This window comes from Pipistrellus hanaki (genome assembly GCF_964339955.1).
Source record: "Pipistrellus hanaki genome assembly, chromosome: 19".
Classification (NCBI taxonomy): domain Eukaryota; kingdom Metazoa; phylum Chordata; class Mammalia; order Chiroptera; family Vespertilionidae; genus Pipistrellus; species Pipistrellus hanaki.
In genome coordinates, this window is record NC_140521.1 from 1,838,791 (window position 1) to 1,978,825 (window position 140,035).

The 140,035-nt window shown below is 55.6% G+C and overlaps 3 protein-coding genes, 1 long non-coding RNA gene and 4 gene segments (V, D, J or C); 2 read left to right on the forward strand and 6 right to left on the reverse strand.

Annotated features, from left to right (window-relative positions):
• Positions 1 to 13,717: 13,717 nt before the first annotated feature.
• On the reverse strand, positions 13,718 to 15,859 carry LOC311613501 (Ig lambda chain C region-like). The segment is given in 2 exons: positions 15,442 to 15,859; positions 13,718 to 14,200 (listed from the first exon to the last, which is right to left on the reverse strand).
• Positions 15,860 to 17,127: 1,268 nt separating this feature from the next.
• Positions 17,128 to 81,582, reverse strand: LOC311613495 (immunoglobulin lambda-1 light chain-like). The segment is given in 4 exons: positions 81,500 to 81,582; positions 81,088 to 81,392; positions 22,260 to 22,299; positions 17,128 to 17,609 (listed from the first exon to the last, which is right to left on the reverse strand).
• On the reverse strand, positions 23,919 to 49,412 carry LOC311613945 (immunoglobulin gamma-1 heavy chain-like). The gene is made up of 8 exons (XM_084868444.1): positions 49,336 to 49,412; positions 44,704 to 45,001; positions 36,940 to 36,977; positions 35,226 to 35,537; positions 31,004 to 31,315; positions 27,590 to 27,885; positions 25,694 to 25,733; positions 23,919 to 24,400 (listed from the first exon to the last, which is right to left on the reverse strand). Exons 1-8 carry the CDS (start codon positions 49,379 to 49,381, stop codon positions 24,081 to 24,083), a joined length of 1,662 nt encoding a protein of 553 aa, XP_084724570.1. The 5' UTR covers positions 49,382 to 49,412; the 3' UTR covers positions 23,919 to 24,080.
• Positions 56,921 to 57,213, reverse strand: LOC311613507. The gene is made up of 2 exons (XR_014793467.1): positions 57,121 to 57,213; positions 56,921 to 57,003 (listed from the first exon to the last, which is right to left on the reverse strand). It is a non-coding gene; the product is annotated as an uncharacterized lncRNA (long non-coding RNA).
• A 13,516-nt stretch (positions 81,583 to 95,098) lies between the features above and the next one.
• LOC311613946 (immunoglobulin lambda variable 2-8-like) lies at positions 95,099 to 100,042 on the reverse strand. The segment is given in 4 exons: positions 99,977 to 100,042; positions 99,543 to 99,857; positions 96,845 to 97,141; positions 95,099 to 95,103 (listed from the first exon to the last, which is right to left on the reverse strand).
• A 10,587-nt stretch (positions 100,043 to 110,629) lies between these two features.
• On the forward strand, positions 110,630 to 113,059 carry PRAME (PRAME nuclear receptor transcriptional regulator; the record flags this gene model as incomplete). The annotated part of the gene is made up of 3 exons (XM_084868445.1): positions 110,630 to 110,922; positions 111,312 to 111,917; positions 112,483 to 113,059. The coding sequence occupies 3 exons, from the start codon at positions 110,630 to 110,632 to the stop codon at positions 113,057 to 113,059; spliced, it is 1,476 nt and encodes a 491-aa protein (XP_084724571.1).
• Positions 113,060 to 114,940: 1,881 nt separating this feature from the next.
• On the forward strand, positions 114,941 to 124,291 carry ZNF280B (zinc finger protein 280B). Its single transcript, XM_084867344.1, has 3 exons — positions 114,941 to 115,035; positions 116,445 to 116,505; positions 120,598 to 124,291. Exon 3 carries the CDS (start codon positions 120,665 to 120,667, stop codon positions 122,264 to 122,266), a length of 1,602 nt encoding a protein of 533 aa, XP_084723470.1. The 5' UTR covers positions 114,941 to 115,035; positions 116,445 to 116,505; positions 120,598 to 120,664; the 3' UTR covers positions 122,267 to 124,291.
• Positions 124,292 to 126,890: 2,599 nt separating this feature from the next.
• Positions 126,891 to 127,468, reverse strand: LOC311613948 (immunoglobulin lambda variable 2-like). The segment is given in 2 exons: positions 127,344 to 127,468; positions 126,891 to 127,228 (listed from the first exon to the last, which is right to left on the reverse strand).
• Positions 127,469 to 140,035: the final 12,567 nt, after the last annotated feature.

The following is a 140,035-nucleotide window of genomic DNA, read 5'->3' on the forward strand; positions in this document are numbered from 1 at the left end:
CCCTGCCCTGACCCCGTCCCTGCTCTGCCCCTGCCCCTGCTCTGCCCCTGTCCCTGCCCCTCAGCCCTGCCGGTGGCACAGACCACGCTCCCACCTGGAGTCTCCTGCCCACCCCCGGGACCTAACCCTGGGCCTGCATCCCAGCATCCTCTGCATGTCCCCGTGCTGCCTGCGTTCCCGTCTGTGTCTGCTTGTCCTTCCTCCCAGGATGAGCCTGGGCTGAGGGCACGGGCTTTCTGGGTGGGGAGCAGGGTGTTGGTCTGGGCTGGTTGAGCTGGAGGGGGTCGGGGGGTTTGTGGGGTTCGGGGGGGGGGCTGTATGTGCCAGCTGAGGGGGGCCGCAGTCCCTCCATGCCTTTGCTCCTGCTGACCCCCCAGACCCTTCCTCCCTCCGTCCCTCAGCCCCGGGGTCCATCCCCCAGGCCCTGTTTTGGGGCTCAGGTTGCTGCTGCCACCAGACGGCCTTTGCTGACTGCCCAGGGCCCCGTATCCCCCACCCCTGTCCTCCCCACCGATGCCTGTGGCGGGGAGGGTGCTGTCTGCACCCTGAGCCTCAGGGGTGAGTCTCCCTGAGCCGGCTGCACCCCAGGACCTGACCGGGGCCGGGAGCTGAGGCGGGGAGTGGGTGAACAGCAGTTGCTGAGCCGACGGATCACGGCTGAGGGGCCGCACTCCCCAGCAGACACTGCACCTCTCGTGGCTCCTGGCTTCCCTGAGGTTCGATTCCAGTCAGGGGCATGTACCTTGGTTGCGGGCGCATCCCAAGTGGGGGTGTGCAGGAGGTAGCTGATGCATTGATGTTTCTATCTCTCTATCCCTCTCCCTTCCTCTCTGTAAAATTTCAATAAAATATATTAAAAAAAGAAGGTGAGGGTCGGCTTAGAGGTGGGATCAGGGAGCCTGTAAGTGGGGTGCCTGGGGAACCTGTCACCCTTGGGCAGGGGCGTCAGGCCTCCCCACACTGGCCCCTTGTCACCTCCCACCGCCCTGGCCTTGCCCTCCTTGCCTAGACCAGCCCGGGACACCCAGGCCTGGCGCCCGCTCCTCGCCTGGTGAACGGGCACATCCCAGACCTCACTTTGGCCTTGACGGGGCCAGCCCCTCTCTGCCCGGCCTCGGGGAGGCTTGTGGGTGGGTGGATGGAATTATGGACGGTGAGAGGGGGATGGACAGATGGACAGACACATGTATGGACAGACGGGCAAGTGGCTGATCAGTCTGAGGTCCTGTCGGCCGGGGAGCCCTTGTGAAGTCTTTGGGGGACAGTGAGCTTCTGGGTTCTTGTTATTACCCCGGGGCCCGGCTCCCAGGGCAGTGACCGTGAGGGCCCAGGAGGCCTGGGCCTGGGGAGGCGGTGGAGATGTGAGCCCCACCAGCCCTGCCCAGCCCTGCCCACATGTCTGAGCTCCAAGGTCCTGACCGTGTCGCATGCTCTGAGCACAACCTGCACATACACACGCCTCTGGACCCCACTGTGCCTCTCCTGACTGCCCATTGACTGTGACCTTGAACCTGGACCCACTCGGGCCTGGACACACAGGCCTTGGGGCTGGGATGTGGGCCTTCTCCAGCTGGAGACCCCCCCCCCCCAAACCCACTCTGGGCAGCAGGCACCTGCTCGGGGCCGGGCCGGCGGGGTTTCCCAGCTATTCTGAGCACCAGAAACTCTTGGTTTCACCAGGCCAGCTGCACTGGGGCGCGGGTGCCAGGCCCTAGGGCGCCGGTGCGGGCCTGAGGCGGCTGGGGCCTGGACAGTCAGCGATAACCGTCAACTGCAAGAATCAGCCAACGTCCATTTCCATCTGGCCGTCCTCCGGGGGGAGGGAGCTTCCCCAATCAGCCACCTGCACGGCGGAAACTGAGGCCCCCACTGCAGGGACCCGGCCTCTGGCCGCCCCTGCTGCCTGGATGTCGCCCCTTGTGGGGCCCCGGCCGCTTCCCGAGACTCCAGTTCTCCTCGGGGTGACCCCGTCTCCTGCAGGGCACCATTCACTAACCCGGTGGTGGGCAAATTCACTAGTCAACAGAACCAAAAATCAACAGTATCATGATTGAAATTTCCTTGGAGAGCCACATTTTTTAAACTTAAACTTCTTCTAACGCCACTTCCTCAACATAGACTCGCCCGGGCCGTGGTATTTTGTGGAAGAGCCACACACTCAAGGGGCCGAAGAGCCGCATGTGGCTCGCGAGCCGCGGTTTGCCGACCACAGCCCTGGTCTATTGGGTGGGTCCCCAACTTCCCCAGATGTGGGTGCTCTGAGCAGGGCTGCGAGCCCGCACACAGTAGGTGCTCCGAGAGAGAAGCTACGTGGGCCACTTGGCTCTGAGTAGGTCTGCACCGGGGCCTCCTCCGTGTCGGGCCTTGGTCCACACAGGAACGGAGCCGAAGCCCCACTCCGACCGGACACCTGAGGTCAGGGCTCCCCTGGCTGGTCCTAGGCCCCGCTCACTCCGGCCCGCTCTGCCCGGGGCCCGCCCTCCGAATGTTCTCGGCCCCCAGCCCCCCGTGGGGAGCCAGGCTGGGCCTGGCCACAGGTCCTCTCTCCTCCCTGGTGACAGGAGACCCCTCCTGGGTGGGCAGGGACTGCCCGTCCCACGAGGACCTTGGGGTCCGGGCTTCGGTCCCCAGCACAGCCCTGGGCACCGTGGCCACTCGGTGACGTTAGCCCGGACCTGAGTGTCCCCGGCGGAGGCTGAGGTGCAGGAGGCCTCTGGGCTGCTGTGGCCGCGGGAAGAGGGTGGCACCAGAAAGGGGCGGTTGGAGGGGAAAGGGACCCATGGCGGGTGCCCGGTGGGTGGTGGTGAGCACCCCGGAGTGGGCACGGAGGCACTGTCCCCAGGAGCTACCAGCCTTCCCCTGGCCCTGGCCTGGGTTCCCTGAGACATTCCCCTGATTTCTGCCAATTCCCCCAGGAGAAGGGCTGCCCAGGAGGCCAGGCCCTTGCTGGCCCCCCGCACACTGGGAGGGGAGGGGGCACAGTGTCGGGGTCACACTTGGGCCTCTCAGGGCGGGGATGGCGTGAGCTCACACCCAGAGGACTCAGCCAGGGCCTGCAGAGACCTGGAACCCCGTGGTGACCGCCCGAGTGTGGGTCTCCCCCCCTCTTTCTCCATCCCGGTCCCAGCACCCCTGGGTGTCTGGCACGGTGACCACAGGCCTGGAGGCTGGCCTTGGCAACCTCCATTCCAGCCTAGGACACGGAGCAGCGTTTAGTCAGCCAGCAATCCGTTACTCTGAGCCTGGGTGGCCAGGACGGATCTCCCAAACAGCACATTTCCGGGAGCAGAAGGGGCATTGTTATTAGTTACACCAGGAGCCCCGGCCGGTGTGGCTCAGTGGATAGAGCGTTGGCCCTCGGACTGAAGGGTCCCGGGTTGGATTCCGGTCAAGGGCACGCACCTGGTGGTAGACTCAATCCCTGGCCTTGGTGCATGCAGGGGGCAGCCGATCAATGTGTTTCTTTCACATCCATGTTCCTCTCTCTGTCTCTCCCTCTCCCTTCCACTCTCTGTAAAAAACAAAAACATCAACGGGAAAACATCCTCCGGTGAGAATTAACTACCACAACAACAAAATGGCACCCGGGAGCAGGCGGGAACGGGGGAGGTGGTGTCCAGGGAACGCAGCCAGGTGACCCCAGAGCTCCCGGCCCCGTGTCCCAGGCACACGGTCACCTTGGCTTCCTGGCCACATAGGATGGAGTTTGCTGTGATCCCAGGCGACCCGCTGGCTTTTCAGAAAGGCTAATCCAAAGCCTGGCCCTGCCCGAGCCCCTGCGAGGTGACCCCGCATAGCACAGGGGTTCTCCCAGGCCACCCCAGGGAGCCAGTCCCCACACAGGCCTCTGCAGGAGGCGCCTCTCGGGGACCTTGCCCGGCAGGCTTCTGGTAAGGGTGGGTGGGGGGGAGGGTTCTGGAGAGGGTGAGGGGGGCAGCGGCCGGCTCTGTGGGTGCCGCTTGGGAAGAACGGGGTGAGTCATCTGGCCTCAGATGGGCTGGGGTGACAGAGACCCCCAGAGAGGCTGATGTGCTGGGAGGAAGGGGACCCCGCAGAGAGGTCCCTGTGGTGCTGTGTCCTGTCACTAAACCACCGGCTCTGAGATGGCGGCCGCTGTTCCCGGACAGCCTGGGCTGTGTTCACTGGCCGGGACCTTAGTGCTGGGAAGGGGCCTTGTCTTGTTTGGGGCCCTCGCTCTGCGGGTCTGTGTCCTGGTGAGTCTGTCTTCAGGTCTCACGGGGGTCTTGGCAGAGGGAGAGTCCCTCAGCTCAGCTCCATTGAGCTCCCTCCCCTCCCCCAGAGCCCTGAGCTGCCACCTCCCCTCTCCCCTCCCCCAGGGCCCTGAGCTGCCACCTCCCCTCTCCTCCCCTCTCCCAGGGCCCTGAGCTGCCACCTCCCCTCTCCTCCCCTCCCCCAGGGCCCTGAGCTGTCATCTCCCCTCCCCTCCCCTCCCCCAGGGCCCTGAGCTGTCACCTCACCTCTCCTCCCCTCCCCCAGGGCCCTGAGCTGTCATCTCCCCTCCCCTCTCCTCCCCCAGGGCCCTGAGCTGTCACCTCCCTTCCCCTCCCCTCCCCTAGGGCCTTGAGCTGCCACCTCCTCAACCCTCCCCTCCCCCAGGACTCTGAGCTGTCATCTCTCTTCCCTCAGGGCTCTGAGGTGCCACCTCCTCCCCCTCCCCCAGGCCCCAGTCTCTGTGGAGACTATTCTTGGCTCTGATTTCTCAGCTGGCAGCAGAGGAAGCCACAGGCCCCTCCCCCATCAGACTCAGGGCCTCCCAGCCCTGGCTGCCAGGGAGGCCCAGGAGTGAGGGGGCTGCACAGAGAGAAGAGCCCTGGGCAGCACTGGGGAGGAGCCCACCTGGGCAGCGGGCACCAGAGGCTCAACAAGGCTTGGTGTGATGGATCTGAGAGGCCAGCCTGGGCTGTGCGTGCCTCTGGGCGGCTGTCCATCTCGGGGTCTGAGGGTCCCCTCTGCTGGACGCCCAGGGGCCCCTTGCAGAGGGCAGCAGGCTGGGCATGGGGCATGGGAGCCCAGAAGTTTCTCATCAGGAAAGGGGAGGGGGGAAGTGGCTGGCGTGGGGGTCAGGGTGGGAGAGGGGAAACAGCCTGGGGCTCTCCCTGGCCATGTGCCATCCTGGCTGCTGTGCTCCCTGGGAGTTTCCGGCAAGTTCCTGTCACCAACCAGCACCCAGCCCCTTTTCCTGGGCCCCAGGCCCCGCTCTGGCTGCTGTTCCCTCAGAGAGCTGGCCTGGCCTGCAGGTGTTGCTAAGAATTCCTGCGCCCGCCCACCCGATGGGGAGCAGCTGGGACCAGGAAGGGCAGGGACTGGCCAGGGAACCACCAGCTGGGACGGATTTTCTGGTGTTGAACCCTGAGGCCTCCCAGAACCCCAACCAAGGTGAGGTCCCTGCAAAGAGGAGACACTCTCACCACCCCTCTCCCAAGGGCCCTGACACTGACTTTTTAAAAGAAAATACATATTTATTAATTTTATACAGGAAAGGAGAGGGAGAGAGAGAGAGAGAAACATCAATGATGAGAGAGAACCACTGATCAGCCCTTCGTAAAAAAAAAAAAAAAAAAAAAAGGAATCATATACCATGTTTATGGGTAGGAAGAATTATCATCATTAAAATACTCATACTATCTCTAGATTCAATGCATTTCCTATCAAAATACCAATGTTATATTTTGCAGAACTAGAAAAACTAATGCAAAAATTCATATTGAATCAGAACAACAACAACTAAAAACCCTAAGTAAGCTCAGTAATACTGAGAAAGAAGGATAAAGTTGGAGGTACCATACTACCTGATATCAAACTATACTTCAAGGCCATAGTAAACAAACCAGCCTGGTACTGGCGTAAGAACAGGCATGTAGACCAACGAGACAGACCAGAGAGCTCAGAAATCAACCCCCTCCTTTATGGCCAATTATAATATTTGACAAAGGGAGGCAAGAACATACAACGAGGTAAAGATGGTCTATTCAATAAATGTTGCTGGGAAAATTGGACAGGTAACTTGCAAAAAAGAAAAGAAAAAGAAACTAACTCACTTTCTTGCACCATGTGCAAGGATAAACTCAAATGGGTCAAAGACTTGAAACCATGAAGATCCTAGAAGAAAACACAGGCAGTAAAATCTCTGACATTTCTCATAGCAATATTTTTTTCAGCTATATCTCCTCGGACAAGGGAAACAGAAGAATAAATAAACAGCCCTGACTTGTTTGGCTCAGTGGATAGAGTGTTGTCCTGCGGACTGAAGGGTCCCAGGTTCAATTCTGGTCAAGGACATGTACTTGGTTGCGAGCACATTCCCAGTGGGGGCTGTGCAAGAGGCAGCTGATCGATGTTTCTCTCTCATCGATGTTTCTAACTCTCTATTCCTCTTCCTTCCTCTCTGTAAAAAAATCAATAAAATATATTTTTTTTAAAAAAGAATAAATATACCAAAGGGACTAGGACTTTCTTGCACAGCAAAGGAAACCATCAACAACACGAAGAGACAGCCTCCTACACGGAAGCACACATTCGCCAATGACACATCTGATCAGGGGTTAATATCCAACATGTATAAGAAACTCAGACCACGCAACACCAAGAAACCCAATGACAAAATGGGCAGGGGACCTCTGTAGGCAACTTCTCCAAAGTGGACATGCGAGTGGCCAGCAGACGTATGGAAGGATGGTCACCGTCCCTAATCAGCCGAGAGATGGAACTTAAAACCACAACGAGCTATCCCCCAACACCTGTCAGAATGGCCATCACGGCAAACCCAGATGGCAGGTGTTGGCGAGGATGCGGAGAAAAGGGAACCCTTGTGCACTGATGGTGGGAATGCCGATGGTCGAAGCCACTAGGGTCCTCAAAAAATCAAAAATGATCCTTCCTGACGACCCAGAGATTCCACTCCCGGGATTTACCCAAAACTCGAATTCAAAAGCACAGGTGCAGCCCTGAGCTCATCGCACCCTCGTTAACCACCACCTTAACCACCACAGGGAAACCATAGCAACCCCAGTGCCATCAGCAGAGAAGTGGGTGAATGGGATATGACTCAGCCCTGAGAATGAATACAGTCTCACCTTTTGCGAGGGCACAGACGGACGGACCTAGAGGTGCTTTGTGCTAAGTCCATGGTCGGCAAACTGCGGCTTGAGAGCCACATGCTGCTCTTTGGCCCCTTGGGTGTGGCTCTTCCACAAAATACCACGGCCTGGGCGAGTCTATTTTGAAGAAGTGGCATCAGAAGAAGTTTAAGTTTAAAAAAGTTGGCTCTCCAAAGAAATGTCCATCATTGTACTGTTGATTTTTGGCTCTGCTGACTCATGAGTTTGCCGACCACTGTGCTAAGTGAAACGAGCCAGAGGAAGCAAAGAGCACAGGAATTCACTTAAACGTGGAGTCTAAAGACAACACGGAAGCATGCATCGGTAGTTCCGGAATAGTCACTGGATGTGAAGTACAACCCCTGGAAGAGAGTCAATAATATTGTGCTAACCACACGTGGTGCCAATCGGGGTACTGGAAACCTCAAAGAGAACACTATATAAATGATATGATTGTCTAATCACTAAGCTGTCCTGCTGAAACCAATATACCATAAAATAGAAAAACAAAACAAAACAAAATAAAGGAATAGGGCCCGCCAGTGTAGCTCAGTGGTTGAGCATCAACCTCTGAACCAGGAGGTCCTGGTTCCATTCCAGGCCAGAGCACAATGCCCAGGTTGCAGGCTCCATCCCCAATATGGAACATACAGGAGGCAACAGAATCATGATTCTCTCTCATCATGGATGTTTCTCTCTCTCTCCCTTCCTCTTGAAAATCAATAAAAATATATTAAAAAATAGCCCTAACCGGTTTGGCTCAGTGGATAGAGCGTCAGCCTGCAGACTGAAAGGTCCCAGATTCGCTTCCGGTCAAGGGCATGTACCTTGGTTGCGGGCACATCCCCAGTAGGGAGAGTGCAGGAGGCAGCTGATCGATGATTCTCTCCCATTGATGTTTCTGACTCTATCCCTCTCCCTTCCTCTCTGTAAAAAATCAATAAAATATATTTAAAAACAAAACAGAACACACACACACACACACGCACACAGGAGTAGTCATCAGAGACAAGGGCACAGGACAGCTATCCTTGAAATTATTGTGCTTGCCTGACCTCCTGCCCCGCTGTGTCCTCTGGGTATTCCCAGGTGAGAGTAAACGCCTCTTCAAGGAGAAACGAATACTCCTCCAAACTCAGAGCTCGGAAGAGACGGTCCCTGGAGGAGAGGGCCAGGAGGGCCAGAGGGGTCCCTGTCCCCTTCCTCGCCTCCTCACCAGGTGCCTGGGAAGCCAAAGGGTCCAGGGGGCTGAGTGGGCAGGGAGAGAGGGCAGGACCCGGAATTCCAGTGCGAGTCAGAGCCGAGGCCCAGGCTGGATGGAAAGAAGAGAGAAATGGGCCCCGATCCCGCTCCCCTCCAAGGAGGGGGGGGGGAGGAGGAGACTCACCGAGGATGGTCAGACAGGTCCCCTCTGCCGAATGCAGCCCACAGTGACACAGCCCTGAACATAAACCCCTCTCGCCCTCACCGCCCCTGCCCGGGCCCACCTGCAGCTGCCAGCCCCCAGTCGTGGGGGCCGGTCTGGCCCATGGGAGGGTGCGGGAGGGTGGCCCCCTCCCCACCTGCCACTCCACTTCCTTGAGGGGTGACCTTCCCTCCATCCGTTGCCCATGGTGGAGGGGGTGGGAGGGAGTGTCTGAGGGTCCGGTCACATCCAGGGGCCCTACAGTCCGGGAGGAGCTGTGTCTCTTGCTCCTTAATGAATGTCCGGTGGGAGGGGTGCGGAGTCCTGTTTACAACCCAGAGACGATGGAGCCTGGGAAGGTTCTTGATGCTACACACGTCCCAGACACATGACCTACCAGGTGCACCGGTTAATAACGCCAAGTTTTCCCAATAGATGGAGTCACACATATGTTGATAAATACGTGATGGGATATGTTTGCTATTTGGTTACATTGCTCTTTCAGATGACCCCGTGTTCCGATCGATGGCACACGCACTGTCTGAGCGGCACTTCAACACGTACGAAGACGTGGGAAATGGGGTCTCTGAATGGTCTGCCTTCAAACAAGGAAAATTCCATTGGGACGGTATCTACCAATGACCTGAAAGATGGGGGAATGTGTGGCTAGCGGTGGACATTACTTTGAGTAAAGCACTCTTGATGTTTCCCTTGAAATTATCGAGTTTTCTTTACAAAATCTGAATTTTTAATGAGTTAACAGCTAATTCATATTTTTAACAGGTCCCCACCCTGGGCCAGCTTCTAGGACTAGAATCTCCCGGGTTCTCGGGCCCCATTCATGGTTCCCAAGAAGACGAATCAGTTCAGAGTCCTGCACACTGCTTATTCCTAGAATCATATTCTTGACTTTATTTATTATTATTATTTTTAATATTTTTATTGATTTCAGAGAGGAAGGGAGAAGGACAGAGAGATAGAAACACCAATGATGAGAGAGAATCATGGATGGGCTGCCTCCTGCATGCCCCACACTGGGGATTGAGCACGCAACCCAGCATGTGCCCTGACCGGGAATGGAGCCTTTCCTTCCTGGTTCATAGGTAGGCCCTCAACCGCTGAGCCACGCCAGCCGGGCCATATTCTTGATCTTAAACTAGTGGCCCCATCCACCACCCATGGCTACTGTGACATTCGTGTTTGTGGTGGGGTCAGTGGTGGGCTGGCCTCCGAGGGGTTGAAAGGGAGCAGAGCTGGCCACTAACTCCACTGGCCTTGACCACCGCTGGGTCCCAGATGGGAGAGGTGGTGCCGGTGAAATAATCCAGGTGAGTGGCCCATGTCCAGGAACCAAGGGTTATGTAGTGAGTGGTGCAATGAGGGGCCAAGGGTCAGTGATGAGAGGGGCAGGGAGAAGGGGGCCTAAAGGAGGAGGATCGCTCTAGACTGGGAGGATGGAGAATTTCCAGAAGGAGTAGGGAGCCACGGAAGGCATGTGAATGAGGATTCTGGGGGAAGGGAGCTCAGGCATTATCCTGGTTTCCATGGGGACCAAGGAGAGTGGGCCTTGGGGTGGACAGGGTCCACAGGTAAAAAGCAATTTTAGGGAAGGTGTGAGAAGTGCCCTCTCCTGGGTTCTGCAGCCCCTATACCTTGTTCTAGAACATTCTCTGGGCAATTCTGGGTGAGAGGGAAACCCCTTCAGGGAAACGTAAAGACTCTTTCCCTGCATGCATCCTTTCTTTCCCACAGGGTCAAAAGGATCGTCTTCACCTTTGAGAATGGCTGAGTTCAAGACCAAAGTCCAGAAACAAAAAATGACCAAGAAAGCATGGCATCTGATTGACAATGAAAATATTTTATTGAGAGCTGATGAGGTGCAGGGAGAAGAGAGAATGGGTGTCGGGGCAGGGAGACCCTCTGGGAGTTACCAAAGGGTGAGAGGACTCAGGTCCTAGGCACACTCTGAGGGGACCACTGTCTTCTTCACGGTGCTCCCGTCGTGTGTGACCTCGCAGCTATAGGCGCTGGCAGACGTCCAGTCTTGGCTGGACATGCTCAGGTAGCTGCTGGCCGCGTACTTGTTGTTGCTCTGCTTGGAGGGCTTGGTGGTCTCCACGCCCTGGGTGACGGGGGAGCCATTTTTCTTCCAGGCCACTGTCACGCTGCCCGGGTAGAAGTCGCTCATGAGACACACCAGGGTGGCCTTGTTCTTGCTGAGCTCCTCAGTGGAGGGCGGGAACAGAGACACCGAGGGTGCCGACTTGGGCTGACCTGTGGGTGCGGGAGGGGCAGGAGGGCAGAGGCTCAGGGTCCATCCTGAAAGTGCCTGACCTGGGTCTTCCTGTGGGGACAGTGTCCTGAGGACCATCAGGACCCCGAGGGCAGGGGCCTCTCTGGGTGAGAGAGTCCATGCCATACAGGGCAGTTTGGGGTGTCCTAGGTCAACTCCCCATTTTGCAGAGAAACCCGGAGCCTGGACACCTGCGATCACTGTCCTTGTGGGCCCTGATCTGCCGCCCACACATGAGACTGTCACCCTCTGCCTTCTCCAGGTATCTGCCTGGGCCTGTCTGTGTCTGTCAGTCTGTTTGTCCCACAGAAGATGCTCTGAGCCCTTGTCCTTCTGCTGAGTCTAAGTGTGGACTCCTGTGGATTCCACTCCAAAAGGATGAGGACTTTGGAAAAGTGACCCAAGGGCTCAATTTTTCACCCCCAAATCCATCTCTCCCGTAACTTCTCTAACACTGCACACTTTTGCTGAAGAATCAGAAGTCTGTCGGTCTGTTCTTGGGTCTCTCTCAGCTACAGTGAATGGCTTCCCCGCAAATTGCTTATCACTAGAGCTCTAAGGCCATAGATTCTGCATTTCCCTGAGCAAGTCTGTTTGTCCCACAGAGACCCAAAGACCACCTTACCCTCATGCCTGTCATCCCATGACCCTTCCTCCTGCACCTTATACCCTCTGTGTCCTTCCTTCTGCAGGTTCCCTGGTCAGGACTCTGCATGGCATGTAGGCCCCAGGGAGCCCCATACCCCAGCTCCATTCCTGGCCATTGGTCATGAGCCCACAATCTGGAGACCTTCTGACCTAGGAGTTTCTAGTCTTGGTCACCCAACAATGTCCACGTGGTTAACCCCTCAGGCCTGCTTATCCTGCAACCATTGACCCCCCAGAAAGGAATCTGGTACACTAGGAGCCCCTCAGGGAGGACAGAACAGAGCCCATCTAGAATCCAGCACGGTCCTGGCAAACAGATAGAAGAAAGCACAGGGCATTCTGTCCACTCCTCAGTCTCTGGGATCAGAGGTGAACCGCTGATGGTGACCTTTGAGTTAGAGAGGACAGTAAGAACGGAGATGGGAAGAGCTCAGGGTCCCAAGTCCCAAGGGCTGGGATCCTGGTTGAAAGCTTGGCCACAGGCTGAGACAAGACCCCCCAAAAAGAGCAAAACTAGCAGAAAATTGCCCCGACTGCTCAGGGTACAGGGAAGGAGGGGGAAGGAGAGACTCACCTAGGACGGTCAGCTGGGTCCCGCCGCCGAACACAATACACTGTGATACAGGCTCATACAAAAACCTCTCTCTGGGAGGCCCTGCCCACCCCTGAGCCCCCCCTCCCGCCCCCCACAGCTGTGCTGGAGGAAGCCTGGTCTATTGCTCCAGGCTGGTGTGTGGTCTTCAAGGGGCACATCACTGCCCCCCATTCCCCCACCCCATCCACCAAGCAGCAGGCCACAGGATAGATGACAGTGCATTGCATGGCGGTAGCATGGTTGGAAGCCATTGTCCCTAAGAACTTGGTGTCTGATAGCTGTTTTCACTGAGGTCTCTTCGAATTCCCGATGAGTTTGGAGGGCATTCATTTCGCTGTGAGGGAGGTTCCCTGGGAACGGGTGGCACATCTCTCTTAGGTCAAAACACCCCCAATCCCAGGGAGAGAGCACCATGGAGGGAGTCTGTATTCCCTCTCCCCTCCTTCCCCTTCCGTGGAAGGGCAGGCTGGGCTGTGTACACATTCTACTCCTAACCCATGTCCCCAACCATCTGATCATGACCTCTGGCTTATGGTCCCGAGGGACAGCCTAGATTGGGATAGCACTGGGGATGCCAAGATGGGACTGTAGTCTTTGCCAATCTGTCCTTTAGGGTGAGCTTGGGGGTGTCCAGCCTTTGCTCCCAGGCTGGAGTGGTGCGGGGTGCTGTGTCATGGGAGAGGCATGACCTTGCTGTAACCCACAGGCCACACACACCCTGCTCTGAGCTAGTCTCACCTGCCCTTATTCAGCTCCAAATATCCAATGGATATTCCCTCCATGGGACGTCACTAGATGCCCATTCTGTGCCCAGGGCAGTGGCCTTTCTAGTCCTTCAAAATCAGATCCTGTGTCACTTACACCTGAGGCCTGACAGCACTTGCTCCATCCTTAAACCACCCCCCAAAAATCTCATTTTGATCTGACTTCAGGATGTGAAATCTTCATGATGGAGGTCCCTGGCCCAAGCGAGGGCCACCTTGAGCCTGACCCTGACCCAAGACGATGTGGACATAAACTGAGTTTCCCTGTACCTCATCCTCAGCCCATGTTCCCAGCACCATTAGTCCCAGCTCCCTGAGTGGGTAGGAGGAATGGACGTGATAGCGGAATGTTAGGCTCCATGATAGAAAACTGCTGCAGAAGTAGTCAGTGTCTGTCCTTAGCTAATGTGCATTGGCAGAGTTTGACAAAGGCACTATGGGAGGCACTGATCAATGCTTTCCATGACTCCATGCTGATGGGCCAACCCAGAAATATGCCCAGCTGGTAATGGCTCTCCCAAGGGGCTCCATGATGGACAGGGAAGTTCAATGTCTGTTCCCAATGACCACAGCCTTCCCCCATGATTTCCTTCCCAATATCTACATCTATAGCCCACCTTGCGCTTCTGGGACCCTCTTCAGTTTTCCTTGATTGCCCCTCAGGGTAATCACATTCTTGTACTCAGCCCTTGTCCCAGGTGACCAGATCTGCCTCCCAGGGCCGGTCCCCCAGGAGAAGTTCCCACTGGCACTCAGAGCTGACTCAGGTCCCTGGTAGGTGAGGTGAGTGGACCTCAGGTAGATCCATGTCATGTCATTCCCGTCCTGCCTGTTATTAAAGACCCTTCAACCTAGAGACCCATGCAGACCACAGAACACACATGAGACATGACAGATGATAAATGACCAGGAGTTTATTGAGGAGAAGTGGACACGGGGAGGGATGGAGGCCTGCCCAGTCTGAGCAGACCAGGGCAGGAGCCTCAGGGGTTCAGTGGAGAGCGGGGGGAAGGGAGAGTCTGACGGGGAAGTGTCCCCAGAAGTGGAGACTCAGGTCCTAGGAACACTCTGAGGGGACCACTGTCTTCTTCACGGTGCTCCCGTCATGTGTGACCTCGCAGCTGTAGGTGCTGGCAGACGTCCAGTCTTGGCTGGACATGCTCAGGTAGCTGCTGGCCGCGTACTTGTTGTTGCTCTGCTTGGAGGGCTTGGTGGTCTCCACGCCCTGGGTGACGGGGGTGCCATTTTTCTTCCAGGCCACCGTCACGCTGCCCGGGTAGAAGTCGCTCATGAGACACACCAGGGTGGCCTTGTTCTTGCTGAGCTCCTCAGTTGAGGGCGGGAACAGAGACACTGAGGGTGCCGACTTGGGCTGACCTGTAGGTGCGGTAGGGGCAGGAGGGCAGAGGCTCAGGGTCCATCCTGAAAGCGCCTGACCTGGGTTTTCCTGTGGGGACAGTGTCCTGAGGACCATCTCTGGGTGTGAGCGTCCATGCCATGCAGCGCAGTTTGGGGTGTTCCTAGCTTAACCCCCCATTGTCCTGAGAAACCCTGAGCCTGGACACCTGACATCACCCATCCTGATCGTCCTGATCTGCCACCCACCCATCTGACTTTTATTATTTGCCTCTGCCTTCTCTTGGTATCTGACTGGGCCTGTCTGTGTTTGTCAGTCTGTTTGTCCCACAGAAGATGCTCTGAGCCCTTGACCTCCTGCTGAGTCCAAGTGTGGACACCTCTGATCTAACCCTTTGTGCTGCGGGCTCAGTTTCTCACCCCCAAATCCATCTCTCCCGTAACTTCTCTAACACTGCACACTTTTTGCTTAAGAATCAGAAGTCTGTCTCTCTGTCCTTGGGTCTGTCTCCTCTACAGTCAATGGCACCCCCGCTAATTGCTCAATCACTAGAGCTCTCAGCCCATAGATTCTGCATTTCCCTGAGCAAGTCTCTTTGTCCCACAGAGACCCAAAGACCACCTTGTTCTCATACCTGTCATTCCATGACCCTTCCTTTTGCACCTTCTACCCTCTGTTTCCTTCCTCCTTCAGGTTTTCTGGTGTGAGGCTGGTCAGGACTCTGCATGGCAGCTCTATGCTGGCCCCGGTGAGCCCCGCACCCCAGCACCATTCATGGCCCTTGTTCAGGAGCCTACAGTCCCGGAGACCTTCTGACCTAGGAGTTTCTAGTCTTGGTCACCCATCAATGTCCATGTACTTAACCCCTCAGGCCTGCTTATCCTCCTGTCCCCTTAGGATGTGGGCAACCATTGACCCCCAGAAAGGAATCTGGTACACTAGGAGCCCCTCAGGGGAGGACAGAACAGATCCCGTCTAGAATCCAGCACGGTCCTGGCAAACAGATAGATAAAAGCACAGGGCATTCTGTCCACTCCTCAGTCTCTGGGATCAGAGGTGAACCGCTGATGGTGACCTTGGAGTCAGAGAGGACAGTCAGAAAGGGGGTGGGAAGAGCTCAGGGTCCCAAGTCCCAAGGGCTGGGATCCAGGTTGAAAGCTTGGCCACAGGCTGAGACAAGACCCCCCAAAAAGAGCAAAACAAGCAGAAAATCGCCCCGACTGCTCAGGGTACAGGGAAGGAGGGGGAAGGAGAGACTCACCTAGGACGGTCAGCTGGGTTCCTCCGCCGAACACCCAACACAGTGACACAGGCTCATACAAAAACCTCTCTCTGGGAGGCCCTGCCCACCCCTCAGCCCCCCCTTCCCGCCCCCCACAGCTGTGCTGGAGGAAGCCTGGTCTATTGCTCCAGGCTGGTGTGTGGTCTTCAAGGGGCACATCACTGCCCCCCATTCCCCCACCCCATCCGCCAAGCAGCAGGCCACAGGATAGATGACAGTGCATTGCATGGCGGTAGCATGGTTGGAAGTTATTGTCCCTAAGGACTTGGTGTCTCTCAGGCTGTGTCCATTGAGGTCTCCTGGGATTCGGGATCAGTTTGGAGGGCGTTCTTTTCAGTGTGAGGGAGGTTCCCTGGGAACGGGTGGCACATCTCTCTTAGGTCCAAACACCCTAATCCTAGGGAGAGAGCACCATGGATGGGGTCTGTATTCCCTCTCCCCTCCTTCCCCTTCCGTGGAAGGGCAGGCTGGGCTGTGTACACATTCTACTCCCAACCTATGTCCCCAACCAGTTGATCATGACCTCTGGCTTATGCTCCTGAGGAACAGCCTAGATTGGGATAGACCTGTGGATGTCAGGGTGGGACGGTAGTCTTTTCTAACCTGTCCTTTAAGGTGATCTTGGGGGTGTCTTCAGCCTTAGCTCCCAGGCTGCAGTGGTGCGGGGTGCTGTGTCATGACCTTGCTGAGGCATGACTTTGCTGTAACCCACAGGCCACGCACCCCCTGTTCTGAGCTCGTCTTGCCTGCCCTTATTGGCTGCTGATTTCCACTGGATATGCCCTCCCTGGGATGTCACTGGATGCCGATTCTGTGCCCAGGGCCGGGCCCTTTTTAGTCCTTCAAAATCACATCTTGTGTCCCCTCCACCTAAGGCCTGACAGCACCTGCTCCATCCTTAAACCAACCCCCCAAAACATCATTTTGATGTGACTTCAGGGTGTGAGACCTTCATAATGGTGGTCCCTGGCCCAAGCGAGGGCCACATTGAGTCTGACCCTGACCCAAGACGATGTGGACATAAACTGAGTTTCCCTGTACCTCATCCTCAGCCCATGTTCCCAGCACCATGAGTCCCAGCTCCCTGAGTGGGTAGGAGGAATGGACGTGATGGCGGAATGTTAGGCTCCATGATAGGAAACTGCTGCAGGAGTAGTCAGTGTCTGTCCTTAGCTAATGTGCATTGGCAGAGTTTGACAAAGGCACCATGGGAGGCACTGATCAATGCTTTCCATGACTCCATGCTGATGGGCCAACCCAGAAATATGCCCAGCTGGTCATGGCTCTCCCAAGGGGCTCCATGATGGACAGGGAAGTTCAATGTCTGTTCCCAAAGACCACAGCCTTCCCCCATGATTTCCTTCCCAATATCTACATCTATAGCCCACCTTGCGCTTCTGGGACCCTCTTCAGTTTTCCTTGATTGCCCCTCAGGGTAATCACATCCTTGTACTCAGCCCTTGTCCCAGGTGACCAGATCTGCCTCCCAGGGCCGGTCCCCCAGGAGAAGTTCTCACTGGCACTCAGAGCTGACTCAGGTCCCTGGTAGGTGAGGTGAGTGGACCTCAGGTAGATCCATGTCATGTCATTCCCGTCCTGCCTGTTATTAAAGACCCTTCAACCTAGAGACCCATGCAGACCACAGAACACACATGAGACATGACAGATGATAAATGACCAGGAGTTTATTGAGGAGAAGTGGACACGGGGAGGGATGGAGGCCTGCCCAGTCTGAGCGGACCAGGGCAGGAGCCTCAGGGGTTCAGTGGAGAGCGGGGGAAGGGAGAGTCTGACGGGGAAGTGTCCCCAGAAATGATTACTCAGGTCCTAGGCACACTCTGAGGGGACCACTGTCTTCTTCACGGTGCTCCCGTCGTGTGTGACCTCGCAGCTGTAGGCGCTGGCAGACTTCCAGTCTTGGCTGGACATGCTCAGGTAGCTGCTGGCCGCGTACTTGTTGTTGCTCTGCTTGGAGGGCTTGGTGGTCTCCACGCCCTGAGTGACGGGGGTGCCATTTTTCTTCCAGGCCACCGTCACGCTGCCCGGGTAGAAGTCGCTCATGAGACACACCAGGGTGGCCTTGTTCTTGCTGAGCTCCTCAGTGGAGGGCGGGAACAGAGACACCGAGGGTGCCGACTTGGGCTGACCTGTGGGTGCGGGAGGGGCAGGAGGGCAGAGGCTCAGGGTCCATCCTGAAAGCGCCTGACCTTGGTCTTCCTGTGGGGACAGTGTCCTGAGGACCATCTCTGGGTGTGAGCGTCCATGTCATGCTGCGCAGTTTGGGGTGTTCCTAGCTTAACTCCCCATTGTCCTGAGAAACCCTGAGCCTGGACACCTGACATCACCCATCCTGATCGTCCTGATCTGCCACCCACCCATCTGACTTTTATTATTTGCCTCTGCCTTCTCTTGGTATCTGACTGGGCCTGTCTGTGTTTGTCAGTCTGTTTGTCCCAGAGAAGATGTTCTGAGCCCTTGACCTCCTGCTGAGTCCAAGTGTGGACACCTCTGATCTAACCCTTTGTGCTGCGGGCTCAGTTTCTCACCCCCAAATCCATCTCTCCCGTAACTTCTCTAACACTGCACACTTTTTGCTTAAGAATCAGAAGTCTGTCTCTCTGTCCTTGGGTCTGTCTCCTCTACAGTCAATGGCACCCCCGCTAATTGCTCAATCACTAGAGCTCTCAGCCCATAGATTCTGCATTTCCCTGAGCAAGTCTGTTTGTCCAACAGAGACCCAAAGACCACCTTGTTCTCATACCTGTCATTCCATGACCCTTTCTTTTGCACCTTCTACCCTCTGTTTCCTTCCTCCTTCAGGTTTCCTGATGCGAGGCTGGTCAGGACTCTGCATGGCAGCTCTATTCTGGCCCCGGTGAGCCCCGCACCCCAGCACCATTCATGGCCCTTGTTCAGGAGCCTACAGTCCCGGAGACCTTCTGACCTAGGAGTTTCTAGTCTTGGTCACCCATCAATGTCCATGTACTTAACCCCTCAGGCCTGCTTATCCTCCTGTCTCCTTAGGATGTGGGCAACCATTGACCCCCAGAAAGGAATCTGGTACACTAGGAGCCCCTCAGGGGAGAACAGAACAGAGCCTGTGTAGAATCCAGCATGGTCCTGGCAAACAGATAGATAAAAGCATAGGGCATTCTGTCCACTCCTCAGTCTCTGGGATCAGAGGTGAACCGCTGATGGTGACCTTGGAGCCAGAGAGGACAGTCAGAAAGGAAATGGGAAGAGCTCAGGGTCCCAAGGGCTGGGATCCAGGTTGAAAGCTTGGCCACAGGCTGAGACAAGACCCCCCAAAAAGAGCAAAACAAGCAGAAAATCGCCCCGACTGCTCAGGGTACAGGGAAGGAGGGGGAAGGAGAGACTCACCTAGGACGGTCAGCTGGGTTCCTCCGCCGAACACCCAACACAGTGACACAGGCTCATACAAAAACCTCTCTCTGGGAGGCCCTGCCCACCCCTTAGCCCCCCCTCCTGCCCCCCACAGCTGTGCTGGAGGAAGCCTGGTCTATTGCCCCAGGGTGGTGTCTGGTCTTCAAGGGGCACATCACTGCCCCCCATTCCCCCACCCCATCCACCAAGCAGCAGGCCACAGGATAGATGACAGTGCATTGCATGGCGGTAGCATGGTTGGAAGTTATTGTCCCTAAGGACTTGGTGTCTCTCAGGCTGTGTCCATTGAGGTCTCCTGGGATTCGGGATCAGTTTGGAGGGCGTTCATTTCAGTGTGAGGGAGGTTCCCTGGGAACGGGTGGCACATCTCTCTTAGGTCCAAATAGCCTAATCCCAGGGAGAGAGCACCATGGAGGGGGTCTGTATTCCCTCTCCCCTCCTTCCCCTTCCGTGGAAGGGCAGGCTGGGCTGTGTACACATTCTACTCCCAACCTATGTCCCCAACCAGTAGATCATGACCTCTGGCTTATGCTCCTGAGGAACAGCCTAGATTGGGATAGACCTGTGGATGTCAGGGTGGGACGGTAGTCTTTTCTAACCTGTCCTTTAAGGTGATCTTGGGGGTGTCTTCAGCCTTAGCTCCCAGGCTGCAGTGGTGCGGGGTGCTGTGTCATGACCTTGCTGAGGCATGACTTTGCTGTAACCCACAGGCCACGCACCCCCTGCTCTGAGCTGGTCTTGCCTGCCCTTACTTGGCTGCTGATCTCCAATGGATATGCCCTCCCTGGGATGTCACTGGATGCCGATTCTGTGCCCAGGGCCGTGCCTTTTTTAGTCCTTCAAAATCACATCCTGTGTCCCCTCCACCTGAGGCCTGACAGCACCTGCTCCATCCTTAAACCAACCCCCCAAAATCTCATTTTGATGTGACTTCAGGGTGTGAGACCAGTCTGACCCTGACCCAAGACGATGTGGACATAAACTGAGTTTCCCTGTACCTCATCCTCAGCCCATGTTCCCAGCACCATTAGTCCCAGCTCCCTGAGTGGGTAGGAGGAATGGACGTGATGGCGGAATGTTAGGCTCCATGATAGGAAACTGCTGCAGGAGTAGTCAGTGTCTGTCCTTAGCTAATGTGCATTGGCAGAGTTTGACAAAGGCACCATGGGAGGCACTGATCCATGCTTTCCATGACTCCATGCTGATGGGCCAACCCAGAAATATGCCCAGCTGGTAATGGCTCTCCCAAGGGGCTCCATGATGGACAGGGAAGTTCAATGTCTGTTCCTAAAGACCACAGCCTTCCCCCATGATTTCCTTCCCAATATCTACATCTATAGCCCACCTTGCGCTTCTGGGACCCTCTTCAGTTTTCCTTGATTGCCCCTCAGGGTAATCACATCCTTGAACTCAGCCCTTGTCCCAGGTGACCAGATCTGCCTCCCAGGGCCGGTCCCCCAGGAGAAGTTCCCACTGGCACTCAGAGCTGACTCAGGTCCCTGGTAGGTGAGGTGAGTGGACCTCAGGTAGATCCATGTCATGTCATTCCCGTCCTGCCTGTTATTAAAGACCCTTCAACCTAGAGACCCATGCAGACCACAGAACACACATGAGACATGACAGATGATAAATGACCAGGAGTTTATTGAGGAGAAGTGGACACGGGGAGGGATGGAGGCCTGCCCAGTCTGAGCGGACCAGGGCAGGAGCCTCAGGGGTTCAGTGGAGAGCGGGGGAAGGGAGAGTCTGACGGGGAAGTGTCCCCAGAAATGATTACTCAGGTCCTAGGCACACTCTGAGGGGACCACTGTCTTCTTCACGGTGCTCCCGTCGTGTGTGACCTCGCAGCTATAGGCGCTGGCAGATGTCCAGTCTTGCCTGGACATGCTCAGGTAGCTGCTGGCCGCGTACTTGTTGTTGCTCTGCTTGGAGGGCTTGGTGGTCTCCACGCCCTGGGTGACGGGGGAGCCATTTTTCTTCCAGGCCACCGTCACGCTGCCCGGGTAGAAGTCGCTCATGAGACACACCAGGGTGGCCTTGTTCTCGTTGAGCTCCTCAGTGGAGGGTGGGAACAGAGACACCGAGGGTGCCGACTTGGGCTGACCTGTGGGTAAGGGAGGGGCACGAGGGCAGAGACTCAGGGTCTGTCCTCAAAGCACCTGATCTCGGTCTTCCTGTGGGGACAGTGTCCTGAGGACCATCAGGACCCCGAGGGCAGGGGCCTCTCTGGGTGTGAGAGTCCATGCCATGCAGGGCAGTTTGGGGTGTCCTAGGTCAACTCCCCATTTTGCAGAGAAACCCTGAACCTGGACACCTGCCATCACCCGTCTTTGTGGGCCCTGATCTGCCGCCCACACATGTGACTGTCACCCTCTGCCTCTGCCTTCTTCTGGAATCTCACCGGGCCTGTCTGTGTCTATCAATTTGTTTGTCCCACAGAAGATGCTCTGAGCCCTTGACCTCCTGCTGAGTCTAAGTGTGGACACCTCTTAACTCATCCTTTATGTTGGGGGCTTTGGAAAATTGACTCAAGGTTCAGTCCCACCCCCTCCACCCCCTCCAAAATCCATCTCTCCCATAACTTCTCTAACACTGCACACTTTTTGCTTAAGAATCAGAAGTCTGTCTCTCTGTCCTTGGGTCTCTCTCATCTACAGTCAATGGCACCCCCGCTAATTGCTCAATCACTAGAGCTCTCAGCCCATAGATTCTGCATTTCCTTGAGCAAGTCTGTTTGTCCCACAGAGACCCAAAGACCACCTTGTTCTCATACCTGTTATTCCATGACCCTTCCTTCTGCACCTTCTACCCTCTGTGTCCTTCCTCCTGCAGGTTTCCTGGTGCGAGGCTGGTCAGGATTCTGCATGGCAGATCTATGCAGGCCCCTGGGAGCCCCGCACCCCAGCACCATTCCTGGCCCTTGGTCATGAGCCCACAGTCTGGAGACCTTCCCTCAGTCCCTGACCTGCTCATCTCTGGCCTTGGCCCTGAGCGATCTGGCTCATTCTAAGCTTTTCACCCGGTTCCCCCTCAAGACTTCTCTTCCTCTCTCCCCTTAAGACTTGGAGACATCAATCTTGTCCCACAGGAGCCCCCAGGGGAGGACAGAACAGAACCCAACAGGAACCCAGCAGGACCCTCCCAGACAGATGGAAGAATCCACACACAGGGCACCCTGCGCACCCTCTGTCTTTGGGTCAGAGGTGAAGGGCTGAGGGTCACCGAATAGGACAAAAAGTACAGGGATGGGAAGCGCTCAGGTCCCCAAGGGCGGGGATCCTGGGGGAAAGCTTGGCCACAGGCAGAGACAAGATGAGAAAAAGAGCAAAAAGAGCAGAAAGCAGCCCAAACTTTGCAGGGGAGCAGGGAAGGAGGGGGAAGGAGGCACTTACCTAGGACGGTCAGCTGGGTCCCGCCGCCGAACACATAACACTGTGACACAGACTCATACAAAAACCTCTCTCTGGGAGGCCCTGCCCCACCCCTGAGCCCCCCTCCCGCCCCCCACAGCTGTGCTGGAGGAAGCCTGGCCCACTGCCCCAGGGTGGTGTCTGGTCTGCAAGGGGCACACACACTGTCCCCCCTTCAGACCCGCAGGTGACAGGATAGAGGACATGATGCATGGCCCGGATAAAGCGTTCTTGGAAGCAGTTCCCCCAAAGGCATTAGGTGTTTGACAGGCTGGTTCCACTCTGCTTCACTGGGATGTGGAATGCGTGTGGTGGGCATCTTTCTCACTGTTAGGAGGTTCCATGGGAACGGGTGGTGCATCTCTCTTAGGTCCAAACACCCCTAACCCCTGGATGAGAGCATGAGGGGAGGGCAGTGCGTATGTATTCCCTCTTCCTCCCTCCCCTTCCAGGGAAAGGCAGGTTGGTGTGTGTAGATATCTACTTGCAACTTCCCATGTCCCCAACCATCTGATCATGAGCTCTGGCTTATGGCCCCGAGGGACAGCCTGGATTGGGATAAACCTGGGGATGTGTGGGTGGGACTGTAGTCTTTGCCAATGTGGCCTTTAGGGTGACCTTGAGGGTGAACTCTGACATTCTTTTGGTGGGGGCAGTGGTATGGGGTGCTGTGTTACCGATGAGGCCTGACCTTGCTGTAACCCACAGGCCACACTCTCCTGCTCTGAGCTGGTCTCACCTGCCCTTACTCGGCTCCGGAATTCCAATGGATATGCCCTCCCTGGGATGTCACTGGATGCCCATTCTGTGCCAGGACAGTGCCCTTTCTAATCCATCAAGGCCAACTCCTGTGTCTACTCCACTAGAGGCCAGATATCACCTACTCCATCCTTCATCCAGCCCTGAGACTCTCAGGATGGTCTTACTTCAGGGTGTGAGACCTTCATGATGGAAGTCCCAGGCCTAAGTGAGGGCCACTTTGAGCCTGACCTTGACCGAAGACGATGAGGACATAAACTGAGCTCCCCTGTTCCCTGCACCTTGAGTCCCAGCTCACTGAGTGGGTAAAGGGTGTGAGTATGAAGGGGGAATGTCAGGCTCTATGATATTAAACAGTTTTTCATTGGCAGTACTAGTCAGTGTCATTGCTTAGCTACAGGCATTGTACAAGTGTGACCAATGGGCCATGGCAGGCACTGTGCAAAGGTTTTCATGATTTTATGATGAGGTGCCAACCAGGACCCTTCACCTGGTAGTGGATTTTCCATGTAGCTCCATGATGGACAGGGAAGTTCAATGTCTGTTCCCAATGACCACAGCCTTCCTCCATGATTTCCTTCCCAATATCTACATCTATAGCCCACCTTGCGCTTCTGGGACCCTCTTCAGTTTTCCTTGATTGCCCCTCAGGGTAATCACATCCTTGTACACAGCCCTTGTCCCAGGTGACCAGATCTGCCTCCCAGGGCCGGTCCCCCAGGAGAAGTTCCCACTGGCACTCAGAGCTGACTCAGGTCCCTGGTAGGTGAGGTGAGTGGACCTCAGGTAGATCCATGTCATGTCATTCCCGTCCTGCCTGTTATTAAAGACCCTTCAACCTAGAGACCCATGCAGACCACAGAACACACATGAGACATGACAGATGATAAATGACCAGGAGTTTATTGAGGAGAAGTGGACACGGGGAGGGATGGAGGCCTGCCCAGTCTGAGCGGACCAGGGCAGGAGCCTCAGGGGTTCAGTGGAGAGCGGGGGAAGGGAGAGTCTGACGGGGAAGTGTCCCCAGAAATGATTACTCAGGTCCTAGGCACACTCTGAGGGGACCACTGTCTTCTTCACGGTGCTCCCGTCGTGTGTGACCTCGCAGCTGTAGGCGCTGGCAGACGTCCAGTCTTGGCTGGACATGCTCAGGTAGCTGCTGGCCGCGTACTTGTTGTTGCTCTGCTTGGAGGGCTTGGTGGTCTCCACGCCCTGGGTGACGGGGGAGCCATTTTTCTTCCAGGCCACCGTCACGCTGCCCGGGTAGAAGTCGCTCATGAGACACACCAGGGTAGCCTTGTTCTTGCTGAGCTCCTCAGTTGAGGGCGGGAACAGAGACACTGAGGGTGTAGACTTGGGCTGACCTGTGGGTGCGGGAGGGGCAGGAGGTCAAAAGCTCAGGGTCCATCATGATAGCACCTGACCTGGGTCTTCCTGTGGAGACAGTGTCTTGAGGACTATCAGGACCCCAAGGGCAGGGGCCTCTCTGGGTGTGAGAGTCCATGCCATTCCGGACAGTTTGGGGTGCTCCTAGTTCAACTCCCCATTTTCCTGAGAAACCCTGAGCCTGGACACCTGCCATCACCCCCTCTGCCACCCACACATCTGCTACCCACACCATCTGGCTCTACCTTCTCCTGGTATCTGACTGGGCCTGTCTTTGTTCATCAGTCTGTTTGTCCCACAGAAAATGCTCTGAGCCCTTGACCTCCTGCTGAGTCCAAGTGTGGACTGCTCTGACCTGATCCTTTGTGCTGGGGTTTTGGAGCATTGACCCAAGGGCTCAGTTTCTCACCCCAAATCCATCTCTCCTGTAACTTCTCTAAAACTGCACACTTTTTGCTTAAGAATCAGAAGTCTATCTGTCTGTCCTTGGGTTTCTCTCAGCTACAGTCAATGGCTTCCCCGAAAATTGCTCAGATCACTAGAGCTCTCATGCCTTGGATTCTGCATTTCCCTGAGCAAGTCTGTTTGTCCCACAGAGACCCAAAGACCACCTTGCCCTCATACCTGTCATTCCATGACCCTTCCTCCTGCACCTCCTCCTTCCCCTGTGTCCTTCCTCCCGTAGGTTCCCTGGTCCAAGGCTGGTCAGGACTCTGCATGGCAGCTCTATGCTGGCCCCTGGGAGCCCTGCACCCGAGCACCATTCCTGGCCCATGTTCATGAGCCCACAGTCCCTGAGACCTGCCCTGAACCTCTGACCTGTTCGTCTCTAGCCTTGGCCCAGAGGGTACTGGGTCACCCTAAAATTTGCACGAATTGACTCCCTCAGGGATCTTTATCCTTTCTCCCCCTTAAGACAGCGCTACTATGGACCCCCAGAAATAATCTCGTGCCATAGGAACCCAGCAGGGGAAGAGAGAACAATCTCGTTTAGAATCCAGCATGACCCTGGCAGACAGATAGAAGGGTCTACAGGTCATCTTTTCATTCCTCTGTCTCTGGGGACAGAGAGAAAGGGCCACTAGAGGCTAGTGGTTGCAAAGAGGACAGTAAGAAGGCTGAAAGGAAGAGTTCACTGTCCCACAAGCCCACGATCAACGTGGGTGACAACTTGGCCACAAGCTGAGAGAACCCCAGAAAAATAGCAAAACCCGCAGAAAATGGCCCAATCTGCTGGGGCAGGAGGGGAGAAGAGCGAAGGAGAGACTCACCTAGGACGGTCAGCTGGGTCCCGCCGCCGAACACAGCACACTGTGACACAGGCTCATACAAAAACCTCTCTCTGGGTGGCCCTGCCCCACCCCTGGGCCCCCACCTGCAGCTGTGCTGGAGGAAGCCTGCCCCACTGCCCCAGGGTAGTGTCTGGCCTACAAGGGGCGCACACATTGCCCCACATGACTCAGCAGACAACAGGGTAGAGGACACAGGGTGTAGCACAGAAGCAGGATTGTTGGAAGCAAGTCTCCTAAAGGGATAGGGTGTCTGATGGCACTTTACCGCTATGATCTCATGGATGTGGGATGACTTTGGAGCCAATTATTATTATTATTATTATTATTATTATTATTATTATTATCATTATTATTATTTTGTCTCTGGGAGTGAGGACTCATGGGAATGGATGGCGCATCTCTCTTACATCCAAAATCCCTAATCCCTCCCTCCTTCCCCTTCCAGGAAAGGCAGGTTGGCCTGTGTACAGAGTATTGCCCACTTCCCATGTCCCCAACCATCTGATCAAGGCCTCAGGCTTATCTTCCCCAGGGACAGCCTAGATTGGCAGTGTTCTGAGTGATGTTGGGGGGAGGGCGGCATGTCCTGTAGAATTCCCAACGTGTCCTTTAGGATGACCTTGGGGTGTCCCCTGCCTTTGCTCCCATGGGTGGAGTGGTTTGGGGTGCTGTGTCTCTGGAGGCCTGACCTTGCTGTAACCCACAGGCCACACACACCCTGCTTTGAGCTGGCCTCACCTGCCCTTACTCGGCTCCTGAATTCCAGTGGATAAGCCCTCCCTGGGGCCTCACTGGATCCCATTCTGTGCCCAGGATGGTGCCCTTTCTAATCCTTCAAGGTCAACACTCATGCTCCCTCACACCTTCCTTGTGCAGGCTGACATCACCTGCTCCAACCTTAAAGCAATCCTTAGACTCTCATTTTGATGTGTGTTCAGGGTGTGAGATCTTCATGATGGAGGTCCCAGGTCTAAGCTAGGGTCACCTTGAGCCTGACCCTGACCCAAGACGATGCAGACATAAACTGAGCTTCCCTGTGCCTCATCCTCAGCCCATGTTCCCAGCACCAGTGACCATGCCTTGCAGAGTGTTCCGGGCTTCCTGAGCGGGTAAGGGGTGTGAGCATGATGAAGGCATTGTCAGGCTCTGTGATATTAAACTGCTTCTCTGCTGCAGGACTAGTCAGCGTTGTTGCTTAGCTAATGTGCATCGGCAAAGCTTGACAAATGGGCCATGGGAGGCATGTTCAAACCTTTCCATGACTCTGGGGTGAGGAACCAACCACAAACCTTCACCTGGAATGGTTCTCCCATTGGGTCCATGATGGACAGAGGAGTTCAATGTCTGTTCCACTGCCATGGCTCTATGATTTCTTCCCAATATTTCCATCTGTAGCCCATCTCCTGGGACCCTCTTCATTTTTCCCTGATCCATCCTCAGGGTACCCACGTTTTTGTTGCTCAGCCCTTGTCCCTTCCCAGGGAAAGGGACTGCCTCCCAGAGCTGGACCCGCAGAAGAAGTTTCTGCTCTGGATCCTGGCTCCCACAGGCACTCAGGGCTGATTCAGGTCCCTGATTGGTTGGCTGAGTTAAGGATGGGTAGATGGAATCTCATGTCATGACTGCCCAACCCTTTTTTTAACCTAGAGACCTGTCCCACACACAGAGCACACATGAGACATGACAGATGATAAATGACCAGGAGTTTATTGAGGAGAAGTGGACACGGGGAGGGATGGAGAGACCTGCCCAGTCTGAGCGGACCAGGGCAGGAACCTCAGGGGTTCAGTGGAGAGCAGGGGGAAGGGAGAGTCTGACAGGGAAGTGTCCCCAGAAGTGGGGACTCAGGTCCTAGGAACACTCTGAGGGGACCACTGTCTTCTTCACGGTGCTCCCGTCGTGTGTGACCTCGCAGCTGTAGGCGCTGGCAGACGTCCAGTCTTGGCTGGACATGCTCAGGTAGCTGCTGGCCGCGTACTTGTTGTTGCTCTGCTTGGAGGGCTTGGTGGTCTCCACGCCCTGGGTGACGGGGGTGCCATTTTTCTTCCAGGCCACGGTCACGCTGCCCGGGTAGAAGTCGCTCATGAGACACACCAGGGTGGCCTTGTTCTTGCTGAGCTCCTCAGTGGAGGGCGGGAACAGAGACACCGAGGGTGCCGACTTGGGCTGACCTGTGGGTGCGGGAGGGGCAGGAGGGCAGAGGCTCAGGGTCCATCCTGAAAGCGCCTGACCTGGGTCTTCCTGTGGGGACAGTGTCCTGAGGACCATCAGGACCCAGAGGGCAGGGGCCTCTCTGGGTGTGAGAGTCCATGTCATGCAGGGCAGTTTGGGGTGCTCCTAGTTCAACTCCCCATTTTCCTGAGAAACTCAGTCTGGACACCTGCCATCACCAGTCCTGTGAGCCCCGTTCTGCCACCCACACATCTGCTACCCACAGATAGCTTGGCTCTGCCTTCTCCTGGTATCTGACTGGGCCTGTCTGTGTCTGTCAGTCTGTTTGTCCCACAGAAGATGCTCTGAGCCCTCTGACCTTCTCTGGTTCCAAGTGTGCACACCTCTGACCTGATCCTTGGTACTGGGGGCTTTGGAGCATCGGCCCAAGGGCTCAGCTTCTCACCCCAAATCCATGTCTCCTGCTCCCTGTCTGAACTGGGTAGCATCTTTTTCTGATGAAAGAGAAATCCATCTGTCTCTTCTTCGGTCTCTCTCAGCTACAGTCAATTGCTTTCCCGCAAATTGCTCAATCACTAGAGCTCTCATGCCTCAGATTCTGCATTTCCCTGAGCAAGTCTGTTTGTCCCACTGAGACCCAGAAGCCAACTTGATCTCATAACTGTCATTCCATGACTCTTCCTCCTGCACCTCCTCCTCCCCCTGTGTCCTTCCTCCTGCAGGTTCCCTGGTCCGAGGCTGGTCAGGACTCTGCATGGCAGCTCTATGCTGGCCCCAGGGAGCCCCGCATCCCAGCACCATTCCTGGCCCTTGGTCATGAGCCCACAGTCCCAGAGACCTGTCCTGAACCTCTTACCTGGGCGTCTCTAGCCTTGGCCCTGAAGGTTCCCGGATACCCTAGAATTTTCAGGTGGTTTCCCTCTACATAGTCCTTATCCTCTATTCTCTTTGAGATGGGGTCCCTATTGACACCCAGAAATAAAGCTGCTGCCACAAAAGCCCACCAAGGGCAATCAGAACAGAGCCCCTCTAGAATCCCGCAGGACCCTCGCAGACAGATGGAAGAATCCACACTCAGGGCATCCTGTCCATTCCTCTGACTCTGGGGTCAGAGGTGAATGGCTGAGGGTGGCCGAGTAGGACAGGAAGAACAGGGACCATAGAGCTCAGGTTTCCAAGGGCCAGGATCCTGGGTGAAAGCTTGGCCACAGACTGAGAGAACCCCCAGAAAAAGAGCAAAATTCACAGAAAACAGCCCCAACTTTGTAGGGAAGCAAGGAGGGAGAGGGAAGGAGAGACTCACCTAGGACGGTCAGCTGGGTTCCTCCACCGAACACCCTACACAGTGACACAGGCTCATACAAAAACCTCTCTCTGGGAGGCCCTGCCCACCCCTGGACCCCCACCTGCAGCTGTGCTGGAGGAAGCCTGGGCCACTGCCCCCGGCTGGTGTCTGCTCTGCCAGGGGCGCACAGGCTGCCCCCTCCCCCCCACCACCTCAGCAGATTGCAGGGTGGATGGATGACACAGCGAGTTGTACAGCAGCACATCTGGTGGAAGCAATTCTCCCAAAGGAACTTGGAGTCTGATAGCTGTGTCCACTGCGGTCTCCTGGGATTCAGGATGAGTTTGGAGGTCGTTGATTTCACTGTGAGGGAGGTTCCCTGGGAATACGTGGCACATCCCTCTTAGGTCCAAACACCTCTAATCCCAGGGAGAGACCATGAGGGGCGGGTGGCCCTGAACCCCTCTCTTCCTCCCTCCCCTTCCAGGCAAAGGCTGGGTGGCCTGCGTACAGAATCTTCTGGCAACTTCCTATGTCCCCAAGTATCTGATCAGGGGCTCAGGCTGATCTTCTCTATCGACAGCCTCAATTGGCACTGTTTAGGATGACGTCAGGGTGGTCCTTTAGAACTGTCAGCCTGTCCTTTAGGGTGACCTTGGGGGTGTCCCCTGCCTTCGGGCCCAAGGGTGGAGTGGTGTGGGGGTGCTGTGTCAAGGGGTGCTGACCTTGCTGTAATCCACAGTCCACATTCCCCCTGCTCTGAGCTGGTCTCACCTGCCCTTCCTTGGCTCCTGGATTCCAACGGATATGCCCTCCCTGAGCCCTCACTGGATGCCCACTCTGTGCCCAGGACGGTGCCCTTTCTAATCCTTCAAGGTCAACTCCCATGTCAGATGCTGACATCACCTGCTCTATCCTTCAACCACCCATCAAAAGTCTCCCCCTGATCTGACATCAGGCATTGCGATTCCTCATGATGGAGGTCCATGCCTCTGCTATGGTCACCTTGAACCTGACCCAGGCCCATGAGAACACAAAAGGAGCTTCCTTGTGCCTCATCCTCACCCCGTGTTCCCAGCACCAGTGACCATGCCTTGAAGAGTGTCTCGGAGCTGCCCGAGTTGGTAGGAGGGATGAACGTGATGGGGGCATAGTCAGGCCATGTGATACTTAACTGTTTCTCTGCTGCAGGACTAGTCAGTGTCGTTGCTTAGCTAACGTGCATTGGCACATGGTGACAAATATACCATGGGAGGCACTGTTCAAAGCTTTCCATGACTATGGGGTGAGGAACCAACCAAGAAACCCCCAGCTGGTAATGGGTCTCCCGTTGGGTTCAATGTCTCTTCCCAAGAGCACTGACTGGGCTCAAAGGATTCCTTTCCCAGTATTCTCATCGGTAGCCATTGCTGCCCTTCTGGGACCCTCATCACTGTTAAAAGGGCCGGTGTCCCAGGTGGCGGCCCCATCAGAGAAGTTCCTGCTCTGGGTCCTGGGTCAGACCGACACTCAGAGCTGATTTAGGTCCCTGAGTTAAGGATGGGTAGATGGAATTGGCTGAGTTAAGGATGGGTAGATGGAATCTCATGTCATGACTGCCCAACCCTTTTTTTAACCTAGAGACCTGTCCCACACACAGAGCACACATGAGACATGACAGATGATAAATGACCAGGAGTTTATTGAGGAGAAGTGGACACGGGGAGGGATGGAGAGACCTGCCCAGTCTGAGCGGACCAGGGCAGGAGCCTCAGGGGTTCAGTGGAGAGCGGGGGGAAGGGAGAGTCTGACAGGGAAGTGTCCCCAGAAATGAGGACTCAGGTCCTAGGAACACTCTGAGGGGACCACTGTCTTCTTCACGGTGCTCCCGTCGTGTGTGACCTCGCAGCTGTAGGCGCTGGCAGACGTCCAGTCTTGGCTGGACATGCTCAGGTAGCTGCTGGCCGCGTACTTGTTGTTGCTCTGCTTGGAGGGCTTGGTGGTCTCCACGCCCTGGGTGACGGGGGTGCCATTTTTCTTCCAGGCCACCGTCACGCTGCCCGGGTAGAAGTCGCTCATGAGACACACCAGGGTGGCCTTGTTCTTGCTGAGCTCCTCAGTGGAGGGCGGGAACAGAGACACCGAGGGTGCCGACTTGGGCTGACCTGTGGGTGCGGGAGGGGCAGGAGGGCAGAGGCTCAGGGTCCATCCTGAAAGCGCCTGACCTGGGTCTTCCTGTGGGGACAGTGTCCTGAGGACCATTAGGACCCTGAGGGCAGCGGCCTCTCTGGGTGTGGGAGTCCATGCCATGCAGGGCTGTTTGGGGTGCTCCGAGGTCAACTCCCCATTTTCCTGAGAAACCCTGAGCCTGGACACCTGCCATCACCCATCCTGCCATCACCCCCTCTGCCACCCGCACATCTGCTACCCACACCGTCTGGCTCTGCCTTCTCCTGGTATCTGACTGGGCCTGTCTGTGTCTGTTAGTCTGTTTGTCCCACAGAAGATGCTCTGAGCCCTTGACCTCCTGCTGAGTCCAAATTTGGACTCCTCTGACCTGATCTTTTGTGCTGGGGTTTTGGAGCATCGGCCTAAGGGGTCAGTATTTCCCAAATCGATGTCTCCTGCTCCCTGGCTAAACTGGGTAGCATCTATTTCTGATAAACAAAATGTCTGTCTGTCTTTTGTTTGGTCACACTTATTCTACAGTCAATGGCATCCCCACAAATTGCTCAGATCATTAGAACTTTCATGCTATAGATCCTCCGATTTCTTCTCAGAGGATGTTCCTCCTGCAAAGACCAAAGGCCACCTTGTCTTCATACCTGTCATTCCATGACCCTTCCTCCTGTACCTCCCCCTCCCCCTGTGTCCTTCCTCCTGCGGGTTCCCTAGTGTGAGGCTGGTCAGGACTCTGCATGGCAGCTCTATGCAGGCCCTGGGGAGCCCTTCACCCCAGCACCATTGCTGGCCCTTGATCATGAGCCCACAGTCCCAGAGACCTGCCCTGAACCTCTGACCTGGGCATCTCTACCCTTGGCCCAGAGGGTACTGGGTCACCCTAAAATTTGCACAAGGTTACCTCCTCAGTGCTCCTTACCTTCTCTTTCCCTTACGACAGGAGCCACCAATGACCCCCCGAGATTATCTTGTCCCACAGGAACTTATCAGGGGAACATAGAACAGAGCCCCTCTAGAATCCCGCAGGACTCTGACAGACAGATGGAAGAATCCATACTCAGGGCATCCTGTCCATTCCTCTGACTCGGGTCAGAGGTGAATGGCTGAGGGTGGCCGAGTAGGACAGGAAGATCAGGGACCCAAAGAGCTCAGGTTCCCAAGGGCCGGGATCCCGGGTGAAAGCTTGGCCACAGACTGAGAGAACCCCCAGAAAAAGAGCAAAATTCACAGAAAACAGCCCCAACTTTGTAGGGAAGCAAGGAGGGAGAGGGAAGGAGAGACTCACCTAGGACGGTCAGCTGGGTTCCTCCGCCGAACACCCAACACAGTGACACAGGCTCATACAAAAACCTCTCTCTGGGAGGCCCTGCCCACCCCTGGGCCCCCACTTGCAGCTGTGCTGGAGGAAGCCTGGGCCACTGCCCCCGGCTGGTGTCTGCTCTGCCAGGGGTGCACAGGCTGCCCCCTCCCCCACCACCTCAGCAGATTGCAGGGTGGATGGATGACACAGCGAGTTGTACAGCAGCAGGACTGGTGGAAGCACCTCTCCCAAAGGAACGTGCTGCCCGATCCTCAGGCTGTTTCTACGAGGTCTCCTGGGATTCTGGATAAGTCTGGGGGGCGTCTATTTCCCTGTGAGGGAGGGTCCATGGGCTAGGGCCCTAGGCACCAGGGGAGCTAGAGCATGCTGGCTTCTTGTAACCAGGATCCATAGGGATCTTCTGAGGTCATGTTGGGATGCACAGAAGCCTCCTAAAAGGCTCCCAATGAACAAATGCCCATCGTTCGCAGCCACTTTGTTGTCATCCCCAGAGGACACCCGTGGTGCTTTCACACGGACCATACATTCACCTGCTAGAGTTTCCCAAGCCATTCAGGGGCCATTGTTCCCGCAGGAGGACGGCGGGGACCAGACCATCGTCCTGTAACCTGGAGGACCGAAGAGAAAAGTCCTCATTCCTTCATCTTTGTAGGGTGAGAAACACACTGCCAGGTGGAGAAAGATCTGCTGGAGGGACTCCTTTCATGCACACATGAGGCACTCACAGGAGGAGGAGAGCGAACCTGAACTATCCCATGATGCATTCCTTCCTGTCGGATGGATCAAGTCATTGTACATTGAAGTAGCGGCTGTCACTCAAAGGAGGCCTATTCGATAGGGGTCCTTTGATGCCATGTGGGGAACCATTCCGGGAGGCCATTTTGCTAAAGTCCAACCTGCACCTTGTTAAGCTTCTGAGGCCAAAGCCAATTTGCAGGAACACGAGGAGGAGAGACCCACCCAGACACAGCGCGTGGGGGCTGGGGACCACATCCTGGTTGTGGGAGAGTCCCCAAGGCCAGCGGCTCAGCCGCTGCAGCCACTTCCTGGCATGGAAAAGCTGGAGTGATCTGGGGGAACCTCAGAGACCCAACCTCACAATGTGGAACCTTATTCTGTTCTCATCTGTCAGCAACACCTAGGAAACAACCAAGCAAATACACTAAAATCTGGATACATGGACTAATCCCGGCACAGGGGTGTCCATATAGAGCTGAAATTCCATCACATAATAACGTAGGTTTTCCTAATGCGCACGTAAAAAATTGACAGTCTCCCTGTCTCAGGGGCCTGAGTGAGTGTGTCTCTGACGCCAGCTGCACTCAGGGCTGAGGCACAGTGAGCGAGGGGCAAGGGGTCCGGGGTGGAGTGGTGTGGGGTGCTGTGTTCCTTGGAAGGCTTGACTTTGCTGTAACCCACAAGCCACACTTCCCCTGCTCTGAGCTGGCCTCACCTGCCCTTACGCGGCTCCTGAATTCCAGGGGATACGGCCTCCCTGGGACATCACAGGATGCCAAATTGGTGCCCAGGACGGTGCCCTTTCTAATCCATCAAGGTCAACACTCATGCCCCCTCACACCTTCCTTGTGCAGGCTGACATCACCTGCTCCATCCTTAAACCAATCCTAAAGAAGCTCACCCTCATCTGACGTGAGATGTTGAGACTCATGATGATAGAGGCCCGTGACCCCTGCTAGGGTCACCTTGAGCCTGAACTTGACTCAAGCCCATGAGAACATAAACTGAGCTTTCCTGTGCCTCATCCTCAGCCCATGTTCCCAGCACCAGGAACCATACCTTGAAGGGAGTCCCAGGCTCCCTGAGTGGGTAGGAGGAATGAACGTGATGATGGAATGTTAGGCTCCATGATAGAAAACTGCTTCCCTGCTGCAGGACTAGTCAGTCTCTGTCCTTAACTAACGAGCATTGGCAGAGTTTGACAAAGGCATCAAGGGAGGCACTGATCAACGCTTTCCATGATTCCATGCTGAGGGGCCAACCAAGAGCCCTTCACCTGGTAATGGCTCTCCCATGGGGCTCCATGATGGACAGGGAAGTTCAATGTCTGTTCCCAATGACCACAACCTTCCTCTATGATTTCCTTCCCAACATTTCCATCTGTACCCACCCTGCCCTCTGGGACCCGATTCAGTTTTCCTTAATTGCCCCTCAGGGTAATCACATCTTTGTCACTCAACCCATTTCCCATTCCAGGTGACCAGGACTGCCTTCCCTGGGTCCAGCCCCCTGGAGAAGTTCCCACTGGCACTCAGAGCTGACTCAGGTCCCTGGTGGGTGAGGCTCAGGTAGACCCATGTCATGTCATTCCCGTCCTGCCTGTTATTAAAGACCCTTCAATCTAGAGACCCATGCAGACCACAGAACACACATGAGACATGACAGATGATAAATGACCAGGAGTTTATTGAGGAGAAGTGGACACAGGGAGGGATGGAGGCCTGCCCAGTCTGAGCAGACCAGGGCAGGAGCCTCCGGGGTTCAGTGGAGAGCGGGGGGAAGGGAGAGTCTGACGGGGAAGTGTCCCCAGAAGTGGGGACTCAGGTCCTAGGAACACTCTGAGGGGACCACTGTCTTCTTCACGGTGCTCTCGTCGTGTGTGACCTCGCAGCTGTAGGCGCTGGCAGACGTCCAGTCTTGGCTGGACATGCTCAGGTAGCTGCTGGCCGCGTACTTGTTGTTGCTCTGCTTGGAGGGCTTGGTGGTCTCCACACCCTGGGTGACGGGGGTGCCATTTTTCTTCCAGGCCACCGTCACGCTGCCCGGGTAGAAGTCGCTCATGAGACACACCAGGGTGGCCTTGTTCTTGCTGAGCTCCTCAGTGGAGGGCGGGAACAGAGACACCGAGGGTGCCGACTTGGGCTGACCTGGGTGGACAGAGAAGGGGGTGTAAGAGGCATGGGGAGAACCCAGGTATTGGGGTCTCCCCCACCCCACGGACGGCCTCTGTGACTGGGTCCATGGTGTTTGTTCACCTTGGGGACCCTCCTTCCTGTTTTGTCCCCTCTTTCTACTCAACAGACAGACAGCCCCCACCCTCCCAGAACCTCTTCCAAGTCATCTCTCCCATGTGACCTGGTCAAGGACCTCATCCAAAGCCTCAGTTTCCCCGAGTGTTACCCAGGCAGGCTGTGCTCCCTGGGTCTGAGTGTGCAGTTTGACCCTGACCTCCCGGGTCCTCAGCCCAGCCTCAGGCCTCACCTCACGCTCCTGGAGCCCCGGCCTCCTCTGAGATGTGGGGTCTGCTCCCAGCTGGTCAGGAGGACCCCAACAGCGTGTGGAGAGGCCCACGCCTGAGCCAGCACACAGTGGGGCCAGGACCCCTGTCTCCCTGGGGCACCTGGCTTTCCAATAAGGGCCGGGTCCTTGCAGCCAAAGCCTGGTGGCTCCTTCTGGCTTTGCCCGTCTCCCTGGGCCTGGTCCCCTGATGCCAAGACCTTTCATCTCGCTGCGTTCATGGCACTGATCCCCCGACAGGGAGCACAGGGGCCCCACAGTCCCCTGGGCACCTCTGACCACCCAAGATTGACACGGCCGCCGGGTGGTGGCTCCGAGATCCCAATCATCATCCTTGACTCTTAACACCCTGCAGGAGTGATGGGGTACCTGGGTCCCAGGAATGATGGGGTTCCAGGGTCAGTGAGTCTCTTCCCCATGGGCCCCACTCCTTTCTGACCTCCATCCTGAGAGGGTCGGGCTCCTGAGGAGCCAGTTCACCCCATCTCACTCATGTCTCCGTGACTCCCTCCCCCCATCCTCGAGGCCCAACAGAGGTTCTGAGTGCTTCAGCCCAGAGCAAGCCAGACCCTCCTCTCCGCCCTCCACAGCCTCCCCTCCGGCTGCCCTTGGTGCCCCCGAAGGCCAGGTCCTAGCCCCAGCCTTGTCCCCGCCTCTTGTGTGGCTCTGCCAGGCTGGAGGCCATCGATCCTCAGCCCAGAAAGTCTGGACTGGGACTGTCGCTAAGACTGCCCCACTGACCCTGCTCAGAACCAGCCTTGGCCCCCCTGAGGGCATCTGCCCTGGAGCGGGGAAGGAGCCCCTTTCCTAGACCCACCCCAGGACTCTGGGGGAGCTATTGGGGTCTGCTCTTGAGGTCCTCCCTGCTGGTTACCCCGAGACCAGCCTGCCTTCCCTAGAGCCCATGGAGAAAGTGGGGGCCGGTGCGTAAGGCTGGGAGGACAGAAGGAAGCAGCCCCCAGAGAGAGCAGTGACTTGCCCGAAACAGCAGAGCGGTGGGATGGGGTGGAAAAGGTGCTGAGAGCCACTTACCTAGGACGGTGAGCTGGGTCCCGGCGCCGAAGACATACCACAGTGACTGAGGCTCGGACTAAAACCCGCTGGACCGGCACCTGGGGCCTGTCCCCCGGGGGCCAGTCTGACACAGGAACCTGCCGGGCATGACGGATTCAGGGCTGCAGCTGTGTTCTGGGGCGGGGTGGGTGGGAACGCAGCCCCCCAGAGGCTGGAGCATCCCTGGGTGACTCCATAGCCCAGAGGCATCCCCATGCCCGGCCCCCCATCCAGGGCAGGTGGCACCCATACCTTGGAGTGACCTAATGTGTCTCCTTCTCCCCAAGGCTGTCCTGGTCATCACCCCATCCTCAGTGCTGACAAAGATTGTGAGCGCCTTGTCCCCTCAAGAGGCTGTGTGGTGTAGCTCACACCTCCTGGCCTTTTCTTGGGGCCTCTGAGAGTTCCTTCCCCACAATTCCCATGTTCCAGCCACGTGAACCTCTCCCAGGGCCTATGGACACTGGGTCATTCCCCACTAATGGTGCTTCCATGTGGAGGTCCCCTCCCCCTTTGTCTCTATACACTGAGGCACAGTGTAGTCCACCTCTTTCATGAAGCCTTTTCTGATCTCTCAGACAACTGTCTTTCCATCCATCCATCCATCCATCCATCCATCCATTCATCCATCCATCAGCCCAGCCTCAGGCCCCCCTCACTCATGCTCCTGGAGCCCCGGCCTCCTCTGAAATGTGGGGTCTGCTCCCAGCTGGCCAGGAGGACCCCAACAGCGTGTGGAGAGGCCCACGCCTGAGCCAGCACACAGTGGGGCCGGGACCCCTCTCTCCCTGGGGCACCTGGCTCTCCAGTGAGGGCCGGGTCCTTGCAGCCAAAGCCTGCTGGCTCCTTCTGGCTCTGCCCGTGTCCCTGGGCCTGGTCCTGGGACGCCAAGACCTTTCATTTTAGAGGTGGACTGCACTGTGCCTCCCTACACACCTCTTTTAGGTGTGTATAGGTATGGGATTGATCATGAGGTCAGCAGAACCATAGGGCGAATGCGATAAACCGACGGGTTAGTATTGGATAGAAGGCGCGTTGACATTCAACAAACATTCGACGACCAGCTCTCCATTCGGAAAAAAAAGAAGGTTGTGTCCTCACCGACATCAACATAAACTCCCGCCGAAGGTAACACAAGCGAATGACCCCCCAAAACACGGAAAATACCAGCATACAATAGAACACCGACTTTATGATCTTGAAATAAAGATGACTGTGCCATGCTGGTCACAGATCACAGAAACCACAACGATAAAAACCACACCACTCTGACCTATCACAACTAAAAATGGCTTTACGGCAAAAGACCCCATTAGCAAGAGGCGTACAACCCAGGGGGGAATATTTCCAGTATTGAGACTGAACAAGGCGCTGGCAAGCATTTCTTCAGATTTATAAGAACACCCAGCCAACTGAATGGAAAAACAAAACAATGCACCAACAACGGGTAAAAATCACGGCCGGTAAATTCGCAGGAGAGATAAAACCAGGCAATAAAAAAAGGAAAGGAAAACAAGTTTGATTCATGATCAGATACACAAACACATTGTCATTTTCGCTCGGCAGCTGGGCAGACCAGACTGTGGCTGTCCAGTAGGTTTTGGGGCAGGATGTGGAGAAATGGGAGGCAGAAACGCTCCATTTTACTCTATACCTCTGTGCGTCATTCTTTAACAACACATCCCTCTTGTATTACCATTATTTTAGGAGATAAAACAGGAAATAAATCTTGTGAATAGTTAATAACTATAGATCATTGTGAAGCCAACATTAAAATTAGGCGAAGTCCCAACGGCCAGAAACACACGCTGACTTTTTTTCTACCTTTTTTGACAAGCCTTGGGAAATGCACGCATATGAGAAAGCCCAATAGCGCCCTGGCCGGTCTGGCTCAGTGGATAGAGCATCGGCCTGCGGACTGAGGGGTCCCGGGTTCGATTCTGGTCAAGGGCATGTGCCTGGGTTGCGGGTTCAATCCCCAGTGGTGGTGGAGGTGAGGGTGGGGGAGAAGCAAGAGGCAGCCGATCAATGATTCTCTCTCATCATTGCTGTTTCTCTCTCTCTCTCTCTCTTCCTTCCTCTCTGAAATCAATAATAATAATAATAATAATAATAATAATAATAATAAAGTCCAATTGGGAGCATTCTCTATATTTGGCACGCTAACATCCCTTTAAAAATGGAATTGGCCATATTACTCAAGGTGCTTCAGAAACTTAATTTTGTCCGAGATTCCACATGATGGAGGCTCCATGCCATGGGATGCTAAGGTCCTCTCCCATCATTAATGATGTCGGACTCATCGTTTTTGTTTGTAAACCTCTGGTTATACCTTTGATCATTCCCCACCCCAAAAAATGAATTTCTAGAAGTGGAACCGTACAATATAAACAGATACACGTTCCTTTATGACGGATATGTTGTTAGACTCCCAAGAACAATCTATGAGAGAGCCGTTCCTCCCATCAACCCCTACGGCCGTCATTTCCAATGCCATAGGGGATTTTTAAAAAAGATTCTGTTATTGATTTCAGAGAGAAAGGCACAGAGGGGAGAGAGAAAAAAACATCCATGATGAGAGAGAATCTTTGGTCGGCTGCCTCCTGCATGCCCCACCCTGGGGATCAAGCCCGCAACCCAGGCATGTGCCCTTGACTCGGATTCGAGGTCACAGCGTTCAGTCCTGAGACTCCTTCCTGTCCCGAGCTGTGGCCCCCTCTCTGGCCTCTATCCCTGTCCGGAAGACGGGGATGACACCAGGGCATTACGGGGACCCTGAGCGGGGGGGCCTGCCCCTAAAAGGATGGGTACATCCTGCCCCTGCCTCCCAGAGAACCGGGGCGAGGAGAGTGAGCCTCTAGTCTTAGGTACGAAATTTAAGGGGTGCCCAAAGCCTCAGTCATCGAGCGAGATAAATACATTTTAATAAAACACTGAACATAAAAACCAATGCTTATAAATCCATGATGGACAAAATGCCAACTCTTTAAATAAAGCCAGTGTCTGCCAGGCCCCCACTCTCCACCGACCCCCCACTTCATCCACATTGTCCCCCAAGCCTCATGGGCTCCTTACCTGTCCTTCAGGCTCTGAGGGCTCTTTCCGCCAGGTCTTGGGGGCCTGGGCCCTGCTCTGAGGTGCTGCCGGCAGGGGCAGCAGCCATGGGCAGCCACGGCCGGGCCCAGCGGCATTGGGGGCCAGGACTGCTCGGGGCCAGGGCTCTGCTCCCCGGATCCTCATGGCCCACATGGCTGGTCCAGGACCTCCTCCGCCTCCAGCCTGATCTTCAGCATGAGCTCCTGCAGGGCGTGACCGATACCCCTCAGTCCAGGAGTGGCGTCAAGCTCAGGAATGTTGGAACCATCCACACCTCGGTCACCTCTGGGCCTCCGTGTCCATATTGGTGAAATGGGTGCTGTTGGCAGGCGCCCCTGGTTCTCGCTGGCAGCGGCCATCCCCGAGTGCCCTGGCCCGAATGGCCCCATCTTCTGCCTGGTCTTCTCTGGTGCCTGCCCTGGTGTGGGTCCTCTCTGGGGCACCCTCCTTAGAGTGGCATCTGCCAACTGCTCTGCTGTGGTTGGAATCACTGCTCAACCATCTCCCACGTAACCCTGCTGGCCCCGCCCCTGGGTGCTGGGCGGGGCACACCTGTGCCTGCCCTCTTTCTCCTCTTCCCCAAGGCCAGCTGTGGGCTATGGAGCATCTACCTCAGGTGGGCGGGCCAGGCCAGGAGGGCAGCCAAGCGCCCAGTGGATGAGAAATTTAACTCCTTGGAGGCGGGCCTAGGCTTGTTCTTCTGACCAGGCCCCCAGGCTGGGCCCCTGCGCATTCCATGCTCACCAGTCAAGCCCGGCCCTGCCTTGGCTGGTTTGGTCAAGCCTGGTGAGTGTGCTCAGCTCCTGGGCGAGGCAAGGGTCCTGCAGGCAGCCACCCATCCCCCTCACTCCAGGAGTAAAGTCAAGCTCAGGAATGTTGGAACCACCCAGACCCAGGGCACCCCCAGGCCTCAGTTTCCTGGTCTGTGAAATGGGGAGGGCGCCTCTGCCACAGGAGGGCCCGAGGATGAACGGGATCACGCAGCTGCTGAGTGCCCGCACAGAGCAGGTGTTGGACCGAGGCCGGCTCCCCGTCCTCCTCTCTCACTTTGGGCTTCAGAGCAGTTCTTGGTGAGCTGAGTGTCCCCATCCTACAGGCGAGAAAACAAAGGCCCGAGAAGGTGAATGCAGGACCCGAGGCGGTTCCCGGGTGCAGGGTGCAGGGGGAGCTGGGATCTAGGGGTGAGCTTGGCCCTGAACATCCAGCCCTCCGCCCCCCTGGAAGGCTTGTTTGTGCCCTGCACCCATGGGTGCCAAAGTGTGGGCTGTGCTGGGCAGGGTGCAGGCGGGGTGAGCGGCCCAGGTGCTTGGGGTCGGGGCTAGTTTGGGAGCCCAGGAACGTAACCCGTAACGTGCCGATGAGAGTGGCGCTGGTATGTGGTCCAGACAATGGGGTCTGCTCCCTGCTGAGCCTTGGCGATCTCTCCTTTTGAAGATGAGGACATGGCTGTTCAAGCAGATTCCGTACCTCCTGGGTGCCCCCAGCCACGAGGCCGGGCCCTCGCACAGCTCCAGGCGTGCTTTGTGGGTCTCCGTGGGCTCACGCTGCTGGTGTCTGGCAGAACTCGGGTGGTACGTCCCTGCCTGTCACACCCAGACCCGCCCTCTTGCTTCTCAGTTGCCTTTGGGGCCACATCCGCTCAACTCAGAGCTGCAGCCCCTAGGGCTCACGGTTTTCTGCTTCAGCGACTCCAAAGGGTGCCCCAGCCCCCTCCAACCTTGACTTTCCTGGGAGGTCCCTTTCCGAGTTGCCTAGCCCATGTTTTGAGTCAGATACTCATGCACTCTCCTGCTGCCCCTGGTGGAAATCAACCCAAGTGTTTCCATGGAAAGCGGTAACACATAATCAGCTTGTTAGTATGGACAATGGTTGCTGGGAGACCACTGTCTGAGGGTCTCCTTGGATCTGCACGTCTCGTGAGCTAAGGCACCGATTGCCCTTGTGTTGGACCATCTTTTCAAGGATGCTTGTAGAGAGGGTGTCTGCCTCCGGAGCAACATGTGCTTACCGGCCGGTATGAAAGATCTAGGGTCCCCAAGCTTGCATGTGCAGCTATCACCTGACCCTCTTTACATCATCCTACGGGGGTTCAGAGAACTGGTGTAGGATGCTGGTTGTCCGACTAATATTCTTGATGATGCTGATACTCTGGGTACGTAAGTAATGAACTATGAGCAACAAAGTGGCCTTCGTCTCTGACCCAGGAGTCTCGGGTCTCCCGCCAGCATCCGGGAACCTACGGCAGGCTTGCTTTTCAGCTTGCAAGAAGACTCCAAAATTCTCAGACCCTCTACTGCTCTTGACAAGGGCAATAACGAGCAGGAAGAAAGAAGTCGAGTTGATGGCAATCAGGACTTAACGGTTTGACCAAACTCATCAGAGCAGCTTTCAAGGAACCCCAGGCTGGATCTTCTCACTCACTGCACATGGCTCAGGCAGTGCCTGGGGGTTGAAGTCCAGTGCTGAGGGCTGGATTGCACTACACACCTCCTGTCCCCACCTTGGAGATGGTCAAGGCACCGAACAGTGACAGGCAGTGAGTGCCTGCCCCCGCCCCCCCCATCCAGTGCAGCTCCTCCCCATTTTGGTGCTTGGCTCACTCCAGCCTCTGACCTTGGGCTCCTGGTATCTTGGGGAGCAGGGGTTCCACTGGAATTGTTCCCTTCCCATCACTCAATGCCCAGGGCCCAGAACCTGTAGTTGCTCTGGGAAAAGCCCAGGGCTTGGGGAGAAGAAGGGACTGTCCCTAAATGCTACATCCCCAGCTGCCGCCCTCCCCCACCCCTGCACCTGCCGTGACCCCTGGGCAGACACCACCACAGACCACATCCTCCTGTGGTGGCTGCGGTCGGAAATTGGGGTCTGGCTGGACCCTAGGGACCCTCGAGGGATGGGCTGGGCCTTCCCAGCGGGTACAGCTGCGGCTCTGGCCCACCCAGGCCTGCTCCCCACCCCCTCCCTAGTCTCCTGCCCATCCTCTACCCCACAGGCCCCAGAGGCCCTGCCTGAGGCTGTGGGCTCCTCTCCCTGGCCCAGGTCTCCCCAGCTCTCCGCTCCCCTGCATTCCCAAACCCAAGCCACTGGTCCCTCTCATCGCACCTTGAGGATGTCACTGTCTTTCCCATGGGGGTCGGGGAGAGGGTGCCACAGAGTCCATCTAGGGGTATGACGACGGTTCTGAAATCTCTGAGTCCCTGAGGGGCCCCCGGGAGGAGACAGAGAAGATGCTGGATCCTCGGGAGACCCTGGGAGTGTAGCCCCCTTCAGCAAACGGGGGGAGAATACCACTGGTTCCCCAACCTGGTGGTGGGGGAGGGGGGCTCCAATTTCTGCTGATGAGAAACAGGCACAGAGAGGGAGTGTTTCCTCCCTAAGACACACAGCACCCTGGGGTGAAGACCATGCCCTGGGACCAGCCTGGAACTGGGGGCTTTGGGAAATGTCAGTGCTTGAACCTCCGCCTCCAGGTGTAGCTGCTGGAAGGGCAGCCCGGAAGGAGAGATTCCAGTAGGGGGCAGCAGAGACCAGCAGTAGAGGGAGGCCAGGCCCCAGGCTCCAAGGGGAAGGCAGGCAGGAGAGCAGGGGGGGCGCCACTGGAGGGGGGTTTGGGGTGGGGGCGAGGGGACAGGAGATGGAGGACCCGGGCACCCACCTCACCCCTGGAACTAGGAAGGGTGCTGTGGGAGGCAAGCGAGGTGAGTTGTGCCTGTTTAGGACGGGATCCTGATTTTCCTTCACAGTTTGGGTGTTTATCCATCATGGAATATACATTTTTAAATATATCTTACTGATTTCAGAGAGGAAGGGAGAGGGAGGGAGAGAGAGACATCAGTGATGAGAGAGAATCATGGAATGGCTGCCTCCTGCAATCTGGGCGTGTGCTCTTGAGCAAAATCGAGCCTGGGACCCTTCAGTCCGCAGGCCGACGTTCTATCCATTGGGCCAACTCGGTTAGGGCGCAAATATCTATTTTTTTAAAATATATATTTCTATTGATTTTGGAGTGGAAGGGAGAGGGGAAGAGCAGGAGAGAGAGAGCGAGAGAGGGAAACATTAATGATGAGAGAATCATCCATTGGCTGCTTCCTGCACGCCCCCTACTGGGGATCAAGCCTGCAACCAAGGCAAGTGCCCTGACCGGAAATCAAACCCAAGACACTTCGGTCCATGGGCTGACACTCTATCCACAGAGCCAAACCAGCCAGGGCTCATGCAATGATTTTTGTATTAATTTCGATTTCAAAAAATGTCGCATTAAATGTTACTCTCTCCGTGAGGGGGTTTTCGAGTGGACACTCTCCTTTCCGGAGCTTCCCGCCGCTTCCCAGAGGAGAGAGGGAAGGGGCAGAACCAGGAGGGGCGCTCGGACTATCCCGGGGCTCAGCGAGGGGGTGGGGGCACTTCTGGAGCCACCGGTGCTGACAACAGTCTCCAAACTCAGACGCGACCCGACCAGACGCTTCTCAGCGGGGTACAGAGACCCCGAGGGCACAGAGAAGCTGCTCAGGCTCCAGCCGTCAGGAGGGTCCCCGGGGACTCCTGACCCTGAGGCCTGACCGTCAGCTGCTCAGACAGCGGGTGAGTGTGGGCACCAGGCCCGGCGGGCAGGTTTCTGTCCCACTTCCCCATGTGCCTGTTTCACTGTGAGGATCATCACTGCTGTCCCACACCTGACAGTAATAATCGGCCTCGTCCTGGGCCTGGGCCCCGCTGATGGTCAGGGTGGCCGTGTTCCCAGAGTTGGAGCCTGAGAACCGGTCAGGGATCCCCGAGGGCCGGTTGCTATCATCATAGATGACCAGCACAGGGGCCTGGCCGGGCTTCTGCTGGTACCAGTGGACAACTTTACTTCCAATGTTGTCTCCCCCACACGTGAGCCTGGCCGTCTGTCCGGGGTTCACGGACACCGAGGGCGGCTGCGTCAGCTCGTAGGAGGCCACAGAGGCTGCAGGAGGAGGAGGAGGCAGCAAGGTGAAGGCCCGTTCCCAGGACCCCCTGCCGCCCGCCTGCCTGAGCCCCAGGGATTCCCAGGCCCAGGGCGCCCCCAGCCACCTCAGCCCAGGTGGCCTGGGGCTCCCGGGATGGAGCCTCTGAGCAAGGATCCCCCGTCCTGCTGCAGGGAGCCCTCAGCACCCTCAGAGCCTCCTCCCAGAGGCAGTGTCCTGAGCTCAGGGTCAGCCAGGCTGCCCCAGGCCCGGGGCTGGGAGGGTGAGCCAGGCAGCACCTGTGTAGAGATCCAGGAGGCCGAGGAGGACAGGGATCCAGGCCATGGTGGGCGCCCTGACTCTGCTCCCTGAGGCCCAGGCTGCAGGCTCCCTCCCAGGCCTCTCTTATCCCCTTGGAGGCAGCTGGGGGGTATGCAAATCAGCCAGGCCCAAGGGCTGCTGGGAGCTTGTGGGCTCTGAGAAGAGCTCAGCCCAGGGACTTAGGGAGGAGGGGCAGCCCCTGCAGATCCCAGCCTGCGGGTCCCCTTGTCTGGGGTGACATCAGCCACAGCAGGGCTCCGAGGGGAGGAGGGGGGCCTGCATTGGCTGAAGGGACCCTGCAGGTGACATCACACTCTAGTCATCCTAGCACCTGGGCCTCAGAGACCGAGCAACATTGACCCCTTGTCAGCAACACACAGAGTTTTCTTGTTTTTTTTTTTTTGTTTGTTTTGTTTTTTAAATCTGTTTCTTTATTGATTTCAGAGAGAGGAAGGGAGAGGCACAGAGTGATAGACATCAATGAGGAGAGAGAAACAGGCCAGCTGTCTCCTGCACAGCCCCTCCTGGGGATCTAGCCCACACCGGTCCAGGTGCACTGATAGGAGTGGGACCGCGGCCGCTCGGCTGACAGGTCCCGGCTCCATGCTCAGCCACTGGCCCCGTGGAGCTCTTAAAAGCCCCCAGTGTTCGGTCATTGTCCTCCCTGGGCGGTGAGTCCCCAGGCGGGTCACAGGTGCGCTGCCTCAGTCTCCCCATTTTGCAGGCGGGGCGGGGACAGGTGGGAGGGAAAGGGACTCTCTGCGGAGTCGGGGATGAGGGCCGGCTGCCACGCATCTCAGGGAGTGCGTCTCCCCAACAGCCTGTCCCGCTGGGGGGTATATTCCCGGACAGAAGTGACCTCATTACCCAACGGGGACAGACCAGCTCCGGAGCTCCTGCGGGGCTTCAGGCCCTGGACACAGGAGGCCCGGGGCTTCCCGCCGCGGCCCAGCAGAATTGGTGCGTCCGTGTCCCGGGCCTGTCCTTTCTCTTTAGGTTTTAGGTTCAGGTCACTTACCCTCCCGCCCTGGCCCAGTGAGGACCCCTGAGGCCAGGCACACCTTATCTGCAGGTGGCTTTGCCAGGAGACTCTCTGGAGCCCCCTGGTGGCGGCTCCGTCCTGGCTGTGGAGGTGCAGGGTGACCTCTGCCCAGGGGGAGATGCACACCCCACTGCTCAGGGGAGACTCCCTGGTCCTGGGGCTGCTGGCCCCCCTCTGTGTGACCCCTGACCTCCTCCACGGGCAGGGAGGGCTCAGGTCCCCCCTACAGGGTGAAAACAAGGGAAGCAAAGCCAGCAGCCTCAGGGCAGGAGAGGGAGCAGGGAGGGGTGGGGAGGAGCCGGCTCAGGCCCTGCCCTGCGGAGAGTCAGGCGTGACCCAGGACACACGTGGGCCGTGGCCAGGGGAGCTCTGGCTGCAGGCCTGCTCCGGTCTGAGGTGTGGGGCGTGGGATGGCGTGGGGGTCGCTGTGTGATGAGGAGGGTCTCCAGGTGGCCGGTCAGGAGGTGTGGGAGCAGCTGGGCACAGACACTGCCCGAGGGTCCCCGGGCAGGTGCTGCTGGGCAGGGACCGGTGAGACACAGGGGGGCTCAGACACACCCGGCCCTCCCTGCCACCGGGGGCTGAAGACACTCGGGGAGGCAGGCGGTGGCTGGTCTCCCCAGGTCCCTGCCCTCCACGCAGCCCTGCGGGGACCTGAGCTGCTGGCTGCGCCTCTGTCCTGACCCGCTCCCGAGGCCCCTGTGGTGGCCCATCACATTCCTCCCTGTCCGCTCCTGGCTGACCTGGCCGGACCACAGAGGTGGGGCGAGGGCTGGCCCAGAAGGAGGGGCTGCCAGGTGAGTGGTGCTCAGCAGTGGGGGAGGGGAGCGGGGGACGGGACCCGGTGGTCTTGGGTTCAATAGGTGACCAAATGGCAGAATGTTAGTGACAGGGCAGACACAGATTGCTGGGGACCCGCTGGAATTCCAAGAAGCATGAATCCTGCTCTGTCCACGGGGATGGCTCTGTTCTGGGTACAGGAGGCGCCTCTCCCCGGGCTGGGAGGGGAGCTCCCCCCGGAACGCGGCCCATTCTCCCGCCAGGAGCCGCCTGTGGTCATGGAGAGATGGCCAGCCCTCTGCTCACCACAGGCCTCTGCTCACCACAGGCCCCTGCACACCCACAGCCCCTGCTCACCCACAGGCCCCTGCACACCCACAGGCCCCTGTACACCCACAGGCCTCTGCTCACCACAGGCCTCTGCTCACCACAGGCCTCTGCTCACCCACAGGCCTCTGCTCACCCACAGCCCCTGCTCACCCACAGGCCTCTGCTCACCACAGGCCTCTGCTCACCCACAGCCCCTGCTCACCCACAGGCCCCTGCTCACCCACAGGCCCCTGCACACCCACAGCCCCTGCTCACCCACAGGCCCCTGCTCACCCACAGGCCCCTGTACACCCACAGGCCCCTGTACACCCACAGCCCCTGCTCACCCACAGGCCTCTGCTCACCCACAGGCCTCTGCTCACCCACAGGCCTCTGCTCACCCACAGGCCTCTGCTCACCCACAGGCATCTGCTCACCCACAGGCCTCTGCTTATCCACAATCATTTGCATCCCCACAATCCTTTGCACACCCACAGCCCTTTGCTTACCCACAGGCCTTTGTACACTCATAGGCCTTTGCAAATCTCCAGCCTGCACTACCTGTGAATTGCGGACTTGCACACCCTTTCTTTGCCTACGTCGCTTGTAATCCTTGTCTTTCTGCCCAGTACAGCCTCGGGCTGATGGGGTGCAGAGCAGATGTGTGTGGGTGCCTCCTGCTCTCTCCGGCTGCCGGCGGGACAGGAATGAACGCTCCTCTGATGCCTCCCGGTTTCCGCGGAACCGGCTCCTATGGGGACAGCAGCACGGGCCCAGGGCGGGTCCGGTTCCATGGTGACAGGCAGGGAGGGCCCATGGTTTGCAGTTTCCCTGCTGGGAGGCATCCCTGGCAGGACTGCAGTGGTGTCTGCACTTTCTCCCTCATCATGTGACACCGCAGGACAGGAAGTAAACTGGGCAGCAGGGTGCGAGATTCAGGGTTTCTGGGGGTCCTCACAGCCAGTGAAATGAGGAGGTGCTGAGAAGAAGGGGCTTCGGCAGGGCTCTGCCTTTGCTCACAGGACACTGATGCCTGTGGGTGTGGGAGGAGTTGGTGAAGCCATTGTGTCTATCAGCCTGCCAATAGCCCGGAGCTCAGAGCACCTAACGCACCATTTCCATCAGCAGTAGCAGAGGCCCCGGGAGGACAGGGACCCGCTGAGGTCCCAGCGCTGCAGGGGCCGGGCCAGGACCAGGGGGCGCCTGACCCTGAGGCCTGACCTTCAGCTGCTCAGACAGCGGGTGAGTGTGGGCACCAGGCTGGGCGGGCGGGTTTCTGTCCCACTTCCCCATCCGCCTGTGCCACTGTGGGTCACTGCCAGGTGCTCCCACTGCCATCAGCTACAGCACAGTAATAGTCGGCCTCGTCCTGGGCCTGGGCCCCGCTGATGGTCAGCGTGGCCGTGTTCCCCGAGTTGGAGCCTGAGAACCGGTCAGGGATCCCTGAGGGCCGGCTGCTATCAGCATAGATGACCAGCACGGGGGCCTGGCCGGGCTTCTGCTGGTACCAGTATGAATATTTATTTCCAATGTTGTCTCCCCCACACGTGAGCCTGGCCGTCTGTCCGGGGTTCACGGACACCGAGGGCGGCTGCGTCAGCTCGTAGGAGGCCACAGAGGCTGCAGGAGGAGGAGGAGGCAGCAAGGTGAGGGCCCGATCCCAGGACCCCCTGCCGCCCTGCCTGCCTGAGCCCCAGGGATTCCCAGGCCCAGGGCGCCCCCCATAGCCCTCAGCCCAGGTGGCCTGGGGCTCCCGGGATGGAGCCTCTGAGCAAGGATCCCCCGTCCTGCTGCAGGAAGCCCTCAGCACCCTCAGAGCCTCCTCCACCCAGGCAGCGCCCTGAGCTCAGGGTCAGCCAGGCTGCCCCAGGCCCGGGGCTGGGAGGGTGAGCTGGGCAGCACCTGTGCAGAGAGCCAGGAGGCCGAGGAGGAGAGGGGTCCAGGCCATGGTGGGCGCCCTGACTCTGCTCCCTGAGGCCCAGGCTGCAGGCTCCCTCCGAGGCCTCTCTTATCCCCTTGGAGGCAGCTGGGGGCATGCAAATCAGCCGGGCCCAGGGGCTGCTGGGAGCTTGTGGGCTCTGAGAAGGACTCAGCCCAGGGATTAGGGAGGAGGGGCAGCCCCTGCAGATCCCAGCCTGTGGGTCCCCTTGTCTGGGGTGACATCAGCCACAGCAGGGCTCCGAGGGGAGGAGGGGGGGGCCTGCATTGGCTGAAGGGACCCTGCAGGTGACATCACACGCTGAGGGCCGAGGTCCTGCTTCATCCCAGCGCCTGGGCCTCAGAGACCGAGTAACAATGACCCCTTGTCAGCAACACACAGAGTTTTCTGTTTTTTTGTTTTTTTTTTAAAAATCTGTTTCTTTATTGATTTCAGAGAGAGGAAGGGAGAGGCACAGAGTGATAGACATCAATGAGGAGAGAGAAACAGGCCGGCTGCCTCCTGCACACCCCCTCCTGGGGATCTAGCCCCCACCGGTCCAGGTACACTGATAGGAATGGGACCTCGGCCTCCTGGCTGACAGGTCCCGGCTCCATGCTCAGCCACTGGCCCCGTGGAGCTCTTAAAGGCCCCCAGTGTTCGGTCATTGTCCGCCCTGGGCGGTGAGTCCCCAGGCAGATCACAGGTGCGCTGCCTCAGTCTCCCCATTTTGCAGGCGGGGCGGGGACAGGTGGGAGGGAAAGGGACTCTCTGCGGAGTCGGGGATGAGGGCCGGCTGCCACGCATCTCAGGGAGTGCGTCTCCCCAACAGCCTGTCCCGCTGGGGGGTATATTCGGGGACAGAGGTTACCTCATTACCCAACGGGGTCAGACCGGCTCCGGAGCTCCTGCGGAGCTTCAGGCCCTGGACATAGGAGGCCCGGGGCTTCCCGCCGCGGCCCAGCAGAATTGGTGCGTCCGTGTCCCGGGCCTGTCCTTTCTCTTTAGGTTTTAGGTTCAGGTCACTTACCCTCCCGCCCTGGCCCAGTGAGGACCCCTGAGGCCAGGCACACCTTATCTGCAGGTGGCTTTGCCAGGAGACTCTCTGGCGCCCCCTGGTGGCGGCTCCGTCCTGGCTGTGGAGGTGCAGGGTGACCTCTGCCCAGGGGGAGATGCACACCCCACTGCTCAGGGGAGGCTCCCTGGTCCTGGGGCTGCTGGCCCCCCTCTGTGTGACCCCTGACCTCCTCCACGGGAAGGGAGGGCTCAGGTCCCCCCTAAAGGGTGAAAACAAGGGGATCAAAGCCAGCAGCCTCAGGGCAGGAGAGGGAGCAGGGAGGGGTGGGGAGGAGCCGGCTCAGGCCCTGCCCTGCGGAGAGTCAGGCGTGACCCAGGACACACGTGAGCCGTGGCCAGGGGCGCTCTGGCTGCAGGCCTGCTCCGGTCTGAGGTGTGGGGCGTGGGATGGCGTGGGGGTCGCTGTGTGATGAGGAGGGTCTCCAGGTGGCCGGTCAGGAGGTGTGGGAGCAGCTGGGCACAGCCACTGCCATAGGGTCCCCGGGCAGGTGCTGCTGGGCAGGGACCGGTGAGACACAGGGGGGCTCAGACACACCCGGCCCTCGCTGCCACCGGGGGCTGAAGACACTCGGGGAGGCGGTGGCTGTCTCCCCAGCCTCCTGCCCTCCAGGCAGCCCTGCGGGGACCTGAGCTGCTGGCTGCGCCTCTGGTCCTGACCCGCTCCCGAGGCCCCTGTGGTGGCCCATCACATTCCTCCCTGTCCCCTCCTGGCTGACCTGGCCGGACCTCAGAGGTGGGAGAGGGCTGGCCCAGAAGGAGGGGCTGCCAGGTGAGTGGTGCTCAGCAGCGGGGGAGGGGAGCGGGGGACGGGACCCGGTGGTCTTGGGTTCAATAGGTGACCAAATGGCAGAATGTTAGTGACAGGGCAGACACAGATTGCTGGGGACCCGCTGGAATTCCAAGAAGCATGAATCCTGCTCTGTCCACGGGGATGGCTCTGTTCTGGGTACAGGAGGCGCCTCTCCCCGGGCTGGGAGGGGAGCTCCCCCCGGAACGCGGCCCATCCTCCCGCCAGGAGCCGCCTGTGGTCATGGAGAGATGGCCAGCCCTCTGCTCACCACAGGCCTCTGCTCACCACAGGCCCCTGCACACCCACAGCCCCTGCTCACCCACAGGCCCCTGCACACCCACAGGCCCCTGTACACCCACAGGCCTCTGCTCACCACAGGCCTCTGCTCACCACAGGCCTCTGCTCACCCACAGGCCTCTGCTCACCCACAGCCCCTGCTCACCCACAGGCCTCTGCTCACCACAGGCCTCTGCTCACCCACAGCCCTCTGCTCACCCACAGGCCTCTGCTCACCCACAGGCCTCTGCTCACCCACAGCCCCTGCTCACCCACAGGCCCCTGCTCACCCACAGGCCCCTGCACACCCACAGCCCCTGCTCACCCACAGGCCCCTGCTCACCCACAGGCCCCTGCTTACCCACAGGCCTTTGCTCACCAAGAGGCCTCTGCTTACCCACAATCCTTTGCACACACACAGCCCTTTGCTTACTCACAATCCTTTGCACACCCACAGCCCTTTGCTTACCCACAGGCCTTTACACACTAATAGGCCTTTGCAAATCTCCAGCCTGCACTACCTGTGAACTGCGGACTTGCACACCCTTTCTTTGCCTACGTCCCCTGTAATCTTTGTCTTTCTGCCTAATACAAGCCGCGGGCTGATGGGGGGTGCAGAGCAGATGTGTGTGGGTGCCCCGCTGCTCTCCCCGGCTGCTGGCAGTATGGGAATGAACGATCCTCTGATGCCTCCCTGTGGGGACAGCAGCGCAGGCCCAGGGCGGGTCCGGTTCCATGGTGACAGGCAGGGAGGGCCCATTGGCTGTGCAGTTTCCCTGCTGGGAGGCATCCCCAGGTGGGACCACAGTGGTGTCTGCACTTCGTGTGACACCCCAGGAAAGGAAGAAACCCTGGCAGCAGGGTGCGGGATTCAGGATCTCTGGGGGTCCCCACAGCCAGGGAAATGTGGGGGTGCCGAGAAGAAGGGGCTTCGGCAGGGGGCTCTGTCTTTGCTCACAGGACACTGATGCCTGTGGGTGTGGGAGGAGTTGGTGAAGCCGTTGTGTCTATCAGGCTGCCAATAGCCCGGAGCTCAGAGCACCTAACACACCATTTCCATCAGCAGGAGCAGAGGCCCCGGGAGGACAGGGACCCGCTGAGGCCCCAGCGCTGCAGGGGCCGGGCCAGGCCCTGAGGGACGCCTGACCCTGAGGCCTGACCTCCAGCTGCTCAGACAGCTGCTGAGCGAGAGCACCAGGCCCGGCGGGCAGGTTTCTGTCCCACTTCCCCATCCGCCTGTGTCACTGTGAGCATTACCACTATCCCACACCTGACAGTAATAGTCGGCCTCGTCCAGGGCCTGGGCCCCGCTGATGGTCAGCGTGGCCGTGTTCCCCGAGTTGGAGCCTGAGAACCGGTCAGGGATCCCTGAGGGCCGGTTGCTATCTCTATAGATGACAAGCACGGGGGCCTGTCCGGGCTTCTGCTGGTACCAGTATGAATATTTATTTCCAATGTTGTCTCCCCCACACGTGAGCCTGGCCGTCTGTCCGGGGTTCACGGACACCGAGGGCGGCTGCGTCAGCTCGTAGGAGGCCACAGAGGCTGCAGGAGGAGGAGGAGGCAGCAAGGTGAGGGCCCGTTCCCAGGACCCCCTGCCGCCCGCCTGCCTGAGCCCCAGGGGTTCCCAGGCCCAGGGCGCCCCGCATCCCCCTCAGCCCAGGTGGCCTGGGGCTCCCCAATTGGAGCCGCTGAGCAAGGATCCCCCGTCCTGCTGCAGGGAGCCCTCAGCACCCTCAGAGCCTCCCCCCCGCCAGCCAGCGCCCTGAGCTCAGAGTCAGCCAGGCTGCCCCAGGCCCGGGGCTGGGAGGGTGAGCCGGGCAGCACCTGTGCAGAGAGCCAGGAGGCTGAGGAGGAGAGGGATCCAGGCCATGGTGGGCGCCCTGACTCTGCTCCCTGAGGCCCAGGCTGCAGGCTCCCTCCCAGGCCTCTCTTATCCCCTTGGAGGCAGCTGGGGGGCATGCAAATTAGCAAGGCCCAGGGGTTGCTGGGAGCTTGTGGGCTCTGAGAAGGGCTCAGCCCAGGATCTAGCACCTGCAACCCTGCCCTCTCCCAGGGGATTCTGGGTTATTCTGGGGCCATTCTGTGGGATGGACACCTGCACTAGGATTGTTACTGGCCTAGGGCCTCCTGGCCTGGCCACAGCAGAGCTCAGAGGGGAGGGCTGAGGGCAGGTGTGAGCTGGGGAGAGAAGGTCCCTGCAGAGGTGAGCGCGGGAGCCTGAGTTCCTTGCAGGGGCCACCCAGGCCCCGTGTGTGATCATCAGAACCAAAACACAGGCCCCCGGCTGATGGCTCCTGGAACCCCAGGAGCCACTAGGGGCTGCCCGTCTCTGTGCCTGGGGGCCCTCAGGGCAGGTCCTAGATGCTGGGCCTCAATGTCCCCTGTGCCTGGTGCCTGGGCAGACCGAGGGCTGGAGGAAGGTGAGGCAGCTGGAGAAGGGGAGCAGGAAGGGGGTGAGGGGTTTGGAGAGGAAGGAAGGGCCTGCACCTGAGCTGGAGAAACAGGCAAATCTCACAGGAACCAGGGGGCAGGCATAGTCAGAAGGTCCCAGCAGTGCCCCTGCTCTCTCTGCAGGTGGGAGGGTGGGGGGAGTCCTCCCTGTCCAGGTTGGAATCCCTCAGGCCAGGCCCTCCCAGGGGCCAGGAGGCTGGGTGTGGTCTCTGCCGCCCCCTGGTGGCCGCTGCTCTCTGGAGGCTGGAGGTGCAGGTGTCCTGGGTGCAGGTGTGGATGCTGAGCCTCCTGCTCAGGGGGAGATGCCCTGGTCCCTGAGCTGCTGGTCCCAGGAGAGGGGGCTGTCCTCTCCCAGGCCACGGCCTGTCTCAGGACCAAGCGCCAGAGGCTCTGGCCGCCCAGGAACGAGGACGGGATGCACTGGGAAGATGGGGGTCGTGCCCCCCTGAAGCATCACTGCTCATATCCCTGGGGGGCGGGTTCTGGGATTGGACTGGGGGACACAGGTCTGAAGGACTGACTCTCCCTGGTGCTGGCCGCTGGTGCAGGTCCCACCAGCACAGGGGCTGGTCGGCCGGGGTCACGGCCTCAGAGCCGGTGTGTCTGAGAGGGTTCCTTCCCTTCCTTCACTGAAAGGCACTTTCACTGGGTGGAGGCTCGGAAGTGGGCGGCGGTTTGTGGTTTTGTTTCTGCTTTCAGGTCTCAGGGTGGCGCTCTGCTCTCTCCTCGTCTGCGCTGTTTTCACGGAGGGACCTGCTGGGATCTCCGGGCTCCTCTGTGGATCGAGTCCTCCTTCCGGACACTGTTCGGGGTTTCTCTTCTGGGCTGGCTGTAAGGGGTTTGAGCAGGACTGTGCTGGTGTTTCCTGTGTGTGTGTGTGTGTGTGTGTGTGTGTGTGTAATCTGTGTGTGTGTGCGTATGTGTGAGAGTGTGATTGTGTGTGTGTGTGTGTGAGAGTGTGTATGTGTGTGTATAGTGTGTGTGTGTGTGTGTGTGTGTGTGAGTGTGTGTGCACGGGGCTTGTCAGAGCTTTGGGTATGTGGGATCCAGGGTTTCATGGAATTCAGAATCTCTCTGAGGAGTATTTATTTCCTCAGATATTTTCCTACCGCCCCCTAACCTCTTCTGCTTCAGAGTCAGCAATCACATGCACATTTGGCTCCTTGCTGTAGCCCTGCAGGGCAGGGTGTTAGTGATCTCAGTGTCTTGTTCTGTCGGCGGTTTTGTCTCTTGTCTGTGGATTCTCCTCCATGTAACCCACTGACTCAACTCCTCCTATCCACTGATCCACCTTCTGTCAACCCCTCAGGTGTGATTTTCGCTCACACACTGTGGTTTTCATTTCCACCCATTGAATTCAGTGCTGCGTTTTTGTCTCCCTCGTCTGTAATGACCATGGTCAGTCATTCTTTCCCTCCTGAACAAATGAGATGTGGATTTTAGAAGTCCTTGTCTACAAAGTGCATCCTCTGTGAAATTCCTTGGCTAGCGTGATGCATTGATTTTTAATTTATTTTTTTTTTTATTATGATGGCTCATATCTTCCTGTGTTCCTGCAGTAAATTTTGATGTGACACCAGACTTAGTAATATTTTTGTGTTTTGTGAACAATACTTGCACATACATATTATCTCTGTGAATATATATAATGTGCTTGCTGTGACTGAGTGAATTTAATGGAAACTGGTTGGCACTCAGCCTCCCGGGCTCACACCTCCCGGGTGGGGCCGCGCAGCTGCCGCCTGTGCTCACTGCCCAGCGCTGAGGAGCCCTTCCCTCCGCTCAGACTGGCGCCCTCAGGGGGAGCCTGTCCTCTCTGATGGAGGGACGGAGGGACGCTCGGCCTCTGATTGTGTGTGAGCTCCGCCCGGCTCTCTGGGCTCCTGGCGGCTCTTTGTGGCCCTGGGAGCTGCTCCCACAGGTGGAGCTGAGATTCGTTGACAATTGCCGGCCCCTGGAGCCACGGGCGAGGGGCTGTGGGGTGAGGCCTTGGGAATGAAACGTGAGAGACAAGACGAGGTGACCTGCATGGGTGGCAACCGAGGGTCCGCGGGGAGGGCACCCTGGGCTGAGGCACAGCCTCTGGACCTTGGCCTCGGGCAGGTGCTGGGCCTGAGCCTCCTCTGAGAGGGCCATGGCCTCGGGGGAGGCAGCCCTTCCCAGGGAGGGCACTGCTGGGAGCTGCCAGGGCCCAGCGGGCTGTGAGGTGGGTCAGCCCTGAGCAGGGACCTGGGTGGACCCCCCCGGTGCCCACAGCTCGGGTTTGGTTGTTCAGAACCCAGGCTGCCAAGATCCGGGGCTTCCTGAGCTCAGATGTGCTGGGACCTGGGGAGCCATTCCGACATGGGACAATGAGCGCTCCGAAACCATGGGGAGGACAAGCAGGGTCCTTACCACTGTCTGTGTGTCTCCCGCTGTGTGTCCTTCTACCTGGGCCATCCATCTCCCACTCACACCCGGGCCCTGTGTCTCCCACTCACACTCAGGTCCTGTGTCTCCCTCTCACAACCGGGCCCTCCGTCTCCCTCTCACACCTGGGCCCAGACACTATCAGGGCAGCCTGTCCTGTCAGAGTGAACCTGCTCTGTGCACCCCCTGCTGAGCGGCCTGGGGTGGCAGGAGGGGCGGCTGGGGAGCTGAGATGGGCCCTGGGCCAGGCCTGCTCCTGGCTTTGTCTCCTGGGGCTGCATGAGCATATGACACAGACGGGGATGGGGTTTTTGTCCCACTTCCCCATCTGCCTGTGTCACTGTGAGCTTATTACCACTGCTGTCCCATGTCTGACAGTAATAGTCCCCCTCATCCTCGGCCCGGACCACGCTGATGGTCAGGGTGGCTGTCTTCCCGGAGCTGGAGCCTGAGAACCGGTCAGGGATCCCTGAGGGCCGCAGGCTCTCCTTGTAAATGAGCGCCACGGGGGCCTGGCCGGGCTTCTGCTGGTGCCACGAAGTATATTTTTTATCCAGTAGCTCTCCAGTGCAGGTGATGCTGACTCTCCCTCCCAGAGCCACTGACAAGGAGCCCGACTGGGTCAGCTCATAGGAGGCCACAGAGCCTGTAAGAGAGGAGAGGTGTGAGGATAAGGCGCCCTTACCTATAGGGTCCACCCCGAGGCTGTGCCTGGAGGAGCTCAGGGCTGCAGCAGGTCCAGCTCAGGTCCTGGGGGTGGCACCTGTGCAGAGAGTGAGCAGGACCAGCAGGAGAGGGGTCCAGGCCATGGCGGAGACACCCAGGTTCAGCCTCTGAGCCCGCAGTGGGGCCTGTGCCTCTTATGCACTGCAAGGGGCTCCTCATGCAAATCGCCTCCTCCCTGGGGGCCTCCTGGACTGGCTGCAGCTGGGCGGGGAGCAGCTGGGCTGATGGGAATTCAAATGGGAGCCTCCTCCCAGCCTGTCCCAGGATCCCCGGAGCTCTCCGTGGTGCTGAGGGCGACAGTGCTGACCTCTGACTCAGCTCCTGCACACACACCCCGGGCTGACCTTTGACCTCCTCTCTGGGCTTGGGGAGAGTCCTGGGTCCTCCTCTCTGGAAATCAGATCACCCATGTGGGCGGGGTCTGCTCATGGAGACAGTGGCCAGTGGTCCTGCTGCCTCCTGAGAGGTAGGCTCTGTGCTCTGACCCAGTGAGGATGGTCAGGGGCCACTCAGGTCACCTTTTATGAGGTTCAAAAAATAGGAGAAATTTTGGGATCTACTGAGGCAAGAAACAACTACTCAGCTTTGATAATACCAGATGGATGCTTCAAGGAAAGATCAATAGCATTGAACCTTACAGAATGGATATTTTGCTTTAAAAAAAAAATGTTGAAAGAGGATAAGAAAACAAGTAACAAAGAGAAAACATTCCAATGGACACCTCGAGGGTAGAATAGAAAAAGAAACCTCAAAGCTAGACAGGAAGAACCGAGAACACTACTATGAACTGTTTAGAACATGGTAGTTGTCAAGAAGAACCATGCGGTGAAGAAGACATATGGATGGCAACCAGCACAGAAGAAGATGCTCCACCTTGGGCATTAGAGAAATGCCGATGAAATACCGCGAGATCTCAGGTCCCGCTTCTCAGATTGGCTAAAGGGAAAGAAGGGGTGACCCCCACTGCGGCTGAGGGTGTAGAGAACCTGGGTCGCTCACAGGTGGCTCTGCTCACGGGCAATGGTGCGGACAGTCAGAAAGAGCGGGCTACTGTGAAAGTACTAGTCCCTGCCTCACACCCCCGGGAACACCGGGCATTTGCTTCAGAGAAGTGACAGCTGATGTTCACGGAGAAGGACAGGAGGTGTGCCTGGCACCCGTGGGCATACGTCCCAGAGAGCAGTGAGATGCCCTTGCTGGGTGGAGGGGCAGGGACGCTGGCCCACCAGGACCATGGACTCCGCCTTGGCCATGAAGAGGACGGAGCTCAATGCACCGCCCGTTGGGAGAGTCTACAGGGATCAGGGTGGTGAGGAGCGCCCCCTCAGAGGCCTCGCACTCCGGGATTCCGTCTCTAACCCCACAGGCCAGTTCTGAAATGCAAACGTTTAGAAATGAAGACGCAACTAGTGGAGCCAGGAGTTGGGGGTGGGGAAGGCACCTTGAAGAAGAGGTGGGTGATGTTATAAAGGTGAATGTGGGAGGGCCGAGGGGGAAGAGAAGGGTGTTGTGTCTTCATGCTGCTGTGGATCCATGAAGCCGCCCATGGGATAAAATCCCATAGAAACACACACACACACACACACACACACACACTCACACACAAGACATACACACACTCACACACACACACACACACTCACACACACACACTCACACACACTCACACACACACACTCACATACACACACTCACACACTCACACACACACACTTAAACACACACACACTCACACAAACACACATACACAACACACACACACTATGAAGAGGAAAACAGGGAAAATGAAAGGAAGAGTGAATGGAAAACAACAGCAAAGAGCATAAGGGAGAGATAAACAAAATTAAATGGGAAGTAATGAGAGAGAGAGAGAGAGAGAGAGAGAGAGAGAGAGAGAGAAAGAGAGAAAGAGATTGAGGGGAAGTCCCTCCTCAATTCCCTCTCAATCTGGCCCTGCCTCCCCGGCACTGTCAACCACATCAGCTCCACCTCCCCTCCTGGCCAGGTGGTCACCTGCTTCAGAGACTCTTCAGATCACCTGCTACCCAAGCATTTGTTTGTTTGTTTATTTTAATTCAGAGCAGAAGGCAGTGGGAGAGAGAAAGAAACATCAATGATGAGAGAGAATCATTGATCTTCTGCCTCCTGCACACCCCATACTACGATCGAGCCCGCAACCTAGGCACGTGCCCTTGATGGGAATCAAACCCTGACCTCCTGGTTCATAGGTCGACACTCCACCACTGAGCAAAGCTGGAAGGGCTATTGTAGTTTTTTGAAACTGCTTTATTGAGTATAATTGATGCCACTCTAGAACTTTGGATGCAAACTTGACTTCTGGTTTCAGAATCACATGGGTTCTGTGAAGGGAGGGCTACAGGTAGGGTTAGGGACTCGCCCTGCAGAGGGACCCGCGGGGCTTGTTAGGGACAAAGTCACCAAAGCCCTTCAGAGAACAGCCCTTCTCAGGGAGGGGGACGGGGAGGCCGTCAGACTCTGTGCATTCGTCCACCTGGGCTGACAGAGGTCACTGTGGGGTCAGCCCTGATCCTTCTCCTCCCACTCCTCCCGCTCCATGTCCATCCTCAGTGGCCGGGCTCCCGCCCCATTGTCTCTCAAAGGCCCAGGCAGAGGGGCCTGTCTTGGCCCCACAAGCAGAGGCTCTGGTACAGCGGGAGGAGCAGTGCCCTGCTCCACGCTGGTCCTGTCAGACCTCCCCTCAGGCCCCACCTCCCTCCTGGGCCATGGCTACGCCCCCCACGGGGTCAGGGTCTCTGTCCTGCCTCCCTGAGGACCAGTGCTTCCTGCTCAGCCCCGTCCTCCCAGGCCCTGTTTCCCTCCAGGGAGCAGCACAGGCAGCAGACCACGTCCACGGTCACCTCTGCCTCCCCGAGGTCTCTGTTCCTTCCCTGAGCAGAGCCCGGACCCCAGCCCAGGCCCCGTGCCTCCTGGGAACCTGGTCAGCACAGCCCCACTCCCCCTCAGAGGCGTAGTGTGCGGGTCTGGTGTGGTGGGTCCCAGCTTCCTGCCAACAGGTAAAGGGAGTCAGAATGTAAGTGTGGGCACAAGGACCTCAGTCATGGCTCCTGTTTGCTTCTCCCAGGGCTGCCATGGGGGACGCGGTAGGATGATGGTTTTGCAAGGAAAGAGTCAGCATCTCAGCATCTGGAGAGGGACAGGGAGAAGGTCCCCCGAGTCCCTGTGGAGGAGCAGACGGAGGGTGAGAGGATTTTGCCCCACTTCCCCTTTGTCTGAGTCACTGTGGCTTAACCAACCTGGCCATCAATGCTATAGCCCACTCCACAGATGTAATCCGCCTCATCCACAGGCTGGAGGCTGGAGATGGTCAGGAAGCGGTCGGCCCCGGAGCTGGAGCCCGAGAAGCGATCAGGGATCCCGTCCCCCTTGGTGGTGCTTCCGTCGCTCTTAAGATACATGATGAACCGAGGGGCCTGTCCTGCTCTCTGCTGAAACCAGTCAACAATGTAGTTGCTGTGCTCCCGGCTCAGGGTGCAGGTGAGCTTGACCGAGGCCCCCGGGGCGGCAGAGGCAGATGGGGGCTGGGTGAGCACGGGCAGAGCACAGAGACCTGCGGACACAGAACACAGAGCGATGCCCAATGCACCCCCCCGTGCAGGCGCCCAGAGGACTGAGCTGGGAGGGAGGATGGGGGGCAGGACCCCAGGGCTGTGGCCGCTCTGACCTGTGGACACCAAGAGGGGCAGGAGGCAGAAGGGCAGCCAGGCCATGGCGGGAGGGTCCTGAGCGCTGCCTGCGGCTGCCCAGCTGACACTGGCCCTGCCAGCCCCTGTCTTATCCTCTGTGCCTGCAGCTCAGGAGGGAGGAGCAGGCATGCAAATGTGTGCTCTGGGCCCAGCCAGGGTGTGTGTCAGCTGCTGGCCCCGCCCTGAGCCCAGGGCCTCCTGCGGGGCCTCCCCTGAGGGCAGAGGGCAGCTGTGGGTTTCACTGCTCAGAGCTGCTGGGCCCATGGGAGGGTCTTCAGAGGAGCTCAGTCCTGCTCTTTGCACTTGACACAGCCCAGGGCACTCTGACCTCTACAGACCCCAAAGCAGGAACCACAGCACCCCCTGCTGTCCCCAGGGTGAATGTCACCTCCCTGTGCAGCTGGTCCATCACAGGGAGGCCTTCTGAGAGCTTCCTGGAGGCTGGCAGGTGGGGAGTGTGTCCCTGTCCCCTCACTCAGCATCACAGGAGCTCCCAGGATCCTCTGCTGGGGCCCAGCCTCTCCTCCAGACCAACGAGGAGGGAGCATCCTTGGGAGGTTAGAGATTTTCCTAGAATCCCCCAGACAGGGATGATGGGTCAAGCCTCCAATGCAGGAGACTGACCTTCGAGCTTGACCTTTCAACCCCTTCTTGGCCTGCCCCTCTCCACTTCTGGATCACTTCCTCCCCTCCCCCAAGGCCTCCTGAGCCCTCATGTCCCGCCCTCTCTTCCATACTCAGGAGGCCCACTCCCCCTGTGTCTGCTCAGAAGAGAGCTCAGGGCCTCCGGGTTAGAATCTGTGTTTCCCAGGGAAACACGGACTCTGTGTGGTCAGCGCCGGGGACTCTCCCTCTTCTGCCTCCATGGCCGACCACACAGGGTCACATGTCAGGAGCCTCTTGGGAGTCATGTGATTGGTTGGGGTCTTTGAATTGGTTTCCTCTTCCCACAGTGAGATCAAGATCCCTTTCTATCACAGCAAAGGCGACTGAGGTTGGACAACTGTGAGAATAGGGACAAAACCTTTAATTTCGTGAAACATAATTGACAAGACAACCTTTCCCACGGAATCCCTTGCACAAAGGTGTTTGCTTTCCATCGTGGTCCTGAAGAGGGTGGAGTGTAACTGACCCCCCCCCACACGCTGGCCACGCTGCACGTGGAGGGACGTGGAGGCGCCATTGACTCCTGAGCACAGACACAGGGACCCCTGGCCCCTGCTCTGCGTTGGGCCCAAAGAGGGAACTGACATGAGCCCGGGCCCTGCCTCAGACACGCCCATGCTGCTCCCCGCTGAGGGGGCGTCCGCTCCCCTCTCCCTGCCCACCCGCTGCCACCCCTCCTCACACCCACACCTCAGGGTCTCCCCAGGGGCCCTGTGGCCACTCCTGCTGCCCAGTCCTCCCCTCTGAGCTGTAGGCTCAGGACCACGTGGGAGGGGACCTGCTAGGACGTCCTGGGCGACCTGACCTCCAGGGCAGGGTGTGTGCGGGGCAGTGAGGGCCACATGCCCCTTTGTGAGAGCAGCAGGCCCGTCCATCACCTTCCTGCTCCTCAGCCTCCCTCCGGGTCTCTGCGCACAGCACCGCGTCCAACCCGGAGGTTCATGGCAATGACCTTCCCACGGAGAAGGCCACTCCCAGCAGCATTTGTTCATTTATTTGTTACATATATTTTTATTGACTTTAGAAAGGGAGGGAGAGGGAGAGAGAGAGAGAAAGATCAGTGATGAGAGAGAATCACTGATTGCCTGCCTCCTGCAGCACCCTCCTGGGATTGAGCCCGCACACGGGTCACGGGCCCTAGGACAGAATCGAACCCGGGACACTTCATTTGCAGGCTGTCTCTCTACTCACTGAGCCACCCCAGGGAGGGCCAGCAACGTTTCTTTAAAGTCCAAAGGCCATTGTCCTCCTGACACGGCCGGTGGTGACTGTGTTTGTGGGCCCAGGTCCCCTGTAAACTGGAGTTCTCTTGGACACGGTGGGGTCCCTGTGGAGCTGATGTGGCTACTGTTCGAGACGTTCCCTCTCATGCTGCCAAGGCCCCTCCAGGGGCAGGTCCGATAGCCCCGCCCTCCTCATGGCCTCATGCTCCTAGGCAGGACCCGGCTGACAGGGCTCCACGTGGGATCATCCAAAGGGCCGGAAACTGCCCTGCTCTCACTCCACACAGACGGGCAGCCGAGCTCAGGGCTGGAGGGGAGGGTGACACAGGGAGGTTTCTGTCCCACTTCCCCATCTGCCTGTATCACTGTGCACTTTAGCATTGTTGTCCCACGCTAAACAGTAATAGTCAGCCTCGTCCTGGGCCTGGGCCCTGCTGATGGTCAGGGTGTCTGTGTCCACTGAGGTAGAGCTAGAGAATCGGTCAGGGATCGTTGAGGTCCGGTTTTTATCAGCATAGATGAGTAGATTGGGAGCCTGGCCAGGATTCTGCTGGAACCATCTAGGGAAATACTTTTTTATGAGTTCTCCCTGGCAGGTGATGCTGACCGTTTGTCCCAAGGCCACAGACACTGCTGCAGGTTGAGTCACTTCTGAAGAGGCCACAGGACCTGTAAGTGAGGAGAGGAGAGGAGAGGAGAGGAGAGGAGAGGAGAGGAGAGGAGAGGAGAGGAGGGTGTGGGCATGAGGGTCTCAGTCCCAGAGGCCCACACCCCTCATCGCACCCTTTCTGAGCTGAAGGTCATGGCCAGGCTGCTGCCTGGTGTCTGGGCTGAGCCTGGGGCAGCACCTGTGCAGAGTGTGAGGAGGGCGAGCACAAGGGTCCAGGCCATGGTGAGGCTGCCAGGCTCTGCTCTGGGCCCTCAGCTGGGGGTGAGGTCTTCAAGGCTCTTCCCTCCTGTGTGGGCGGGGCCTCATGCAAATCCACTCCCTTCCACCTGGGCCCCAGGGGGTCTCCCTTCAGAGCAGAAAAGGGCTCAGTGTGGGAGGCTGTGCCAGGGCTCCATGCACTGGGCCTGCACCAGGTTCCCCAGAGCGCCCTGTGCTGTCCACTTAGAAAGTTCTGACTGGCCGGTGTGGCCCAGTGTTGGAGCATCGACCCATGAACCAGGGGATCCTTTTTTTTTTTTTTTTTTTTTTTTAATATTCTATTGATTTTTTAGAGAGAGGAAGAGAGAGGGATAGAGAGTTAGAAACATTGATGAGAGAGAATCATTGATCAGCTGCCTCCTGCACACTCCCCACTGGTGATGTGCCCACAACCAATGTACATGCCCTTGGCTGGAATTGATCCTGGGACCCTTCAGTCCACAGGTTGAAGCTCCATCCACCTTGCCAAACCGGTTTCGGCTGGGGAATCCAGTTTTGATTCCTGGTGAGGGCCCAGGGCACATGTGGCTCTTTAGCCCTTGAGTGTGGCTCTTCCACTAAATATCTGTGAGACTGAAACGGCCAGTGGGATGGAAACTTGGTGGTCCATGAGGAGAAGTCAGTTTTCGGCTCTCACAAGAAATGTCAATCCTTGTACAATACTATGGATATTTGCCTCTGTTGACTAATGAGTTTGCCGACCACTGACATAGGCCACCTCCTGCACGCCTTCTTCATAGGCATCAATCCCACAATCTGGGCATGTGCCCTGATTGGGAATCCAGCCAGTGACCTCTTGGTTCATGGGTCAATGCTCAACCACTGAGCCACACCCCTCTACGGAGCAGCACAGGCAGCAGACCATGTCCACGGTCACCTCTACCGCCCCGAGGTCTCTGCTCCTTCCCTGAGCAGAGCCCAGGACCGAGCCCAGGCCCGTTGCCTCCTGGAAACCTGGTCAGCACAGCCCCACTCCCCCTCAGAGGCGTAGTGTGCGGGTTCTGGTATGCTGGGTACCAGCTTCCTGCCAACAGGTGAAGGGAGTCAGAATGTAAGTGTGGGCACAAGGACTTCAGTCATGGCCCCTGTTTGCTTCTCCCAGGGCTGCCATGGGGGACGCGGTAGGATGATGGTTTTGCAAGGAAAGAGTCAGCATCTCAGCATCTGGAGAGGGACAGAGAGCAGGTTCCCCGAGTCCCTGTGGAGGAGCAGACAGAGGGTGAGAGGTTTTTGCCCCACTTCCCCTTTGTCTGAGTCACTGTGGCTTAACCAACCTGGCCATCAATGCTATAGCCCACTCCACAGATGTAATCCGCCTCGTCCTCAGGCTGGAGGCTGGAGATGGTCAGGAAGCGGTCAGCCCCGGAGCTGGAGCCCGAGAAGCGATCAGGGATCCCGTCCCCCTTGGTGCTGCTTCCGTCACTGTAAAGTTCCATGATGAACCGAGGGGCCTGTCCTGCTCTCTGCTGATACCAGTCAACATAGTAGCCGCTGTGCTCCCGGCTCAGGGTGCAGGTGAGCTTGACCGAGGCCCCCGGGGCGGCAGAGACAGATGGGGGCTGGGTGAGCACGGGCAGAGCACAGAGACCTGCGGACACAGAACACAGAGCGATGCCCAATGCACCCCCCCGTGCAGGCGCCCAGAGGACTGAGCTGGGAGGGAGGATGGGGGGCAGGAGCCCAGGGGCTGTGGCCGCTCTGACCTGTGGACACCAAGAGGGGCAGGAGGCAGAAGGGCAGCCAGGCCATGGTGGGAGGGTCCTGAGCGCTGCCTGCGGCTGCCCAGCTGGCACTGGCCCTGCCAGCCCCTGTCTTATCCTCTGTGCCTACAGCCCAGGGGGGAGGAGCAGGGATGCAAATGTGTGCTCTGGGCCCAGCCAGGGTGTGTGTCAGCTGCTGGCCCCTTACTGAGCCCAGGGCCTCCTGCGGGGCCTCCCCTGAGGGCAGAGGGCAGCTGTGGGTTTCACTGCTCAGAGCTGCTGGGCCCATGGGAGGGTCTTCAGAGGAGCTCAGTCCTGCTCTTTGCACTTGACACAGCCCAGGGCACTCTGACCTCTACAGGCCCCAAACCAGGACCCACAGCGCCCCCTGCTGTCTCCAGGGTGAATGCCACCTCCCTGTGCAGCTGGTCCATCACAGGGAGGCCTTCTGAGAGCTTCCTGGAGGCTGGCAGGTGGGGAGTGTGTCCCTGTCCCCTCACTCAGCATCACAGGAGCCCCCAGCATCCTCTGCTGGGGCCCAGCCTCTCCTCCAGACCAACGAGGAGGGAGCTTCCTTGGGAGGTTAGAGATTTTCCCAAAATTCCCCAGACAGAGATGATGGGTCAAGACTTCAGTGAAGTAGACTGACCTCAGAACCTGACCTTCGAGCTTTCTCCCTGCTTTGGCCCCACCAGGCCCCTTTGCCCTCCTGTCTGCCCTCTGTTCCCTATTCAGGTATCCGTCCTTCTGAGTCTGGGTGAACAGCGCTCAGATACTCAGGGTGTTGGCATCGGTGTTTTCTGGGGAACATGGAACTGAGTGAGGACTGAGGTGGGGACACGCCCCTCTCCCTGCGTGGCTGACCCCACGGGGTCATGTGTCACAGGCACATGGGAATCAGGTCCTGCTTAGGGCCCGTGTCGGGCGGGCTGCTCACAGTGTGGATTGGGATTGCTCCTCTGACCGGGCCCAGGCCATGGGTGTGGAGCAGGGTCAGTGCAGGGAGAGGCAGCCTGTGACTTTACAAATCGTCTTTTGCAGGAAAGCAGGTGTCCCCTCACCTCCTGACACCATGTCAGTGTCCACACCCAGCATTGCTGGGAACAGAACGTCACTGACCATCCAACACGCTGGCCACGCTGCACTGGAGGGACCTGGAGGTGCCGGGTGACTCCTGAGCACAGACACAGGGATCCCTGGCCCCTGCTCAGTGTTGGGGCCAAAGAGGGAACTGACATGAGTCCAGGCCCTGCCTCAGACACGCCCCTACTGCTCCCCGCTGAGGGGGCGCCCGCTCCCCTCTCCCTGCCCACCCTCTGCCACCCCTCCTCACACCCACACCTCAGGGTCTCCCCAGGGGCCCTGCAGCCACTCCTGCTGCCCAGTCCTCCCCCCTGAGCTGTGGGCTCAGAACCATGTGGGAGGGGACCTGCTAGGAAGTCCTGGGCAACCTGACCTCCAGGGCAGGGTGTGTGCGGGGCAGTGAGGCCCACACGCCCCTTTGTGAGAGCAGCAGTCCCGTCCATCACCTTCCTCCTCCTCAGCCTCCCTCCGGGTCTCTGCGCACAACACCGGGTTCTGCCCAGAGGTTCATGGCGATTACCTTCCCCCGGAGAAGGGCACTCCCGGCAGCATTTGTTCATTTATTTTTACATATATTTTTATTGACTTTAGACAGGGAGGGAGAGGGAGGGAGAGAGAGAAAGATCAGTGATGAGAGAGAATCACTGATTGGCTGCCTCCTGCAGCGCCCTCCTGGTTTTGAGCCGACACACTGGTCACCTTCCCTAGGACAGAATCAAACCTGGGACCCCTCATCTGCAGGCTGTTACTCAACCCACTGAGCAACCCCCGGGAGAGGCAGCAACGTTTCTTTAAAATCCAAAGGCCATTGTCATCCTGACACGGCCGGTGGTGACTGTGTCTGGGGGCCCAGGTCCCCTGTAAACTGGGGTTCTCTTGGACACGGTGGGGTCGCTGTGGAGCTGAGGTGGCTGCTGTTCCAGACGTTCCCTCTCAGGGTGCCCAGGCACCTCCAGGGGCAGGTCCCATGCCCCCGCCCTCCTCATGGCCTCACGCTCCTGGACAGGACCCGGCTGACAGGGCTCCACGTGGGATCGTCCAAAGGCCCGGAGCTGCCCTGCTCTCGCTCCACACAGATGGGCAGCCGAGCTCAGGGCTGGAGGGGAGGGTGACACAGGAGGTTTCTGTCCCACTTCCCCATCCGCCTGTGTCACTGTGAGCTTTAGCATTGTTGTCCCAAACTGCACAGTAATAGTCAGCCTCGTCCTGGGCCTGGGCATCTCTGATTGTCAGGGTGCTCGTGTCCCCTGAGTCAGAGCTAGAGAATCGGTCTGGGATTCCTGAGGGCCGGTTGTTGTTACCATAGATGACCAGTACTGGGGCCTGGCTGGGCTTCTGCTGGTACCAATTGGGATAATATTTTGCTATGAGATCTCCCTGGCAGGTGATGCTGACTGTCTGTCCCGGGGCCACAGACACTGCTGGAGGCTGAGTAACTTCTGAGGAGGCCACGGGACCTGTAAGTGAGGAGACAAAAAAAGAGGAGAGGAGAGGAGAGGAAAGGGGAAGGTAGCAGAGGAGAGGAGAGGAGAGGAGAGGAGAGGAGAGGAGAGGAGAGGTGAATGTGGGCATGAGGTCTCATTCCCAGAGGTCCACACCACTCATCATCCCCTCCCTGAGATGAAGGTCATGGCCAGGCTGCTCCCTGGTGTCTGGGCTGAGCCTGGGGCAGCACCTGTGCAGAGTGTGAGGAGGGCGAGCACAAGGGTCCAGGCCATGGTGAGGCTGCCAGGCTCTGCTCTGGGCCCTCAGCTGGGAGTGAGGTCTTCAAGGCTCTTCCCTCCTGGGTGGGCGGGGCCTCATGCAAATCTACTTCCTTCCTCCTGGGCCCCAGGGGGTCTCCCTGCTGAGCAGAAAAGGGCTCAGTGTGGCAGGCTGTGCCAGGGCTCCATGCACTGGGCCTGCACCAGGTTCCCCAGAGCGCCCTGTGCTGTCCACTTAGAAAGTTCTGTCTGGCCCATGTGGCCCAATGTTGGAATATCGACCCATGAACCAGGGGATCCAGTTTTGATTCCAGGTGAGGGCCCAGGCCCAGGTAGGGCGTCAATACCTGTTATGGGGTGTGCAGGAGGCTGCCCATGAGTGATTCTCTCATCATTGATGTTTCTGTCTCTCTCCCTCCCCCTACTTTTTCTGAAATGAATGAAAACATATTTGGGGGGCAGGGGGAAAGAGCGAGAGAGTTTTGACCCCTAACAGAGCACTCTGGTCTCCTCTCTGGGCATATGGACCACCCTCAGGACTCCCGTCGGGGGAGGACTCACCCTCAGGGCAGGGCTGCGGGGCTGGGAGGAGCCTGTGGGGCCAGTGGTCATGCTGGGGTGGGAGAGGCCAGGGTTCCCGGGCCTGAGACAGAGAAATTGCTCATGTGCCTCTCATACCACCGTGTTACTGACTGAGGTCTAAGGCTAAGCGAGCGTTCTGTGATGCCATCAGAAGCACGATTCACCAAAGGAACCATTCATTCATTGGCACTCATGGAAAGCTATCTCCTTGGCTCTGTAAAGCTTCGTAAAGGAACAGGCAAGAGAGAGAAGAGAGATGCCAGTTATCCCCATTTCCAATGAATGGCCAGTGCAGCCAGGACAGAAGGAATGAAATTTAACCAAAGAATCACAGCCCATGAGGACAGAGGCAGGAACCAAGAGCAGGCGAGTCAGGAAGAGGGTGTGTTGAGGCCATGAGCACAGGGGAGGGCGTTCATCCTTAGCTGTTAGGGAAACACCAGCGAAAACCCCAGAGAGACAGGACCACAACACCACACAGGTATTCCCAGTTCCCCAGGGGCGGGAGGAAGGGATGGCAGGAACAGGGATGGTGGGAATGGGAAAGGGTCAGGTGACCATTGGAAACCCTTCACAGCCTCTGGGGGATGGAGCCTCGCACTCAGCATACAGCCCAGCAGCTGTGCTCCGGGCACTCTTTTCAGAGGGAGGCCTGAGCTCACAGAGACACTGGGTGCCAGAAGCCAATGCCAGCATATCATGATTGCAAGAGTTTCCTAAAAAGGTTGATGGAACTAGAGGACTCCATAAGGGCTGAGACACATATACAATCACCTGTTGGAATGGCTAAAGGCATTTCCCCCAAACCTGAATAGGATGATTGTTTGCTGCCAGATAGCTCAGGGCTTCTTAATCTATCTGTTATTGCCTCCTGTTGGCCAAACACCTGAACAGCTGTAGGTCTTCCCCATTCTGACAATGCTCTAGTCTAAACCAGTGTTTCCCAAACTTCTCTCATGATGAGAATCACCTGTTGGAGTTGTTAAACCACAGATTCCTGAATCCCAACTAAGAAGTGCTAAACTAGAATTTTTGAGAACATATAGGTAAAATTGCATACCTAATTTAGTGCTCTGTATATAACATCTGTCTTAGAGCACTAGTTAAGTATACAATTTTACCTATATGTTCCCAAAAATTCTAATTTAGCACTTCTTAGTTGGGATTCAGGAATCTGTGTTTTAACAACTCCACCAGGTGATTCTCATCATGAGAGAAGTTTGGGAAACACTGCTCTAAACCCTACCCTTGAAGTGTGTTATCTCCACATTGCCATAGGACAAATTGTATAATAAAAAGCAAGGGTCCTGAGACAAGGAGAGCTTAGGAGGTAGAAGAGCTAAAGCTCCTGTGACCCCTAATGCCTTTCAAAATTACCATTTATCTTTGGATTCTTAGTTAATCTACGCACTGCCTTTCTCCACATTGCTGAACCCTTCTTAATGTTGGAACAAGAACCCCGGGAACTCTGCACAGAAGTTATGGCCCCCAGGCCCCCTCAGAGGCCCCGCCTTCCTCCTGGGCTGCATACCCCACAGGTTCAGGGTCTCTGTCCTGCTTCCCTGAGGACCAGATGGTTCCTGCTCAGCCCTGACCTGCCAGGCTCTGCCGGAGTCCATGCTGCACTCAGAGTGAAGGGGCTCACTGCTGTGTGTTCCATGGACCCCGCTGGGACCCCAAGATCCGGCTCCTCTCTGACCAGTGCCCCAGGTTGGAGCAAGGCCTGAGGGCGCTTGGGGACTCAGACATCAGCACCGCCCCTCTCTCCAGTGTTTCCTTTGTGGGCAGGCAGGTCCCCCAGCATTGTTCCCACATGCCTGGGGGGGGGCGAAGACACTCATGCTGTCTGGTCCCAGGGACATACGTGGTGCCCCCAGGGGCCTCTCCTCAGGGCTCTCAGTGAGAGGACTGGCCAGATGAGGAAGTGAAGGGAGGAGAGCCATGGGCACAGGGTCCTGGGGAGGGGCAGGGAGACCACCTTCTGGACCTGTGGGAGGAGCCTGGGAGGGAGGTTTTTGTCTCACTTCCCCTCTGCCTGTATCACTGTGGCTTAACCAACCTGGCCATCAATTGTGTGACTCTCACCACAGTAATAATCAGCCTCGTCCTCAGGCTGGAGGCTGGAGATGGTCAGGAAGCGGTCGGCCCCAGAGCTGGAGCCCGAGAAGCGATCAGGGATCCTGTCCCCCTTGGTGGTGCTTCCGTCGCTGTTAACCCTCATCAAATAACGAGGGGCCTGTCCTGCTCTCTGCTGATACCAGTCAACAATGTAGCTGCTGTGCTCCCGGCTCAGGGTGCAGGTGAGCTTGACCGAGGCCCCCAGGGCAGCAGAGACAGATGGGAGCTGGGTGAGCATGGGCAGAGCACAGAGACCTGCGGACACAGAACACAGAGCGATGCCCAATGCACCCCCTCGTACAGGCACCCAGAGGACTGAGCTGGGAGGGAGGATGGGGGGCAGGAGCCCAGGGGCTGTGGCCGCTCTGACCTGTGGACACCAAGAGGGGCAGGAGGCAGAAGGGCAGCCAGGCCATGGCGGGAGGGTCCTGAGCGCTGCCTGCGGCTGCCCAGCTGGCACTGGCCCTGCCAGCCCCTGTCTTATCCTCTGTGCCTACAGCTCAGGGGGGAGGAGCAGGGATGCAAATGTGTGCTCTGGGCCCAGCCAGGGTGTGTGTCAGCTGCTGGCCCCGCCCTGAGCCCAGGGCCTCCTGCGGGGCCTCCCCTGAGGGCAGAGGGCAGCTGTGGGTTTCACTGCTCAGAGCTGCTGGGCCCATGGGAGGGTCTTCAGAGGAGCTCAGTCCTGCTCTTTGCACTTGGCACAGCCCAGGGCACTCTGACCTCTACAGGCCCCAAAGCAGGACCCTCAGCGCCCCCTGCTGTCCCCAGGGTGAATGTCACCTCCCTGTGCAGCTGGTCCATCACAGGGAGGACTTCTGAGAGCTTCCTGGAGGCTGGCAGGTGGGCAGTGTGTCCCTGGCCCCTCACTCAGCTTCACAGGAGCTCCCAGCATCCTCTGCTGGGGCCCAGCCTCTCCTCCAGGCCAATGAGGAGGCAGCGTACTTGGGAGGTTAGAGATTTTCCCAGAATCCCCCAGACAGAGACGATGGGTCAAGACTCCAATGCAGGAGACTAGCCTCAGAGCCTGACCTTCCAGCTTTCTCCCTGCCCCGCCCCCACCAGGCCCCTCAGCCCTCCTGTCTCGCCTTCTGTTCTCTATTCAGGAGTCCATCCTCCTGAGTCTGGGTGAACAGCGCTCTGATCCTCAGGCTGTTGGCATCGGTGTTTCCTGGGGATCAAGGAACTGAGTGTGGACTGAGGTGGGGATACGCCCCTCTCCCTGCGGGGCTGACCCCACGGGGTCATGTGTCACAGGCACATGGGAATCGGGTCCTGCTTAGGGCCCTTGTCCAGCGGGCTGCTCACAGTGTGGATCGGGATCTCTCCTCTGACTGGGCCCAGGCCATGGCTGTGGAGCAGGGTCAGTGCAGGGAGAGGCAGCCTGTGACTTTACAAAGCGTCTTTGTCAGGAAAGCAGGTGTCCCCTCACCTCCTGACACCATGTCAGTGTCCACACCCAGCACTGCTGGGAACAGAACGTCATTGACCCCCCTACACGCTGGCCACGCTGCATGTGGAGGGATGCGAAGGCGCTGGGTGACTCCTGAGCACAGACAGAGGATCTCCTGGCCCCTGGTCAGCCTTGGGGCTAAAGAGGGAACTGATGAGAGCCCAGGCCCTGCCTCAGACACGCCCCTGATGCTCCCCGCTGAGGGGGCACCCGAAACAACCCCACCTCACACCCACACCTCAGGGTCTCCCCAGGGGCCCTGCAGCGACTCCTGCTGCCCAGACCTCACCCCTGAGCTATGGGCTCAAAACCACGTGGGAGGGGACCTGCTAGGAAGTCCTGGGTGAGCTGGCCTCCAGGGCAGGGTGTGTGGGGGGCAGTGAGGACCACATGCCCCTTTGTGAGAGCAGCAGGCCCGTCCATCACCTTCCTCCTCCTCAGCCTCCCTCCGGGTCTTTGAGCACAGCACCGCGTCCTGCCCGGAGGTTCATGCAATGACCTTCCCCCGGAGAAGGGCACTCCCAGCAGCATTTGTTCATTTATTTTTACATATATTTTTATTGACTTTAGAGAGGGAGGGAGAGGGAGGGAGAGATAGAAACATCAGTGATGAGAGGGAATCACTGATTGGCTGCTTCCTGCAGCACCCTCATGGGATTGAGCCCACACACGGGTCACGTGCCCTAGGATAGAATGGATCCCGGGACCCCTCGTCTGCAGGCTGTCTCTCTACCCACTGAGCCACCCCAGGGAGGGACAGCAACATTTCTTTAAAGTCCAAAGGCCATTGTCCTCCTGACACGGCCGGTGGTGACTGTGTCTATGGGCCCAGGTCTCCTGTAAACTGGAGTTCTCTTGGACACAGTGGTGACGCTGTGGAGCTGATGTGGCTGGTGTTCCAGACGTTCCCTCTCAGGGTTCCCAGGCCCCTCCTGGGGCTGGTCTGATGCCCCCGCCCTCCTGATGGCCTCACGCTCCTGGACAGGACCCGGCTGACAGAGCTTCACCTGGGATTGTACAAAGGGCCCGGGTCTGTCCTACTCTCGCTCCACACAGACGGGCAGCTGAGCTCAGGGCTGGAGGGGAGGGTGACACAGGAGGTTTCTGTCCCACTTCCCCATCCGCCTGTGTCACTGTGAGCTTTAGCATTGTCGTCCCACACTGTACAGTAATAGTCAGCCTCGTCCTGGGCCTGGGCCCCGCTGATGGTCAGGGTGTCTCTGTCCCCTGAGTCAGAGCTAGAGAATCGCTCAGGGATCGTTGAGGTCCTATTTTTGTCACCACGGATGAGCAGCTTGGGGGCCTGGCCGGGGTTTTGCTGGAGCCAACTAGCGTATTTTTTTTTTATAAGTTCACTCTGGCAGGTGATGCTGACCGTCTGTCCCAAGGCCACAGACACTGCTGGAGGCTGAGTAACTTCTGAAGAGGCCACAGGACCTGTAAGTGAAGAGACAAACGGAGAGAACAGGAGAGGAGAGGAGAGGAGAGGAGAGGAGAGGAGAGGAGAGGAGAGGAGAGGAGAGGGGAGGAGAGAAAAGGAGAGGTGAGTATGAGCATGAGGGTCTCAGTCCCAGAGGCCCACACCCTCATTGCCCCCTTTCTGAGCTGAAGGTCATGGCCAGGCTGCTGCCTGGGGTCTGGGCTGAGCCTGGGGCAGCACCTGTGCAGAGTGTGAGGAGGGCGAGCACAAGGGTCCAGGCCATGGTGAGGCTGCCAGGCTCTGCTCTGGGCCCTCAACTGGGGGTCAGGTCTTCAAGGCTCTGTGCTCCTGGGTGGGCGGGGCCTCATGCAAATCCACTTCCTTCCACCTGGACCCCAGGGGGTCTCCCTGCTGAGCAGAAAAGGGCTCAGTGTGGGAGGCTGTGCCAGGGCTCCATGCACTGGGCCTGCACCAGGTTCCCCAGAGCGCCCTGTGCTGTCCACTTAGAAAGTTCTGTCCAGCCCATGTGGCCCAATGTTGGAGCATCGACCCATGACCCAGGGGATCCAGTTTTGATTCCAGGTGAGGGCCCAGGCCCAGGTAGGGCGTCAATACCTGTTATGGGGTGTGCAGGAGGCTGCCCATGAGTGATTCTCTTATCATTGATGTTTCTATCTCTCTCCCTCCCCCTACTTTTTCTGAAACGAATGAAAACATATTTGGGGGGGGGGGGGGAGAGAGAGAGAGAGAGAGAGTTTTGACTTCTAAACCAGCACCCTGGTCTCCTCTCTGGGCATATGGACCACCCTCAGGGCTCCTGTCCGGGGAGGACTCACCCTCAGGGCAGGGCTGTGAGGCTGGGAGGAGCCTGTGGGGCCAGTGGTCATGCTGCGGTGGGAGAGGCCAGGGTCCCAGGGCCAGAGGCAGAGAAATTGCTCATGTGCCTCTCAGGCGACCTTGTTAGTGACTGAGGTCTAAGGCCAAGCAAGCGTTCTGTGATGCCATCAGAAGCACAATTCACCAAAGGAACCATTCATTCATTGGCACTCATGGAAAGCCATCTCCATGGCTGTGTAAAACTTCGTAAAGGAACAGGGAAGAGAGAGAAGAGAAATGGGAGTTAACCCCATTTCCAATGAATGGCCAGTGCAGCCAGGACAGAAGGAATGAAATTTAACCAAAGAGTTACAACCCATGAGGACACAGGCAGGACCCATGAGCAGACAAATCAGGAAGAGGGTGTGTTGATGGTCCTGAGCACAGGGGAGGTCGTTCATCCTTAGTTACTAGGGAAACAGCAGTGAAAATCACAGTGAGACACAACCACAACATGAGACAGGTATTTTCCGTTCTCAAGGGGTGGGAGGAAGGGATGGCAGGAGCAGGGATGGTGGGAATGGGAAAGGGTCAGGTGACCGTTGGAAACCCTTCACAGCCTCTGGGGGACGGAGCCTCGCACTGAGCGCACAGCCCAGCAGCTGTGCTCCGGGCACTCTTTTCAGAGGGAGGCTTGTGCAAACAGAGACACTGGGTGCCAGATCCAAGTACAGCATGTCATGATTGCAAGAGTTTCCTTAAAAGGCCGATGCCACTTGAGGACTCAAAGACGTCTGAGTCACATATGCAATCACCTGTTGGAATGGTTAAAGGCATTTCCCCCAAACCTGAATAGGATGATTATTTGCTGCCAGATAGCTCGGGGCGTCTTAATCTACATGTTATTGCCTCCTATTGGCCAAACACCTGAACAGCTGCAGGCTTCTCCCTATTCTGACAGTGCTCTAAAACCTACCCTTGGAAGTGTATTATCTCCACCTTGCCTTAGGACAAATTGTGTTAATAAAAAGCAAGGGTCCTGAGACAAGAGGAGCTTAGTTCCTTTAGCCAAAGCTCCTTTGTCCCCTAACACCTTTCACAATTACCTTTCCGCTTTGGACCCTAACTTAATCTTTGTACCGCCTTTCTCCACATTGCTGAACCCTTCTTAATGCTGGAAGAAGAACCACGGGAACTCTGCACAGAAGTCATGGTCCCGGGGGCACCATGTCCACGTGGGAGAGCACGGAGGTCTCTGTCCTTCCTGCGTGGTGAATAACAGATGTCACTCCCGCCAGACCAGGGAACACTAGTCCGCAGTGAGAAGGAAGGAGCTCTTTTTAAAATATGTGTGTTTTTATTGATTTCAGAGAGGAAGGGTGTGGGAGAGAAGAATTCAGTGAAGGAGATAGTGAGAGAAAGTGAGAGGAGAGAGAGCCAGAGTGACCTGAGCGAGCTTGTGTGGGTCAAAGTCACCACAGCCCTTTAGAGAACAGTCCTTCACAAGGAGGGTGACTGGGGTGGTCCTGGGACACTCTGCCTGCAGTTGCCTGAGCTGACAGAGGTCACTGGGGGGTCAGCCCTGATCCATCTCCTCTTGCTCCTCCTGCTCCCTGTTCCCTCCTTCCCCAGAGACAAGTCTTTCCCCCTCCATTCTATCTAGGGTCACCCAGGCACCGGGCAGTGACTGTATATTCATCTCAGAACCAGCCACTGGGGACCGCCCCACTTCCGTTCTGTGCCACCTCAGCTCAGCCCCCAGGGACCTGGGCGAGTCAGTCCACAGCGGCTCCGTGCGGCCTGGGTGGTGTGGGGGTGTGAAAGGTGCTGTATTTCAGATTCCAGAGAACCAGGCAGAGTCCAGACTGTCCCCTCCCCTGGGCTCCACGTGTGATGCAATGAGTGGGACCTCCCATAGGATGTCCCTCCAGTGGGAAGAAGCCCACATATTTCCCTCTTCAGTCTCCCTGGCCCCCCTGCCTGCTGCCCTCCCAGTGGACATGACCCTGACCAATCTTGGGAAAGGCCTGGGCAGAGGGGCCTGTCTTGGCACCACAAGCAGAGGCTCTGGTGCAGCGGGAGAAGCCAGGCCCTGCTCCACGCTGGTGCTGCTCAGACCTCCCTACAGGTCCCGCCTCTCTCCTGCCCCAGGGCTGTGCCCCTCAGGGGGTCAGGGCTCTGTCCTGCCTCCCTGAGGACCAGTGCTTCCTGCTCAGCCCTTTCCTACCAGGCCCTGCCGGAGTCCATGCTGCACTCAGAGTGAAGGCGCTCACTACTGTGTTCCATGGTCCCCGCCGGGACCCCAAGATCCAGGCTCCTCTCTGATCAGAGCCCCAGGTTGGAGCGAGGCCTGAGGGCATTGGGGGACTCACACATCAGTACAGGTGTTTCCCTTGTGGGCAGGCAGGTCCCCAGCATTGTTCCCACATACCTGGGGGGGGGGGGGGGGGGATGAAAACACTCATGCTGTCTGGTCCCAGGGACCTACGTGGTGCCCCCAGGGGCCTCTCCTCAGGGCTCTCAGCGGGAGGATGGGCCAGGTGAGGAGGTGAAGGGAGGAGAGCCATGGGCACAGGGTCCTGGGGAGGGGCAGGGAGACCACCCTCTGGACCTGTGGGAGGAGCCTGGGAGGGAGGTTTTTGTCTCACTTCCCCTCTGCCTGTATCACTGTGGCTTAACCGTCCTGGCCATCAATTGTGTGACTCTCACCACAGTAATAATCAGCCTCGTCCTCAGGCTGGAGGCTGGAGATGGTCAGGTAGCGGTCGGCCCCAGAGCTGGAGCCCGAGAAGCGATCGGGGATCCTGTCCCCCTTGGTGGTGCTTCCGTCGCTGTTAACCCTCATCAAATACCGAGGGGCCTGTCCTGCTCTCTGCTGATACCACCAAATAAAGTAGTTGCTGTGCTCCTGGCTCAGGGTGCAGGTGAGCTTGACCGAGGCCCCCGGGGCGGCAGAGGCAGATGGGGGCTGGGTGAGCACGGGCAGAGCACAGAGACCTGCGGACACAGAACACAGAGCGATGCCCAATGCACCCCCACGTGCAGGCGCCCAGAAGACTGAGCTGGGAGGGAGGATGGGGGGCAGGACCCCAGGGGCTGTGGCCGCTCTGACCTGTGGACACCAAGAGGGGCAGGAGGCAGAAGGGCAGCCAGGCCATGGCGGGAGGGTCCTGAGCGCTGCCTGCGGCTGCCCAGCTGGCACTGCCCCTGCCAGCCCCTGTCTTATCCTCTGTGCCTGCAGCTCAGGGGGGGAGGAGCAGGGATGCAAATGTGTGCTCTGGGCCCAGCCAGGGTGTGTGCCAGCTGCTGGCCCCGCCCTGTGCCCAGGGCCTCCTGCGGGGCCTCCCCTGAGGGCAGAGGGCAGCTGTGGGTTTCACTGCTCAGAGCTGCTGGGCCCATGCGAGGGTCTTCAGAGGAGCACAGTCTTGCTCTTTGCTCTTGACACAGCCCAGGGCACTCTGACCTCTAAAGGCCCCAAAGGAGGACCCACAGCGCCCCCTGATGTCCCCAGGGTGAATGCCACCTCCCTGTACAGCTGGTTCATCATCACAGGGAGGACTTTTGAGAGCTTCTGAGATCCAAGGAGTGAGGACAGGGCCTCGGGTGGGGGGCGGTCTGGTACCTCCTCTGGACATCTGGGTTATGGAAATGGTGGTTTGGGTTACAAATTGAGAAGGACTCCCCTTATACAAATCTGGATTCTGTGTTTGAGGCCCGGGCCCCAGGATAATCCTCTTGTCCCCGCCATGATAGTCTGGGTCCCGGTGGTAGGTGTTAGCCTCAGGTGGAGGTTGGGTCCTCTGAGGGCAGTTCGGGCCCAGAGGGAAGTCTGAGCCTCTGGGGCAGACTGGTACCTCACCTGAGCATCTGGGTTATGGAATAGTTGTTGGGGTTATGCATAGAGATCTCGTCCCCTGATGCAATTCTGTGTTCCAGGTTTGTGGCCTGGGCCCCAGGTGTTCCTAGTAGGCCCCGCCATGAAGGTCTGGGACCCGGATGTATTATAGGTGTGGGTGCTCAGGCCCGGTGCGGTCACTAAGGGGCGCTATAGGCCCAGGTGGGAGGTTTGGGGCAAGAGCAGGACCTGGGGATGATGAAATGGTGGTCAGGACTAGCCTGATTATTTGGACTCCAATTAAGAAATAGGCACTGGCTTCCAGTATGGGTCCCAGGAATGGCCTTCTGCTCCTCGCCATAATGGTCTGGGAACAGGAGGTAGGTCTGGGTCCTGAACGGAGATCTGGGTCCCGGGAAGGCTTTTGGGGCCAGGGAGGGACGTTTGTGCCCCTGGGGGCGGTCTGGTACTTCACCTGGACGTCTGGGTTATGGAAATGGTGGTCTGGGTTACAAATTGAGAAGAACACCCAGGATACAAGTCTGGACTCTGTGTTTGAGGCCTGGGCCCCAGGATAATCCTCTTGTCCCCGCCATGATAAGTCTGGGTCCCGGTGGTAGGTGTGAGCCTCAGGTGAAGGGCTGGGTACTCTGAGGGCAGTTCGGGCCCAGAGGGAAGTCTGAGCCTCTGGGGCGGACTGGTACCTCACTTGAGCATCTGGGTTATGGAATAGTTGTTGGGGTTACACATAGAGATCTCGTCCCCTGATACAACTTTGTGTTCCAGGTTTGTGGCCTGGGCCCCAGGTGTTTCTACTAGGCCCCGCCATGAAGGTCTGGGACCTGGATGTAGGTCAGAGCCCCGGATGCTCAGGCATGGTGTAGTCACCAAGGAGCGCTATAGGCCCAGGTGGGAGGTTTGGGGCAAAGGCAGGACCTTGGGATGATGAAATGGTGGTCAGAACTAGCCTGGGTATTTGGACTCCAGTTAAGGAATGGGCATTGACTTTCAGTATGGTTCCCCGGAATGGGCTTCTGGTCTTCTACACCAGTGTTTCCCAAAGTGTGGTACGCGTACCCCCAGGGGTATGGGAAGAGTTTGTTGGGGGGTACGCGTTGCACCGGAGTTTGGTGGGGATATGCACTGCACCGTGCTTAGCTGTGCCTAATTCTACGTTCTCATGAGTACAAGGGGTACTTCAGTGTTAGAAAAATTATAGAAGGGGTACCCATATATCAAAAGTTTGGGAAACAATGCTACACAATGGTCTGCGGCCAGGAGGTAGGTCTGAGCCCCAGACTGAGGTCTGGGTCCTGGGAGGGCCTTCTGGTAGCTCAGCTGGACATCTGGGTTATGGAGTATGGTCTGGGTTACAGACGGAGAACTACACCCCTAATATAAGACTTGATTCTCTTTGAGTCCTGGGCCCTGGGATAATCTTCTCAGCCCCGCAGTGGTGTTCTGGGATCCGGAAGTAGGTCTGAGCCAGGATGGCGCTCTGAGCCTGTGGGGATGGGCTGGTATATCACCTGGCCATCTGGGTTATGCAATGGTGGTCTGGGTTAAGCATGGAGGTCTAGTCCTCTTATACAGCACTGTGTCCTGGGACCCAGGTTGGCCTTCTCATCTCCGCCATGAAGGTCTGGGACCCGGATGTAGGTCTGAGCCTGAATGGAGGTCTGGGTCCTGGGATTGCCGTTCGGCCACGGAAGGAGGACTGGGCCCCGGGGGACAGTCTGGTACCTCACCTGGACCTCTGGGCTATGGAATGAGTTCCAGGTGAGCTCCCAGATCCCGCTTGTTACTCCCAGCCAGGTGAGAAGGTGTCTTTCTTTACCGGAACAAAGCAATCACATTTAAAAAAATATATATTTTATTGATTTTTTTTTTTTTTTTTTACAGAGAGGAAGAGAGAGGGATAAAGAGTTAGAAACATCGATGAGAGAGAATCATCGACCAGCTGCCACTTGCACAACCCCTACTGGGGATGTGCCCACAACCAAGGTACATGCCCTTGACCGGAATCAAACCCGGGACCTTTCAGTCCGCAGGCCGACGCTCTATCCACTGAGCAACACCGGTTTTGACACAAAGCAATCACATTTAACAGACGGTGAGAAACACCTCTTACCACCCAGCTGGTCCCCAGGAGTCCGTTCCTGTCCCTATCGAGCACCGTCACTGCCCAAGCTTCTTGGCCACGGTGTGCAAATGAGGTAGCCGGACGGAAAGGAAGAGAGCGTCGCACTCTTTGTCCTCAGGCCCTCGGCAGCATGGTCACCGTTTCTCAGCGACTCTTCTTTCAGCAGCAGACATGGTGAGGAGCAACCCCCAGCGAGGGCATCCTAAGCACGTGAGCATGGGGGACGCGGAAATGACTTTGACAACGTTGCTTTGTGTAGACGTAAATCCAAGATGTTCTGCTCTGGTGTATAGACCAAAGCATATATAATAATAGAAGTATAATGTGCTAATCAGGCCACACAGCCCAACGATCTTCCAGACGTCCTTCCGGACAAGGCTAGGGCTCTGAGGGCCGAGCCCCCTGCACGAATTTTGTGCATTGGGCCTCTAGTTTAATATATTTTTACTGATTGCAGAGAGGGAGAGAGAGAGAAAGAGAGAGAGAGAATATGATTCTCTGAGCCCTTGTGTATGAAGGGTGGGGAAGGATCTTCAGAGCAGGCCGGTAGGGGCCTGGGAGTGCAGGGCAGGTTTTGGTCTCACTTCCCCATGAGCCTGCACCACTGTGCACAGTACCACCACTACTATATGAGCAACAGTGATAGTCAGCCTCGTCTTCAGCCTGCAGCCCAGAGATGGTCAGGGTGGCCGTGTTGCCAGTCTTGGAGCCAGAGAAGCGCTCAGGGATCCCTGAGGGCCGACTGCTGTCACTATAAATCAGGAGTTTGGGGGCCAAGCCCGGGCAATGTTGGTACCAGGAGACATAACTACCATAACCGACATCACTGCTGCTCCCAGCACAGGAGATGGTGACTGACGTCCCAGGAGTCCCAGACACGGAGGGAGGCTGAGTGAGGGCCGCCTGGGCCCAGGACCCTGAAAAGAGCAACAACACCCTCTGGTGAGCTCAGCGCTGGGCCTGGGAGCCTGAGGAGGAGGCAGAGGGAGCCCAGGTGTCCCCGGGTCCCTCCCTGAGGCCTCACCTGTGCCCTGAGAGAGGAGGCTGAGGAGGAGCAGAGCCCAGGCCATAGTGGAGGTGCCCTGAGAGCTGCCTTCTGAGACCCCAAGCCTGAGCCTGGCTCCCCCAGACCTCTCTTATCCCCTCCCCCTGCCTCACGGGGGAGGGGCCTGCATGCAAATCCATTTCCAGCACCTGCCTCTCTTCTCCCTACTCTGACCAGACTCTTGATGTAGATGCTTCTGCTCACCAGACAGCAGAGCTGACCTGAGAGATTATTTTGGATATGTTTTCCTCACCAGGGACCCACTGAGACCGCAGGAGAGGGACAGGAGCCACCTTGGGGGTCCCTGTCCTTCTTCCTTGGGCATCCAGAGGGTTCTAGGCTGCGGAGGATGGGGACTCCCCTCTGGGACACTGGGAGGAGGGAGGACAGGCTCCAGGTCTGCTTTTCGAACTCCAGTCACTCTGTGGCCCAAGAACCACGGGCAAAGCTGGTTTCTCCCAGTCTTTCTCCATCTTTCCTTGATGCCCTCAGTTCAATGAGTCTTCAGGTGTTCCTTGTCCCAATGTCCATAGTGTCTGAGGCTTGGAGACATTCACTGCCACCCCCAGAAGGGGAATGTTGGGATGCAACGCATACAGGACATCCCCCTCCACCGCCACCCAGTCAGGAGGAGGTCCTGCTAAGCTCCCAGGAAGACTTCCTGCAGGTCAGGGCTGAACCCCAGCCAGCACCTTTCCCAAATGCAGACAACGGTGCCCCCTTGTGGCCTTGGATGATGCAAGCCAAGCCCCAGGGAAGGCAGCTTAGACAATACTGGCCTCAGTGTGAGGTAACAGGGAGATGGTAGGAGTCACTGGTCTGCCCAGAAGCCCATCAACTGGGCCTGATGACCAAGTGGAATGGACCCTGGTCTCCTGGGAAACCATGGGAAGCCCGGGCACAGGCCAGTTGTCCTCATCCTTCCTGGGGAAGCAGCCCTCTGACTTCACTGGGTCTCAACTTGTCCTCGGTCCTCGGCTGTTAGGACCACAAGGACCCTGAGCCCATGCTACAGGAGTCCCTGTTTTCACAGTAATTCTGCACGTCTGTGCCCATGTGATGAGACATGTCAGAAAAAATGCTAAGCATGACAGCCACCACAGGAGGCAAAGTGACCACTTTCTCCTATGACTAATGGCCAATAAAGCCAAACTTATAACTTAAAGACACTAATATTTAATCCCAAATCCATGCTGATGCATGGAGAGTGACTCATTTCAAACCATAACTTAGATGAAAAAAAATGATAACAAAGACTTCACTTCCTCATACTTAGATGTATTTGTATTTGTTGATGCATTTTAACTGGGATTATGGCTGGAAATGAGTTGGATCATCATGAAAATCATTGGGAGTCCCTGAGGAATGGGGGCCACCACCAACACACATCTGGAAGAACCAGGCAGTCTTCTGGAAAGATCCATGGAATGGAATGGCCTTCAACTGGCATCTTGCACCAGGAGAACCATTCAGGGACCTGAGCAGAGGGCAGTTGTGAGAGGACATACCCTTTCCCTCAGATCCCCACCTCCCACCTTCCTTGATCATGAGAAGTATTGGGAGCCTCATAAAGAAGGAAAGAAGGCATGAAGGAAGGAAGGAAAGAAGGAAGGAAAAAAGGAAGGAAGGAAAAAAGGAAGGAAGGAAAGAAGGAAGAGAGGGAGGGAGGAAGAGAGGTAGAGAAGAAGGGAGGGAGGGGGGGAGGGAGGAAGGAAGGATGGAAGGAAGGAAGGAAGGAAGGAAGGAAGGAAGGAAGGAAGGAAGGAAGGAATAAGGAAGGAAGAGAGGGAGGAAGTTATTCAGGAAGGGAAATTAAATCTTTATTGTCTTTGCCACTTCATTAGTGGTGAACTGGATTCAGGTGGGTCTGTGCAGGTGTGGGAGGCTCAGGGATTTGCAGTGAGGATTTCCCGAGGATTGTGGGAAATGTACACAGCAAGCATAACTGGGGCCTCCCTGTGGCCGTTGTAATAGGCGCTTTGGATTGAGGGGCCTTCTGGATGCACAAAACACAAGCATAGGCAGCAAACCCAAGCAGCACCTGTGGACTTCATGGGAGAGGGGAGAAGAGCTCAGAAAACACGCTGGGCCCCCAAGGCTCAGGGAGAGGCGGGAGGAAGGGGCAGAACACGAATCCTCTGCCTGAGCCCCCTGCCTAGGGACAGGAAAATCTTCAGAACAGGGCGAGTGCCTGTAGGCCAGGGCAGGTTTTTGTCTCACTTCCCCATGAGCTCACACCACTGTGGAGAGTGCTACTGGTTGTATATGAGCAGCAGTGATAGTCAGCCTCGTCCTCAGCCTGCAGCCCAGAGATGGTCAGGGTGGCCGTGTTGCCAGACTTGGAGCCAGAGAAGCGCTCAGGGATCCCTGAGGGCCGTCTGCTGTCATAATAAATCAGGAGTTTGGGGGCCGTGCCCGGGCGCTGCTGGTACCAGGAGACAAAATTCCTCATACCGACATCACTGCTGCTCCCAGCACAGGAGATGGTGACTGACGTCCCTGGAGTCCCAGACACGGAGGGAGGCTGAGTGAGGGCCGCCTGGGCCCAGGACCCTGAAAAGAGCAACAACACCCTCTGGTGAGCTCAGCGCTGGGCCCGGGGAGCCTGAGGAGGAGGCAGAGGGAGCCCAGGTGTCCCCGGGTCCCTCCCTGAGGCCTCACCTGTGCCCTGAGAGAGGAGGCTGAGGAGGAGCAGAGCCCAGGCCATGGTGGAGGTGCCCTGAGAGCTGCCTTCTGAGACTCCAAGCCTGAGCCTGGCTCCTCCAAACCTCTCTTATCCCCTCCTCGTGCCTCTCGGGGGAGGGGCCTTCATGCAAATCCATTTCCAGCACCTGCCTGTCTTCTTCCTCCACTGTCCTGACCCTTGATTTTGATGCTTCTTCTCACCAGACAGCAGAGCTGACATGAGAGATTATGTTGGACCGATTTCTTCACCTGAGACCCACTGAGACCACAGGAGAAGGACCAGAAGCCACTTTGGAGGTCCCTGTCTCTCCTCCTTGGGCATCCAGAGGGTTCTTGACTGCGGAGGATGGGGACTCCCCTCGGGGACACTTGGAGGAGGGAGGACAGGCTCTTGGTCTGCTTTGAAAACTCCAGTCACTCTGTGGCCCAAGACCCACAGGCAAAGCTGGTTTCTCCCAGTCTTTCTCCATCTTTCCTTTATGCCCTCAGTTCAATGAGTCCTCAGGTGTCCTTTGTCCCAATGTCCGTAGTGACTGAGGCTCGGGCACATTCACTACCACCTCCAGAAGTGGAAAGTTGGGACGGAACGCATATAGTACATCCCCTCCACCGCCACCCAGTCAGGAGGAGGTCCTGGTAAGCTCCCAGGAAGACTTCCTGCAGCTCAGGGCTCAACCCCAGCCAGCACCTTCTCCAATGCAGACGACGCTGCCCCCTGGTGGCCTCGGATGATGCAAGCCAAGCCCCAGGGAAGGCAGCTTAGATAATGCTAGCCTCAGGGTGAGGTAACAGCGAGATGGTAGGAGTCACTGGTCTGCTCAGAAGCACATCAGTTGGGAATGATGACCAAGTGGAATGGACCCTGGTCTCCTGGGAAACCATGGGAGGCCAGGGCACAGGCCAGTTGTCCTCATCCTTCCTGGGGAAGCAGCCCTCTGACTTCACTAGGTCCCATCTTGTCCTGGTCCTCATCCCGATAGGACCACAGGGAATCACTACCCGTGCTGCAGGGATCCCCGTTCTCATTTACAGTCATTCTGCACACGTTTGCCCACGTGATAAGACATGTCATTGAAATGCTTAGCATGACAGCCACCACAGGAGGCAAAGTGACCACTTGCTCCTATGACTGATGGCCAATAAAACCAAACTTATAACTTCAAGACACTAACATTTAATCCCAAATCCATGCTGATGCATGGAGAGTGACTCATTTCAAACCATAACTTAGATAAAAAAAAAAATTGATAACAAAGACTTCACTTCCTCATACTTAGGTGTATTTGTATTTGTTGATGCATTTTAACTGGGATTATGGCTGGAAATGAGTTGGATCATCATGAAAATCATTGGGAGTCCCTGAGGAATGGGGGCCACCACCAACACACATCTGGAAGAACCAGGCAGTCTTCTGGAAAGATCCATGGAATGGAATGGCCTTCAACTTGCATCTTGCGCCAGGAGAACCATTCAGGGACCTGAGCAGAGGGCAGTTGTGAGAGGACACACCCTTTCCCTCAGATCTGCACCTCCCACATTCCTTGGTGATGGGAAGTATTGGGAGCCTCACAAAGAAGGAAAGAAGGCACAAAGGAAGGAAGGAAGGAAGGAAGGAAGGAAGGAACGAAGGAAGGAAATGATGAAGGGAGGGAGGCAGGGAAGGAGGAGGGAACTAATAAAAGGGAATTAAAACTGTTTATTGTCTTTGCCACTTCATTAGTGGAGAAGTGGATCCAGGTTGGTCTGCCCCGGTGTGGGAGGCTTAGGGATTTGCAGTGAGGATTTCCCGAGGATTGTGGGAAATGGACTCAGAAAGCCCAGCGGGGGGGGGGGCTCCTGTGGCTGTTGTAATAGGCACTTTGAATTGAGGGGCCTTCTGGATGCACAAAACACAAGCCAAGGCAGCAAACCCCAGCTCCTATGGACTTCGTGGGAAAGGGGAGAAGAGCTGAGAAAACACGCTGGGCCCCCAAGGCTCAGGGAGAGGCGGGAGGAAGGGGCAGAGCATGAGTCCTCCAGGCCAGGCCGCCTGAGTCCCCTGCCCAGGGCGGGGAGCATCTTCAGAGCAAGGCTTCCTGGTGCCTGTAGGCCAGGGCAGGTTTTTGTCTCACTTCCCCATGAGCCTGCACCACTGTGGAGAGTGCTACTGCTTGTATATGAGCAGCAGTAATAGTCAGCCTCGTCCTCAGCCTGCAGCCCAGAGATGGTCAGGGTGGCCGTGTTGCCAGACTTGGAGGCAGAGAAGCGCTCAGGGATCCCTGAGGGCTGACTGCTGTCACTATAAATCAGGAGTTTGGGGACCGTACCGGGGTGCTGTTGGTACCAGGAGACAGCATTATAACGCCCAATGTCATTGCTGCTCCCAGCACAGGAGATGGTGACTGACGTCCCAGGAGTCCCAGAAACGGAGGGAGGCTGAGTGAGGGCCGCCTGGGCCCAGGACCCTGAAAAGAGCAACAACACCCTCTGGTGAGCTCAGCGCTGGGCCCGGGGAGCCTGAGGAGGAGGCAGAGGGAGCCCAGGTGTCCCCGGGTCCCTCCCTGAGGCCTCACCTGTGCCCTGAGAGAGGAGGCTGAGGAGGAGCAGAGCCCAGGCCATGGTGGAGGTGCCCTGAGAGCTGCCTTCTGAGACTCCAAGCCTGAGCCTGGCTCCTCCAAACCTCTTTTATCCCCTCCCCCTGCCTCATGGGGGAGGGGCCTCCATGCAAATCCATTTCCTGCACCTGCTTGTCTTCTCCCTACTCTGACCAGACTCTTGATCTAGGTGCTTCTGCTCACCAGACAGCACAGCTGACCTGAGACTTTATTTTGGATATGTTTTCCTCACCAGGGACCCACTGAGACCGCAGGAGAGGGACCAGAGGCCACCTTGGGGGTCCCTGTCCTTCTTCCTTGGGCATCCACATGGTTCTTGGCTGAGGAGGTGGGGGACTCCCCTCTGGGACACTGTGAGGAGGGAGGACAGGCTCTAGGTCTGCTTTTAGAACTCCAGTGACTCTGTGGCCCAAGAACCACGGGCAAAGCTGGTTTTTCCCAGTCTTTCTCCACCTTCCTTTGATGGCCTCAGTTCAATGAGTCCTCAGGTGTCCTTTGTCCCAATCTCCGCAGTGTCTGAGGCTCGGGCACATTTACTGCCACCCCCAGAAGTGGAAAGTTGGGAAGCAACGCATACAGGACATCGCCCTCCACCGCCACCCAGTCAGGAGGAGGTCCTGCTAAGCTCCCAGGAAGACTTCCTGCAGCTCAGGGCTGAACCCCAGCCAGAACCTTCCCCAAATGCAGGCAATGCTGCCCCCTGGTGGCCTTGGATGATGCAAGCCAAGCCCCAGGGAAGGCAGCTTAGACAATACTGGCCTCAGTGTGAGGTAACAGGGAGATGGTAGGAGTCACTGGTCTGCTCAGAAGCACATCAGCTGGGAATGATGACCAAGTGGAATGGACCCTGGTCTCCTGGGAAACCATGATGAGGACTGGGCACAGGCCAGTTGTCCTCATCCTTCCTGGGGAAGCAGCTCTCTGACTTCACTAGGTCCCACCTTGTCCTGGTCCTCATCCTGATAGGACCACAGGGAATCACTACCCGTGCTGCAGGGATCCGCATTCTCATTTACAGTCATTCTGCACAAGTGTGCCCACGTGATAAGATATGTCATTGAAATGCTAAGCATGACAGCCACCACAGGAGGCAAAGTGACCACTTGCTCCTATGACCAATGGCCAATAAAGCCAAGCTTATAAATTAAAGACCCTGATATTTAATCCCACATCCATGCTGATTGCATGGGGAGTGACACATTTCAACCCATAACTCTAAATGGAGAAAATGATAACAAACGCTTCACTTCCTCTTACTTAGGTGGATTATTCATTCCGTTTAACCATGATTGTGGCTTCAAATGAGTTGGATCTTCATGAAAAACATTGGGGGTCCTTGAGGAATGGGGGCCACTGCCAACAGACATTTTAAGAACCAAGAAGCCTTCTGGAATGATCCATCCAATGGGATGGCCTTCAACTTGCAGGTTGCATCAGGAGAACCATTCGGGGACCTGAGCAGAGGGCAGTTGTGAGAGGACACACCCTTTCCCTCAGATCCGCACCTCCCACATTCCTTGGTGATGGAAAGTATTGGGAGCCTCACAAAGAAGGAAAGAAGGCACAAAGGAAGGAAGGAAGGAAGGAAGGAAGAAAGGAAGGAAGGAACGAAGGAACGAAGGAAGGAAGGAACGAAGGAACGAAGGAAGGAAATGATGAAGGGAGGGAGGCAGGGAAGGAGGAGGGAACTAATAAAAGGGAATTAAAACTGTTTATTGTCTTTGCCACTTCATTAGTGGAGAAGTGGATCCAGGTTGGTCTGCGCAGGTGTGGGAGGCTCAGGGATTTGCAGTGAGGATTTCCTGAGGATTGTGGGAAATGGACTAAGAAAGCCCAGCGGGGGGCTCCTGTGGCTGTTGTAATAGACGCTTTGGATTGAGGGGCTTCTGGATGCACAAAACACAAGCATAGGCAGCAAACCCCAGCTCCTGTGGACTTCGTGGGAGAGGAGAGAAGAGCTGAGAAAACACGCTGGGCCCCCAAGGCTCAGGGAGAGGCGGGAGGAAGGGGCAGAGCACGAGTCCTCCAGGCCAGGCCGCCTGAGTCCCCTGCCCAGGGAGGGGGGCATCTTCAGAGCAAGGCTGCCTGGTGCCTGTAGGCCAGGGCAGGTTTTTGTCTCACTTCCCCATGAGCCTGCACCACTGTGCAGACTCCCAACATTACTATATGAGCAGCAGTAATAGTCAGCCTCGTCCTCAGCCTGCAGCCCAGAGATGGTCAGGGTGGCCGTGTTGCCAGACTTGGAGGCAGAGAAGCGCTCAGGGATCCCTGAGGGCTGACTGCTGTCACTATAAATCAGGAGTTTGGGGACCGTACCGGGGTGCTGTTGGTACCAGGAGACAGCATTATAACGCCCAATGTCATTGCTGCTCCCAGCACAGGAGATGGTGACTGACGTCCCAGGAGTCCCAGAAACGGAGGGAGGCTGAGTGAGGGCCGCCTGGGCCCAGGACCCTGAAAAGAGCAACAACACCCTCTGGTGAGCTCAGCGCTGGGCCCGGGGAGCCTGAGGAGGAGGCAGAGGGAGCCCAGGTGTCCCCGGGTCCCTCCCTGAGGCCTCACCTGTGCCCTGAGAGAGGAGGCTGAGGAGGAGCAGAGCCCAGGCCATGGTGGAGGTGCCCTGAGAGCTGCCTTCTGAGACTCCAAGCCTGAGCCTGGCTCCTCCAAACCTCTTTTATCCCCTCCCCCTGCCTCATGGGGGAGGGGCCTCCATGCAAATCCATTTCCTGCACCTGCTTGTCTTCTCCCTACTCTGACCAGACTCTTGATCTAGGTGCTTCTGCTCACCAGACAGCACAGCTGACCTGAGACTTTATTTTGGATATGTTTTCCTCACCAGGGACCCACTGAGACCGCAGGAGAGGGACCAGAGGCCACCTTGGGGGTCCCTGTCCTTCTTCCTTGGGCATCCACATGGTTCTTGGCTGAGGAGGTGGGGGACTCCCCTCTGGGACACTGTGAGGAGGGAGGACAGGCTCTAGGTCTGCTTTTAGAACTCCAGTGACTCTGTGGCCCAAGAACCACGGGCAAAGCTGGTTTTTCCCAGTCTTTCTCCACCTTCCTTTGATGGCCTCAGTTCAATGAGTCCTCAGGTGTCCTTTGTCCCAATCTCCGCAGTGTCTGAGGCTCGGGCACATTTACTGCCACCCCCAGAAGTGGAAAGTTGGGAAGCAACGCATACAGGACATCGCCCTCCACCGCCACCCAGTCAGGAGGAGGTCCTGCTAAGCTCCCAGGAAGACTTCCTGCAGCTCAGGGCTGAACCCCAGCCAGAACCTTCCCCAAATGCAGGCAATGCTGCCCCCTGGTGGCCTTGGATGATGCAAGCCAAGCCCCAGGGAAGGCAGCTTAGACAATACTGGCCTCAGTGTGAGGTAACAGGGAGATGGTAGGAGTCACTGGTCTGCTCAGAAGCACATCAGCTGGGAATGATGACCAAGTGGAATGGACCCTGGTCTCCTGGGAAACCATGATGAGGACTGGGCACAGGCCAGTTGTCCTCATCCTTCCTGGGGAAGCAGCTCTCTGACTTCACTAGGTCCCACCTTGTCCTGGTCCTCATCCTGATAGGACCACAGGGAATCACTACCCGTGCTGCAGGGATCCGCATTCTCATTTACAGTCATTCTGCACAAGTGTGCCCACGTGATAAGATATGTCATTGAAATGCTAAGCATGACAGCCACCACAGGAGGCAAAGTGACCACTTGCTCCTATGACCAATGGCCAATAAAGCCAAGCTTATAAATTAAAGACCCTGATATTTAATCCCACATCCATGCTGATTGCATGGGGAGTGACACATTTCAACCCATAACTCTAAATGGAGAAAATGATAACAAACGCTTCACTTCCTCTTACTTAGGTGGATTATTCATTCCGTTTAACCATGATTGTGGCTTCAAATGAGTTGGATCTTCATGAAAAACATTGGGGGTCCTTGAGGAATGGGGGCCACTGCCAACAGACATTTTAAGAACCAAGAAGCCTTCTGGAATGATCCATCCAATGGGATGGCCTTCAACTTGCAGGTTGCATCAGGAGAACCATTCGGGGACCTGAGCAGAGGGCAGTTGTGAGAGGACACACCCTTTCCCTCAGATCCGCACCTCCCACATTCCTTGGTGATGGAAAGTATTGGGAGCCTCACAAAGAAGGAAAGAAGGCACAAAGGAAGGAAGGAAGGAAGGAAGGAAGAAAGGAAGGAAGGAACGAAGGAACGAAGGAAGGAAGGAACGAAGGAACGAAGGAAGGAAATGATGAAGGGAGGGAGGCAGGGAAGGAGGAGGGAACTAATAAAAGGGAATTAAAACTGTTTATTGTCTTTGCCACTTCATTAGTGGAGAAGTGGATCCAGGTTGGTCTGCGCAGGTGTGGGAGGCTCAGGGATTTGCAGTGAGGATTTCCTGAGGATTGTGGGAAATGGACTAAGAAAGCCCAGCGGGGGGCTCCTGTGGCTGTTGTAATAGACGCTTTGGATTGAGGGGCTTCTGGATGCACAAAACACAAGCATAGGCAGCAAACCCCAGCTCCTGTGGACTTCGTGGGAGAGGAGAGAAGAGCTGAGAAAACACGCTGGGCCCCCAAGGCTCAGGGAGAGGCGGGAGGAAGGGGCAGAGCACGAGTCCTCCAGGCCAGGCCGCCTGAGTCCCCTGCCCAGGGAGGGGGGCATCTTCAGAGCAAGGCTGCCTGGTGCCTGTAGGCCAGGGCAGGTTTTTGTCTCACTTCCCCATGAGCCTGCACCACTGTGCAGACTCCCAACATTACTATATGAGCAGCAGTAATAGTCAGCCTCGTCCTCAGCCTGCAGCCCAGAGATGGTCAGGGTGGCCGTGTTGCCAGACTTGGAGCCAGAGAAGCGCCCAGGGATCCCTGAGGGCCGTTTTGTGACTTCATAAATAAGGAGTTTAGGGGCTGTGCCCGGGCGCTGCTGGTACCAGGAGACATCATTATAACCACCGACATCACTGCTGCTCCCAGCACAGGAGATGGTGACTGACGTCCCAGGAGTCCCAGACACGGAGGGAGGCTGAGTGAGGGCCGCCTGGGCCCAGGACCCTGAAAAGAGCAACAACACCCTCTGGTGAGCTCAGCGCTGGGCACGGGGAGCCTGAGGAGGAGGCAGAGTGAGCTCAGGTGTCCCCAGGTCCCTCCCTGAGGCCTCACCTGTGCCCTGAGAGAGGAGGCTGAGGAGGAGCAGAGCCCAGGCCATAGTGGAGGTGCCCTGAGAGCTGCCTTCTGAGACCCCAAGCCTGAGCCTGGCTGCCCCAGACCTCTCTTATCCCCTCCCCCTGCCTCATGGGGGAGAGGCCTCCATGCAAATCCATTTCCTGCACCTGCCTGTCTTCTCCCCACTCTGACCTGGCCCTTAATCTAGATGCTTCTGTTCACCACACAGCAGAGCTGACCTGAGAGATTATGTCAGACATGTTTTCCTCACCCGGGACTCACTAAGACCACAGGAGAGGGACCAGAGGCCACCTTTGAGGTCCCTGTCCCTCCTACTTGGGCATCCACGGGGTTCTTGGTTGAGGAGGATGGGGACTCCCCTCTGGGACACTGGGAGGAGGGAGGACAGGCTCTAAGTTGGCTTTGAAAACCAGTCACTCTGTGGCCCGAGAACCATGGGCAAAGCTCATTTTTTCCAGTCTTTCTCCATATTTCCTTGATGCTCTTATTTCCATGAGTCCTCAGGTGTCCTTTGTCCCAATCTCTGCACCATCTGAGGCTCGGGCACATTTGCTGGCACCCTCAGAAGTGGAAAGCTGGGACGCAATGCATACAGGACATCCTCCTCTACCGCCACCAACTCAGAAAAAGATCCTGGTAAGCTCCCAGGAAGACTTCTTACAGGTCAGGGCTGAGCCCCAGCCAACATCTTCTCCAAATGCAGACAATGCTGCCCCCTGGTGGCCTTGGATGATGCAAGCCAAGCCCCAGGGAAGGCAGCTTAGACAATACTGGCCTCAGTGTGAGGTAACTGGGAGATGGTAGGAGTCACTGGTCTGCTCAGAAGCACATCAGCTGGGCATGATGACCGAGTGGTATGGACCCTGGTCTCCTGGGAAACCATGGGAGGCCCGGGCACAGGCCAGTTGTCCTCATCCTTCCTGGGGAAGCAGCCCTCTGACTTCACTGGGTCCCAACATGTCCTCGGTCCTCGGCTGTTAGGACCACAAGGACCCTGAGCCCATGCTACAGGAGTCCCTGTTTTCACAGTAATTCTGCACGTATGTGCCCATGTGATGAGACATGTCAGAAAAAATGCTAAGCATGACAGCCACCACAGGAGGCAAAGTGACCACTTTCTCCTATGACTAATGGCCAATAAAGCCAAACTTATAACTTTAAGATACTAATATTTAATCCCAAATCCATGCTGATGCATGGAGAGTGATTCATTTCAACCAATAACTTAGATGAAAAAAAATGATAACAAAGACCTCACTTCCTCATACTTAGGTGTATTAGTATTTGTTGATTCATCTTAACTGGGATTGTGGCTGGAAATGAGTTGGATCATCATGAAAACCATTGGGAGTCCCTGAGGAATGGGGGCCACCACCAACACACATCTGGAAGAACCAGGTAGCCTTCTGGAAAGATCCATCCAATGGAATGGCCTTCAACTTGCAGGTTGTACCAGGAGAACCATTCAGGGAACTGAGCAGAAGGCAGTTGTGAGAGGACACACCCTTTCCCTCAGATCCCAACCTCACACCTTCCTTGGTGATGAGAAGTATTGGGAGCCTCACAAAGAAGGAAAGAAGGCACGAAGGAAGAAAGGAAGGAAGGAAGGAAGGAAGGAAGGAAGGAAGGAAGGAAGAGAGGTAGAGAAGAAGGGAGGGAGGAAGGTGGGAAGGAGGAAGGAAGAGAAGGAGGAAGGAAGAGAAGGAGGAAGGAAGAGAGGGAGAAAGGAAGACAGGGAGGGAGGAAGAGAGGGAGAGAGGAAGCAAGGGAGGGAGGAAGGAATGAAGAGAGAAAGGGAGGGATTCAAGAAGGGAAATTAAATCTTTGTCTTTGCCACTTCATTGGTGGAGAACTGGATCCAGGTTGGTCTGTGCAGGTGTGGGAGGCTCATGGATTTGCAGTGAGGATTTCCCGAGGATTGTGGGAAATGTACCCAGCAAGCATAGCAGGGGCCTCCCTGTGGCCGTTGTAATAGGCGCTTTGGATTGAGGGGCCTTCTGGATGCACAAAACACAAGCATAGGCAGCAAACCCCAGCTCCTGTGGACTTCGTGGGAGAGGGGAGAAGAGCTGAGAAAACACGCTGGGCCCCAAGGCTCTGGGAGGGGCGGGAGGAAGGGGCAGAGGAGAATCCTCCAGGGCATGCTGCCTGAGCCCCCTTACCAGGGAGGGGAGCATCTTCAGAGCAAGGCTGCCTGGTGCCTGTAGGCCAGGGCAGGTTTTTGTCTCACTTCCACATGAGCCTGCACCACTGTGGAGAGTGCTACTGCTTGTATATGAGCAGCAGTGATAATCGGCCTCGTCCTCAGCCTGCAGCCCAGAGATGGTGAGGGTGGCCGTGTTGCCAGACCTGGAGCCAGAGAAGCGCGCAGGGATCCCTGAGGGTCGAGTGCTGACATCATAAATCAGGAGTTTGGGGGCCGTGCCCGGGCGCTGCTGGTACCAGGAGACATAACTACCATAACCGACATCACTGCTGCTCCCAGCACAGGAGATGGTGACTGATGTCCCAGGAGTCCCAGACACGGAGGGAGGCTGAGCGGGGGCCGCCTGGGCCCAGGACCCTGAAAAGAGCAACAACACCCTCTGGTGAGCTCAGTGCTGGGCCCGAGGAGCCTGAGGAGGAGGCAGAGGGAGCCCAGGTGTCCCCGGGTCCCTCCCTGAGGCCTCACCTGTGCCCTGAGAGAGGAGGCTGAGGAGGAGCAGAGCCCAGGCCATGGTGGAGGTGCCCTGAGAGCTGCCTTCTGAGACTCCAAGCCTGAGCCTGGCTCCTCCAAACCTCTCTTATCCCCTCCTCGTGCCTCTCGGGGGAGGGGCCTTCATGCAAATCCATTTCCAGCACCTGCCTGTCTTCTTCCTCCACTGTCCTGACCCTTGATTTTGATGCTTCTTCTCACCAGACAGCAGAGCTGACATGAGAGATTATGTTGGACCGATTTCTTCACCTGAGACCCACTGAGACCACAGGAGAAGGACCAGAAGCCACTTTGGAGGTCCCTGTCTCTCCTCCTTGGGCATCCAGAGGGTTCTTGACTGCGGAGGATGGGGACTCCCCTCGGGGACACTTGGAGGAGGGAGGACAGGCTCTTGGTCTGCTTTGAAAACTCCAGTCACTCTGTGGCCCAAGACCCACAGGCAAAGCTGGTTTCTCCCAGTCTTTCTCCATCTTTCCTTTATGCCCTCAGTTCAATGAGTCCTCAGGTGTCCTTTGTCCCAATGTCCGTAGTGACTGAGGCTCGGGCACATTCACTACCACCTCCAGAAGTGGAAAGTTGGGACGGAACGCATATAGTACATCCCCTCCACCGCCACCCAGTCAGGAGGAGGTCCTGGTAAGCTCCCAGGAAGACTTCCTGCAGCTCAGGGCTCAACCCCAGCCAGCACCTTCCCCAATGCAGACGACGCTGCCCCCTGGTGGCCTCGGATGATGCAAGCCAAGCCCCAGGGAAGGCAGCTTAGATAATGCTAGCCTCAGGGTGAGGTAACAGCGAGATGGTAGGAGTCACTGGTCTGCTCAGAAGCACATCAGTTGGGGCTGATGACCAAGTGGAATGGACCCTGGTCTTTTGGGAAACCATGGGAGGCCCAGGCACAGGCCAGTTGTCCTCATCCTTCCTGGGGAAGCAGCCCTCTGACTTCACTAGGTCCCATCTTGTCCTGGTCCTCATCCCGATAGGACCACAGGGAATCACTACCCGTGCTGCAGGGATCCCCATTCTCATTTACAGTCATTCTGCACACGTGTGCCCACGTGATAAGACATGTCATTGAAATGCTAAGCATGACAGCCACCACAGGAGGCAAAGTGATCACTTGCTCCTATGAATAATGGCCAATAAAGCCAAGCTTATAAATTAAAGACCCTGATATTTAATCCCAGATCCATGCTGATTGCATGGGGAGTAACTCATTTCAACCCATAACTCTACATGGAGAAAATGATAACAAAGGCTTCACTTCCTCTTACTTAGTTGGATTAGTACTTGTTCATTTCTTTTAACCGTGATTGTGGCTGCAAATGAGTTGGATCTTCATGAAACACATTGGGGGTCCTTGAGGAATGGGGGCCACCGCCAACAGACATTTGAAGAACCACGAAGCCTTCTGGAATGATCCATCCAATGGGATGGCCTTCAACTTGCAGGTTGCATCAGGAGAGCCATTCAGGGACTTGAGTAGAGGGCAGTTGTGAGAGGACACACCCTTTCCCTCAAATCCCCACCTCACACCTTCCTTGGTGATGGGAAGTATTGGGAGCCTGACAAAGAAGGAAAGAAGGTGCAAAGGAAGTAAGGAAGAAAGGGAGGAAGGAAGGGAGGAAGGAAGAAAGGAATGAAGGAAAAAAGGAAGAAAGGAAGGGAGGGAGGAAGGAAAGAAGAGAGGGAGGTAGGGATTCAGGAAGGGAAATTAAATCTTTATTGTCTTTTCCACTTCATTAGTGGAGAACTAGATCCAGGTTGGTCTGCCCAGGTGTGGGAGGCTCAGGGAATTGCAGTGAGGATTTCCCAGAGGATTATGGGGAATCCATCCAGCAGGCCTCCCTGTTATTGTTGCAGTGAACGCTTTGGATTGAGGGGCCTTCTGGATGCACAAAACACAAGCCAAGGCAGCAAGCCCAAGCAGCACCTGCGGACTTCGTGGGAGAGGGGAGAAGAGCTGAGAAAACACGCTGGGCCCCCAAGGCTCTGGGAAGGGTGGGAGGAAGGGGCAGAGCACGAATCCTCCAGGGCACGCGGCCTGAGCCCCGTGCCCAGGGAGGGCAGCATCTTCAGAGTGAGGCGGGTAGGGGCCTGTGAGCCCAGGGCAGGTTTTTGTCTCACTTCCCCATGAGCCTGCACCACTGTGGAGAGTGCCACCACTCCTATATGAGCAGCAGTAATAGTCAGCCTCGTCCTCAGCCTGCAGCCCAGAGATGGTCAGGGTGGCCGTGTTGCCAGACTTGGAGCCAGAGAAGCGCGCAGGGATCCCTGAGGGCCGACTGCTGTCATAATAAATCAGGAGTTTGGGGGCCGTGCCGGGGCGCTGCTGGTACCAGGAGACATAACTACCATAACCGACATCACTGCTGCTCCCAGCACAGGAGATGGTGACTGACGTCCCAGGAGTCCCAGACACGGAGGGAGGCTGAGTGAGGGCCGCCTGGGCCCAGGACCCTGAAAAGAGCAACAACACCCTCTGGTGAGCTCAGCGCTGGGCCCCGGGAGCCTGAGGAGGAGGCAGAGGGAGCCCAGGTGTCCCTGGGTCCCTCCCTGAGGCCTCACCTGTGCCCTGAGAGAGGAGGCTGAGGAGGAGCAGAGCCCAGGCCATGGTGGAGGTGCCCTGAGAGCTGCCTTCTGAGACCCCAAGCCTGAGCCTGGCTCCCCCAGACCTCTCTTATCCCCTCCCCCTGCCTCACGGGGGAGGGGCCTGCATGCAAATCCATTTCCAGCACCTGCCTGTCTTCTTCCTCCACTGTCCTGACCCTTGATTTTGATGCTTCTTCTCACCAGAAAGCAGAGCTGACCTGAGAGATTATGTTGGACCGATTTCTTCACCCGAGACCCACTGAGACCACAGGAGAGGGACCAGAAGCCACTTTGGAGGTCCCTGTCTCTCCTCCTTGGGCATCCAGAGGGTTCTTGACTGTGGAGGATGGGGACTCCCCTCGGGGACACTGTGAGGAGGGAGGACAGGCTCTAGGTCTGCTTTGAAAACTCCAGTCACTCTGTGGCCCAAGAACCACAGGCAAAGCTGGTTTCTCCCAGTCTTTCTCCATCTTTCCTTGATGGCCTCAGTTCAATGAGTCCTCATGTATCTCATCGTCATGTACCGTCTGAGGCTCGGGCACATTTACTGCCACCCCCAGAAGTGGAAAGTTGGGAAGCAACGCATACAGGACATCGCCCTCCACCGCCACCCAGTCAGGAGGAGGTCCTGCTAAGCTCCCAGGAAGACTTCCTGCAGCTCAGGGCTGAACCCCAGCCAGAACCTTCCCCAAATGCAGGCAATGCTGCCCCCTGGTGGCCTTGGATGATGCAAGTCAAGCCCCAGGGAAGGCGGCTTAGATAATACTGCCCTCAGTGTGAGGTAACAGTGAGAAGGTAGGAGTCACTGGTCTGCTCAGAAGCACATCACCTGGGAATGATGACCAAGTGGAATGGACCCTGGTCTCCTGGGAAACCATGGGAGGCCAGGGCACAGGCCAGTTGTCCTCATCCTTCCTGGGGAAGCAGCTCTCTGACTTCACTAGGTCCCATCTTGTCCTGGTCCTCATCCCGATAGGACCACAGGGAATCACTACCCGTGCTGCAGGGATCCCCATTCTCATTTACAGTCATCCTGCACACGTATGCCCACGTGATAAGATATGTTATAGAAATGCTAAACATGACAGTCACCACAGGAGCCAAAGTGACCACTTGCTACTATGACTAAAGGCCAATAAAGCCAAGCTTATAAATTAAAGACCCTGATATTTAATCCCAGATCCATGCCGATTGCATGGGGAGTGACTCATTTCAACCCATAACTTAGACAGAGAAAATGATAACAAAACTACACTTCCTCATTCTTCGGTGTGTTTATACTTGTTGATGCATTTTGACTGGGGTTGTGGCTGGAAATGAATTGGATCATCATGAAAAACCTTGGGGATCCTTGAGGCACGGGGACTCCCACCAACAGACATCTTGTAGAACCAGGCAGCACACTGGAAAGGTCCGTCCAATGGGATGGCCATTCTCCTGCAGGTGCCCCCAGGAGAGCCATTTACGGATCTGAGGGGCCAGCAGTTCTGAGAGGACACACCCTTTCCCTCAGTTCCCCCCTCATACCTTGCTTGGTCATGGCAAGTATTGGGAGCGCCATAAAGAAGGAAAGAAAGAAGAATACAAAGGAGGGAGGGAGGGAGAGAGGAAAGATAAAATGAAGGAAGGAAGGAAGGAAGGAAGGAAGGAAGGAAGGAAGGAAGGAAGGAAAGGAGGGAGGGAAGGAGAGAGGAAGGATAAAATGGAGGAAGGAAGGAAGGAAAGAAGGAAGGAAAGGAGGGAGGGAGGAAGGGAGGAAGGAAGGAAGGAAAAAAGAAAGGAAAGAAGAAAGGAAAGAAGAGAGAGAGGGAGGGAGGGACAAAGGAAGGGAAATTAAAACTTCCTTTATTGTCTTTGCCACTTCATTAGTGGAGAACTGGATCCAGGTTGGTCTGTGCAGGTGTGGGAGGCCCAGGGATTTGCAGTGAGAATTTCCCAGAGGATTGTGGGAAATCTTCCCAGCAAACTGAGCAGGGGCCTCCTTAAAGCGGTGACATTGAATGCTTTGGATTGAGGGGCCTTCTGGATGCACAGAACACAAGCCAAGGCAGCAAGCCCCAGCTCCTGCTGACTTGGTGGGAGAGGGGAGAAGAGCTGAGAAAACACGCTGGGCCCCCACGGCTCAGGGAGAGGCAGGAGGAAGGGGCAGAGCACGAGTCCTCCAGGGCACGCTGCCTGAGCCCCCTGCCCAGGGAGGTGGTCATTTTCAGAGCAAGGCGGGCGGGCGGGTGCTGGGTGGTTTTGGTCTCACTTCCCCATGGGCCCGCACCACCGTGGCAAGTGTTGCTGCCCACGTAGGAGAAGCAGTGATAGTGGGCCTCGTCCTCAGCCTGCAGCCCGGAGATGACGAGGAAGGCCGTGTTGCTGGACTTGAAGCCGGAGAAGCGCTCAGGGACCCCCGGGCACCGGGTATTGACGTAGGAAATCAGGAGTTTGGGGGCCGTGCCCGGGCGCTGTTGGTACCAGGAGACATAATTATAACGCCCGATGTCACTGCTGCTTCCCACACAGGAGATGGTGGCCGACTGTCCCAGGTTCCCGGTCACTGACGGCAGCTGAGTGAGGGCTGCCTGGGCCCAGGACCCTAAAAGAGCAGAAACGCACTGTGGTGAGTCCAATGCTGGGGTTCAGGTGAGCCTCAAGGAGGAGACAGAGGCCTCCATCAGGCCAATGGCCCTGTGGTCCCTTCCCAGGCGCCCTCACCTGTGCCCTGAGAGAGGAGGGTGAGGAGGATCAGAGCCCGGGCCATAGCAGAGACTCCCCAAAAGTTCTGCCTTCTGAGACCCTAAGCCTGGCTTCCCCAGACCTCTCTTATCCCCTCCCCCTGCCTCCCGGGAGGGCGGGGCCTCCATGCAAATATGCCTGATGCACCTGCACTCTGGGCAGAGAGCTCCCTGGGGGGTTAAAAGTCTTTGAGCTGGCCCTAACTGGTATGGCTCAGGGGACAGAGCATCAGTCTGCAGACTGAAGGGTCCCAGGTTCAATCCCAGTAAAGGGAATGTACCTTGGTTGCAGGCACATCCCAGTAAGAGTGTGCAGGAGTCAGCTGATCTGTGTTTCTCTCTCATCAATGTTTCTACCTCTCTAACCCTCTCCCTTCCTCTCTGTAAAAAAATCAATAAAAAATATTTTTTAGAAAAGTCTTCAAGTGGAATTTTCCGAGTCAGGATAGGCTGAGCCTAAACCAGTGCCCAGGAAATGGAGATAATCTCGGATGCCTCCTTCCTTCCTGTTGCAGGAGCCATTGTGGCTCCCGAGGAATCTTGGGACTTTCACCTCCTGCTCTGAGGGATGCAGGTGAGGGCAGGGTCCAAGGCAGGCTGGAGAGAGCCAATCGCTCAGTGTCCAGGGACAGCAGGCAACGTTGGGGTGCTTCTCACCCCTCAAACCTCCCCGCTTCTTCTCATAAGATGGGTTGATCAGCCCTCTGCCTGTGCATTGGCCGAGCCTGAGTCCTGAGTCTGAGCCTGGGGTGCATTTATTAGAAGTTATCTAACAAAGTTATTGGAAGCCCTGGCCAGGGACTCAGCTGGTTAGTGTCATTCCAACACGCCGAGGTTTCAGTTCAATCCCCAGTCAGGCCACATGCAAGAAGCAACCCATGAATGCCATGAATGTGGCTGCAACAGGGCGACTGTCCAACTCTGTTCTTCTCCTAAATTCACTAAGGGTGGACTGAGCATTATTGCCTTGGGCCAGAATTTTATGTGGAGGCCAAGGAACAGGGCAGAAAAGTACAACACGCACTCGAAAGCCAGGATGTATGTTGTCCTGACAGAGCCCAGGGCCGAGTCTGCAAAGGTTCCCACAAAAACATCACATTTTCTTCCCAACCAGTGAGTGTGGAGGGATGAGCTGAGATGCAGGACACGTTAGAAGTGGGACCTGTTCTCAAAGCAGGGGGTGTCCCGATCCTCTCTCCTTCCTGCTGGTGAGGATGGGAGAGCCCTGCCCGCCAGCCCCTCAGCACTCAGCCCCTCAGCCCCTCAGCCCCTCCCTGCACGGTTTGTCCTCAGCAGCAGTGGACACATGTCTCTGGCTTAGGGGAGCCAGGCAGAGTTGGGTCTGAGGGCATCAGGAGAACCCTGGGGGCCTCATGAGTATAGCTCGCTCTGCCCACTATGCCCCAATGGTCACCTCCCTCTGATGGGCAGTGGGTGGAAAGAGGCCTCTGTGAGGAAGCTCGTGTGTCACAGGTGCAAGCAGCCCTGGCACCGCCCGGCGATGTCTGGGAGCGTGTGGCCTGGATTCCCACTGGCACTTGCTTATCTGCACCAACGCTGTGTTGCCAGGAGCCAGTGGCAGTGTCCTGAGCAGCCAAGACTATTCTCTTCTGAGGCCCAGTGAGCGCTCTCTGCCTCTCCTGGAGTCCGGGCTCCACTAGGCAACAGGAAATATACAGCCCCCGCCCCCGCCAAGATCCTGCTGGAGAGCCAGGCCTGGCCCACCTCTGGACACGCCTTCCTCTCAAATGATTCAGAAAATGAATGTCATTGTGTCTGTGTTATGTATGTGTATGCATGTGTGTGTGTATACCTCTACTCCTATGTATGCATACAGAAACGTATATGCTGAGAGAGATGAAGATAAGAAAACAAAAGGAAAAGTAAATATGGTAAAATGTTAAAGAGTGGCGAATCAGGGGAAAAGATGATAGAGGATTTCTTTACATTATCTTTAAATTTGTGTTCACGTTTGCAGTTATTTAAAAATAAGGTCATAGCAAAGGATAAAGAAGTGAAAGCCTGCGTTGAGGAGTGAAGGGGCTTGAAGAGTTGAAGGAGGTTTTGGTCTCACTTCCCCATGAGTCTGCACCACTGTGGAGAGTGTCATCATTCCTATATGAGCAGCAGTAATAGTCAGCCTCGTCCTCAGCCTGCAGCCCAGAGATGGTCAGGGTGGCCGTGTTTCCAGACTTGGAGCCAGAGAAGCGCGCAGGGATCCCTGAGGGCCGTTTGCTGACATCATAAACAAAGATTTTAAGGGCTGTGCCCGGGCGTTGTTGGTACCAGGAGACAAGGTTATAACGCCCGATGTCATTGCTGCTCCCAGCACAGGAGATGGTGACTGACGTCCCAGGAGTCCCAGACATGGAGGGAGGCTGAGTGAGGGCCGCCTGGGCCCAGGACCCTGAAAAGAGCAACAACACCCTCTGGTGAGCTCAGCGCTGGGCACGGGGAGCCTGAGGAGGAGGCAGAGGGAGCCCAGGTGTCCCCAGGTCCCTCCCTGAGGCCTCACCTGTGCCCTGAGAGAGGAGGCTGAGGAGGAGCAGAGCCCAGGCCATGGTGGAGGTGCCCTGAGAGCTGCCTTCTGAGACCCCAAGCCTGAGCCTGGCTCACCCAGAACTCTCTTATCCCCTCCCCCTGCCTCACGGGGGAGGGGCCTCCATGCAAATCCATTTCCTGCACCTGCCTCTCTTCTCCCCACTCTGACCTGGAGTCTGCATCTCTGGAAAGAAGAGCTTTATCAACAATTAAACTCTTGCCCTGGCCGGGTAGAATCAACCAATGAATGCATTGATATAGAGAAAAACAAATACATTTCTCCCTCTCTCTCTCTGTCTCTCTCTCTCTTTCTCTCTCTCTCTCTCTCTCTCTCTCTCTCTCTCTCTCTCTCATCAATCTATAATTTTTTTTTAATAGCTGAACTCTTTAATATGTTCTAAATAAGATCAGTCTGAGCTAGGACAGCATGCAGAAATGGAGCCAGCCAGGGGAACCCTGCCTTTTCTGTGTGGGTTTCATGGTGGTTCCTGGTGAGAAATCTCAGGGCTTCCCCTCTGCACTGTGTGGGCAAAGGTGAGGACAGGTTGGCTGACTGGTTGCTCCATTTCCCAGGCACCAATGGCAGAGCTGGGACTGTATGGCCCTCAGCTCCCTCTCATTCCCCTAGTCAGCAGGGCTCCCTCCTCTGTCTGCAGGGGAGTGAGGCTGACGCTGAGCCCTAGCCGTGTTAGCCCCAATGGGTAAGAGGCGATCTGGTGGGCACAGCTGTTTGGGGACACAAGGGCCTCAGAGGCAAGCAGCTCTTCACACTTCCTGGAGGGACAGCATGAACCACAGAAAGTACCTTGCCCACAATCCAGGCTCTTGCTGCCCCCTGGTGGCCAAAGAGGGTGCACCCCAAGCACTGGGGAAGGCAGCTGAGTGGGACCTGGGAATCCCTGTTGACTTCCTTCCCATCTCGCTTCTTTCTAGTTCAGCTCAGTACCAGGCCCCGGTCCCTCTGTCTCCCTCTCAGCCCATCGCCGCCTGTCCATCTGCTTCCTCTTGAATGGACACAGTTATTCCAGAGCTTCTCTCTTAGCTAGATGACCTGGGTTTCATTGGTTCTCAATGTTCCTGACATGTGTGTTCTCTTCTTCAACTACCTGCAAACCACCCGTTCTCACGGCTGAAATCTAATATCCCATTTCCCCCTTTTCTCCTTTGTTCAAAAATGCCTCATATAGCCGGGCCATCATGGCTCAGTGGCTGAGCATCGACCTATGAATCAGGAGGTCCTGGTTCAGTTCCTGGTGGGGCACATACCTGGGTTGTGGGCTTGGCCCCCAGTGGGGGGCGTGCAGGAGGCAGCTGATCAGTGAGGCTCTCTCATCATGGATGTTTCTCTCTCTCCGTCTCGCTCCCTCTCTGAAGTGGTTCACCCAAATCATGACACACAGGCTAGGGAACACCTAGCAGCCACCCTGAATTCTAAGATCTTTCACATCTGCTTGACTCTCAGCAGACTGGGGCCCAGAGGCCGGTTCAGGTGCGTGTTGTTAAATCCGGAGTCTATTGTGTACTGGGTGTCATGGAAACACAGCTCAGAGGAACCCCACTCTGGGGGCAAGGAGCCCCCACCGGGACTCCACAGCCCCCAATCCCTTCTGGAGTTGTCCACTCTGCTTTGGACCAGCAGCTTGTCCTTTCCGGCCTCAGTGTGTCCACCCAAGAATCACTAAGACCGCATTCAAGTTCCCGGCACCCTGGCCTGGGTCTGGCCAGAAAATCAAGACTGAGTTTCCATTCATTGGTAAGCGCTCTAGGACCATTATCCCAAGTCACGCATGGTTAGGTCGAGATGATTCTCGGGGAAAAGGGGAATGGGGGGTGCGGGAAGAGATTGAACAAAAATTGTACACCTGTGGATGAGGACAGTCTGGGGTGGGGAAAGGGCAGAGGATGGGGTAGGAACCTGGTGGAGGGGAGCAATGGATGGAAAAAAGAGGAACAATTGTAATAATCTGAACAATAAAGATTTATTTTAAAAAGAGAGAGAGAGAGAGAGAGAGAGAGAGAGAGAGAGAACGCAGGTTCTTCCTCCTTCAGACTTACGTTAGGTGATCCTAGAAGAAAGCATAGCCCACCCTCGCTGGTCTGGCTCAGTGGATAGAGCGTCGGCCTGCAGGCTGAAAGGTCCTGGGTTCAATTCCGGACAAGGGTTGCGGGCTCCAACCTCAGTGTGGGGCACGCAGGAGGCAGCCGATCAATGATGCTCTCTCATCATTGACATCTCTCTCTCCCTTTCTCTCTGAAATCAATTTTTAAAATATGTACATTAAAAAGTATCTTCCTCTTTTAGTTCATTTCTTTCTCATCCCCTCACAGATTAGCTGAGACTCAGCCTCTATCAGCTGCGCGCGTGTACACACACACACACACACACACACACACTCACACTCACACACACACACACACACACACACACTCACACTCACACTCACACACACACACACACACACACACACACACACAGCAGCTCCTACAAAAGCATCCCCTCCTCCCTTCCCTCGCTGAAGGGTTTGAAAGTCTCCATGGTGACCATTACAATGCAGTGCAGGTTGACTGTACTTTTCAATATTTCCAAAATGAAAACAGCTCTATTTCCATTGCGAGTCAAGGAGAAACAGTGCTGATAGTAAACATTTTAAAAACACAGAAAAGGGTTTTTCAAAAACCAGCCTTATCATTTTAGTGACCCCCTTCTGGACACGTGGACCTGCTTTTCTAAGATGCTCACAAAGATGAATTACATCTCTCCCAGGAGGGCGGGGCCTGTAACCGTCAGCCCCTCTTCCATCTCCAGGCCTAGGGTAGCCCTGGAATGTGGTGAACACTGAGAGGCATGACTTGAAGCAATGAAATAAGTGGGTCTTATGTTCACATTTCCTGTTACGCGAATCGGGTTGCATTATATAATCAGACAGGAGACCTGCATTTTGCTTTCAAAAATACAGACCTCATCTTTTCGTGTATCAATCTCAGCCAGTATGGCAAGCAATGGGATCATGAAAATAAGGGCGGGCAATCTTCAAATAGACTCCCTTTTATTTTATTTTATTTTATTTTACCTTTTTAAAATGAATCTTTATTGTTGAAAGTATTACACAGGTTTTTCTTTTTTCCCCATTAACTTCTTCCAGCCTGCTCCCATCCTCCCCTCCCCCTTGTCCACGGGTGATGCATATATGCAGACAAGTTCATCGGCTGATCTCTCCCCTCCCCCTCCCCTGCCTTCCCTCTGAGGTTCATGGATTCCCTTTAAAAAAAAATATATATATATATATATATATATATACATTATTGATTTTACTGAGGAATTGAGAGAGATAGAGAGTCAGAAACATCGATGAGAGAGAGTCATCAATCAGCTGCCTCTTGCACACCCCCTACTGGGGATATGCCCGCAACCAATGTACATGCCCCTGACCGGCATCGAGCCTGGAACCCTTCAGTCTGCAGGCCGACGCTCTATCCACTGAGCCAAACTGGTTTCGGCATGGATTCCCTTTTAATTCCGAGTTCCACAGATGCATCCACTGTCTTCTCTGTCGCTTATCACCCGCCCCTCCACCCCAGTCTCCTTCATGCTCTCAGACCGGCCTCGCACTTGACTGTGTGAGAATGAGACTGTCTGTCCTCATGCCCAGCACGGCCCTCTCAGCCCCCATGGCTCTCCTGGCTCGGCCTCAGAGGAGGCTGCCGCCTGGGGAGCTTCCCACAGCAGCCCCTTTGTTTTCTTCGGAGACTTCGCTACAATCACCCCGTGAGGACAACCCTCTTCTTGTCTGCGGGTGGCTGCTGTTTGTTTTTTTTTCTTTTCTTCCTATTTTCATCCTAAGCCTTGTGAGGAGATACTGTATCTCTGAGCATGCGTTAGCAGCCACTCAAGGACAAATACTTGCTGAAGGAGTCCAGAAGAGATAGAGGAGAGGAGGGACGGGCAGGCGGGGCCTCCAGTTCTGAGGAGGAAAAAGGGAGGTTTTCCATCAGCTCTGCTCTGGGTGACAGTCCCAGATCCGCTAGGCATCAATGCCATGGCCTCGTTTGCACTCATTCATTCATCCGTCTGTGTGGCTGGAAACCTTAAACTCTGCCAGCTCACAGGCATGGGGAGTGCCTGGAGGGACGGCAGGGTAGACACACACACACACAGACACACACACACACACACACACCCCGCACACACACACAGACACACACATGCACATTGGTGCACGCACACAGGCATGCACACTCATGGACAGCCTCACCACCCGCCTGTTGCTCTCAGCCACCACAGCCTCCCAGAACCTGCCGTTAGGACATCCAGGGTCGCTCACAGGCCGGGGACACAGTGTCCACCGCCCAGGACCCTTCCGGAAACGGCCCGCAGTTGGAGGAGGCTGAGTGAGGACGTGACTTCACAAGACCCTACAGAGCCCCCCCCCGCCCCCCCCCCCCCACCGAGGCAGGGTGGAGTGACAGGCCGGGGCCTCCGCTCTGCTCTTAGCCTCCCCCCTCTCCCCGGAAAGGATCCCCCCAGATCCCTACTTTTCTCTCCTAGAGAGACTTTCCAACAGGGGGCGCCCAAGCCTGGCCCCGTGAGGCCGCCAGCGCCCCCTGGTGGCGGCCCGGAGAGCCCCGGGCCGGAGGCAGCGCCCAGAGGCAGGCAGCGCACCCCGGGCCGGGCTCCCCCCCACCCCGCGTGGGTGGGGCTCCATCCTGAGGAGTCTGCCCCGTTTCGTTTCCAGGCCCGGCTGGAGCTTTGTCCGAAGGGGGTGCTGGTGAGAGAGAAGCCCTTCGCCTCGGGAACGGCGCGGCCACCACCTGGAGGCCTGGGGGAGGTGAGTGGGGCCCACACGGCATCTGGGGGCGTCGGAAGGAGCTGGCCCACCCACCCCACGCCAGGGGAGGGCTGAGGACCCCCCTGGGAGGGGACAGGCTCGTGGCTGGGGCTGGGCCTCCTATGGGGGGAGAGGGGGATGGCAATGGCCGCGTCCAGGGTGTAGGGACATGGGACCAGCCCAGGGCAGGAGCTCCTTTCTGGACAAGGAGGTGGAAGGGGGGCGGGAACCCTCAATCAGGGACCCCGGGAGGCGACACCGGCACCCCACAACCGCAGAGGGAAAGGGGTCCCCGGAAGCACAGATGGGGGGAGAGGGGGAGTGGGAGGTGAGTTGGGGGGGTGTCGGGCCTCCTCCTTCTCTCTCCACATTCCAGCCCCCCCCATCCCATCCCATCCTCACCCCCCACCCACCCGGCCCCCCAAGCAGCCCCCACCTCCACCCCCCTGCAGCCCGCTGGGCGCGGCCACAGGCACCACCCTCCCCCACCTCCTCTCTGTCCGTTAAGCCCCTTCCGGGCGCCCTCGGAGACCCCGCTCCCGAGATCAGGATCTCGCGAGACTTCGCCCGAGAAGGAAGGAAGGAACGGGCGGCGGGATTGGCCGGGGCCGCGGCTTCCGGTGGGCATGCAGGGAGCGCCCGGCGGCCATTGTTCCAGTCCCTCCGCCAGGCCCGGTCCGAGGCCCCGCGAGCAGCGCCCGCCCGGGAGCCGTAAGTTCACGCTCCGCTCCGCCGCCGGCTCGTCTCCCCGGGCGGCCTGGCGCTGGTCACGCGTGACCCTTCCCCCCCACACACCCCCTGTCCCGGGAAAGGGGCTGGGGGGACAGGGGGACGGGGAGGCCTGAGGGAAAGGCGCTCCTGCGCCCGAGGCCGCTGCTCTGGGCTTCAGGCGCCGCAGTGCCTCCGCCCCCCCCACCTCCCCCATTCCCCACCCCCTCATCCCCTCACCCCCTCCATCCTCCCACCCCCTCCATTCCCTCCCCTCCCCTCCCCTCCCCTCCCCTCCCCTCCATCCTCCCACCCCCTCCATTCCCCTCCCCTCCCCTCCCCTCCCCTCCCCTCCATCCTCCCCTCCCCTCCATTCCCTCCCCTCCCCTCCCCTCCCCTCCCCTCCCCTCCATCCTCCCCTCCCCTCCCCTCCATCCTCCCCTCCCCTCCATCCTCCCCTCCCCTCCCCTCCCCTCCCCTCCCCTCCATCCTCCCACCCCCTCCATTCCCTCCCCTCCCCTCCATCCTCCAGCTCCCCTGGCCAGGGAGGCGCCCCGCTGGACACGCCAGGCCTGGGGGGCAGGGGAGGGCGGGAGCGGGGGCGGTGGGGGGAGGGGGAAGGGGGGAAAGGCCGCTTCTCATGGGGCACCATGCCTGTCACTCAAGGTTGCTTTTGTCCTGCGGTGAGCGGTCGGTGGTGTGGTCGGTGGTCAGGTTGGAGGTGAGGGAGGATCCGGGCTCCAGGGTTTTTGTGTTTCCGTTTCACCATTTAATGTGTGGTTAACATACACGTCTTTTAGTCGATGAGAGAGACAGACAGCACGATGCGAGAGAGAAACATGGGTTGGCTGCTGCCACGCCCACCACGTGCCTTTCGGGGCACGGGGCGATGCCCAGCCGCCCAGGGCGCCTCCCGCGGTCAGTTTCCCTAAGTATTCTGTTAACCTGCTGCTGTCCCTTGTTTTTGGAGCCTTTTGGTTCTCACTCTCAGACTTGGGCGGACACGGAGAGCAGAGAAGCATCGGAGGCCATTGGAGGGCCTGGGCCAGCCCGAGCTGCAGCCAGAGGGAGGGAGTATCTTCAGGTAAGCCCGGTCCTGAGCGTCTTGGGGTCGGGAGAAGCCCCGTGGCCCCTCTCTTCTCACTATCGAGGAATTAGGTGGATCCGCATCCCGCGGTCCCCCGTCGGGAGGAGGAACAGGAGCAGCTGTTGTATTCCCAGGAAGCTGCTGCCCGGCTGCCTCCCTATAAGGAGCAGAAGAGCAGAAGGTGGTGCGAGAGGGACCACCTTCCCAAAGCCACGGCCACCGCTGGAAGCTCTGCTCGGAGTGAGGAGCAGGGCTGCCGTCAGACCCCAGGTGGGCTCACGTTGGGTGTCAAGTAGGCTTTGGTCTCCCTTCCCGTGAGCTTGGACACGGGGGGACAGGGTGCCTCTGGAGAGAAAGCAGCAGTAGCAGACAGCTTGTCCTCCGGCTGCAGCCGCGCAGGTCTGTGCTGAGAATGGCTGTCAGGGCAGACGGGGCCCAGGACCCTGAGAGGAGAGGTCAAGGCCATGACTCCACAGAAGTTTGATGCAGAAAGGGGGCTCCCAAGTCAGCACAGACAGGAGAGGGGAAACAGCATCTGAAGACCCCCGCCCCCTGTTTCCTTCTTAACCATTACCCTTTGATTCTCGGGTTTCTCCAATCAAAAACTTTGAATTGCCCAAACAAAACACATTTTCCTTGTCTAGGGCAATCCCGGTGTCCCTTACCGACGTGCAGGCCCTCCCTTCCCCTGGCCAACTCCTGGCCGTGACTTTGGCCTGACCTCCTCGGGGAAGCCTTGACCCTCAGAACTTGGAAGATCAATGGCCCTCCGTTGTAGCTGTGTTCTCTGTGAACGGTAAAGAAGTGTAAGGCATGATTTGGTATTCAAGAACTTCGTTTTTATTTCTTTTTCTTTTTCTTTGGGGTGATAGCGCTGTCTGCCTGAAGCCGTCTGAACGCGGGCATCCGGGGTTTTGATGTGGCGCAAACGCCCCCATCAGGCCTCCTCCCAGGTTGGTTTCATTTCCTTTTTCTCTCATAAATGGACACGGGATTAGGTTAGGTTAGTGGTCGGCAAACTCATTAGTCAACAGAGTCGCAAACCTCAACTTGTGAGCCGCAGTTTGCCGACCACTGGTCTAGATTATTTGTTGCAGCTGAGAGAGGCTGTGCTGGGCCATGAGCTTCTCCTTATTCCAGTTGTTTTCGGTCCTTGAGTGAAATTAAGACATTTTTTTTCCCTGAAAAGGGTGGGATCATCTCTCAGGCTTCGCAGTTCTCCCTGCCCAGCAGAGTTAAATGCTGCTCGCGGGTAGCATTGGGAAGGGCCGTGGCAGAGCTGTGGCCTTGTGGCTGCCACACAGAAAATGGAGTCGGGGGAAATGGAGGTCGCCCCCTATTGACAGATCACTGCCTTTGGCCTCAGCTACCTCCCCTCGAGGGCGGAGGGACCGGGGTTGCTCCTGCTCAGCCTGACAAGGACGCTTGCCCCGCTGCCTCCCAGGATCCCTGTCAGGGCGGCTCCATCAGGATGAGCCTCCCGGCCCCGCGCAGACTGCTGGAGCTGGCCTGCCAGAGCCTGCTGAAGGACGAGGCCTCAGCCATCGCGGCCCTGGAGTCACTGCCCCGGGAGCTCTTCCCGCCGCTGTTCGTGGCGGCCTTTGCCGGGAAGCACAACAAGGTCCTGAAGATGATGGTGCAGGCCTGGCCCTTCCCCTGCCTGCCGCTGGGCGCCCTGATGAAGGACCGGCAGCCGGACCACGAGATTTTCCGGGCTGCGCTCGATGGGCTGGACGCCCTGCTTGCCCGGGAGACTCGCCCCAGGTGACGGGACTCAGGAGCCTGGTTGGCCCGGGGGGAGGAGTGGTTGGGGGGGTCTGAGCAGACACAGCCCGGGCGTGCTGGGCCTAAGGGAGGCTCAGGGAGGCCTTGGGGCCACTGCTGCGGTCATTCTGGGAAGAGGCTTTGGTGTCTAGGGCTGGTTAGGGTGCAGGGTGACCGAAGGAACATGAGCCGCCCCCTAGGGTGGCACTTAAAGGTCCCAGGAATGGGGACCAGGAAGGATCCCAGCAGCGCAAGGAGCAGCTGATTCCTGGGGTGTGGAGTAAATGTCCCTTCAGCTGTCTGGCCCAGATGCCCAGATCCCTGGACTTACGGTCATGGTCTTATCCCGTTACCTTCACGCACCCCCTGCACCTCCCGTTCTCCCGCAGGAGATGGAAGCTGCGGCTGCTGAATTTGCAGAAGAAAGTTCACCAGGACTTCTGGGCCGTGTGGTCTGGAACCAGAGCCGACGTGTGCTCGCTGCTGGAGCCGGAGGCCGCCCTGCCCGTGAGGAAGAGGGGGAAAGCGGACAGTTCAAGGGTGGGGCCAAGCCCACGCATGGCCCCCGTGCAGGTGTTCGTAGACCTTTGCCTCAAGGAAGGGATCCCTGACGAGTCCCTCAGCTGCCTCATCAGGAAAGTGACGGAGTGGCGCGGCGCGCTGCACCTGTGCTGCAAGAAGCTGAAGGTCTTCGCGGTGACCAAGCAGAACATGAACATCCTCAACATGGTGCAGCTCGACTCGGTGCAGGACCTGGAGCTGAACTGCACCTGGAAGCTGTCCACGCTGAGGAAGTTCGCTCCGTACCTGGGCCAGATGGGCAGCCTGCGCCGCTTCCTGCTCTCGCACATCCTCACGTCCTCGCGCACCAGCTTGGAGCAGGAGGAGCAGTGCATCGGCCAGGTCACTGCCCAGTTCCTCAGCCTGGCCTGCCTGCAGGAGCTCTGCCTGGACTCCGTCTCCTTCCTCAAAGGCCGCCTGGACCAGATCCTCAGGTGAGGGCGGCGCGCTTTCTCTGCAGACCCGAGCGAGCCCCTAGTCGGTTCATGCACTCAGTGTCAAGTTCACTGCCTGTCCCCTCCCCCCGGACAAAGGTTGGAGGTGTGGACTAGGACAGATGCTGTTCAAGAGATGCTAATGGGACTTCCGGCCAGGTGAGGGTAGCTTGGGGAATTCCTCCCCTAGGAAGGGATGCCAGGTGAAGATGATGGGAGAGAACCCAGTGAGGGTGGCAGTGACGAAGGGAAAGCCGTCAGAGGTGGGTTCTGGTTTAAGCTCTGCACTCAGCAGTTGGTCCATAGGAGCCTTTCCCTCCAAACCTGCCTCGATTTGCCTGTTGCCTTAGGCTCCAGCTGAGGGGACGCGTGGGAAATGCAGGGTTCTGGGGAAAGGAGCTGCAAAACGGGATGCGTTGTGGATGATGCAGTGATCTAGGTTCCCGCAGGCTGGCAGCCCCTCTAGTGTTGGCAGATGGCCTCTTTTCCCTTACGTGCTGGGTCATCCTCACCTCCCTCTGCCCACCAGCTCCACCCCAGAACTAACCGCTCTGTGTCCCCCCAGGTGCCTGAAGAGCCCCCTGCAGACCCTGTCCATCACTAACTGCCTGTTCTTAGAAAGAGACTTGAGACATCTGTCCCAGCACCTAAACGTCAGCCAGCTGAGAGGCCTGAGCTTCAATGGGCTCAACCTGACCAAGATCCGGTCGGGGCCGCTCCAGGTTCTGATAGAGAAAGCCTCCGCCACCCTCCAGGACCTGGAGCTGGATGAGTGTGGGATCATGGACCCCCAGTTCATGGACATCCTGTCCGCCCTGAGCCACTGCTCCCAGCTCAGGACCCTGAGCTTCTATGAAAACCCCATCTCCATGGCGGTCCTGGAGGACCTGCTGCGCCACACCGTCGGGCTGAGCAAGCTGAGCCGCGTGCTGTACGCCGCGCCGCTGGAGAGCTACGAGGAAACCAGCGGCACCCTCCACCTGGGCAAGCTGGCCCAGGCGCATGCCGCGCTGAGGCAGATGCTGCAGAAGCTGGGGCGGCCCGACATGGTGTGGCTCTGCGCCAGCCCCTGTCCCCGCTGTGGCGACAGAACCTTCTACGACCCAAACCCCATTCTGTGTCCCTGTTACGTGTCTATCTAGCTGCGTGCACGTCCCACAGGCTTCATTCTGGGCTCTCAGACGCTGATGCCCAGACCCAAGTGTATCTTAAAGGAACACAGCAGCCACATGTCACACTACTTAGTGTGGGGGGAATGTTGACGAGGGAGCTAACGGTTTCTTTGGGGATTTATGTTAGAAATACGAATCTGTATCTCTAACGGGGAGGGATTCTGATTTGGGAAGTAGATATGGGGGTTACCTTTGTTTGAATGGTTGTGAAGAAATGTCAGTAATAAAGGGAACTGAGTGTTAACCAGCTGGTGTCCTCTATGACACATTAACCCGATTCTCCCGTCTGCAGCTACTGGTCAGATGAGCATCCATGATGCCCAGACACTCTAGGCTGGATGAGGTTGGGTCACAGGCGTTCACATCACCATTTAGCACTTCCTGTTCAGTTATTTTTTCTGGTGCATCTGGTATCTCCTCACTACAACGTGCATCCACGGGGTCTGGAACGTACTAAGTGGCCGATGGTGAGATCCACTGAGTACAAGTTCTCAGGGGCCTCACTGCCCAGGCCCTACTCCTCCCCCCCGAGAGCCAATGGGGAGCGCAGGAGGCAGCCAACCGATGATTCTCATCATTGATGTTTCTGTCTCCCACCCTCTCCCTTCCTCTCTGAATCAATAGAAAAGTATAGACCCAAAAGTATGTAAATAGCTTAGGGTTTTGATACCCAGAATTATCTAAGAAATACAAGAACGAGCTCTTTGTAATGGTCAGAATTTTTATGCTGTTCCTTCTTTAATCCTCCTTTCTGGTCCACTTCCCCACAGGATTTTAAACAATGTGGTCCACTTTATGCTTGCAAGTTTTTTATTTGCCTCCCTGTATTTCTCTGCACCAAAATAATTATCAATTAAAATCTACATTGGTAGAATTCAGCTGAGTAAATTGAATATCTAATTGGCTTTATTGTTTCACTAATCCACCAGCCTTCCAGCTAGCAATGAAAAGAGGGCTTGCCCTAGCCGGTTTGCTCAGTGGACAGAGCATCAGCCTGCAGACGGAAAAGTCGTGGGTTCGATTTCAGTTAAGGGCACATGCCCCAGTTGCGGGCTTGATCCCAGTCAGGGGCATGCAGGAGGCAGCCAATCAATGATTCTCATTGATGTTCTCTGAAATCAATAAAAATATATATTAAAACTTGTGGACACTGAAACTTGCATTTCATCTAATTCTCACATGTCACAAGATAATATCCTCTTTGTGGGATTCTCAGCCCTTAATGTAAAGCTCGCCCCCCGATGTGGTTCAGTTGGTTGGACCTCTGACCCCTGCACTGAAAAGATTGCCGGTTGGATTCCTGGTCAGGGCACATGCCCAGCTTTCTGGCGGGATCCCAGGGAGGGGGTGTGCAGGAGGCAGCTTTTGCTCTCACTTTGATCTCTCTCTCTCCCTGCCTCACTCTAAAATCTTTTTGAAAGTTAGAGCTCATCCTTAGCTTGCTGTGAGTTGTACCAGATTGCAGGCTGGACCGGATTGGCCCCAGCCTCAAGGACAGAATGGACGGCCAGGGCGGCTGCTTGGCCTAGCTCCTTAGCAGAGGGCCGTAGCCGCGCCTCCTGGGCCCAGAGCACACTCGAGGGCAACGAAATGGAGACCACATGGGCCGGCCTACTCCCTTGATTACCAGCAGCCTGTTCCCCGCCCCGAACCCTGGGCGTCTGGGCAGCCTTGGCGGCCGAGGCCCCGCCGGGGATCGGTGTGTCGCGGCCGCAGCCCCTCGGCCTGCCCGCCGCGGCCTCAGCGCGGTCCACTCGGAGCCGAGCGCGCATGCGCCGGGCCCACCCGCGCGGCCAATCAGAGCGCGGCGCCGCCGCCGCCCGCCCGCACCTGGCGCCAGTCCGTGCTCGCGGGGCGCTCGCGCGGAGGCTGCGGCCGCGGCGGGGCCTGAGGAGACGGCGGCGCCTCAGGCTTCGCCCGGGAGCGCGGCGGCGGCGCGGGGACCGGTAAGCCGGGGCGTGGCGCGTCCGGGCGTCCCCGAGGGCAGAGGGACGGGCTCCCGCGGCCGCACGAGTCGGCCGCCGCGCCGGTCCTCGCGCTGCCAGCGGCCTGTCCCGGTCCCCGCGTCGCGCCGGCGGCCGCCGCCTGCGGCTCTCAGGACCCGCTTCCCACACACTCGCCGCCCCGCTCCTCAGGCGCCGCTCCCCCGCCCCTCACCCTCCCCGGCGGGGTCCCGCCCCAGGCCTGAGGCAGGGCCTGGCCGGCGCCTGAGCCCCCTCCCTCAGCCCGGCGGGTCTCCCGGGGAGCTTTCTGGGGCGAAAACCAGACCCCGCTTTTGCAGCCGGCGTGGCCCCGGAGGAGGGGCTGTGGGTGCCGAGCCCGGGCCCGGAAGCGCCCCCTCCGGGGTGAGGGCTCTCCCCGCCGCGGGGCGCCCTCCGCGCTGTGGGTCCCCAGGCCGCCCGGGCCCTGACGAGGCGCCCCTGAGGGCCCAGCCAGGCGGGTTTGAGGCCCTTCGTTTTGGGCAGTTCCCAGGCCTTTTCTGTTCTTTTTATTTTTATTTTATTATTATTATTATTATTTTTTACCATTAGCTCCCGTCAGTTTATTTCAGAGGTGACAGCAATGTTAAAAGCAACAAGTTCCGTCTGAACCGCACCGCCACGCAGCCATTCCCGCCTTTTTAAAGGGATTCCCTCCACAAGTCTAGGCTTTTCCCCACCCCACGCACCAGCGTTCCCAGGGGTTCGCTTTTTGGGGGGGCCTTGCAGTTGGCAGGTCCCTGGTTTCAGCACTTCCCTCCCAGAGAAACACGGGTCGATGTCTCCGCGGACTCTTTCCCTGGGAATCTCAGTGCAGTTCCCGCACCCCATCATTTGGCCTATGGGCCCCCAGAAAAAACGACACGTCTGTCCCGAAAAGGATGATGGGCGTATCCTGTGATCATCCTGTTAACAGAGTCGTTTTGCCTCAGGGGTGATTTTTATCCAGTTTCCAGATAACCGACTCCACATGGGGCATTATTTCCATATTAGCGATGTCATATGATCGCTACTGTGATCGAATGCCCAGGTTCTACCTCTTCTATGTCCTCCCCCTTCGTAAATGGATGGACTTCTTTTATAGAAGTGTGATTAGGACAGTTAGCCTTTTACAAACATTTAAAATGTAGGTTAAAATAACGAGTGTGGAAAAAGCAACACTAGAATGATAGGAAGCCTACACACAGTTCAAAATTAATTAATTAATTAATTTATTTATTTATTTTGGAGGAATAGATTTGAAGAAAGGAAGTCGCTTTTCTGGTTAAAGGGGAGATGCTTGAGGACCAGTTAAATGACAGTATCAGGGGGACAGCGGGTAGGAAATATGTCTGTAACATGTAAATAACATAATCCCTTTCTCTGGTTGCCTCAAGGATGGGACCTTCTCCTGCCTGGAATATGTCAAGTTCTTAGAAGTTTCAGTGCACACCAAAGGTAAGAGGGGGGAAGTCTTCTCTTCTGGGCTAAAACAGTACTACTTAGTGTTTCCTGAGTGTATTGGATCTGAATCTGTATATATGTGATACATTCAGGTCAATCATTGATTTAGGTAATTCTGGAACCTTCTAAACATCTCCCTTAAACAAGGGGAGGGAGAGGTGACATTGTTTTACCGGATTCCTTGAAAGGAAAAAGAAAAGTAGGAGTACCATAGGTTTTAAGCTAAGTAAATCTATTTATTTTAGCGTAGTATGCGTCTAAAATGGACTGATAATATACTGTAAGATTTCAGTTTTAAAGTAATAAGTGGTTCATTTAAGGTGAATGTGTATTTTTTTTAAAAAAATAAGTACATGGTGTTAGTTTGTTTAATTCTATACCCTTTTCCATAAGGGCTTTATTTCTGTCATTGAATGTGGCTGGATAGAAGAGGCCGTTTAAATTTATTTTATGCCAGTAGTCACGTTTACAGGTAAGTTACATGTCCAGCAACTTGCTCATACTGCTTTGTGTGACCCATTGTTTAATTTGTTATCGATTGCTATGTAACAATGTGTATCTCAGCACTTTCTAACTTAAAATAAATCTTTACTATCACAGTTTCTGAAGGTCTGGAATCCAGAGTGCCTTAGCTGGGTGGCTCTGGCTTAGGGTTTTTTATGAGGTTGTAGTCAAGTTTTTGTCTGTGTCCGAGGACTTGACTTCTTTTAGATGATCTTTGTCTAAGCCAGTAGTCGGCAAACTCATTAGTCAACAGAGCCAAATATCAACAGTACAATGATTGAAATTTCTTTTGAGAGCGGAAAACCGACCTCTGCGCATGGGCCACGAAGTTTCAATTGCACTCTTAAGTGTGTGCCCGCACATGGTATTTTGTGGAAGAGCCACACTCAGGGGTCCAAAGAGCCGCATGTGGCTCGAGAGCTGCAGTTTGCCAACCACTGGTCTAAGCTCACTCACTTGGCTGTAGGCAAGGAGCTTCAGTTCCTCACTCTGTGGGCCTCTTGTGAGGCTGCTCCTGTCATGACAGCTGGCTTCCCCCAGAGTGAGTGATTCAAGAGCGAGCTTTCATTCAAGAGAAGTTCAGACTCTTTTTCAAAATGTGTGGGGGTTAATGGAGGAAGGGAGAAGAACAGTGTCTTCAGATGGGAGAGTGGATAGAGAGGAAGCAAGCTCTCCAGTCTCTTCTTCTAAGGGCACTAATCCAATCATGAGAGCCACACCCTCATGCCCTCATCTAAATCTAATTATCTCCCAAGGACCCCCATTTCTAATACCATCATTTTGGGGTTTAGAGCATTAACTTTACGAGGATACAGTTCAGTCCATAGTAAAACCTAGAATATATTGCCAAGAGTTGGAGGAATCATTTGATATTTAGGAATAAAGCCCTGGCCAATTTAAGTAACATTTCTATATCCTTCAAGTCCATGTCCAAACTTACTTTTCCATGAAACTCACTCTTACTGTGAAATGATGATCAACATACTAATCATCAGAGAAATTGGAATAAAAAATATGATAATGTATCATCTCATATTCATTAGGATGGCTACTATAAAAATAAACAGAAAATAACCACTGTTGGCAAAGACATGAGAAATTGAAATTCTTGTCCACTAAGATTGGACTGTAAATGGTGCAACCGTTATGGAAAACAGTATAGAAGTTCTTAAAAAGTTTAAAAATAAAACTACCATATGATCCAGCAATCCCACTTCTAAAATATATATATCTCCAAAAGAAATGAAACCAGGATCTTCAAGAGTTATTTGTACGCTCATGTTCACTGCAGCACTATTCACAATAACCAAGAGGTAGGAGCAACCCAAATGCTCATCAACTGATGAACAAATTTTTAAAATGTGACATATGCATACGATGGAATATTATTCAGCCATAAAAAGGAAATTCTGTCACATGTTGCAACATGCATGAAGCATGAAGAATGTGGTAAATGAAATAGGCAAGCCACAAAAAAGACAAAACTGTATGATTCCACATATGTAGTATCTAAAGTAGTCAAAGCAAAGATACAAATAGAATAGTAGGATGAATACCAGGATCTAGAGAGAGAATGAAAAGGGGAGTTTGTTGTTTAATGTGTAGAGTTTCAATTTTGCAACATGAAAAAGTTCCAGAGAGCTGTTTCAAAAGACTGTGAATATACTTAACATTTAAAAATGATTAAGGTGGTAAATTTTATATTTTAGGGTTTTCAGCACAATAAAAAAAATCCATTAAACAATGGGCAAAGGATGCAAATAGACATTTCTCCAAAGAAGATATACATATATACATAGCCAGTACGCACACAAAAAATACTGCTCAACATGTTTAGTCATTAGGAAAATGTAAATCACAATTGGATACTGCTTCACACCCACTATTGGTTATAATAAAAAAAAAAAAAGAGGAACAATAATAAGTGTTGCAGAAGTTGTGGAGAATTTGGAATCCTCACATATTGCTGGTGCAATTACTGTAAAATGGTGCAGCTACTTTGGAAAACAGTTGGCATTATCTCAACAATCAAATATAGTTACCTTTTTTTTTTCTCTTTCTTTCCTTTTTTTTTTTTTTTTTTTAACTTCAGAGAGAGGAAAGGAGAGGGAAAGAGAGAGAAACATTAATAATGAGGAAGATTCATGGATCAGCTGCCTCATGCGTACCCCCTGCCCAGGATGGAGCCCACAACCTAGGCAGGTGCCCTGACCAGGAATAGAACTGTGACCTCCTGGTATATGGGTCAATGCTCAACTACTGAGCCACACCAGCCAGGCAAAATACAGAGTTAAAATGGTTAGAGCATCCACCCAAGGACCAAAGGGTCACAGGTTCAAATTCTGGTCAAGGGCACGTACCTGGGTTGTAGGTTCGATTCCCAGCCCCGGTTGCAGTCATGTGGGAGGCAACCAATCAGTGTGTTTCTCATATTGATGTTCTCTCTCTCTCTCTCTCTCTCTCTCTCTCTCTCTCTCTCTCTCTCTCTCTCTCTTCCTCCTCCCCTTCCTTTCCTCCCTCCCTTCCTTTTTAAAGAATAAATGGGGAAAATGTTTTCAGTTGCAGATTACCGCCCCCCCCCACCAGCCATTTAGGAATCAAGGAGCAATATAATTACAGTGGTATTTTAAGATTCAGATAGTTGTGATGTGCCATATAATTTGAAGGCTAGAGAGGTAATACAGAACAATTTGGAGCCTATTATAGATGCACAAACATGAAGTAACCAGGAGTCCTAAACCTAGATATTGGGGGAAGGTGCTTTAATAGAAATGAAATGTAATTAGAATGACCAGTGCTCTAAAAAGGTACTTAGAATCACTAATACATTTCTGTGATTAATTTGATGGTAGCTAGGGGAGGTTAGAACAGGTTTTATAAAGTAGGAGGAGAGTAAAAATGAATCCAGTGAGGCTCTTTGATCCTTAGAGACTAAGCAATTAATAGCACCATCATCAGAAATAGACATGCACTAAATTAAGAGTTCTGTTGGTAAGAACACAGAACCAGAATTCAGGAATCACTCATTTTAGTGCTAGCTCTGTTTCCAAACCCTACATATAATTTTAGCTGAATCACAAACTTCTCTAGCCTTTAGAAGCCCATCCGGAGATAATTCTGATGGTCATATTACTTGTTAAATTATCTTCTGAGTTTTGTGGTGTTATGAAGAAATTAGTACTTTCAATTTAGATCTTTTTTTTATAGGATGTTAGAGAATAAATTAGAATTATCTAGAAGGTAGTTCCTAGGAATGTGGAAGTGATCCTAGGCAGGTTGGATTAAGGAAGAAATTCTCCCGCAGAATATTTTTTACTGTCACAGCTAGGGGATTGCCATTGGCATTTGCAGGTAGAGGCAACAGAAGAGATCATAATCAGCCCAGGACAAAACTATGATTATGATTCTAGAGTCTCACAGACTTGTGGTCATAGTTTTAAGTGGTCATTTATTGTCTTTGAGTCTCAGTGTCCTTATCTGTAAAATAATAGATGTTCATAACTAGCTTGAATTTTGGAAAAAATTAAATGAGATACATTTTTTTTTCTGTACTTACTGATGTGTAGTGTTGTTTGTACTTAGGTGGCAGCTCACATAAAGGAAACACTAGGACTTGTGGCCACACCCCCAAGAATAAATAAGTTAGAAAATGGGACCACCATATGTGGTATGTGAAGAAAAACAAGAGCCAGAACCACAGAAGAGCACCGAAGAAAACAAACAAGTCGATGACGATGCTGAGCTGATCTTCGTTGGGGTGGAGCATGTAAACGAAGATGCTGAGCTGATCTTCGTTGGGGTGACTTCACATTCAAAACCAGTCGTTTCCCACATCTTGAACAGGGTCACCCCAGGTTCACGTTCAAGGAGAAAAAAGTATGGTAGGCTCAGAAAAGATTCTACTCGCAAATTGCAGCCTGTAAGTCATGTGACCCCTACATCAGAAGTAGTGACTGTCTTGCCTGACCCTGAGTCTGAATCAAGATTAACAGATAGTCCTATTATTATTGAGCCTTTTTCTGATCCTGATTATAGAGGTAACTCTCCACAAGTTGTGCCTGATAGCTCTTCAGAGTCATGTTCTCCTTTGATTACATTCACAAGTTCATTGCAGCAGCCAGCGGGATCAGCACTTTCTGCAGGAGGTCTGAGTAAAAGTCCTGGTGCATCAAAGCGACTTTGCACTTCTGAAGTAAACAGCATAAATCCCAAAAGGCCTAAACTCAGTGACAAAATCACAGGGGGGCAGTCTTCAGTTGTGTCCTCTTCAGGAATCTTTCATACAGTGATTCCTCAGCAAAGCACACCCTCATATGGTGCTCATACCTCATTAAGTCCTCTTCAGAACGGAGCACCTTTCCCAGCAGCTTTTCCAAAGGGCAATGTCCACTTCAACACTGTAAATCCTGTTGGAGAAAACAGACGGACAGAAACTGATTTTTTGAGCCTCGCAAGCCAAAACAAGACTGACGATCTCAAGAAAGGAAATCTGATTGTGTTACTGCATGACTTTTACTACGGCCAGCATCAAGGAGATGGGAAGCCAGAACAGAAGACTCACACAACCTTTAAATGCTTCAGCTGCAGGAAAGTTCTAAAGAATGTCAAGTTTATGAATCACGTGAAGCACCATTTGGAACTGGAGAAGCAGGGAGATGACAACTGGAAAAGCCACACCACCTGCCAGCATTGCCACCGGCCGTTTCCCACTCCCTTCCAGCTGCAGTGTCACGTTGAAAGTGTGCACACTCCTCAGAAGCCCTCTGCTATCTGTAGAATTTGTGAATTGTCATTTGAAACAGATCAAGTTCTCCTACAGCACATGAAGGACAATCATAAGCCTGGCGAAATGCCCTATGTGTGCCAGGTTTGCAATTACAGATCGTCAGCCTTTGCTGATGTGGAAACACATTTCAGAACCTGGCATGCTAACACTAAGAATTTGCTTTGTCCGTTCTGTCTCAAAATTTTTAAACTAGCAGCACCTTACATGTATCATTATAGAGGACACTGGGAAAAGTTTATTCATCAATGTTCCAAATGCCGGCTACAGTTTTTAACTTTCAAGGAGAAAATGGAGCACAAAACCCGGTATCATCAAATGTTTAAGAAGCCTGAGCAACTAGAAGGATTGCCTCCTGAAACTAAAATTGTTATTCAGGTATCACTGGAGCCTCTTCAGCCAGGGTCAGGGGAAGTAGCATCCATTACTGTGAGCACATCTGATTCTGAACCATCACTCGAGACCTAAAAGTAGGATTAGAACAACAACAAAAACAACAACCATTAGTCCCATTTTCAGGAAATCTAAAGCAAGTACTTTAATGAAAGTGAGAAACCTCATAAATAAAAAAAAATACAAAACATTAATACCTTAAAAATAGTGAAACCAATGGGTCATTTATGAGTTGTTTTTATAAAATTCATGAAATTCAGTATTATTTGATACGAGTTTTGAGATGTTATTTAAAAGTATTAACTGCTCTTTTTGTGACTGTATCTGGCTTAACACATAAAAGGTGCTTGTGTGTGTTTATGTATGTGAAAGAAAAGCCAGAAACCTATTTATTATTTTTCTATGTTATGTTACTTGTGGGTGTGAACACTCTTTTTTCTGTATATAGAATGTGTAGAGTTATATGCCTTGAAGATTATATTAACTCTAGTCAAACTGGAATGGCCCTGGTATGGCATGGTCCTGTTTACTGCTGAAGTCCCAGAAGTGCCTCTGTTGTGCTGGCCTAAACAGCCTGCCTCTGAGCATCGGCGTGTGGAGAAGTTGAGGGAGAAGCTATGGCATGAATGGGACCAGGAAGTGGGAAGTTAGTCAGTGGAGAGCAGAGGCTCTTTTCCCAGTGGAGAGAGCGGCACACTTGCACCTTGTCTTGGAGCCAAGACAGAAAGAATACCGTGTCAGTGTCATCATCCAGCCCATGTACATCCAAGGAAGCAAAGTCATTACAATAAAATCCTATGTTTGGTGAGGGGCTCCGGCAGACATCAAACAATCCTTGTCTCATCGGCTTAAGCAGAGGAAGCTAATAGAATGGGGCCTGACGCCTATGGGCCTCTTGTTGAGTGACCCACAAGGAAATTCAATTTGTTCCCTGGCCTTTAGTCAGAATGAGCCACAGCAGTAAAGAAGTAAAGTTTCCCCTGACAAAGAAGCGCTGACATCCATACCGTAGTCTGAACTGTACTGGACCCGTCATTTTAACTGGAAAGGGCCGAATTGTATCTGTCCAGTTCATGGACTGAGCTCAGTTTAGTTCGCTAACTGTTAAGCTGCAATGGGCATTGTCCAAGAATGGTTGGTACAGTGGATACAAATTGCCCAGGTGGCTTCTTAAAGTTAAGCTTGTTACAGGGCTTTTCCTTCTATTTTTCTATGTTTGTGTATCTTCCCCTAATTGAACATGTGAAGTTTGCAATTTTGTACCTTGCCTTGTTGGGCATGAATGTATTACAGTTAACGGTTATTATTGTCTTGTGTGTGTAATTTCCCATTTTAAGAAATGAATACTTTTTGGGTCTTACTTGACACATTCCAATGTGCAAGTACTGTTCCTTTTATTTCAATAAGTATTAGGTTGGAGAGTTACTGCCCTTCATCTAATCTGTCCACCTATCCACTATGTGAATATACTCTGAGGTGACTTTCCCCTGCCGTTTCCTAGGGTCCTTTCACAGAACTGTGGAATACTCTCTGAGTTTCATTTTTGAACGTGAGCGGCCTTGGCTTCTGTGGGTTCCCAGGGTTGAGTCTCCCTCAGTGCATTCTAGTGCCAGCCCTTCTCCTTCGACCCCCGCCCAGGTACCTAGCAGCCTCTGTGCGCCACTCAAGGAACCTGGGATCCTGGCTAGAGAGCTAAGCCAGGAAAATCTTTTTTCCTTGCTTTCTCTCCTTCAAGGCACCTTATATCTCCCCACTCCTTTCTTCCCTCCTCAACCTATTTAAATTCTGTAAGCTTTCACAAAAACCTGAGAAGTGATCATCACCAAGGGTTTAGCATCCCTCTTCAGAGTTGGGGAGGAAGGACTCGACAGTAAAGTAGCTGTGAGTATAATTGTCCATGTTTTAGGTAATATCCTTGATGTGAATTCTTGTTGTATTTGTTCAATGCTTGACTAATTGATTGATGGATCTGCACTTTGAACATTTTACTAGGCCTTTTCAGTTTGTTTGCTTGGGCCAAGGCACTTTGCTAAAATTTTAGCCTGAACTCCTTTCTTTAGGGGTAGAAAAGTGTGTGTGTGTGTGTGTGTGTGTGTGTGTGTGTGTTTGTGTGTGTATGTGCGCGCGTGCACGCGCACTTCATGTTGTGGTATCAAGTAGAAACTTCTGGGTATAACTAGATTTTTAGACTTTGCATACTTCTCTTATTCGGTTTCAATGGTAAAAATATGAAATGTTTTTATTCTATGTGTGTTTACTTGGTTTTATCAACTGTTACTGTTGCTATTTCACTAAAATATGCCCCTAAGGAGTACAAATCGTTACTTATTGCCAAGGTTTCAGTCATATACCTCCTCTCTCTTTCATTCTGTGCCATGCTACTCCACCATTTCCCCCTCTGAGGCACTGTTTTTGACACACTGGCCTTGCTTTTCCTCAAGAAAAATCACATTTCTTCCTAATCCAAAGACTTTGCAACTGTTGTTCTTTATCTTAGAATCCTCTTCCCCTAGACCTGCATGGCTTTCTACCTCAATTAATTGTTTGACATTTCCTTTGATTCATTGAGTTTCATTAAAGTTCTTAAAATGACACTAACAATGAAATTCGGCCCCCACCCTTTTCTTCTTCAAAAGGGACACTTTATATCTCCTCCCTACTTTCTTCCCTCTCTAATCTAGTTAAATTTCCTAGGTTTTCACAAAAAACTAGGAAGAGTTCATTATTAAGGACTTTGCTCCTCTCTTAGAATGGAGCCCGCTCAAGTCCATTTCTGTGCCTGCAACCAAAAGAAAATGAATATAGTGAGTTGAGTTCCTTCAGGAGCTTTCTCTGTTTTTCTATTGATATCTGTATATTTTTTAAAAAAAGCAACGCCACTTTGTTTTGTTTACAGATATATTGAATAGCTGTCAAGATTACTATTTTGTTATTACCCTTCATGAATGTCCACGTCTATTTGGCTTGCTTGTTCTTTCAGATAAATTTTATTTTATTATTGTTGCCAAAAATTCTAAATAAAATAGCAATTATAATAATAAAATGTTATTTTGAAAAAAACATTTTTGTTATTTGTCTTTTCATTATTAATATGGCATATTTATCGTTTAATTTTTTAGCACTACTATGTAAACTCTTTGCCTTTCCTCCAATTTTATTTATTTTTTTAAAATATATTTTGTATTGATTTCAGAGGAGTGTAAGAGAGAGATAGAAACATCAATGGTGAGAGAGAATCAATCATTGATTGGCTGCCTCCTGCACGCCCCCAACTGGGGATCGAACCCACAACCTGGGCATGTGTCCTTGACTGGAATGGAACCCGGAACCCTTCAGTTGGAAGGCCGACACTCTATCCACTGAGCTAAACTGGCTAGGGCAACTGGATTAAAGACAGAGCTCACAGTTGGGAGTTTACTAGCCATCTATTGAGGTATGAAAAAGTACAGAACCAACAGTTTAAAAAAACACACACAAAAAACATTTGTTACCTTACACCAAGCGTATCAAATTCGTGGCCCGCAGGCCGATTGCGGCCCACCACGAATACTCATTAACGATGACTCATTTATTTCAGCCCTTTGCATTCAGCATGTCTCTATCGAAACAAACCTAACCTATGTTTCTATGAAAGGGGAAGCTTTTGTTTTCTTGCGGCCCAATACACGTACACCTTGTCTATTTGGCCCGTGTTAGCCTTTGAGTTTGACATGCTGGCCTTACACTGTTTCTGAGAGCCAGGAGCCCGGAGCAACTTCGCTGGGTTGTTCGGCTTCAGGGCTTCCTGAGGGCTTAGTCACCCGAAGGCTCCCCTGGGGCTGGAGGACGTGTTCCCAAGATAGCTCCTCACCTGGCCGATGACGGGACACTGGCTCCTTTCTGGCTGAGCCTCTCCACCGGCGACCTGAGTGTTCTCAAGACACGGCTTCCAGGGCAGGTGAGCGGGGCAGCGGGCCAGGGCTCTGCAGTGCCTTTGCGGCCTCGTCTCAGCAGTTCGTCATGTCCACGCTGTTCTTCATTAGAAGGGAGGCGCTCGGCTGAGCCCACTCATTAAGGGGAAGGTGACTGAGTTAATTTGGTCCATTTCCTAATTTTCAAGTCCTTTGCCTTCTCTGGTCCTTGGCCTTCGCCGCTGTTTGCAAAGGTTTACAGCCGTGAGACTCCCTCACATCTCACCTTCCTAAGTGCTGCCCAAACAGAGCTCTGTCTGTGTTACCCCGGCTCCGAACAGTCCTTTTGCCCTTCTCCTCCATCATCCTGAAGACCTCAAACCCACCGCCACCTCACTCAGAGCAGCAGGAGCATGAACCCCGGGAGGTGGGGTAACTGGGGGCGGGCTGAGGGGTTGTTACCGACAGTCTGCCCTCCGGCCCTTGGAGATTCACATCCCTCTCCCATGGCAGACGCATCGCCTGGGCCCGTGGTCAGCAAACGGTGGCTCGCGAGCCACGTGCGGCTCTTTGGCCCCTGGAGTGTGGCTCTTCCGCAAAACACCACGGCCTGGGCGAGTCTATTCTGAAGAAGTGGCGTCAGAAGAAGTTTACGTTTAAAAAAAATGTGGCTCTCCAAAGAAATGTCCATTTGTTGTCCTGTTGGTGTTTGGCTCTGTGGACTGATGAGTTTGCCGACCACTGGCCTAGGCCTCTGGTTCAGCTTTGCACACACACACAAGGGAGATCTGCAGGCGCCGAGCCGGGGTTTATGTCTCACTTCCCCGCCGGCACCTGTCACTGTGCGAACGGTTGCTGAACCACAGAGCGCAGTAATAGTCGGCCTCGTCCTCGGGCTGGGCCCCCGTGATGGTGAGGGTCGCCTTGTCTCCAGTCAGGGCGCCGGAGAACCGGACGGGAACCCCGGGAACTCGGTTGGTGGTACCACCTATTAAACCCTTGGGTACCTGGTAGGGCTTCTGTTGGACCCAGCTGGCATAGTTACTGGTGCTGACGGCCCCGGCGCTGGAGCCACAGGTGAGCGTGACTGTCCCCCCGGGGTTTGTGGTCAGCGAGGCTGGCTGAATCACAGTCTGGGAAGTGGCCCCTGAAAACAGGTGAGAGACCAAAGGTCAAGAACGGGGACGGGGGTCATGAAGGAGCATTGTGGTCTCTCTCTCACTCCCGCCCCCGACCCCGCAGCCCACAGAGTCGCCCCTGACCTGTGCAGTGAGCCAGCAGCGCGAGCAGGAGCGAAGCCCAGGCCATGGTGTAGGCGCCCCCGCTGTGCTTCTGGAGCCCCCTTAGCACAGGGTCAGCCTGCACTGCTCTCGTTTTTAGCTCCTTCCAGCCTCGGGGCGTGGGCATTTCATGCAAATAAGTTCCCCTCCCTGGGGCGCTCAGCAATGGGGCCCCCTTCGCAGCCCCTGAGCTGCTCCACATGAGTGACAGGTGGACCCAGGAATACAGGACCTTGTCACAGCGGAGCTTGCCTACCTGCCTCTCAGGCGCTGGCCCACAGCCCCCTCTAGTGTCCGTAGTGAGACTAGCACCAATGGGCAGATGCACCCTTGCAGGCCCTCTTGGCTCTGGTCCGGAGCATCTAGTTCTCTCAGTGGCTCAGTGCCTTCACTCTGCCCCTCCCATTTCGTCTTTTGGAGAAGCTGAATTCGGATTCTATCTCCTCCTTGCTTAGAAACCTTTATGGGCTTCCTGATGTCCACCCCTTTCTTGTCAATGCCACCTCTGGTCACACCGCCCCATATGCCTTATTCTCCTGGGCTGGTTGTCCCTCACGTCCCTGTAGGGTCAGCCCCAGGAGGACAGGACCCTGTCTGTGTTGCCAGGGCTGTGCTCTGAGCTCTAGACCCGAGCCTGGCACAGAGCCCATGTTCAGAAAAACATAAGGACAGACAGACCTCCACATCTGCGGTTCTGTTTCCCCTGAGGGGGACCCAGCTGGACTCAATCCCTGTTCCGACCTGGCTCATTGCAGACTCTCTCTGCAGGGCAGGCTGCCGCTGGGGTCGTGAACTTCATCTGACAAGGGTGCCCTTTGAGGGGCAACTTTGGGAGGACAAGGCTGCGTTCCTTAGACCAGCGGTCGCCAACGTTCCGGACCTCTCAGACCACCGGCTGGCGACCGCTGCTTTAGAGAGTTGTCCTGACTTGAGTCCTAGGCCCTATGTAGAGGGTCACACTAACCCACATGCAAACAAAAGCTTCCGAAGGAAAATAGCAGGCTTCGCCCCCTGACTTCACAAAAGCCACACCATGGAACAGGAGTATTTTATTAAAAGCAAGATTAATTAGCCCTGGCCAGTTTGGCTCAGCAGTTAGAGCATTGGCCCATGGACCAAAGGGTCTTGGGTTCCATTCCCAGTCAAGGGCTGGGTTTCAGGTTCCATCCTCCTCCCCCAGTTGGGATGCAAATAGGAGGCAACCGATTGATGTGTCTCTGACATATCGATGTTTGTCTTTCTTTCTCTCTCTCTCTTTCTCTCTCTCTCTCTCCCTCCCCCATCCTGTCCACTCTCTCTAAAAATCAGTGGGAAAAAATGTTCTCACTCATTGGGTGAGGATTAAAAAATTAAAAAGAAATAAACACGAGGTTAATTATGTAGCATCATTTTTAAAAATATATATGTATTTATTTCAGAGAGAATGGAAGAGGTGGAGATAGAGAGAAACATCAATGATGAGAGAAAATCATTCATCAGCTACCTCCTGCACACCCTACACTGGGGTTTGAGCCCACAACCTGGGTATGTGCCCTGACCTGGACTGAAACCCTGACCTTCTGGGTCTTAGGTCAATGCACAACCACTGAGCCATGCCAGCTGGGCACCCTTCCCTTTCCTTTTCAATGGATGATGCACATTTGCTGCTTGAGAGCTGGTGTGTCTGATCACGAATTGCCCTTATCACAGGCCCCAGCGGTGGTTTACGTCCTGGTTCCCCATCTGTGTCGCTCACTGTGCAGAGCACCGCTGTACCACAGAGCACAGAAGTACTCGGCCTCGTCCTCAGGCTGCGCCCCTGCCAGGGTCAGTGCGGCTCTGCCCCCTTGGATGGAGCCTGAGAACCAGGCCGGGGTCCAGGAGTGTTTCTTGTTTGTGTGGTAAATCAGTCCCCTGGGGACCTGGCCAGACTTCTGCTGGACCCAGCCCAGATAGTGGCCATCGGTCACCGCTCCGGTGCTGGAGCCACAGGTGAGAGTGACCGTCCCTCCAGGGGTCACAGTCACTGAGGGCTCCTGGGTGACCACAGCCTGAGACCTGGACCCTGAAACAAAAACAGACGCTTGTCAGGGATAAGGAATCAAAGCAGATGGACACCCATCCACCAAAGCTGGTATCAGGGGTCTGTATTCACCTGGGCAGTGAGTGAGGAAGAGGAGGAGGAGGACAGGAGAGCAGGCCATGGTGCAGACGTCAGAAGGGCCCCCTGGCTCTGACCTGGGGCGGGCCTCTCTGCTGGCTCTTTATCTCCTGCTGAGCTGCTCTGTGAAGCGGTGTGTTGGAGGGTCGCCTTATGCAAATCTGAGCCTGTCCCCACTCTGTCCACCACCCGGATGCTCAGCTCTGGGAGCAGTTACTCGGTCAGCGGGTAAGCCAGGGGTGGGTGGAGGCTGTGCGTCTACCCTGTGGTCGGAAACAGCTGCTCTAAGCTGTTCTACAGGCCAGTGAGCAACCTTCAGGGTCCATTACATTCAAGCCACCTGACATTCAAGCCACTGAGAAGATCCACAGCGCCCCCTGGTGGCCTCCTTGGGCTGAGAGCCTGTGGTCTCCTCTCAGTTAGGAACATAGCTGTTGACTTAGCTTGTTAACATCCCAGCTGTTGCCCCCCAGGCCATTCCGCATTCACAGCTTGTCTCTTCTTGGCTCATTCCTGTTGGTACATCTTCCTCTGCTTGTTGTTGAAATCCGGCCCAGGGTCAGTGTCAGTGTCACAGTTACATGACTCCAGGAGTGATTTCGTGGCCAACTGACCCTGTGGACATCATTTGTTTTGAGCCTTACATTGAATAGACAGATGGTTGTAGTCAGAATTTTAAAAAATCATTTAGGTTAGAGAATTAAAGGAAAATGACCCAAGACCGGGGGTTAGATGTTTCACGGCCGAATGGGTGGAGACTAAAGTCATCTGTGTGAATGGGCAACATGACCAGGTCTCCCCTCAAAAAAAAAACCACAAAAAAAACCTCTGGACGCCGAGCTTGGGTGAACTGTCCTGGCGGGCAGCACTCCGTGCAGAGGGTCGCACGTGGGTGTGGGGAGGAGTTCCCGTTGCCCGTGACTCACCCACTGGGAGGAGACAGGGGCAGCTTGCACTTGGAATTCTTGTGGGCCCTCCTCATGGGCCTCTTCCTTGGACCAGTTTTCATCAGAAAAATATATATTTTTAAATTTCCAGCTTCAGCTGGGGTTCCTTGTACCAATGAGGAGTGGGCATAAGGTGAGAATGATCTATACATATCACAGGGTAATGGGCAAATTGATTAGGATGCTATCACATAATTGATTAGGCTGCATGTGTCAGTGGGCGGGGTGGCCAGCTGAGGCAAGCAGCAGCAGTGAGCTACTCATGCATGTATTCATGCGCAGGGCCACTCATTTGTTATATTTTTATTTAGAGAGGACTACCTGGAAAATACAGACAAATGCTCAGAGGCTGAATGTGGAAAGTTTTATAACCAGACCCTGGATCTAATTCAACACAGGTGTTAGTGAGTAAATCCCGGGGAAGGCAATGAGATAGGCTTATTTCAGCTTTTTACTTTGGAGTCATTTCAGACGCACAGAAATGTTGCAGAGAGAGTACACATATCCTTTGCCAACTGTCCCCTGATGTGAGCAACTTCCATAGCCACGGAAAATATTAAAATGATCAAAAACCCACTTAAAATGGATAACCCAAATGATAGTACTGTGGTTGTCAAGGAAACTCAGTTTGCAGGTAAAATTCAGACACTACCCTTCACCTTCCTTCGATGGATGGTCAGGGTTCGGGCTCACGGATAGCTCAGATGTCTGTTATGTGACGCCACTCTCACAGGACCATGTTTGCACCCACGGTCAGCCACGCTTGGGTTTATGTCCTGGTTCCCCATCAGGGTTGCTCACTGTGCGGAGCACCACTGTACCACAGAAGGCAGAAGTACTCGGCCTCATCCTCAGGCTGCGCCCCTGCCAGGGTCAGGGCAGCTTTGCCCCCCTGGATGGAGCCTGAGAACCGGGCCGGGGTCCAGGAGAGCTTGTTGTTTGTGTCATAAATGAATGCCCTGGGGACCTGGCCAGACTTCTGCTGGACCCAGCCTGGGTAGTGGCCATCGGTCACCGCTCCGGTGCTGGAGCCACAGGTGAGAGTGACCGTCCCTCCAGGTGTCACAGTCACTGAGGGCTCCTGGGTGACCACAGCCTGAGACCTGGACCCTGAAACAAAAGCAGACACATGTCAGGGATAAGGAATCAAAGCAGAAGGACACCCCCACACACACACCCCACCGGAGCTTGTATCAGGGTCTGTATTCACCAGGGCAGTGAGTGAGGAAGAGTAGGAGGAGGAGGGGGACAGGAGAGCAGGCCATGGTGCAGACGTCAGAAGGGCCCCCTGGCTCTGACCTGGGGCGGGCCTCTCTGCTGGCTCTTTATCTCCTGCTGAGCTGCTCTGTGAAGCGGTGTGTTGGAGGGTCGCCTTATGCAAATCTGAGCCTGTCACCAGGGTCCTCAGCTCCAGGAGCAGTTACACGGTCAGTGGGTAGGCCAGGGGTGGGTGGAGGCTGTGCGTCTACCCTGTGGGAGGAAACAGCTGCTCTAGGCTGTCCTACAGACCAGTGAGCAACCTTCAGGGTCCATTACATTCAAGCCACCTGACATTCAGGCTGCTGAGACGATCCACAGCGCCCCCTGGTGGCCTTCTTGGGCTGAGAGCCTGTGGTCTCCTCTCAGTTAGGAACATAGCTGTTGACTTAGCTTGTTAACATCCCAGCTGTTGCCCCCCAGGCCATTCCGCATTCACTGATAGTGTCTTCTTGGCTCATTCCTGTTGCTACATCTTCCTCTGGTTGTTGTTGAAATCCTGCCCCAGTGTCTGTCAGTGTCAGTGTCACAGTTACATGACTCCGGTAGTGATTTCATGGCCAACTGACTCTGTGGACATCATTTGTTTTGAGCCTTACATTGAATAGATAGCTGGTTGTAGTCAGAATTTTAAAAAATAATTTACGTTAGAGAATTAAAGGAAAATGACCAAGGTTAGATGTTTCAGGGCCAAATGGGTGGAGACTAAAGTCATTTGTTTGAATGGGCAGCATGACCAGGTCTCCCCTCAAAAAACAAAAACAAAAAAAACCTCTGGACGCCGAGCTTGGGTGAACTGTCCTGGCGGGCAGCACTTCGTGCAGAGGGTCGCCCCTGCGTGTGGGGAGGAGTTCCCGTTGCCCGTGACTCACCCACTGGGAGGAGACAGGGGCAGCTTGCACTCGGAATTCTTGGGGGCCCTCCTCATGGGCCTCTTCCTTGGACCAGTTTTAATTAGAAAATTATCTATTTTTAAATTTCCAGCTTCAGCTGGGGTTCATTGTACCAATGAGAAGTAGGCATGAGGTGACAATGATCTATACTTATCACGGGGTAATGTGCAAATTGGTCAGGACGCTGTCACTTAATGACCAGTCAGCAGGAGGGCGGGTCAGCAAGCTGTGTTGTCAGTGGACGGGGTGGCCAGCTGAGGCAAGCAGCAGCAGTGAGCTCCTCATGCATGTATTCATGCGCAGGGCCACCCGTTTGTTATATTTTTATTTAGCGAGGACCACCTGGAAAATACAGACAAATGCTCAGAGGCTGAATGTGGAAAGTTTTATAACCAGACCCTGGATCTAGCTCAACACAGGTGTTAGTGACTAAATCCGGGGGAAGGCAATGAGATAGGCTTATTTCAGCTTTTTATTTTGGAGTCATTTTAGAGGCTCAGAAATGTTGCAAAGATAGTACACATAGCTGAAACCGGTTTGGCTCAGTGGATAGAGCGTCAGCCTGCAGACTTAGAAGTCCCAGGTCCATTCCGATCAAGGGCATGTACCTTGGTTGTGGGTACATCTCCAATAGGAGGTGTGCAAGAGGCAGCTGATCGATGTTTCTCTCTCATCAATGTTTCTAACTCTCTATCTCTCTCCCTTTCTCTCTGTAAAAAAAAAAAATTGATAAAATATATATTTTTTAAAAATAGTACACATATCCTTTACCAACTCTCCCCTGATGAGAGCAACTTACATAACCACAGAAAATATTAAAATGATCAAAAACCCACTTCAAATGGATAACCCAAATGATAGTCCTATGGTTGTCAAGGAAACTCAGTTTGCAGGTAAAATTTAGACGCTACCCTTCACCTTCCTTTGATGGATGGTCAGGGTTCGGGCTCACGGATAGCTCAGATGTCTGTTATGTGACGCCACTCTCACAGGACCATGTTGGCACCCACGCTCAGCCACGCTTGGGTTTAAGTCCTGGTTCCCCATCAGGGTCGCTGACTGTGCCGAGCTCCACTGAAGTACAGCCAGCAGTAGTACTCGGCCTCGTCCTCAGGCTGCGCCCCTGCCAGGGTCAGGGCGGCTTTGCCCCCTTGGATGGAGCCTGAGAACCTGGCCGGGGTCCAGGAGAGTTTCTTGTTTGTGTTGTAAATGAGTGCCCTGGGGACCTGGCCAGACTTCTGCTGGATCCAGTACGGGTAGTGGCCATCGGTGAGCGCTCCGGTGCTGGAGGCACAGGTGAGAGTGACCGTCTGGCCTGGGGACACGCTCACTGAGGGCTCCTGAGTGACCACAGCCTGAGACCTGGACCCTGAAACCAAAAACAGACACAATCAGGAATGAAGGATAAAGGCCGAGGGACACTCCCCCACCCCGCCCCAGGCTGGTCTCTGAAATGGCCCTGCACCTGGGCAGAGAGTGAAGAGGAGGAGGAGATGGAGGAGGGGAGTCCAGCTCATGGTGGAGACTTTCCCAAGAACCCTGATCTCTGGCACGTGCTGGGCTCGGCTGTCCCTTTATCTCCTCCCGGCCTCCTGGGGAGAGGGGCGTTTGCTGGTCATTATGCAAATGTGAGCCCACAGGACCCTCCTGTCCTGGGTGCTGGGCCCCTGGGGAGCTTCACTGTGAGGAGGAGCCTGGGGAGGCTGTGGGCTCTGAGTCTGTCCCTGGAGGGGAAGCACCTGCTGGCACCTCACACCTAGGGCATGAGCATGGGCGCAGTGCCCACTCAATTAGAACCATCAGAGTTGGCTTCAGGCCTGGCAGCTCTGAGAAGGTCCACAGCGCCCCCTGGTGACGTCCTTTGGAAATTATGCACGGTGCTTGGAACTCTCCAGCAGGAATGGCAGCCCTTTTCCTTTCAACAATCAAGGGCTCTGAGATCTTCCTGAGGCCACTCCCCAGGGCAGGACAATGAGCAGGTCCCCCCTCTGGTGCTGGGGGGACTCGTGCTTTTCTCAGGGGACTGGGGACCTGCACAAAAGTAAATGACACGCTAATTCCCAGCCCTTAAAGGAGCCCTGCTTGTTGACTTTCCTTCTGTCTGCCTGGCCGCTGGGTTCATTTCTGGTGCCTGAGCATTTGGAGCAAAGTTTGAGGCTTACGGTTCCCAAGAAAGCCCGTCAGTTCCTACCTGGTCATGACTCCACTTGGGCATCCTTTATGGTGAAATAGTTGGTGGTTTCTTTTGTGGTTGTTTTCTCTGTGGCTGAGTGAGGGCTCCGGTCAGAGTCCCAGCCCCCAGTGGACATCTTAGCTTTTCCCCCGCTGCCTTTGCCAGGAGATTATAATGATTTGGAGAACAAATGTCTCGTGTTCATTGATTACTTCTGTAGGTTCTTTTTTTTAATTTAATTATTTTTTTATTGATTTTAGGAGAGGGAGAGAGAGCTAGAAACATCCATGATGAGAGAAAAGCATTCATTGGCTGCCTCCTGCACACCCCACACTGGGAATGGAGCCCCAAACCCAGTCATGTGCCCCAACAGGGAATCGAACCCTGACCTCCTGGTTCATAGGTCAATGCTCAACCACTGAGCCAGGGTGGCTGGGTCTCGTGTATTTGTGAATGTTACGCTGGCAATACAAAGGTTGACATAAAAACAATATTAATAAGAATGAAACTCTACCCCTTTTTAGAGTTTTTTCCCCCCCCTCCAATTATGCAGTTTAAAAGTCCACATTTTCTGTTCTCCAATCTTTTCAGGTATATTTGTTAAGAGCTCCATGGATTCCACGGGAATTGGGTTTATAAGGTCTAGGTCCAAATCAACTAATATTTACCGTGTATCATCCCAGCAACAAGAACAAAACGCAGGGAGGGAAGAAGGAGAGGTCATGGGTATAAAGCAGAGGCAGTGAGCCCTAATTTCAGAGCCATGTCCCTCATGGGGCGGGGCCAGGGTCTGGAGATCGGAAGCTCCTCACAGTGTGGTTCCCAGGAAGAAGCCCTGGCTTCCCCGAGGTGTCTGGGTTCAGAGCAGGAACAGCCAGGCCCCAGCAGGGCGCAGGGGACGCCCAGGGCCTGGGAAAGGTCCCCTCGGCCTCCCAGGCCACACGAGTGGACCTCTGCTTTGGATAAGACCTTTTCTTTTTCACCTGATTGACATTTGATTCTCTCTTGTGTTGGTTTCAGGTGCACCGCGTAGTGTTGTGCGATCCTGTGCTTTACAGAGTGTTCCCCTGGGACCCCTGGCCCACCTGCCCCCACACAGACTTACCAGAAGGTCATTGTCTAGGTCAGCGGTTCTCAACCTTCCTAATGACTCGGCCCCTTAATACAGCTCCTCATGTTGTGGTGACCCCCAACCATAACATTATTTTCGTTGCTACTTCATAACTGCAATTTTGCTACTGTAAATGAATCGTAATGTAGATATCTGTTTTCAGATGGTCTTGGGCAACCCTGCTAGCGGTTCTCAACCTGTGGGTTGCTAAAAAGAGAGGAGCTTCTCCAGCATTCATGTGGAACCACCTCCTACAGAGCATGGGGGCATAGAGATTCTGGGACAAGAACACGTTTCTGACTCAATGGGTCGAACATGGGAATTGCATATCTGACAACCCTGAAGTAATGCTCCCATTTCAATGCCGAAATAAATGTTAACGTGGTCTCCTTAGTCAAATTCATAAGAAAGGATATCTTGTTATTGCTCTTTAATTTAGGGGAGTCTTACAGGTACTGCTGAGGTAGCTGAGTCTCCCTGTAGCTCCATCCACTTGGGAGCTGAGCCCGTCCCTGTAGCTATGGGCAGAGAGGAAGAGGGAAGCCCATTCTTGCAGGAGTCACCTGATGAGATGGACACACCCTGGGAGAGAATGAGGAGGCACATGACCACGAATCCCTGGAGGGACAATGGGGCCAGGGAGCCCCCTTACCCCAGTGTGCCGGCCATTTCCACCTTCAGGCTTTTTCTGCATCAGAGGCTGAGCCAGGGTGAGCCCAGGAGGAGGTTTTGGTTGCACTTCCCCGTGGGGTTACATCACCGTGTAAAGATTATTACTGTTACCCGTGGTCACAGCACAGGAATAGATGTCTTCGTCCTCTGGCTGGGCCCCCAAGATAGTGAGGGCGGCTTTGTTCCCAGAGATGGCGCCAGAGAAGCGGGCAGGGACTCCATCGAAGCGGCTGTTTGTGTGGTAGATGAGCAGACGGGGAGGCTTGCCTGGGGTCTGCTGGTACCAGCTGGGGTAGTTACTAGTGGAGACTGCCCCAGAGCTCAGGCCACAGGTGAGTGTGACTGTCCCTCCTGGAGATACGGACACGGACGGCTCCTGGGTCACAGTCTGAGAATCCACCCCTGAAACCAACGGGACAGAGACAGGTGTTATGAGGGACGAAGGTCACCTGAGACCCTGCTGCTCTGTGTCCCCCGAGGATGCAGAGTCCCCTCCTCTGACCTGAGCTGAGCGCCAGGAGCTGGAGCAGAAGCACCGTCCAGACCATGGTGGGGACCCTCCCAGGACGTGGCCTCCTCAGGCTGCTGGCTGCAGTGGGGAGTCCTGGGCCTTTTCATGCCTCCCACACCCATTAGGGAGGAAGGTGCCTCATGCAAATCAGCTTCCCCTCTAGCCCTGCCCAGGCTCACCCTGAGGTCCCCGGGGGATCATGAATGAGGCAGATGCTGGGCCTCACACAGACCAATGGACTCCACATTGGCTGAGACGCTGAGGGAGGGGGTTGATTCTGTCACCAAGTCAGCTTCCCGGAGTCCTGGTGACCTCAGTCCTAACTTCCTTCCCTAGATGGTCTGGGGCTGAAGGAAGAGGTGAGAGTGTCTGTCCCCTCCTGGCCCCAGCAATCTAGTTCATCCCAAATCCGACACCACCCTGGGTCACAGCTTCTTCCTTAGCGATACCCCTCCTTGTCTTCTTTGGAGGATCTTAGCAGTCAGTCCTCCCCCCAGTGGTGAGTCCTCTGTCCAGATAGTCCTGGAACCAGGAAAACAGATCTAGGGGATGGGGTTGTGGTACCGACGCAGGCAGCTGCCCTGCCCGGCAGGTGTGGCCACTCTCTTTTGTCCTAAGAAGCCATCAGTCATATAGTGTGCCTCCCAATTAAATAGGGTTTGAGGAGAAAATGTCACAGTGTCACAGGATATCGTGAGTAACCTATTACAATCTGATATAACAAAATGGAACCTGGAGGTCATGATCAGAAGTGAGATCAATGCTGAGTGTGAGTGCGTCGGTGTGAACATCACAGAGCAGTTTAAAGTCCTCTCCTGGGGGGGGGGGGGGGAGAATGGGAGGGATGGAGGACTGTCAGGGATGAGCAGGGGGAGCATGTCTCCAGTCATTGGGGAAGGCAATACACACACTGGCGTCCATCAGAGGGGAAATGACAGTGTGATTTATGGTATTTATATTGAATCCCTACCCCATCAACTACGCATTACAACTGGCATGATCAATTTAATGTTTTCATGGGTCAAGTGTGTTCAAGGAACTTACTAATTGGTGTGTGGTTGCTTCTCTCTCTTGGCCTGTACAAAATCAGGCTGGACGGTGACTCCATTAGGAGAGGGGAGGAATGATGTGGGGTTGGTTTCTCTGTCTGACGTACATGGTGCCATAGGATGTCATTGTTGTTCCTTGTCGCCAGGGAATATCCCGCTGTACAGACCAGCCACCACTTCTCCACCCACCTTCCGCTGACGGGCACCGAGTCCCTCCCACAGCTTGGCCATTGTAAGGGGCGCTGCAGGGAGGGCATGGACTCCCTCAAATCAGTGTTTCCGGCTTCCTCGGAAATACACCCAGACGTGGAGTCACTGGGTCCAGGGCAGTCTTGGTTGTTGTGGCCCATCCTCACCTGAGGGTATTTTCTCTATTAATTTTCAGAGAGACAGGGAGGGAGGATGGGCCATGTGCACCCTCACACTTTTCTCCTGCATCTCAGGCTGAGCCCGGGTGAGCCCAGAAGGAGGTTTTGGTTGCACTTCCCCATGGGTTTATATCAGCGTGTAAAGAGCACCAACATTGTACAGAACACAGTAATAGTCCGCCTCGTCCTCAGGCTGGGCCCCTGAGATGGTGAGGGCGGCTTTGTTCCCAGAGATGGCACCAGAGAAGCGGGCAGGGATACTAGAAGGTCGGCTGCTTGTGCTGTAGATGAGCTGGCGGGGAGGCTTGCCTGGGGTCTGCTGGAACCAGCCGGGGTAGTTACTAGTGGACACAGCCCCAGAGCTCAGGCCACAGGTCAGTGTGACTGTCCCTCCTGGAGATATGGACACGGACGGCTCCTGGGTCACAGTCTGAGAATCCACCCCTGAAACCAACGGGACAGACATGGGTGTTATGAGAGACGAAGGTCCCCTGAGGCCCTGCTGCTCTGTGTCCCCCGAGGATGCAGAGTCCCCTCCTCTGACCTGAGCTGAGCGCCAGGAGCTGGAGCAGAAGCACCGTCCAGACCATGGTGGGGACCCTCCCAGGACGTGGCCTCCTCAGGCTGCTGGCTGCAGTGGGGAGTCCTGGGCCTTTTCATGGCCCCCACACCCATTAGGGGGGAAGGTGCCTCATGCAAATCAGCGTCCCCTCTAGCCCTGCCCAGGCTCACCCTGAGGTCCCTGGGGGATCATGAAAGAGGCAGATGCTGGGCCCTCAGACAGACCAATAGACTCCACATTAGGTGAGAGGCTGAGGGAGGGGATTGATTCTGTCACCAAGTCAGTGCCCTGGTGTCCTGGTGACCTCAGTCCTAACTTCCTTCCCTGGAGGTCTGGGGCTGAAGGATGAGGTGGAAGGGTCCCTCTCTTGGTCTCCACAATCTAGTTCACCCCTAATCTCTCCATCCCTGGGTCACTGCTTCCTTCCTCAGGAAACCCCTTCTTATCTTCTGTGGAGGATCTTAGCAGTCAGTCCTCCCTCCAGCGGTGAGTCCTTTGTCCAGCCCTGTTAGTCCCTGAACCAGGAGAAATGTCCAGGGGCTATGGGTTGGGGGTCCTGACGCAGACAGCTGCACCTCCAGGCAGGGATGGCCACTCTCTTTTGTCTTAAGAAGCCACCCATTTTGGGGGATAGCTTACTTTCTTTTCTTTTTTTAATATATTTTTTTTTTAAAAAAAAGAGGGATAGAAAGTTAGAAATATCGATGAGAGAATCATTGATCAACTGCCTCTTGCATGCCCCCTACCGGGGATGTTCCCACAACCAAGGTACATGCGCTTGCCGAAATTGAACCCGGGACCTTTCAGTCTGCAGGCTGAAGCTCTATCCACGGAGCTAAACCGGTTTTGGCATTCTTTGGGATAGCTTTCAATGAAATACAGCTTTGAGGAGAAAATGTCACAGTGTCACCAGGATATTGTGAGAAACCAATTACCATCTGATATAACAAAATAGAGCATGGAGCTCATGATCAGAAGTGAGATCAACGCT

Excerpts from the sequence above, each read along its gene's own strand:
- ZNF280B (XM_084867344.1), top strand. The coding sequence starts at position 120,665 with ATGGGACCACCATATGTGGTATGTGAAGAAAAACAAGAGCCAGAACCA.
- LOC311613945 (XM_084868444.1), bottom strand. The coding sequence starts at position 49,381 with ATGGCCTGGACCCCTCTCCTCCTCGGCCTCCTGGCTCTCTGCACAG. Across the intron at positions 36,978-44,703 it reads TGGGACAGCAGTGATGATCC|GTATGTCTTCGGCGCCGGGA; the intron begins TCACAGTGAAAC and ends TCAGTCACTGTG. Across the intron at positions 24,401-25,693 it reads GACCCAGCTGACCGTCCTAG|GTCAGCCCAAGTCTACACCC; the intron begins GTGAGTCTCTCC and ends CCGCACCCACAG.